The sequence below is a fragment of the Plasmodium coatneyi genome, chromosome 3, assembly GCF_001680005.1.
Source record: "Plasmodium coatneyi strain Hackeri chromosome 3, complete sequence".
In the NCBI taxonomy this organism is placed as follows: Eukaryota; Apicomplexa; class Aconoidasida; order Haemosporida; family Plasmodiidae; genus Plasmodium; species Plasmodium coatneyi.
In genome coordinates, this window is record NC_033558.1 from 584303 (window position 1) to 706198 (window position 121896).

The 121896-nt window shown below is 42.8% G+C and overlaps 26 protein-coding genes and 2 non-coding genes across 28 annotated transcripts; 12 read left to right on the plus strand and 16 right to left on the minus strand.

Annotated features, from left to right (window-relative positions):
* Positions 1–2394: 2394 nt before the first annotated feature.
* PCOAH_00005040 (Variable surface protein Vir7-like protein) lies at positions 2395–3711 on the minus strand (the record flags this gene model as incomplete). The annotated part of the gene is made up of 3 exons (XM_020057319.1): positions 2395–2709; positions 2885–3652; positions 3697–3711. 3 exons carry the CDS (start codon positions 3709–3711, stop codon positions 2395–2397), a joined length of 1098 nt encoding a protein of 365 aa, XP_019912816.1.
* A 9076-nt stretch (positions 3712–12787) lies between these two features.
* PCOAH_00005050 (SICA antigen) lies at positions 12788–15493 on the minus strand (the record flags this gene model as incomplete). Its single annotated transcript, XM_020057320.1, has 4 exons — positions 12788–13015; positions 13049–13492; positions 13847–14235; positions 14371–15493. 4 exons carry the CDS (start codon positions 15491–15493, stop codon positions 12788–12790), a joined length of 2184 nt encoding a protein of 727 aa, XP_019912785.1.
* A 2525-nt stretch (positions 15494–18018) lies between these two features.
* PCOAH_00005060 (Variable surface protein Vir7-like protein) lies at positions 18019–19354 on the minus strand (the record flags this gene model as incomplete). The annotated part of the gene is made up of 3 exons (XM_020057321.1): positions 18019–18120; positions 18391–19212; positions 19325–19354. The coding sequence occupies 3 exons, from the start codon at positions 19352–19354 to the stop codon at positions 18019–18021; spliced, it is 954 nt and encodes a 317-aa protein (XP_019912868.1).
* A 5789-nt stretch (positions 19355–25143) lies between these two features.
* PCOAH_00005070 (Uncharacterized protein) lies at positions 25144–27891 on the minus strand (the record flags this gene model as incomplete). Its single annotated transcript, XM_020057322.1, has 12 exons — positions 25144–25218; positions 25377–25433; positions 25588–25641; positions 25914–26237; positions 26384–26440; positions 26593–26679; positions 26821–26877; positions 26983–27019; positions 27123–27165; positions 27332–27381; positions 27523–27572; positions 27691–27891. 12 exons carry the CDS (start codon positions 27889–27891, stop codon positions 25144–25146), a joined length of 1092 nt encoding a protein of 363 aa, XP_019912840.1.
* Positions 27892–29634: 1743 nt separating this feature from the next.
* Positions 29635–30603, minus strand: PCOAH_00005080 (Transporter/permease protein; the record flags this gene model as incomplete). The annotated part of the gene is made up of 1 exon (XM_020057323.1): positions 29635–30603. One exon carries the CDS (start codon positions 30601–30603, stop codon positions 29635–29637), a length of 969 nt encoding a protein of 322 aa, XP_019912942.1.
* A 3423-nt stretch (positions 30604–34026) lies between these two features.
* Positions 34027–35389, plus strand: PCOAH_00005090 (Eukaryotic translation initiation factor 3 subunit I; the record flags this gene model as incomplete). The annotated part of the gene is made up of 3 exons (XM_020057324.1): positions 34027–34116; positions 34285–34330; positions 34542–35389. The coding sequence occupies 3 exons, from the start codon at positions 34027–34029 to the stop codon at positions 35387–35389; spliced, it is 984 nt and encodes a 327-aa protein (XP_019912915.1).
* Positions 35390–37135: 1746 nt separating this feature from the next.
* On the minus strand, positions 37136–45542 carry PCOAH_00005100 (SICA antigen; the record flags this gene model as incomplete). Its single annotated transcript, XM_020057325.1, has 10 exons — positions 37136–37561; positions 38265–38749; positions 38879–39800; positions 40007–40714; positions 40936–41042; positions 41402–41999; positions 42165–42268; positions 43663–44440; positions 44587–45333; positions 45465–45542. The coding sequence occupies 10 exons, from the start codon at positions 45540–45542 to the stop codon at positions 37136–37138; spliced, it is 4953 nt and encodes a 1650-aa protein (XP_019912945.1).
* Positions 45543–46742: 1200 nt separating this feature from the next.
* On the minus strand, positions 46743–49676 carry PCOAH_00005110 (Uncharacterized protein; the record flags this gene model as incomplete). The annotated part of the gene is made up of 1 exon (XM_020057326.1): positions 46743–49676. One exon carries the CDS (start codon positions 49674–49676, stop codon positions 46743–46745), a length of 2934 nt encoding a protein of 977 aa, XP_019912889.1.
* A 570-nt stretch (positions 49677–50246) lies between these two features.
* PCOAH_00005120 (Uncharacterized protein) lies at positions 50247–56033 on the minus strand (the record flags this gene model as incomplete). The annotated part of the gene is made up of 16 exons (XM_020057327.1): positions 50247–51503; positions 51591–51786; positions 52335–52504; positions 52665–52764; positions 52889–53043; positions 53157–53366; positions 53508–53601; positions 53775–53924; positions 54032–54290; positions 54440–54660; positions 54793–54870; positions 55061–55107; positions 55229–55300; positions 55429–55520; positions 55640–55729; positions 55823–56033. Coding segments are annotated over 15 exons (1950 nt in total).
* Positions 56034–57074: 1041 nt separating this feature from the next.
* Positions 57075–58759, minus strand: PCOAH_00005130 (Uncharacterized protein; the record flags this gene model as incomplete). The annotated part of the gene is made up of 2 exons (XM_020057328.1): positions 57075–57210; positions 57330–58759. 2 exons carry the CDS (start codon positions 58757–58759, stop codon positions 57075–57077), a joined length of 1566 nt encoding a protein of 521 aa, XP_019912964.1.
* Positions 58760–60700: 1941 nt separating this feature from the next.
* PCOAH_00005140 (Uncharacterized protein) lies at positions 60701–62098 on the minus strand (the record flags this gene model as incomplete). The annotated part of the gene is made up of 1 exon (XM_020057329.1): positions 60701–62098. One exon carries the CDS (start codon positions 62096–62098, stop codon positions 60701–60703), a length of 1398 nt encoding a protein of 465 aa, XP_019912886.1.
* A 1101-nt stretch (positions 62099–63199) lies between these two features.
* PCOAH_00005150 (Uncharacterized protein) lies at positions 63200–66022 on the plus strand (the record flags this gene model as incomplete). Its single annotated transcript, XM_020057330.1, has 1 exon — positions 63200–66022. The coding sequence occupies one exon, from the start codon at positions 63200–63202 to the stop codon at positions 66020–66022; it is 2823 nt and encodes a 940-aa protein (XP_019912912.1).
* An 835-nt stretch (positions 66023–66857) lies between these two features.
* On the minus strand, positions 66858–69791 carry PCOAH_00005160 (RNA binding domain; the record flags this gene model as incomplete). The annotated part of the gene is made up of 1 exon (XM_020057331.1): positions 66858–69791. The coding sequence occupies one exon, from the start codon at positions 69789–69791 to the stop codon at positions 66858–66860; it is 2934 nt and encodes a 977-aa protein (XP_019912834.1).
* A 1764-nt stretch (positions 69792–71555) lies between these two features.
* Positions 71556–72518, minus strand: PCOAH_00005170 (Phosphopantothenoylcysteine synthetase; the record flags this gene model as incomplete). Its single annotated transcript, XM_020057332.1, has 1 exon — positions 71556–72518. The coding sequence occupies one exon, from the start codon at positions 72516–72518 to the stop codon at positions 71556–71558; it is 963 nt and encodes a 320-aa protein (XP_019912860.1).
* Positions 72519–73114: 596 nt separating this feature from the next.
* On the plus strand, positions 73115–74221 carry PCOAH_00005180 (Uncharacterized protein; the record flags this gene model as incomplete). The annotated part of the gene is made up of 1 exon (XM_020057333.1): positions 73115–74221. The coding sequence occupies one exon, from the start codon at positions 73115–73117 to the stop codon at positions 74219–74221; it is 1107 nt and encodes a 368-aa protein (XP_019912887.1).
* A 490-nt stretch (positions 74222–74711) lies between these two features.
* PCOAH_00005190 (Ribosomal protein) lies at positions 74712–75656 on the plus strand (the record flags this gene model as incomplete). Its single annotated transcript, XM_020057334.1, has 1 exon — positions 74712–75656. One exon carries the CDS (start codon positions 74712–74714, stop codon positions 75654–75656), a length of 945 nt encoding a protein of 314 aa, XP_019912831.1.
* Positions 75657–76774: 1118 nt separating this feature from the next.
* PCOAH_00005200 (Uncharacterized protein) lies at positions 76775–78751 on the minus strand (the record flags this gene model as incomplete). The annotated part of the gene is made up of 1 exon (XM_020057335.1): positions 76775–78751. The coding sequence occupies one exon, from the start codon at positions 78749–78751 to the stop codon at positions 76775–76777; it is 1977 nt and encodes a 658-aa protein (XP_019912832.1).
* Positions 78752–81130: 2379 nt separating this feature from the next.
* PCOAH_00005210 (DNA polymerase) lies at positions 81131–87002 on the plus strand (the record flags this gene model as incomplete). The annotated part of the gene is made up of 5 exons (XM_020057336.1): positions 81131–81199; positions 81465–81555; positions 81680–81751; positions 81875–85565; positions 85676–87002. The coding sequence occupies 5 exons, from the start codon at positions 81131–81133 to the stop codon at positions 87000–87002; spliced, it is 5250 nt and encodes a 1749-aa protein (XP_019912804.1).
* A 448-nt stretch (positions 87003–87450) lies between these two features.
* PCOAH_00005220 (Uncharacterized protein) lies at positions 87451–99316 on the plus strand (the record flags this gene model as incomplete). Its single annotated transcript, XM_020057337.1, has 11 exons — positions 87451–89705; positions 89814–90329; positions 90431–92184; positions 92330–97019; positions 97120–97267; positions 97372–97482; positions 97576–97632; positions 97735–97802; positions 97956–98024; positions 98169–98345; positions 98467–99316. The coding sequence occupies 11 exons, from the start codon at positions 87451–87453 to the stop codon at positions 99314–99316; spliced, it is 10695 nt and encodes a 3564-aa protein (XP_019912996.1).
* A 997-nt stretch (positions 99317–100313) lies between these two features.
* PCOAH_00005230 (Uncharacterized protein) lies at positions 100314–104558 on the plus strand (the record flags this gene model as incomplete). The annotated part of the gene is made up of 1 exon (XM_020057338.1): positions 100314–104558. The coding sequence occupies one exon, from the start codon at positions 100314–100316 to the stop codon at positions 104556–104558; it is 4245 nt and encodes a 1414-aa protein (XP_019912968.1).
* Positions 104559–105428: 870 nt separating this feature from the next.
* PCOAH_00005240 (Uncharacterized protein) lies at positions 105429–105884 on the plus strand (the record flags this gene model as incomplete). The annotated part of the gene is made up of 1 exon (XM_020057339.1): positions 105429–105884. The coding sequence occupies one exon, from the start codon at positions 105429–105431 to the stop codon at positions 105882–105884; it is 456 nt and encodes a 151-aa protein (XP_019912932.1).
* Positions 105885–106309: 425 nt separating this feature from the next.
* On the plus strand, positions 106310–106381 carry Glu_CTC (the record flags this gene model as incomplete). Its single annotated transcript has 1 exon — positions 106310–106381. It is a non-coding gene; the product is annotated as a tRNA-Glu (tRNA).
* Positions 106382–106941: 560 nt separating this feature from the next.
* On the minus strand, positions 106942–107013 carry Ala_TGC (the record flags this gene model as incomplete). Its single annotated transcript has 1 exon — positions 106942–107013. It is a non-coding gene; the product is annotated as a tRNA-Ala (tRNA).
* Positions 107014–107651: 638 nt separating this feature from the next.
* Positions 107652–111062, plus strand: PCOAH_00005270 (Uncharacterized protein; the record flags this gene model as incomplete). Its single annotated transcript, XM_020057340.1, has 1 exon — positions 107652–111062. The coding sequence occupies one exon, from the start codon at positions 107652–107654 to the stop codon at positions 111060–111062; it is 3411 nt and encodes a 1136-aa protein (XP_019912891.1).
* A 182-nt stretch (positions 111063–111244) lies between these two features.
* Positions 111245–113011, minus strand: PCOAH_00005280 (Uncharacterized protein; the record flags this gene model as incomplete). Its single annotated transcript, XM_020057341.1, has 1 exon — positions 111245–113011. The coding sequence occupies one exon, from the start codon at positions 113009–113011 to the stop codon at positions 111245–111247; it is 1767 nt and encodes a 588-aa protein (XP_019912806.1).
* Positions 113012–113706: 695 nt separating this feature from the next.
* PCOAH_00005290 (Uncharacterized protein) lies at positions 113707–116873 on the plus strand (the record flags this gene model as incomplete). Its single annotated transcript, XM_020057342.1, has 2 exons — positions 113707–113770; positions 114097–116873. Coding segments are annotated over 2 exons (2841 nt in total), but the record flags the coding sequence as incomplete, so codon positions are not given.
* Positions 116874–117157: 284 nt separating this feature from the next.
* Positions 117158–117757, plus strand: PCOAH_00005300 (Uncharacterized protein; the record flags this gene model as incomplete). The annotated part of the gene is made up of 1 exon (XM_020057343.1): positions 117158–117757. One exon carries the CDS (start codon positions 117158–117160, stop codon positions 117755–117757), a length of 600 nt encoding a protein of 199 aa, XP_019912994.1.
* A 468-nt stretch (positions 117758–118225) lies between these two features.
* Positions 118226–121327, minus strand: PCOAH_00005310 (Uncharacterized protein; the record flags this gene model as incomplete). Its single annotated transcript, XM_020057344.1, has 1 exon — positions 118226–121327. One exon carries the CDS (start codon positions 121325–121327, stop codon positions 118226–118228), a length of 3102 nt encoding a protein of 1033 aa, XP_019912935.1.
* Between the last annotated feature and the right edge of the window lie 569 nt (positions 121328–121896).

Below are 121896 nucleotides of genomic sequence, written 5' to 3' on the forward strand. Positions count from 1 at the left end.
TCCCCATGTAGAGAAAGGTACATGAACAATGCCGGAACCGCCGAAAGCAGGAACAGGACCATTGGGGAGTTGTTTTTCTGCTTTAACGAGTGTGTGTATCCATATATGCATGTATCACTTTTTTTTTTTTGTCATGTGAATGACTTATTCATAATGTACTCATGAAAAAAGGAAAATTTAAGAAAAAAGGAAAAAAGGAAAAAATTATTATTACTGAAACAACTATAAATATGAAAAAAAGGAAGGTAGGGTGTACACTACAAGAATTTACTATTATGGAAGATGCGTAAAAATTCTTCCTACAATACACAGAAAATTAATACAATTTATTTATACATATTATAGGCCCTTCCCATTTCCCTTCCTTTCATTTCATTCCATATGAGCCTCATATTCATTATTAATTATTAACGAATGTGCACATCCCTCACTATATATATTAATGATTTAAAACCTTGGAGGAGGGGAAGTAATACTCAAACGTATATGAACTATGTAATATATATATGTTAGTTACTACTGAATAATTTTTGTTAAATGCAAAAGAAGTTAAGCATAAATTTAATATAAGCCCTTCTTACACAAATAAAGAAGAAGAAGAGAAAAAAAAGAAGAACACGAAAAAAAGGAGGAAAAAACATACCTCTAGGCATAAATTCCATCATATACATCTACACACACATAGAAAAAAATGTACACATGGTAACAATGGCAAAACCCGCAACAGCAGAACTGACGGTTCGTTATTCTTCTCTTCAAAATGAATAATTTAATGTCTCGCATAGAATGCTATATATCTGTAATATAATAGCAAGGTAAGGAATACACATAGAAGTATTCACTTACACATTTTACTCCATCCTAATTACACTTTCAGGGGGATCATTTGAAGAAATTACCCTCAAGAAAAGCATATAGTAAATTTGATGGAGGGGGAAGTCATATTAGTACATTCTGCTCTTGGTTGAAAGATAAGGAGACTGAAGTAAGGAATAAGTTGGGGGACTGTGATAGTGATGGAAAATATGCCAATAAGATAGTAGGTGCCTACTGTGACGCATACTCGAACGGGGGGTCCAGCAATTCTTATGGTCAGGCTTGTCAATTTTTCTACTATTGGTTAGGTAATATATTATTCAACATATTAAATGTTAATTCACCTTTCGACACTGTGAAAAAAATCTATGAAAAATTAAAGGACGTTTCTACTGGAGGAAAAAATGGTTGTACAATTATATACAATGACAGTAAAATTGATAAAGACCTTTTTAAACATGCAAAAATAAAATATGACTACGAACAGGACTATGAGGAATTAATGAAGCAACTAAATCCACCCGGTAAAAAGTCTTGTACTGAGAAATATAACCAGCATCTAACAGCCATTAGAGATGCATGTGAGAAAGTGAAACAATATTGCGACGAAGGAGGGAAGGGACCACATAAGGATGGTCAATATTGTGACCAGTACCGTGCGGGGAAGGAGACAGATGCAAATTACTGTAGGGAAGACAAGCTAAAAATACTAACATGTACTGAAGTAAAGGACACAGCAATTGTATCAGAGGACGAGGACCAACTTTCTCCATTCAGTCATGGGGCAATGGGGGACTCAACCAGCAGCATTCCCATTGTCTCTTCTATAGTCCCAATAATAGGATTACCAGCAGTTGCTGCATTCTTTTTATATAAAGTACATAATTATTATCATTGTGTCTATATATACATATACACATACATGTATACATATATATATATATATAACTATATGTGTATATGTGTAATACATGTATTTACCCCTTTCCCCTTTTTTATTTGTTTAGTATAATCTTTTACCTTCATGGTTAAGTAGTCATTTTAGAAGTAGTGTAGGAAGAAGCAGGGAAAGGAGATCCATTGGACGTCACCACTTTGACGACGACACGTTAACTACAATAGGTTCAGTTGATACTTCAACAACAACAGAATTAACAGTAAACAATTCTACCATATATAATGGTAGGTCACCACTTAAAAGAAGAACAAATAATGGAAGAAAAGAACAACGGCAACATCAACAACAAAGGAACAACAACGAACAACGAAGGAACGTCCATTATGGACGTATCTAATACTGCGCTCATCCTTAATTATGACATTCTCTTCCGCGTACATTTATAACATGCACGTCATGCCCTTTCTATGGTTCATTATTATTATTATTATTTTATTCCCCCTTTTTTATTATGCACAAAGCACAATATACATTGTATAGTAATAATACACTTTTGGGGGAAAAAGGGGGTCGTCGTCGCCCTTCCCTTATATATATATTTACATTAGGGAAGGGGATATGTAATATTTTTTTTTTTTACAGCTTCAAGGGGGAAAGCCTTCCTTATTTAGTGTGTTGTTCTACATGCTACTATAACTAATATTGCTGTCCCTGTTTCCTGGTCTTCTACCATTATTTGTTCGTCCTTTTCTTCCAGGTGGTGCTCCTTCTTCATTATATAGGGTAGAAGCATCCGCTGTTGTTGATTCTGCTATAGAATCAGATATTGTGGACTCTGCTACTGTAGAATAATCTACTGTTAAGGTGTCGTCTTCTGTAAACGCATCAAAATGATGTTCAATGGACCTTTTTCCTCTTCTGTTTCTTGTATTGATGTTGTTACTTTTACTTCCTCCTCCAAAATGTGTACGTAACAAAGATGGTAAGGAAGTGTACTGAAGTGCGAATGAAAGAAATGGAAGGGGAAGGAAAAAAGGGTGAGCATGTATACATATATACATATATATACATGTATATATGCGACAGATATATATATATATATATATATATATATTCAAAAAAAAAAAATTTCTTTTCTTTTATTCTTTTCTTCTCTTTTTTTTAATTTACCTTATATAGAAGGGCAGTGATAGCGGTGCCAATTCCTATTGTTGCCAATGTACCAGATATGGCAGGAATAGTACTACTACTGCCTTCAGATGAGGCTGTATCGTCCATGGACTGAGAGCGTTCTGCAGGTTCTATACGATCCGATGCCTGTGCGGGAGCACATTTTAATTTCAATTGTCCATTGGTACCGTACTGATTACACTTACTGTTGAATTCAGAACAGTAGGGATCAGAGCCCCTACTTCGGCAGAATTCGTATACTTTCCTATAAGCTGAACCAACTTTTTCGAGATATTTGCCATATTGCTGATCACAATTGGACCCACTATCTTGTAATAGTACGTGCAAATCATTATAGTCTTGCCAATAGTCGAATATGGTTTTTCTGTGGTTGATTTCGTCTTTTTCAATAGTACTGTCGCAAATAATTTCACATCCCTCTTCCTTGTGGTTAATATTCATATATTTACAGATCAAATTTAGAGTGGTCGGGACCATGTCAACATTCTCTGGATTTTTGAATAAGAGGTCCCCTATCCAGTAATAGAAGAAATTCCAGCGTTCTTCATATAAGTTATCCTGCTCTGTCATACTAGATATACAGCAATAGGCACTTACAGCCTCAACCGTATGTTCTGCAATAGTGGTATGTCCGCTTAAATTGTTTTTCAAGTCTTCGAGCCCCGGATAGCCGTCACACTTACCGCAGCCGTCATTGAACTTCTTGTAGAAATGATTGTAGGAAGGCAATTTGTTTAAATCCTCCTGCTATAAGTGGTATTTGGTAGGTGTATATATATGTCATTATACACTTTATATTCTTTCATCTAATATATTATGTATATAAATTATTATTCGCGTACACATTATGAAATTATTCCATTTTGAGCATAGGAAGAAAACGAACCGATAATATTGCTTGCCCTTCCCCTGGTGATGGTGTCATTGTTTTACTACACTGTATTTCCCATACAGAATAAAAATTTATAATAAGAATTGTTCCTTATGTTCCTATATATTGAAATGAGCACATGGTTTAATTTTTTCGAATGATTTATAAGGAGATTATGTAGTTAATGAGTGTACATACATGTGCCAAGTACTTATTTTATTTATCAGTACACATCTTCCAACTTTGTAGGCATTCATAATGCATTATATATATACATACATATATGCATGTGCATCCAAAATCATTATGTGTACAAATGGAGGTGAAAGTATAAGCGAATACACTGAAGTAATAGAACATCAAAAAAAAAAAGAAGCACATTTTTTATATATTCCTTTTTTCATTTATGCATTATATTATTGAATTTCATTTTACTATTCATAGCATTATATTACTACCTTTACTCGACCCACCCCCCACCCCCCTCAAATGCTGCATGCATAGAAGAGCGCAATTCCTTCTCGCTTCTTCTGTCCCTTCTTTCTTACAATATGTGCATGTGTACATCTATATATTTAATGAGGGAGGTACTCAAATTTATAAAATTAGTAGTGTGGTAGGCATATAATACAAAAGAATTGTGTATTTATTGTATTCAGAAGGAAGAAAAAAGAAAAAAGTGCAGAAAAAAAAAAAAAAAAAGATAGGCAATCTACTTATTTTTTTTATAAGAACAAACACTCTTCTCATAATGTATACACTCCTTCCACCTACCATCCACCTAACAACCTTCCTTCCAACCTACCACCCACCTAACAACCTTCCTTCCAACCTACCACCCACCTAACAACCTTCCTTCCAACCTACCACCCCTAACACAACCTTCCACCCACCTAACAACCTTCCACCCACCCCACACCCACATTCGTTTCTTTTCTTCTTTTTTTTTTCTTTTCTTTTCTTTAATATTTTTTTATCCGTTATCTTTTTTTTTTTTATTTAAAATTTTTTTCTTTACATCGTATTAAAGTGCTTATGTTAATGCACAATTAATATAAGTTCAAAATTTTTTTTTTTATTTTATTTGGACTTTTATAAATTCTTTCACTAATGACCTAAGGTGTTCACCTATCCTTCTTTTTACAATTTTTTTTTTTTTCTTAATAATTTTTATTTTTACTAATTTCTATATTCTTTAAAGAAAAGAAAAGAAAGAAGAAATGAAAGAAAAAAAAAAATGTCATTCTGTTCCTTTCCTTACACTGTAACAGTTTCATGGTTATCCACATGCTTGAGAGGTGGAAGAACATATTACATGTTGCTACCCAGGTTTTCCACATTCCACAATGTGTGTTACATTTCACATACGTTGATAACGTATATTTTTTTGTATTCGTTGCTGTTGTGGTTGTTTCTCCCTTCCTCTTCCATTATTTGTCCTCCTAGGTGATCTACCACCATTATAGATGGTAGATGCATCTGTTGAACCCAAAGTGGAACCTATAGTAGAACCCTCTATGGAATATGTTGTTGAGGTGTCGTCGTCAAAGTCACGTTTAACAAAACTTCTTTTTCCTCTTCTTCCTCTAGGTTGCTTGTCGAATAAATTAGGTAGGAAATTATACTAAAATAAAAAAAGGAAAGGGGTAAATACATATATACACATATATACATATATATACATACATATATATGGACATATATATATATGTATATATGTGTATATATATAATGCACAACGTACAGTCTATTCTCTATATATTTGTCCGTTCATATAAAAAGAAGAATGGTGGTATATATTCCTTCCTATTTGTGTGTACACACACACACAACACATTTTTCTCAGTTGTTATTGCAACTAGTACCTTATATGAAAAGAAAGCAACGGCAGCACCAAGTGCTCCTATAGAAAATATGGATGATATGGCTGCAGTGGTAGTGGTGGAGGGGGAAGAAGATGGGACATCGGAAGGTACTCGATCCGCTTCAGCCAGAGCCTCCTTTATATCTTTAAGATCTTGTGGCCTATAGGTTGCTAGGTGCCTCGCGTCTACTGTAGTGTCTACTTCAGCTCCTGTATTACATTGTAGTTTTTCCAGTTTTTTAGGATTTCCATCCTGTTGCTCATGCCCCTTCTTAATTATGTTACAATATGAATCACTATCAGGCTGCCCTATACAATCACCATACACTTCACTGTAAGTGGAATAACTACTTTGCAGATAATCAGAGCAGGTACTATCACAAAATTTGGTACTATCCTCTACTTTCAGTTTTATAGTTGGATAGTTTATTAGGTATTCATATGCTGTTTTTTTTTTTTCGAAAATTTCCCTGCTATCATCATGGAATATTAGATCACAAGATTTATTCTCAGCTTTATTCTTCCACCTTCTGTAGATGTCCTCCATAACTTTTGAAAATGCAGTATTGCCTATTTTCCCCCATAACTTATCTCCGAACCAATAATAAAAAAAATAACAGCGCTCATCTTTAGGTCGATCGTCCTCCTTTCTGTTTGTGGACACGTAGCACTGTGCGCCCGCAATTTCCTTTGCATATTTCTTAACATCCGAATATCCGCTTAAACCTATCTCTAGTTCTCCTTCAGTATTATAACCACAATAAACTGAGCCTTCCTTTAATCTACCGTATTCTATTTCTGAAGATAATACTTTGTCCAATTCTTCTTTCTATAAATATAATTAGTGGAATATGTGTTATTATGTGTTTTTCGTCTTTATTATATTGTGCATAAAGTACTACACTGAATAAAATGTATATGTATCCACTACTTTGAATAAAGAAAGAAAGAAGTAGTAATAACCTTTAGTATGTTTGCTTTTTGTGCCATTTTTTTTTCTTTCTTTATTTTTTTCTTCTATGTATGTGTGCGTGTACACTTCTTTATGTATATGTATATGTGTGTGTCGAATGAATTTGTGTTAAAAAATGTTCCTTATGTATTTATGCAGAATGAATGTGTGTGAGTATTCTGCTTGTTTTATAATTGTAAATATGGAAGGAAAAAGTAATGAAGTTTCTATATATTTTTCCCCAATAATATACATTTCATAGTTCTTTAGAGAATGATAACCTACTATATATATATACACTGAGCCACATATATCCTATGCGGAATCCACATCCATGGAATGCATAAAAAAAAAAAGTAGCAGAACAAGAAATTCACCACACTATGAATGAAAGAAGGGAGCATACTTATCTCCATAATAATACTCTTTAATATGTACACTCCCACCTTTTTCCATTTATGATCATTCAGTAATAATAATATATTTTTTCTCCCATTTCCTTTCTATTTTTCCTTCTCCTTTCTGATGAGTACACAAATAAAGAATTCACTTAAGTAGAATGTGCATATTGTGTTATTTGAGCATTTCTCCATTAGAATATGTGATCACTGTTTGTAATGAATAAAAATGTGAATAAAAATTGAATAAAAATATGAATGGATACACCTTATTATATACATTGCATTATGTATGCACATGCAACTATTCCTTCCCACTTGTAATTAAATGTATATATAATATAGTAGGAATGTAAAAAAATATATGTAAAATAATATAGAGAAGAATGGAGGAGTGAACGGAGTTATTTCATACTATGATCTCTACTTTTTTATGGAAAGTGCACACTACTCATTGTTCAAATTATTGCAATTGTTCATATATATTCATTCATATGTACACAATAATGATGATATATTGCATATCACATTAGGATGATTACATCACATTAGGGATGCGATTGATTGATTGTGCATATCAGATTAGGATGATTGGATTGATTGAATGCATATCAGATTATGATATGTCGCATAATAATATTACACATATGTAGGAATATGCAGAAAAAGTCCCCTATGCAGCATTTTACAGGAGGGAGGGAAGTTAAGCACACACTCATACTCCCGCTACGTGTTTGAAATGGAATCCCGACATTCTCCGTTAATTAATTGGTGCTACTATATACTTCCTCCCTCCAATGCCCCTTCTTACTAATACAGTGTGCTCCTAAGGGGGGAACCTCCACTCATAAGTTACCTTAATTTCAGTACTTTGGAAAAGTTTGTCCACAAAAATATGTTAAAGAAAGTTGCTCAAAGATATTGTTTGCACAATTCGTACATGTGGAAACATGCTACATGAATAAATTCCCCCTTGTACCCTAATCTAACATTGTTCCAAAGGAACAGTCTAAAATTGTTCCTCACAAAAAGGGGAACAATACTAAATAATGAAGGGATACCCCCCTCACCTATTACACTTCAATAGGGACACATGAATATGTTAGACCCATAAGTTGCATCATTCCAAAAGAAAGGAAGGGAAGGAATGGGAACAACATTTCCCTTTCCTTTCCATTACTGTCCAACTACCCTTATATCTTACTCATCCACAGAAAAATATGTACCAATGTGTACATATAACACAAATTACACCATTCCAAAAGACAAGGGGGAAAAAACGAACATTGCCATGGTTACACACTGTTCGTGCAATTTTATGCTTACATATGAAGGAGAAAAGCTGTACCAAATATGAACTTCCCTTAAAGGCCTACTGCGCTAAAGGAACTTTGTCCAGCCCCCATTCCCTCTGGCAGGGGAAAAATAATTACTACATATATATATATGCTGCACTATATGTGTGTGTACTTATATGTGTGTGTGTAAATTTGAATACATGAACACACAAAAATATATAGGGGGAAATATTGCTGCTTCCGCCTATAGGGAGAACTAAAGCAGACAACTGTGGAAGAACTTATATCACCCACTAATTCGGTCAGTAAAGTGGTGACCTATGCCGACGAATTTGTCGATGTGGGGGACGTTATTACTTCGGCGTCCACAATGCAATCTACCAATGGTACGTCGTGTGTAATAATGTCAACATCTCTGATATCCGACATTTTATATAGGAACCACGAATAAAAATTCCTTACCATTATAAAATACATAAATTGTGTAACCATTAACCCTTTTTAACTGTGTACCTACTGGATTTCTATATACATACTCATTAATAGTGTACTGTGCACACTCCTCCTTTAACATCTTCCATGTTATTTCCTTTCTATATATAAAAGTAAAAACCACTTAGGACGGAACTTCCGCGGATTGAGTATGCAACCAATTATTCTATATGTCGCGCACTATGACATTCTTCCAGTGTGGAATTCTTATAATACACTCCTCAGAAACTTATGCAGGTCACACAAATCCATTTATAGGTTGTCCTACGCACAGAGGGTGCTCATCATAATATAGAATTTTTGAATGCGTCCAATCCGCTTTAATCACTTTTCATACCCTTCATATATCATATATGCTCGGTAAAAAAAAAGGGAGCTTGGCTGGCGGGATGTGAACTCCATATAAATAATTTACTACATAATTATCAAAATCAAATAAAAACAAAGGAAGGAACTACTATAAAAGAACAATCATAAATGTGGGAAGAAAATTATCACGAATAGGCTTATTACGAAGGTGAGTAAATTTTTCATGGGAGGAAATTATGCCTAATACACTCACAAAGGAAAAAAATTAAAAAAGAAGGGGTACACTAACTTTTAAAATATAATATAGATTAAAATGGGAGAAATTCGAAGATAACATAATACGCACATGCCTAATATAAATGTACTTCTCAGTGTACTTATTGAAATAAGGAGGGAAGGGGAGAAATTTTCATTATAAAACAATTATAACCAAAAAAAAAAGGAGGGTTCTAACACGGAAAGCATTATTTTAAACATGTGTGTTCTTGTTCTTTCTTCCTTATCTTTCTTTTTTTCTTAAATGATTAATATAAATCCTTCTGTTATACTTTCTTCCATCCATTTAATAAATGTATATTTTTCATGGTATGCGCATGAATGCGCAGAAGTGTGAAAAGGGAGAAGTGATCTATACATGTGAACTATACTACATGTATGTAAGCAACTTCTAATAACCCCCCCTGAATAATAAAAAAATAGTATAAGTCAATGGCGCATATTAAAATTCTTCTCAAAAAGAAAAATTGGGCCCCCCCACCCTATATACGCAATAAAGCAGGAACACGTAAATAATAATCTAGTACATGGAACAATCACTTACAATTCAATATTATAATAAATGAATGAGAAAAGTGCACACGGAAGAAGTATACAAAGAAAGCATTTATATATTTCTCTTATTTATTTTGAAATTCCCTTTTTTTTTCTTTTCCCCTTTTCCCCTTTTTTTTCCATTTCTTTTCTTTTTTTTTGCGATTACTTTTCTCTGTGTAATAAGTATACTATAGATTCCTTATTCATACGGTGAAGTATACATATATATGCACGCACATTATATTATATGTATATATACCATTATTTTGAGGTAAGCTCCTTCCTATCTTTTTTTTCAGTGTATATTTATACTACACTTTTAAAAAAATAGTACGATGTTATTCCCTTTTTTTTTTTTTTTTTTTTTTCCGCTGTTAAGTTTAAAAAAGGGGAAGGGAGAAAAAAAAACATTCCACATACTTACCACTTCTACACAACAACAATAATACAATTACACACAACAATCCTTGTAACAACAAACAACAACAAACAACAAAACAAACAGAAATAAAGTAAAACAAAAATTTTTTGCATACATACAATACTTCCTTCCGTATTCTCTTGCACAGTTCCCTCCCCCTTCCTTTATACTGAATGTATAAATAAAACAGAACACAACTTCTAACACACATATATATTTCACATTATATATACAAAAATATGCACATCTAAACCATGTCAGAAACAGCACCAGCAGCACCAACAGCGGTAAGGAAAAATTTTGAGAAGAAGTGGGGGAAGGAACTTTTAAAATTATATATCCTACCTATGTAAACGTAGCTATGCACACATAATACACTTCATGAGCTATATAGTGAAGATATGAAAATGCACATATTCCTTTTAATTATATTTGCAGCGCCTGGATTTAGAACAATTACCTTCATGGACGGGGTATTATAGTAAATTCGAGAATGCTACTGAGAAGGAATGTGGCGACGGCCGTGGGGAGTTCCAGAATTGGGGGAGTGATTTAAAGACTGCATTAACTACATACGATAAACTCTCTATTTCCGCGGAGAAGATTGCTGGTGCTCTTTGTTCCGTATGTAAGGATAACAAATGCATAATCTCCGATAGTGCACCTTGTACTTTCTTTTACTTCTGGTTAGGAGATTTATTCTTCAAAGAGTACAATAATGGGAACATGAAAGAATTCATGGAAAAAATTTACCCAGCACTTAAGAGTATACCCTATGGAGATAAATGTAATGTTAATTACCAGAATGTTAACAAAATCCTTTTCGATTTGATGAGAATAATATATGATTTCAATGGTGACTCCAGTACCGTTGAGGACGGTGCGAAGGCCTGTAAAAAGGCCTGTGATAAGACATATACCAAATATGTGGAGAAAGTTTCTTTATCATATAATGCTTTGGATGGAATCTGTACGCTGTACTCCAATGATAATAAGTGGTGCAAAGATTTTTGGGGCACATTCGGAACGGTAATTGCAAAAAGATTATCACATTTAAAATCTTTATTAGCACATGAAGAGGAAGCTACTGAGGAAGACAGTACGACATGCCTCATACAGCCCGGACCAATTCCATCATCTATAACAGAAGCAGACTTAAATGCAGTCAAAACAACCTCTTCCCTTTCTTCTATCTTTGGCACATTGGCAGCGACGGCTGTTACATTCTTATTACATAAAGTAATAGTAGTACCAAATTAAAAAAAAAGAACTAAATTAATAACAATATAACCAATATACACACCTTAGACCATCCCTTCCCTTCCTTCCACCCCTTACATCCCCCCTTACACCCCCCTAACAACCCACCTACCACCAACAACCTACTACCACCCTAACAACCCAGCTAACACCCTACCACCTAACAACCCATTTACCACCACCCATAACAACCCATTTACCACCACCCATAACAACCTCCCTACCACCACCCCTAACAACCTCCCTAAAAACCTTTCATTCCATCAGCCTAACAACCAAATTACCACCCTACCACCTAACAACCCACCTACCACCTACCACCTAACAACCCACCTACCACCTACCACCTAACAACCCACCTACCACCTACCACCTAACAACCCACCTAACAAACTTCCTTCTTTCCAACCCTAACACCACCTTCCTTCCCTTCAGTATAAACCATGGTCTTCTTGGTTTGGTAACAACTCAAGTGGAAAAAGAAAGAGAAGATCAGCCGGGCGTGATATTGACGACTTAACAGAAACTTCTACCATAGGCCCAACAACAGAGGACGAGTCAACAATATATGGTGTACAGTCTCGAAGGGGAAGAACAGGAACAAGAACGAATAATAGTACAAATAGTCATCGCAAGGTAGGTCGCCAAAATATTGGTTACCAGAACATGTAAGACCTGTAAAGGAATGTTTGCCGTCAAAGAAACATAAATAACACCGCACACAGAATGCATACATGTAAGAAGCAAAAATGACCATTCTTCCTTTCTTTCCCTCATTCCCTCTTTTTTCCTACATTCCTTTTCTTTCCTTCCTTTTTTCTTTTTTTTTTTATTTCTTTTCTTCATATTTCTTTCCCTTTTTTCCTTCCTTCCATGTGTTTGTTTGAATAAGAAGCTAAGGGAAAAACGTACTCCCAACGCGGATGCGGAAAAAGGTCCTGACATTTTTGAAGAAATATTCTTGTATTTCAAAAAAACGAAAAAAAAATTATTAAGATTAAAAAAATTACAAGGATAAAAATTTAACACAAAGAAAAATTTAATAAACATATTTTAGATATTCAGTAAAAAACTTTTACCAAACAAATCAAAATAAAGTGAAAAAAAAATTTTTTTTTTACCCGGCTTATATTGACCACACATTGAACATTCAAACCCTTCCAAACAAAACGAAAAAAAAAAAGAAAAATACATTTACTACACCCTAAAACCCGGAATCGGAACTTGGAACCTGTTCCTTAAGAACAAAGTTTTCGTCCCTAAACCTGGAATCTGAACATTGAACTTGTTCCTCAGGAACACCTTCCTCAGGAACACCCTCCTTAGGAACACCTTCCTCAGGAACCTCTTCCTTTGGAACACCTTCCTTAGGAACAAAGTCTTCCTCCTTAAACCCGGAATCTGAAACATGGAACCTCTTCCTTTGGAACACCTTCCTTAGGAACAGAGTCTTCCTTCCCTAAACCCGGAAACCTGAACTTGGATCCTGTTCCTTAGGAACACCTCCCACAGGAATATCTTCCTTAGTAACACTCCTCTTAGGAACATTTTCCTTAGGAACTTTTTCTTCCTCTATAAAATTGCTTCCCATAAATTCTTGAACCAAAATTTCAAAAAAATCTTCCTTCGTCAAATGAAGGTCCCCCTTTTGACATTCGTTTAAGACTTCTAAATGAATATCAATAATGGTGCGGCGACCAACAACAGGACGACCAATGCTCTGTTTTTTTGACCTCTTCGTTCTTGTGGGAGCAGATCTTGGTTGTCTGCGCTTTTTTACTAAGGTATATGCATGTGGACCATCTGTCTGGTCGTCCACATGAGCAAGGAGTTGTTCTCCTAAGGAAGGAGGACCAGATACTTGATGAGCTCTTCTGTGACGTTTTCTTTTCCTTGGTAAGGCAAAATACTAAAAAAAGAAGGAAAAAATTTTTTTTTTAAAAGGGTCGAAATACTGTTTTAAGAACAATAATTACTACTTTTAACCAGGATACCAAATGTACACCCTAAAATGCGAAATCCTACACACCCACTTACGCACTCACTCATTCACTCTTTCTTCTTTTTTTTTATATCCTTATTTTCTTTTTTCTTTTTTTTTTTTTCTTTCTATTCCTCTTATTCTTTTTGCAAGTTTTTTTTTTTTTTTCTTTTTTTTTTTCTTTTTTTTTTTCTTTTTTTTTTTCTTTTTTTTTTTCTTTTTTCTTCCGTCTTCTATTCTTCTAATATTAATTTTTTTTTTTTCTCTTTTTTTTTTTCTTACCTTCCAAAGTAAGTAGGTCGTAATTGAAATACCCATTAGAACGGGAATGGTAGGAAGGTATGGGGTAAGGAGTTGGGAAGGGTTGTCCATCTTGTTAACAAATGGAATAGCCTCCGGTGTTTTTGGAATAGTTTGACCACCCTGTCCACCCCCTGATATACTTGAACTCTGAATAGTTTTACCCCCTGGACTTAAACCGGGAGTGTTAGGACCAGCACCTAAACCCGAATCCGTAGTCCGTGTAACTGTAACACCAGGTTGTTTACCTTCTCCTTCAACGTTCCCGGAAGGACCAGCAGGACCAGCTTCATGAGTATCACCAGGTTCATCAGTTTTTTCTATCTTCGTTTCTGTTGGAACCTGGGAGCCAGAACCAGCCTTGCTTCTTTCTGAAGAAATAAGTGGCACGAAGGAAATGTTAATTTCATATGATCGAAGGTGATGGCACCCTAAAATGGTAAGTGTACCCTGCTGCACACTCCCTTTGGAAGGAAGTGTTCACTCTTTTTTTTTATTGTTATTACCTGGATCTTGAGTTGAAGGTGTTGAGTCTGGTCCCTTTGCTTCCCCTGGATTTTGATTAGTAGTGGTAGCACTGTGATCACCTGGACCTGAAGTAGTGGAAGCAATTTCCGTTGTAGTGACGGTTGCAGCTACACCAGTACTGGAGAAAGTGCCAACACTTAGGTCATCATCTTCTAACTCTCCACAACGACTTCCATGGCACCCTGTAAAAGTATCATCCAATGGAAGAAGAATATCCAAATCATCAGTGTCCTGTAACTCCTTATCTGGTGAAGTTGCACTTTTTTCTCCTCCTGTCGCTTTACCTGAAGAATCTGCAGCAGGAGGGAGTACACTTCCTGGTAATGGTGCTGACTTTACCACAGTTTCATGTCCTGGTGTTGCTCGTGCTGAGGGTGGTGTAGGTGGTGGTGGTGCTTGCTGATTTGGACTAGTTTCTTGGTTACCAGGTGTTCCTTCCCCCTTTTGGCTTTGGCCAAACCCTTCCTTTTCATTATCATTCGAGAGAAGGTGAGGAGGTCCATCCTCCGCTCCCATTTCTAACTCTTTCTCATGTACTTTTATTTCTTCACGTGTACTATTCCGCTCACTCATAATTTTTTCAACTTTCTCGCGCATATCCTCCCCCATCTGTCCTATTATTATTCCTAATATTTCACTATCCCTATGTTCCTTACTTTCGTTTATATGACAACTATCGCTTTTACCAAGTTCATCAATTTTCCCTACTAACCCTTCATGTATTAGCCAATCATATACTTCAAAGAAACTGTTGTCCCTACTTCCTCCTAGAACTCTATATCCATTTTTATATTCACATTTCCCATATTGCCCATCTTCATATAATGTTTCCAAATTTTCCACAGCCAGGAATGCATACATAATGTCTAAATCCGTATGTTCATTCCTCATGTCATAATATGATAACCATATGTTCAGAAGATCACATAGGACACTCTTATCCATGTTTCTCCGTATTCTACCTTTGCTCACTCCTCCCATTATACTATTATCCATGGTTATTAAGCTTAAATTTCTTATTAGAATTTTGCAGAAGTAGCTATTTATTTCATCTTCCCTGAATCCATATATTTCCCCAAAATTATCACATACCGCATACATTGGATTATACCCTTCATCATTCTTCTCATAGTTTGTTAGCTCTTTGGAAAATTCTTCAAATATTCCCAATACTTCTTTCTTGGTAATACTCTACAATTCGAATTGCAGTACATATAACTTTTTTATGACTACAGCTCACTTATTATTTTACAACTATCATAACAAATATTTAATATTATTATGCACAATCTACATAAGGCATTAAGACCGTACAAAATTCTTCCAGGTTGTCTTGAATATTTCCTTTACTTTGTTCCCTAATTTTTCCCTTTCCTGTGGATCTATTTTTTTCTTTCTTTCTTCCACTATTTCATTCTTCTTACTTGTGCATGTATTAGAGGTAGTGGATGAGGTGGGGGGTGGTGATCTAGTTGACCCTAATTCCTTTTCCAACTTGTTCATTATTTCATTCCCTAACATATTCTCATTTAACCCCCCCAATATTCTCTTTGCATCTTCCTTTGAAATATATTCCTTATTCTTTATTATTTTCTGCAGCCCCCCCATTCCTTTTTCTCTTACCCATTTCTCCTCTATCCTTTTCTCTTCCTCCCTTTCCTTCCCTGCTTTTCTCATTTTTTCCATTTGGCAGAACCAACCAGCATTTTTCATATTACCTTGGTCGGAAACCAACGGCTTCTTCTTCTCTATCCACTCTGTTATTGTTCCTCCAATTAATTTGGTTCCTATTGTTAAAGTATTTAAGTCCATCCATGCACACTTATTGAAGCTGCTCTGAACTTCAAATGCTTCCCTCTGGAGTTCTGTTACTTCATATGCATATTTCATAAATTTCTCAAACCGACAATAAGTACCTAATAATTTGAACATGGTTACCATTCCTACCATACACCTGAAAAATGCTTGCTCATTTTCTGTATCTGCGTCACTCACTTCTGCTTTCCCTTCTGTTCGTAACCCATGCATAAAATAAAACACCTTCATTAAAGCTTTACATATTCCTTTTTCTAATCCATGGATGTTAACTCCTTTTTCCTTTCCCATTTCATCCTCACAGAATCCTTTTAATATTTGGTCCCCATCCTGCTGCAACAATCTAATCAACTCCTGCCACACTCCGTTCATATCATCCCATATTTTTTCCTAAAGATATAGAACAAAGAAAGAGTACATCTATGCATGCAGCTTCCCTAGCCTTTGTCCTTCCAGCTTTCAGGATACACATATTCTAGCATCTCATGTAAAATTAACTCATTCATTATTCTAAATTTATTATTATTACAAATCCTTCCTGGCTGTTTATATTTCTCTTCTGTATCCATCTTACTAATACGTTTGTAAATTCCTTATGTGCCATGATGATTATATTATTGTAATGTACACTTTTAGAAACCCTGGGAGTATTACGTTCCTACCAATTTCTCATAATATCCAAATTATTCTATTCCTTACTATTATTGTTCACCCATCAACAGTAGCACAATGCCTTCCCTTCTTTCCACTTTATTCTTCGGGGTTCCATTCTTCCCTTTTTCTTCTTATATTCCTTTCTTAAGGAAAAAAAGAAAGAAAGAAAAAACCTCCTTACAACTCTATTCTTTTTTCTTCTTTCTCTTTACATTTATTTGTAAATTCTTTCTTCATAAAAAAAGAAAAGAAAAGCAATCTTTCTCCCTTCCCCTCTCTTTTGCTTCGCATTCTTCGAAGAAAAAAAGAAACAACCTTCCCTTCCCTCTTCCTATACATTCCACTCATATACCTTCCTTACATTCCTTTTAAAAGGAAGAAAAAGAAAAAATTACTCACCTTTCCTATACATTTACATTCTTCTTTTTCTTCCTTTTAAAAAGAATGTAAGGAAGATATATGAGTGGAATGTATAGGAAGAGGGAAGGGAAGGTTGTTTCTTTTTTTCTTCGAAGAATGCGAAGCAAAAGAGAGGGGAAGGGAGAAAGATTGCTTTTCTTTTCTTTTTTTATGAAGAAAGAGAAAAGCACAAAATTGGAGAAAAGGAAAAGTGAAAAAAAAAGAACTAAAAGGAGGAAATAGAAAGATCCTTCCTTGAGAACGCGTAAAGCCTGCGCAGAGGGCCACCCAGCTCAAAAAGGGAAACATCTAACTGGGAACAAAATGTTCCCTCTTTTAAGCTACTCTTTGGTGACCATGGAAGCCCCCTATATTTCACTCACCCCCCAAGCGGACAAAAGAGACAAAGAAGTAGCAGGTACAAGAGCAAATCAAGATTATAAAGAAAATAAAGAAAAAAAAACAAGGAAAAACTAACACAAAACTTCACAACATTCACACTCGCATAAAGAAGGAAAAAAAAAAATTTTATATAAAAAAAAAAGGAACAAAGGGAAGGAAGAATAAGCCATTGTAACCTTGTACACTATATATGAACTGTGTGCGTAGTGTTATTTACGCCTTCCTTCCTCCAGGGGGGGGAACATTAAACATTTAATGGTTCATATCACATGCTGTGATAAGCTATATTATTTCTTCTTTCATTCGTCCTTTGATACTGTGCCCCTTTATTTCTCAGTCGACCATGTTGCCCACCATTATATATAGTAGATGCAGCATCTGTTGTAGATGTTGACAAGTCTCCTATTGTTGAAGCTATTGTGGAAGGTGCTATTGTTGTTGAACAGTCTATTGTTGAGCTGCCCTCGGTGGAGGCATCAAAGTGACGATCATTGGTTGATCTTCCCTTTCTTCTTCCATTTCCTCTGTTCCTTCCTCCTGCTTTATTCTTTCTAAAGGAGTCATTTATCCAAGAAGGTAAAAGATTGTACTGGAAGAAAAGAAAGGAAGGAAAAGAGGGGGGGAAGGAAGGATGGATGTAAATATGTCTACATACATATATACATATGTATGTAGGCATATTTCAAGTACATAGTGGTTTTGGTGATGGTTTCGGTGGTAATTATTACTTTATATAAAAAGAAAGAAATTAAAGCCATTCCCGTCATAGGCAGTATAGTGGACACTGCGGCAATACTCCCGGAGGACGTCGATTCCGTGGTGGGTAACGAATCCCATACAGGACCGGATATTTCCTGTGGTGCCCGACTCCCCGGGTTGACACGGTAGTGCCCTTCTATTGCTTTATGCTCTTCTCTAGTTTCTGTATTACACCCCTTTTTTAATAGATCCCTGTACTCCTGATCATTGGACCAGCTTCTGAAGTCTTGACAATATTGTTCACTATTTTCTTCATTACAGTGTGCATCCACAGCCTCATATGCTACAAAAATTTCTCTCAGGTAACTCTTACACTCCTCATCACAGTAGAAATGACTGGTCTCTAAATGGTGCTTCATAGTGTGATAGTTTCGATAGTACTCATATACTATTTTCATTGCATTGAAAATGGTTTGGTCAATGTTATGTTCATATATAATTCCACAAGTCTTTTTTCCAGTAGGACCCTTGAGCTCATTATAAATGGCCTGCATGGTTTCTTCCCATGAATTTTTTCCTAAATTGGCATACACCTTTTCCCCAATCCAATAATATAAAAAGCGGCAGGGTTCATCATCATGGGACGAAATACTATTCTTTTTCCAGGATGCATAGCACCATGCTTCCATAGTTTTACTGGCATAATCCTTAGTTTTTTGATTCGTCCATAACTTCTCTCCTATGCTCTCCCCAAAATTATCATCGCTTATGCGATTGCAGCGATCTGTGTGGTCATTAAATTCCTCATAATATTGCTGTTTTGAAGGTAGGACGCTGTCCAAAAATTCCTTCTATAAAAATAAATAATCGGAATATATGTGTACTTTTACTTTTTATTGCGGCACACATACAATATTGTATGAATGATGTGCACGTATTCATTTTGCACATGGAGAAACATACCTTTAGTGGTGTATATGCCGCCGTTGTCATTGATTATATGTGCACTTTTATGTATATACCGAATAAGTTTATGCTGAATTTATTTCTCATGCACCTATGCGAAATATATATATGTGTTTAAACACTCCAGTCATTCAATAATGCTTGAGAATGAGTACATATGTTAAATTTGTAATTCCTCCGTGGCGCATATGTTCTTATATATGTAATACACTTATAAGAAGGTTGCCTCTTATTCATTCGTGCAGAATATAAATATATGTAAGGAATATCTCACCCCCTTTCTATGATTATGAATGAACATAAATATATATAATGAACAATTATTTGTAATAAACAAATATTTATCCAAAATTAATTATTAACACATGTAATTAAGGCATAAAAATAAGAATAAGTCCGATACAATGGTAGCAATGTAAAAGGGGGAAGGGAAAGAATCACCGTGTTCCTAATATACATTCCTAATATATATATACTTCCTTCTTTTTTTTTCTTGCTTCCTTTTGAGCAGGGTGAAAAATTTTGAGCGTGTGCTATTAATTTGTGCTCACAGATGATTAGAAACTGCTAATGCACATATTGCACAGTTTATATACACAGAGCATTATTCCCTCTTAATTGTACATACTGCTCAATTTTGAAGTAAGGAACGGACACTTATAAAATAATTAATAATAGGAATAATATGATGCGAATACATTACATCCGTTATGTATCAGAAAAAAAAAGAAGTACAAAAAAGAAAAAGAATGACAAGTTCACACACATATTTCTATAAGAATAAGGAACAACGCACACACACACACGCCTCCTTCCTTCGACCCTTTGACCCTTCCTTCCATTGCTTATACATTCCATTTATTTGGATTTTTGTGATTTTTGTGAATACATATATATATGATGTGTATTATAATAATAATAATAGGAAGTACACCGCATTTGGATCATTACCATTATTATCACCATCATTATTATTATGACCAAATGAGGTGTACGTCCTATTATTATTATAATACACATCATATATATATGTATTCACAAAAATCACAAAAATCCAAATAAATGGAATGTATAAGGAATGGAAGGAAGGGTCGAAGGGTCGAAGGAAGGAGGCGTGTGTGTGTGTGCGTTGTTCCACAATGTTCTGTGTATTGTGTACCTTCCCCTTCCTTGATGAGGTACGATTAAACCAGTTCAGGTATAAGAAATATAAAGAAATAAAAAGTAAGCGGAATTTTCTTATATTCTGGTCACTCCTTCTGTGTAACATAATATAGTCGAAATACCGAAATTATTTTTTCACGCGCGCATAATAATATTATACATATGTATGACTATGGATAAAGTAATCTATAGAGCATTTTACAGGAGGAAAATTTAAAACTTTGAAGTCAATGAATAATGCAGGAATGAAGTACAATAATGAAGGAATTAAGTGTAAGGATTACACCTTGTTTCCTCCCCCTCCTTTAAATTGTAATTTTACATAGTATTCTTTAATAGGTTTGCATTATGGTTATATGAAGTTCGTGATGGTTGTAGAAATGGTTGTTCCGATGTTATTCGGGAACCCCCACTAGGGGTACAATAAGTACGTACTAATTTTACCCATGCGGTAATATATACGTATAGTGGGGAACCCTAATTCTTATATGTGAACCTTCCGATAATACCCCGCCTTACCGTGACCGTAATTAAAATGACAGAAATCTTTAAGGACAATATGTCCATTCCATTCCCCTTCTTATAACATACAAATTAATTTTACCCCTCCATATATAAAGAATAGAAGAGGGAGAACCATTATAACAATATCAATAAATAATTCCGTTCATGAAATGAAAAGGGGAAATATGTGCCTCCGTATCTGTGTGAGGTGTGAACAATGTAGCAGAACTATAGGATCGTGCATTCCTCAGTTCTATAGCGGAATAAGTGGTTATATGTCTCTTTTTACCATGAGGGATCTATAGGAGTATACCGAAATTTCAGAGTGTAGGGAAGGACAAATACAAAACTATAGGGTGCGTCCAAGTCCATCCTCCTCAGCAAAGTCACAACCCAACTGTGAAACCGTCCGCTAGAGTTGTGCAATGCACATTTTCTCAAGTCCACACATATATGTAGAATGTGCGATGAATATGTATATCGGTCAACAATTATTCTATATAACGCACTATAACATTTTTTTCATGTGTTGAAATTCTTATGATACACTCCTTTAGGTGTACATATATATATATATATATGTAGGTTCGGCGAATACATCCATTTATTGTATTATGCGTCCTACACACACAGAGGGGGAGTGCCGATCATAATATGAAATCCTTGAATTTAGGTCGTCCCGCTTTACTTACACTTCCCATACCCTTCCTATATCATATAAGCTTGATAAAAATGGAAAAAAAGGGTGGTGCTGGTGCATGTGAACAGGAATTACGGTGTTATAAGTGCACTTTTATTCATAGCGTATCACATTTTACATTGTGGCATACCATACTATATTGTAACCTGGCAAACATAGTTGCGCATGTTGGAGGAGGGGCGTGATGATAACGTTTTTTTTTTTTTTTTTTTTTTTTTTTCCCTTTTAATTTTGTCCCTCTCTTATTTGCATACGTCGTCCATATATGTGTACATATATATGTAGTTACATATGTATATATGTAATACATACATATATGTATGTATAGATGCACCTCAACTGAGTACATAGAATGTACACATATTAAAGAAAAAATTGCACGAATGAGCACTTATTGGCATGAATGTACATAACGGAAAGTAAAAAAAAAAAAATTTTATATCCTGTCCTAAGCATTCAAAAAGGTCGGGGGGATGGAAGAATTCATTATTGCTCCTGAGCAATCATAAACAAGGAAAGAAAGAAAGAGGGAGGAGTACGGTACAGAGACCACTATTATTATTTTGAACATGTGTGAACATTTTTTCTTATTTTTTGTTTTTTCCCTATATAACGAATGTAATTCCTTATATTATACTCCCTCTCACTTATATGTACTTCATAAATATAAATTTCACCCCACCAAATATTGAGCAATATTTGTACAATTAGGAAGGATATAGTGGGATACATACTCTGTACATGTATGATCTGTGCACTATACCTGTATATATGTGAGCACTCTTTTAATATAATCCTTAGCATATAAGTTTAAAGCACAAATTCATAAGTCAAACTAAAATTTTCTGTTTACGGGAAGAATTACACTCCTATGTGTACTCAATAAATAATGGATGGTACAAATAATGATAATAATGCTTCCAATAATCACATGCACAGTATACAATAATATAACATAGGCAAATAAGGAGTTCACATAGGAAGCTTAGTGTACACTTTTTCTTCTATTTTACAACTTCAGCATATTTTCTCTTATTTCTGCCTAATTTATACATATGTAATGATTTTTATACATATATAAGAAGAAGATTAGAGGTACATGAAAAGTTGAACAGTGTATAGTATAAAAGAAAAAGAGAAATCTGGTACTTACAGTCATGTAACAACAGGAGAGTTTACACATTTATTCTAAATAAGTGATTAGTTTTTAAGATATGTTATATACGAAAAATATACATACATAAAAAATGCCAGAGGTTTGTAAGAAAAATACTGAAGAAAGGAAGGGGAGGAAGGTAACCCTTCCCTTCCCCTTCCTCCTTTGTACTACCAATGAACATAAACTATGCACATAGTGTACATATAAAATTTTATACGCTGTACAGTGAGAATGCAAGAATACATGTATTTTGTAAATTACACTTATAGAAACTGAATGAAAAGAGTTTACCATCAAAGAAAGAGTTCTATGATGCATTCAACGATGCTACTGACTACAAATGTTGTCCTGGTAAGGACAAACCCCAGGAGCAAGATCAATTGAAGAGTGAATTAAATGGTTATACCGGACTTGATAATCAGGAGGGGCCTATCACGAAGGCCTATTGTTACGCATGTAAGGATAATGGATGTTTAAGCTCCACAGGTGCACATTGTACTTTCTTCTACTTCTGGGTGGGAAATATATTCTTCCGGAATTCGGATTCTAAAGAATTTTCGGAATTCATGGGAAAAATTTACAGTGCCCTGGAAAATATCTTTTATGGATATAAATGTAGTGTAAATTACCAGAAGGTTAACAAACTCGTATTCGGTTTAATGAAGAAGTTATATGATTTCCAGTATGACTACGGAACTATAAAAGAACAGGTACAGATTTGTAAAGAGTCCTGCGATGAAACATATTCCGCCTACCTCAACAAAGTTGATGCAGCATATAATGTTCTTAATGGACTCTGTACGCTGTACTACAATGATAATAAGTGGTGCAAAGAATTTTGGGCAGAATATAGAATGCTCCTTCAACAGAAACTGTCAGAATTACAATCTATATTAAATCCTAAAGAGGAAGCTACTGAGGACGACGATATGTCACCTTTCTGTCTGAACGCACAATTAGCAGCCTCCAGAATCGACGAAGCTGTTCGTCAAGCCACCACCACCACAGCTTTTTCTTCTATCATTGGCACCTTAGCAGCAACCGTTTTCCCTTTTGTGCTATATAAGGTAACAATTACAGCAAAAATTGAAATATTTTACAATATTATTAATATACACCCTTCCTCCTCCTTAGAACCCTTCGTTTGTTCCTTCCTTAGTTCCCTTCCTTTCTTCCTCCTCCTTAGACCCCCTTTCTTTCGTTCCTTCCTTCCTTATACCATACTTTCTTCTCCTTAGATCCTCCTTCCATCCCTCCTTACACCTCTTCCTTCCTTCTCCTTAGATCTCTTCCTTCCCTCCACCCATAAGACCCCTTCCTTCCTTCCTCCTCCTTAGATCCTCCTTTCCTTCCCTCCTCCTTAGACCCTCCTTCCTCCTTCTTACTGGTCCCTTTGCGTCCTTCTCCTTAGTCCCGCTTTCCTTCCTTAGACCTTTACCCTTTTATCCCTTTCTTCCCTTCAGTATAAACCATGGTCTTCTTGGTTTGGTAACAATTCTTCTGGAGGAAGGAGCAACAGAAGAGGAAGAAGATCAACTGGACAGAACTTTGATGCATCCACAGAAGACAACTTAACAGAATATTCAACGGACACTTCCACAACAATAGGTCCAACGGAACATTCCACAGTACGTTCCTCTGCTGCCGCATACGCAAGACAGCTTACCAGAAGAAGAGAAGGAAAAGCAGGAGCGAATTATAGTACGCCAGGTCACCGGAACAATGTAGGTTACAGGCGTATGTAACACTCATTAGAATGTAACACCTGGAGTGTAAAAGTTATAAGGGAAATGTTTCCTTCCCTTCCCATCCCCTTCCCTTCGGATGAAGGGAGGAAGGGAACATAAATAACACCACGCATAGTTTATATATACAGTGTAAGAAGCAGAATTACTTTTAACTTTTTTTGGACAAATTTCTGTAACAAATTTATTAGGGCATTTTTTTTTTTTGATTCCTTTCTTTTTTTCTCTTTACTTTTTTTTTTGCACAATGGGTGAGACGTTTGCGAGGCCTCCCAATTTATAACACATTCCTAACATCCATAATTGGACTTTAACAGGAAAAAAAGAAAATTATTAAAACAAAAAAAATTTAATGAGCATATTTTAGATCTTCCGTGGAAAAAATTACCAACAAGTCAAAATAAAGTGAAAATTTTTTTCCTTTTTCACTTATGTTGTTTACACATAAACAAATACTTTTATACAATACAAAAAAGAGAAAATATAAAAAAAAAATTAAAGAGCGGTGTTAACTTCGTAACATATATGTATGCGGACCCGCTTTTTAGCTCAACGTCCCCGGGATTTTCTTGCTTGAGTGGACGGATGATACATATGTGTGCATGATTCGGTTTTCGATCTGCGTGACGAGGGGAACGAAATGAGATCGTTACATATAGGGGCGACGTCTTCATGTACAATGAGCATGAAGTACTTTATGAAAAACGATGGTCCCATTTTCCATGAGCAACTACGTTGAAGGTTGTCCTCCCTACACATTTCACGAGAGCTAACTACCGATTGGTGCGCCAGTTCGATATTCTGGAGACTCAGGTCAGCGTACAGAAAAGGGGCCTGTCCACAGGGAAGGAAACAAAAAAAAAAAAAAAAAAAGACGAGCATTTTTGCACCTAGAATTTCATAGGTATGGTTTCACATATGCGCTCATTTTCACCAAGAAGATGTATCATGCTGGCCTGTAGGACTTCGATGCATTCCCTCCCCTTACGGACGAAAGGAGCAACAGGAAGGAGAGAAACTGGGAGTTAATCAGGCTCAAGTTCTAAGTGGAAAAAAGAAAAAGAAAAATGAGAGGAGGTTCCACATAAATGTATATACGTCTGAGTGTGCGTAGGTGTATGTTGGGGTGGACGCATTGGGGTTCACGTCCACGCCCTTCCTATGCACCAAAGCAATGAACCGAATGGAGAGACCACCTTGCAGCACCCCCGCGGAACGCGCACATAACCACCTCATCACACCAAGGTTCATCACTTCCCGCTCCCTGTGAATATGTTTCCCCCCAATAAACGACCCACCCAACGGAACGCTTACCTTCAGTAGGAGTGACGCAAATGCTGACGCGCAGGTGTACATGAGCATTTGTACGTAGTCCCCCTCTCGGTCTCGATAAAATAACTTGTTCTGTTTGTTCTTCCGAACCAGATGTGCCAGGTAGAGTCCGGTCTGCGCGCGGGTGCCGTCACCTTTGTTAGAAATGTTGCCGTACTGCAAGATGCGTTGCAAGTCGCTTTGCAAGTCGCTTTGCAAGTCGCTTTGCAAGTCGCGTTTGCAGCAAAGATGGTTGCCCCTTTGCATCCGCGTCGGAGCAAACACTACACTTACACTTAAAAGGGAGGGTAGAAAAAGGTCGCTCTCCTGCGGAGTTCATGGAAGAGCCGTGAAACGGGCAATCGGTATGAATGTGAAATCGGTGCGAATGTGCAATCGGTGGGAACGTCCACTCAATCCGGTGCTCCCCCTACGAAGAGTTGGAGGGGAGGCTCTCCGCACGAGAGTCAAACCTGGTAAAAGGAAAGCGCCAGAGTGGCTATTCCGTTGGCCCCGAGGAGGAAGACACCCTGTGGGGTGAAAAAGGCAAACAATTGAGGACAAAATGGGCGCAAACATACACGGTATAGGGCGTTGTGGCAAACTGCGGCACTCTCCAGCAGAACAACTCCCGTCGTCGTTCGCCACCTGGCCATCTCGCGCATTGGCTCCCTAGCCTTACCACCGAATTGTTATACTTGAAGAGGGCCCCATACAACACGCAGCAGAAAAAAAAAAAAAAGAAAATGACTAGGGATTCGATGGGGACCTACATAGGAGGAGGGCGTGGTGGTGATCGAAATGAAAGACTTCCACAGTGTTGTCTCAGCGGAAGCAAACAAAAAAAAAAAAAAAAAAAAAAAGTGAAGTGGTACTATAAAATCATGAACTCCCCTCCGAGTGCACATACCGAAATGACGTCGTTCTGAAGGTTCAGGTAGACTAGCAGGTGCCCGAAGTAAAGTATCTGCCAAAATAAAAAAAAAAGACACGCGTGTGGTGGGAGAGGTTCAGCGGGGCAGACGCGAAACGGACTGAACCGTCCCGTCTGCATCGTCCGAATTCGCCTTACGTTTATCAACAAAAAGGAGCACACGGAGAAGAAAATCCTGCGACCCGCATGGGAAAGGAAAAGGTTAACGTGGGGCACAATAAAGGGTAGTCATATTTTTCACGCTCAACGAAGCGGCACAGGAAGCTGCGACATCTTACTGAGGAATTATTTCGTTCAGCATGGAGGGGTTCAGTTCTTCATCTGCCGTGAGGAGGTGCATAGGAAAGGTGAGCAGGCTCGACTAGACGCTTCGCCAATACACAAATGTAGCCACTAGCGAGAGGGAGGCGTTTCTCGAGTTGCAAAGGGGAACAACACATAAAGCGTGCTACACATGAATGAGAGAGAAAAAAAAAAAAAAACCTACTGATTAGCTCCTCGTTTGTTATTCGCCTAATAAAGCGGAAACAGCTGTACCTGCAAAGTGGGCGTACATGGGGGAAACTGTCTCACTGCGGCGAAGCAACGACGAATTGGTGACGATTGACACGTTCCCATCTAAATGGCAACCCCCCCAAAGGAAGAGACTCCCCCTCCCCCCTGTATGTGTTTCCTTACCAACTCATGCAAAAGAAAAAATAAATGATAAAAAAACCAAAGAAGAGAACCTGCACATAAGGAATGCACGTGTTTGTGTAAGCACTCCGACTCATTTTCACACTTGCATCTGTTAATCAAACGTCTGGACAGGAGCTCACGGCTCCATGTAGCTCTAAACACTCTCACCAGAAACACCAAACTGGGTGAGAAATGAAAGGTATTTTTGACACTGAGGAGGAAGAAGAAGCACAAATGCGATAGCTTGACTAGCGAAATGGCATAGTTATTAAAGACGAAGATGTCCTTCCCATCATTCGGTGTCCGCTCTGCGATTAGGTTTTCTTGTAGCTGCAAGGGTTTTTTTAGGGGGTAGAAAATGGACCACATGCATTGCAGGTGAGCTGTTCGGGTGCGCGAGAAGGAGAGTTAACACGTGGACAACCAGTCTTCCCCACAACACAATAATACATAGAGAGAAAATCATTCAGAGTAATTTTTCCTCTCCTTTCCCTTTTCATTAACCAAAGACATGCACCATTAACATCCTGGCGATGCTGGAGGAAGGTCGGGTCATGCACTAATTACGAATCGCTTTCCGTGAATGACACTCGAGACCAGCATAGCACGAGCGACTTTACCATTTTGAATAACTTGGGTTGGTGAATGACGGGGGGGAAGAGGATGTAGAGGCGACCGCTCCCTAGCAGGGAAATCTATTCAATATACAATGGAAGTTGTTCCTTCCAAGAAAGAGAGTGGTAAGGGCATGACCACAGCTACGTGCGCGGGCAAATTGTCGGGTGTCCTCTCTGTTACTTCGTGAGGAGCTGCCCCTTCCCCCTTCTGGATGGCCAATAGGGGGAAATCTTTTTTTTCTTTTTTTTTTTTTTTTTCTATGTGTGTATCAGATTTTGCGGCACATCCTTGAATGGACCTTCGCATGCCCCCATCGGCAAGAAGAAACATCAAAAAAGGAAGCAACAAAAAAGGAGCAGCGAAAAAAAGGGAAAGAAAGGGCGAAGGTGAAAACTAAAGTGCAGATATCATCTGACCGATCGACTTCGAACCGGGAAGGGCAGTAGAAAATGCAGGGCGTGGTGGCCTACGGAAGGGTGAAGTTGCTGCGCGCTGGAGCGGAGGAGGGGGAAAGGTGCTAGCCCAGAAAGGGGATATTTCACCGAGTGGATGCCCCAAGAATGGAGGAAGCCCATCTCACGAACGATTGGCGTGTAAAATAAATGGCCGATTAAAAAAGGGGATTGCAACATTGCTAATTGTGTTCACCTAAGCGCACGGCAGGATGTGTCAACTTCTTTTCCCCCCAAAAAACTACAGGATAGTGTTTGCAGTTAAGAATGGGGGAACTCGTGGGGTGATTAAAAAAAAAAATAAAGTAATGATTCGACCTTAGTTTCATTGGGCACGTTTCTCAGTTTTTCCGTTTCTCGCTGTCCACATGGGGCACACACACCTATGCTCACTGCATGCCTACCTTGTGGCAGAACGAAAGGGAGCTTCTTGCACCGCAGGGGGGGCTGTGTCCCTGTCGTGGACACTCCTGCAGAAACCCTCGAGGCAGACATAGCGTGGGAACATCTTACACGTTGTGCTTACAAACACATCACGTTTATTTTACTAATTTTAAAAAAGTTATTTGAACAAATTCTTTAAAAAAATAAAAAAAAAAGAAGAGAACAAATGGCAAGGAGGGAAAAATGCATGTGCAATTGTCTGAGGGGTGCTGCCACAGGTACCGCATGTTCAAACATACGCACGCGTGTGTGTAGCTGGGGGCAAAAAGTGCTTAGTTGCTGCTGACGAAAGAGGGGTTGTACTTTCTGTCAGGGGCAGCAAAATAAAGCAGAGAAGAAAAGACGCATAAGAATGAGCAGGTGTCTAAGCAGATTAACAAAGCAAATTAAAGCAATAAAGCTGTGCAAAAAGGCTGTACACATGGCAACGCATGGGTGATAGAAAAATGACTAGCCAAACCATATGCACACGCCACCGGGAAATAATCCTTTTCCGACAATTCACCTGAACCGGTCAGGCAAAAAATGAGAAAAAAAAAAAAAAAACACACACAAAGCTGTATAGTGTGACAGGCAACACACACGCAAAACCCCCCACCTAGACAATGACCTTCGGTCGCGTGCACATATACACCTTGCTCATAAGGATCAACAGAAATTCGTTGTACGAATATATGAGGACCCCCAAAATACAAAAAAAAACTGAAAGGGAGGAGTGGAAGTTGAGGCATTGCTTGGAATCATATTTACAAAAAAAAATATGACTGAAAAGAAAAATAATGGCGACTTTGAGTCCCTTGAGAATTCCAACGGTCAGTGAACCGCTAATCTTCATGATGTACCACAGGGTGGACGACGTGATGAAGTTAAAGACGAAGAGTCCCAAAAAACTTAACCAAATGGTGTTAACGTTTCCCTTCTTCTTCTTTATATTTTCCATAATGAGATGATCAAAGTTCGGGATAGTCCATATGACTGTCCACAGGCTGACAAAGCAAAAGCTGAATATGCCCATTAAGCACACAATGTTCTGTCCTTCCATTTCACCCATGTACTTTTCGTTGAGTACAAATGTTAGTCCCATGAGGATATTACTCACAATAATTAAAAAAACTCCGATAATTTCTTCTTTGTTAATTTCAAATTTGAGATTATTCGACTTTATAGCTATGCCAAATGTTATTAATAAAATTCCAATCAACTGAAAACAGTTGATCTTTTTGTTCAGCAGTAGTCTCCTCCATATTGCTGTAAATATCAACGTGCAGCTGTCAATAATAATGTACAGAGCTGAGCCTGCATATATTAATCCTATTTTTTTTAACACTTGATTTACTAAATCCAACATGGAAACAAAAAAGATCTTCATCCATTTGCACTCTTTCAACTTTTGTTTCTTCGGTAGGAATCCTACAATTATCATGGACAAGTAGTGCGGCAGCAGAAATATGAACGTGCTGGAGTTGCCGCATCCATTGTACTTTATAATGTCGATGAGTAATGGCTGGAAGCAGTAGCTGACGAGGAACAAAATAAATGTCGTTCCATATAGTATTTCATTTTTCATTTTTTGTTAGTAAACTGGCGAGGCCTCGACGATATGTAAGTGCAATTGTGTGTTATCTCTTGGGGGAGGAGAAGTCTAACGCGGTGATCACCGTTTTGGATGTGTTCCTACTCTGGTAAGGCCGACTGTAGGAAACTAGAGGTAATCTTGCTTTCCACGTACGCAAGGCGAACATGTTCTAACACGTGGGAAAGCGTGTATAGTGTATAACCGCGGGGTGGGAAGAAATAAAAAAAAAAAAAAAAAAAAAAAAAATAGCACTAATTGGTCTGCGGTAATGTATAGGCCACAAATGGCACGCTCCAAACGATGGACGTTAGACCACGTGGCTTTTTTTTTTGTGCACACAAATAGGCGCACTACACGCTGTCCGCGAAAGGCACGGGCAAAAATGGAGCATACACTGTACACACACAAAGGGCGAGTGCACTTCCTCTCTTTCACTGCTCATCGAGCAATCATGAAAATGGAAAGTTTGCTCCGCGTGAAGGTAACTCCAACGAGGGGTTATTCAGATGATTGACGCGAAAAAAAAAAATGACCAAAAAATTGGGCGCCGTGCATATCCACAGATGCGCTAAGAAACAAATGCGAAAAATTTTGTTAGATGCTTTCTCAAAAGGGTGGGGGGCTATGGCGATGATTAAACATGTGAAGGAGGGGGGAAGGACCTATTTTGGGAGACGCAGCACATGTAAAGTTAGCGTGGGTAAAAAAGTACACGTGTGCAGCGGCAAACATTAAGCAGCCATGTATAACTCACACGCGTATATTCATCTAGGGACACACTCAGTGGTGGTGGGAGAGGGAACCTCTCTCTTCCGCTAATCGCGTCGAAGAAAATGAGAGGTTTTTCCTCCTATCGTTTTAACGCGGTCTGCAAACGTAACGATGCAACGACGCAACGGTGAGGCGAGAAGACCGACGGTTCTCAAAAGACTGCCAAGGGGCAAACGTCACAAGGGTTTCACAAATTTGTGTTGGGTTAGACGAGTGGGGCAGGGACGTGGAGACACATTGGGTCTCTCTCTGTGTGATACCCACACGCTGGTACAAGCAAACGTTCAGGAAAAACGCGCTCACGCATAAGCACAGGTATAGGTATATGTATAGGCATATGTATTTCATTCACTTTGAGTAAACCCCCGTGGGACATGGGCAGGTCTGGTCTATTAAAGCTGTGTGAACAAACAAGCAAGCGCCCCAATGCGTCAGGAAGGACTGAGTGTACAGGCAATATGTACACATGCGTAACCGCAACCACGTAAAAGGAAAAAAAAAAAAAGAAAAAATGAAAAAATGAAAAGAAAAGAAGTTCGCTCGGTAGCTCGCTCAGTCGGCAAGTACACTCTCACGTGCACAAATACACATTAACACTTATTGTGACGTATTAACAGATGAAAAAGTTAGCACACAGGATTGATTAATATATGAAACACATCGACATAGCCTAGTTGAATAACTTTTTTTTTTTTTTTTTTTTTTTTCAATTTGTTAGAAGGGCAATTTTTTCCTCGCAATAATTCCTTCACTTTAAAATGGCATTTTAAAACTCGCACTTGATCCTACAGTCAAGTCATCTCGTGGCATCGTAAAAAAGAAAAAGTAGGAAGAAGGGGGTACTTACCTCTCGTATGCTAAATGTAATTACGAAAAGAATAAATAAATTCAAACACAAACAAACGCACAAGTGCAAAGGTGCGGGGGGGCATTTTTGTTCGCTGATTTTTTTTTATTTTTTCTTCCACCCTTTTTTTTGCGTTTTTTTTTTTTTTTTCTCATTGCTATGCAGATCCGCTCTCTCCCTAATGTTGTGAAGTGAAAAATGGTAGCTGGTCGTGGCAAAGGGGGGTTTAGAAGAAAAAATATATATATACGAAGCAGTGCGTAGTAGGAGATAAACGGTTAAGTTACCTCTTATGGGAGCTCCGCGAACAATTAACGGGGGCATAAATAAGGTGTGGCTATGTTTTTTTGGTCGCTACTAGGTTTGCGCGAGGGTTGAGACCCTGAGGGGTAAGGAGGCGCAGGGGCGTGTTGGCGGCCTGCTTACGACGTTCTTGCGCAGCGCGGGCGGTATACATCGCATATAATATTACTGCTTGTGGGTAAATACATATATATATTTATGCGGTGCCCCTAGGGATATGTTTTCTTTTAGGGTTCGTTTTTCTCATCGGCGTTGCTACGAAAGGGCATACTCCGCTGGGCGCCATAAATGGAAAGAGCACCGCAGGGCGGGAGGAAAACAGAGGTCGCTTCTATTGGTTTATCCGTTCATGGGTTCTTCATCGGTTTGTCTATTGCCACGTTGCCATTGCGCGTTGGTAATTTTTTCCCCACCTCGACGGGGTAGTATCTCGCAGCTGTTCTTCTCACGGGGGGGAATCCCGCGATAGGCGAAGGGCAGATTGCGCGCTGGGTTGCCTACGTTTGGGGAGGTGCACTGGGAAAAAATGGGCGTAAAGAAAAAAGGCAAAAAAGATGCTACAAAATGCCGCTAACCCCCAGCAAACGGTTTGCAAAATTTACAAAAAAAAAAAAAAAAAAAAAGCAAAATTCGCAAAGTGAGAAAAATATGCGAAGGATAAAGCGAACGAATGGAAAAATAGCAAAGGAGGAGTTGCCATGCTGTGTAGTTAAAAAGCTACAAGAAATTTCCAAAAATTGAAAAGAACCAGCAGCGAGCAGCAAACAAAATTGAGAACAGCCGCCCTTTTCCCCCCACTCCTTTTCCGGTAAAATATTAACACAACCACAAGTTTGAAAAAAAGAGTCAAGAGTAGAACGGAGAATCTACAGGGATGATTCGCCCGCGGAGCCAACGTGCGTTGCATTCGCCTACATAAATACGGGTACCTTCACGTCGGTATGAGCTCCCACCCGTTCCCCTTCCTACTTCACCCACGTATACTTCCTCGCTGTCCCCCTGCAGGCACGGCTAAAATGACACAGGCATACAAGTGAGGAAACGCGCCGACAGAGTCACCAAGCGTAGAGCCATCAGAGCCGCGCCCAGCAGGATACATTCATGCCACGCTGAAGCGGATTCGCGTGAAATCTCCAAGTCGATCCCTGACGGGAAGAAGATATCATGCTCAGTGAAGTGTCAGCGCGTCACGTATCATAGCCTAGAAGCCCCGCAGGGGAGAACTGTTTAAGGAAAAAAAAAAAAAAAAAACACAAAATTGTGAAAGCGTCGAAGTGACCAACTCTTGAGCGCCCCGTGCTCGTTTTGAAGCTACTTCTGCAAACGGCTGAGTGTATACGCTACAAAAAATAACACTCATCCCTAGGAGGCAACGAACAAAAAAGAATAAAAAAAAAACTGCCTTGCCCAAGGGGATGTCTCTTTAATCACCCAGGAGGGTAAAAAAGAGTCACCCTTTTTTTAACCTTATCAAAAGAGTAGATACTTGCACAATGAAGAGGAAATATTTGTGTGGTCACAATCGTCCTCTGACGCACGTGAACACAAATTACGATGGGGACTTACTGTTTACCACAGGCAGGGTTAGTATTTTTTTCCAGGGGGGTGTCCTATGGTGGAGATTTCCTGCGTGTAGCTCCTCCTCTGCGCTTAGCGCGGATAAGCGTGGCAAACCATTGCACTGATCACGTACTTTACCTGTTTAAAAATTTCTTTCTTTTTTTTTCCCCCCCCCTCCTTCCCCATTTTAGGATAAAAAGTTCATTCTGTGGAGACTGGCCGATGGGAATCAAATAGGTAAGTGTAGCTAGTGACGATGGGCGATGATGTGATGCCATTTGCGGTGTTCTTTTTTCATGTGGGGAATGCGATGCGGGTGCTCTTCGCGTAGACGTGGCAAGGCGTCCCCAGGACTTGGCATCCCCATCACCACATGATGGGATAACCACGTTGTTGCATAACCACTTTCATTGCTTCACCGCCTCATGTGTTTGCTCCCCCCCCGAAGGTCTCTACGAATGCAGCGGCGCCGTGTACAACTCCGACGTGACCTACGACAGCAAACGGATCGTATGCTCTTCCGCCGCGAACAAGATATACATATTTGACGTGTATACTGGAGAGACGCTCACTGTAATGGAGGAGAATGGCCCGGTGCGTTTCGTGGAATTTAACAAGAATCCCCTTGACCAGAGCAAAATAATTGTTGCCACGGATAGACTGAAGGTGGAACACAAGCGATTCATCAAGTTGTACGATTTAAAAAGCAATGAAGTGATATGGAAACAGGAACACGAAAGTAGGTGTATCCAAGTGAGGTGGTGTTTTTTCGATAAACTAATTCTGTCTGCACATGAAAATGGAGAAATAATCATATGGAATGCCGAGGATGGACATCAAATGAGAAAAATACAAGCTCATTCAAAGGAGGTTACAAATATGGCATTCGACAAGGAAAGGATGATTATGCTGACGTCCTCTTCTGATGGAACTGCGACGTTAAGGGATGCAATAAACTTTGAGGTCATTAATGAGTACACAACGGACAGGCCACTAAACACGTGTGATATCTCTCCCCTTTTTAAGAATGAGAACAACCCCAAGAATCACATAATTTTAGCTGGTGGTCAGGCAGCAGAACATGTTACAACCACTGCCTCGGGGGAGGGAAAATTTCAGACACTACTGTACGATATCGTCCACGCAAACGAGTTGGGAAGCATCAAGGGCCACTTCGGAACTGTGCACTCCATCAAATTTCTGCCACATGGAGATGGGTTTGTGTCCGGGGGTGAGGATGGTTTCGCAAGGATTTATCACTTCGATAAGGACTACTTTATTGGAAAGTACGACTAGCAGAGCGGCCAAGTAACTGAACCGCGAAGTAGTCGAACTATTGTACTCATTTGTTTCCTCGGCCCCCATGCTGATGACACAACGGAAGCGCGGTACGACCCAAGCGACTCCTTCCATGTCGACATTCGTTTGTTTTTCCCCAAAAGCCCTTATAAACCGCAAAAAAAAAAAAAAAAAAAAAATGCAAAATTTTTTCCCTTTATTTTACTTCCTCGAGCGAACTCCCCTTTTAACGTAGTATCATCATTATGAGAAAATTCGATGCAATTTTTTTGTCATCTCCCATTTTGGCACCGATTAAAATAGTATATTAATTGAACTCTATTTTACAATTAACATAATAACCACGAAAAATATGTAATATTTACTGCTGAGGTTATTACGTACAATATGTATTAAAGAGGAAAAAATGTGCATAGTATTATGTTTAAGGTACTTTTTAGAAATTAAATGTAAATTGTGTGTTTTGTTTTTAAAAAGTAGGTACTAAGAATTACGAGGTTATAATAATTTCTGTTTAAAGGTGGCACACATTATTAATAGAGAATATTAATAAATTGTTGCCTTGTGAGAAAGGGAGTTCATTTTTCCTAGGTATTATTTTAAACTTAATGGAACTAAGAATGAAGTATCCTTATTGTGTTTTTACCACATTTCTAATGTCTCATAAGATAGCAAGTGCTTTTAGGCAACTTTTAAATAATTCAGCGTAAACTTCTTGGGTATATGAATTTTCAAACTTTTAAGCAAACCATATTTACTCTTTTTAAATATTATAATTGTTATTATAATATTTTATTATATGAGAAAAATAACTTCCTATTTTATTGCCGAAAAAATTGAAACACATGCATTGCACATATATGATAAGAACTGTTTGAGTGAGGAAAGAATTATAGGATTTTAAGGGAAGCGTGAGGTCATAAGTAATGTAAACTATAAATATGCGAACGTTATAATTTCATTCTATAGGGGTATTCATATACTGAACATTCATTACTAAAACATGTACTGCCGTTAATTTGGTAGGACGTCTATATAAACGGAACGGCGGGTCCATATTACCATTTATATGTAAGGATAGAATTTTTCGGGGGGGATCGTATAGAACTATTTCTGTCTTAGAATAACACTATGGTACATTGTAAGAAGGGGAAAATGCAAAGGGCAGCACCACGCATGTGTCTACGGGGTACATAGGTAGGTGATCCTTCTACGTATGCGTAAGAAGAATATTTTAAATATTCAGTAAAAAAATTTAATGAACATTTTAGATGTTCAATACAAAAAAAATTTCCCAACACGTGAAAATAAACTGAAAAAATTTTTTTTTCTCACTCACATTAATTACACATGAGCATGAATATTTTAGTGAAATACAAAAAAAAAAAAAGAAAAAACAAAAAAAGGAAATGTAGTGTGAACATTATAGCACATTGTTTATGTTCCTAAACAGAAGAAAGAAAAATGTTGTTACCATATGTGACTTCTATTTATATGCCTATATAACAATAATGTCAAAGTGTTTTGTAATAAATGATCCAAATAAATTTCCTTATCATACATATGTTTTCTTCCATTTCGCGCATATTCCTCAAAAACACACCATTGTTGCCAAATATAAGCATCCACAATTTGGCTACAAATTGTTTCTTCCTAAGGAAAGTGTTCCTAAGGAGGATGTTCCTTAGGAACGAAGTCTTCCTTAGGAACATCCTCCTTAAAAGCAGAGTCTCCCTCCCTAAATCATAAAACTGAACTTGGAACCTGTTCCTTAAGAACCACTTCCTTAGGAACACTATCCTTTGGGACCTTTTCTTCTTTTATAAATTCGCTTCCCATGAATTCTTGAACCAAAATTTCAAAAAAGTCTTCCTTCATCGAATGCAGGCCCCCTTTTTGACATTCGTTTAAGATTTCTAAATGAATATCAATAATGGTACGTCGACCAACACGATGACCAGCAGGGCGACCAACGCCCTGTTTTTTTGGGCTCTTCGTTCTTCCCGTTGGAACAGATCTTAGTTGTTTTCGTTCCTTTACTAAGGTATATTCATGTGGACCATCATCCTGGTCGTCCACATCATCAAGGAGTTGTTCTTCCAAAGCTGGAGGACCACGTACCTGATGAGCTCTTCTGTAACGTTTTCTTCTTTTACCAAGGAAAAAATACTAAAAAAAAAGGGTGCGAGAAAAGAAAAAAAAAAGGCTTTTTTAGGGTGTTAAAAGATATTATTATGATTATAATAGTCACTATAATATAAGAGCAATATGTGCAACTAAGGTAAAAAAAGGAAAGATTAAAAGATGTGTTCCCTTTTTTTTTTTTTTTTTTCTTTCTTTCTTTCATTCTTTCTTTATTTTTTTCCTTTCTCTTATTTCTTTTTTCCTTTTTCCATTTTTTTCTTCATTTCTTTTTTTTTCTGTATTCACACTTTAGGTATATAACCCCCCTAAACAGCAAAAGTACCAGTCCACATTGTTGTTCTTAAAAACCCTGAACCAGCTAAGTAGCAAACCACATTGTTGTCCTCACACATTAAAACAGCTAAAGATCAGGACACATTGTTGTTCTCATTCCCTGAAACAGCTAAAATACCAGGCCACATTGTTGCTCCTACAACCCGGAACATTAAATGTGAAATAGACCACGCTAAATGTGGAAACCTACATATATCCTAAATGTGAAATCCTATACATACATCCCCTAAAATGCGAAATCCTACGCACATACATCCCCTAAAATGCGAAATCCTACGCACATACACTCCCTAAAATGCGAAATCCTACACCTCCCCTCCCATTGATTCATTCACCTTTGTTTTATTTTTTCTTTTCTAATTCTTTTTTTTTTTTCTTTTTTTAATTTTCTTACCTTCCAAAGGAGATAACTTATGATAGAAGTACCAATTAGGACAGGAATGGTAGGAAGGTATGGGATAAGGAGATCGGAAGGGTTGACCATCCCTTCCTTCTTTACGCTGACTACTTTCAGAGTCTTCGGTGCTCTTAAAACAGAATTACGGCCTCCTCCACCTACTCGTACACTTGGACTCTGAGTACCAGCAGTGTCTTGACTTCTGGCACCACCATGAACCTGAGTTCTATCATCATCTACCTTTGCTCCCTTAGCTGGAATCTTCTCTGCTGGAGCAGTTTCCGTAGATGAGGGGCTACCCCCACCGAATGCATCGGAGAGTTCATAATAATGTCCGTTAGATTGATGGTTAGACTCGGGCTTGCATGTAACTTTGTTAGTATTATTCAGCGAGTTACCGGTCACAACTAAGTGACCATGGGAGTCAGCATCAGTTTGACTCCCACGAGGTTGAGGTTCCACGGGCGTCGCTTGGTATTCACCTTGTGGTTGTGGTTTAGGAGCAGGGGGACGTTCCTTTGAAGGAATAACTGGGGCATCTACGCCAGTAGATGGCGTTGTAATCTCCGTTGTACCTGAAGGAATAGCAGTAGTTTCAGCCTGTTTAGTACCTGGAGTAATGAAGATACCTTGGTCATATTTCTTATCATCCTTATTACTTACACTACTGTTATTTTTTTGAAACTCAGCATCCAAAACATCGAGACATGAAGCAGCATCTTCTAAACTATTAGCTCCGCTTGCAGGATCACAGTTCTTACCTCGAGCAGTACTTTCAGGAGTACCATTAGAAGTTGTAGTGGCGGCTGATTCGGGTTTGGCAGGAACCCGTTCAGGTTGTTTTGCTGGTGCAGATGCTGGTGCTGCATCACCTGATGATTCAGACCTACCTAGATTTTCTGTTGGTGATGATGATTGGGATGATTGTTGATCTCCGGATGCTGCTGATTTTTCTGGGGCAGGTTTTGCAGCAGCTGGCTTGGGTTGACATGCAGTAGTTATAGTACTTAGAGTTTGTGTTATTCCACTATCCCCGTTCAGCATCTCTTTCATCCTCTTCCCTATTGGGTCTCCGTCTGTATCCTGTATTTTGCAAGATGTATAGCTCTGATCCCTTTCGCACAATGGACACAAATCACCTTCCTCGTTGCATGGAGATGTGTTCTTTTTAATATGTTCACTCTTACCAAAGGCATGTTGTATGCCTTTTAATATGTCTTGCTGCATGGCTGAACATTTTTCCCCCATTTCATCAGCGAATATATTCAATAACATACAAGAGAAAGTTCGATGGAACATTTGGTCGTCCAGAACTTTCTGTGGATCCTTGCTGTCAGTCCCCTTTGGAATTTGATATATATGTTCTAATCCCAGAACAATAAATTTACAAGCCTTTTTGCTTGCTTCAGAATCTGGGCCACTTTTCCCATCTTGAATATTTTCACATAAACTTTCGTAAGTTCCATTCTTCTTACTTATAGCTCCAGACAAGTTCTTCAGTCTAGTCTCGACGTCCGGATTCCAAAATTGGGGCTACAAATACACATAAGAATAAAGGGGGAACATATATATATATCGATATATATGTATATATTTATATACGTCTACATATATACATATATATGTATATTGTACATATATAGTGCACAATATGTGGTTGTACTCCCCAATAAGGGCGTATAATATGCACACTATCGATTCCTTTGTCTTTGGCAACAGCACACAATAATGATTCTTACCCAGCGTGGCTTCCCTTTATTAATGTCTGGGTTTTTTCGGTTTTCACCCCACCTATAGTATATACATTTTACACGATCACATAAGGTATTGTTCTTATTTATAGTATTTATAGCATTCACAGCTTGCGTCACTTCTTGATCTTTGTTCTTAGTTGGGTTGAGCAGTTCTTCCACCTCCCCCTTCATATTATTTCCGTCTTTTGCGCACGTTTCATTGTTTTTTTTTTTATTTGTCCATAGATTACTATCCACGCTTAATGTGCAATTTTTATAGTTTGGGTCCCTTTCACATTTAACACAATCACCACCCTTACCATTCTGTTTTTCCGCACACCACTTATCCATCTGTCCATTTCCTTTAGCAAACATTTTTTGTATTTCTTTTTCTGTAATAAGACAGACTTGTCCCTTCGTTTTCTGTATAAGCATATCTGCATAAGCATTCAGGAATAGGCAATACATGGTTTGATCTGTTAATCTATAATTCCTTGCAATCTTCTTGTTCTCCTTTCCCGTATTCTCCTTAACTTCATAAATGTACTTTAACCCAGCAGTAATATAATTACAAGCCTTCCTTTTTGTGTCCGTTGTTATAGTATTCTTTTCATCAGCGCCCTCACACAGTGTACCCATGGTTGTGTGTTTCTCCACCATTTCCTTAGACAGCTCCTTCAGTCTATTTCTGGCATCCGTATTCCAAAATGTACACTGCACAAAGAAAAGGAAGCAGGAAGGAAAAAAGGAGAACAGGACATATAATGAATGACGGAATACACACACACATATATATAATACATACATATATACCTATATATAGTTATATATATATATGTAACATTTATAGTTGTCCCTTTCCGTTGTTGCATGTATAAGACACACGGTTCACTGAAATAAAAAGTTGACCAAAGTGAATAGCATTGTTCCCTTACCCAGTCCCGCTTATTCCCGCTGTTATCTATTCTGTCCTCGAACCAATTATGTGCTATGCACTCCAAACGATCACATAAGGTTTTACACCCCTTGGTGCAATCTCTGCCTATGGGGGGAGGAAAAAAAAAAGAAGAAGAAGGAAGGGGGGAAAGGGTGGGGGGAAGTGACAGAAAGTATATGAACTCTCTTGCGCATGATAATGGAATGATATGGTTGTAGGTTTGTCGTTGTTAGGTGGTAGGGTAGTAGGTTGTCGTTGTTAGGTGGTAGGGTAGTAGGTTGTCGTTGTTAGGTGGTAGGGTAGTAGGTTGTCGTTGTTAGGTGGTAGGGTAGTAGGTGGGTTGTTAGGTGGTAGGGTAGTAGGTGGGTTGTTAGGTGGTAGGGTAGTAGGTGGGTTGTTAGGTGGTAGGGTAGTAGGTGGGTTGTTAGGTTGAAGGAAGGTTCGAGAAAAAATATTTCGCTTACATATGCTGTTCAGAGTTCGTTTTACTTTGATATCCTTTTTAAGTAGTCCTTCCACCTTGTCCCCTATCTTGGCTCCGTTATTGTCTTTGCCTATTTCGCACTCTTCACTTTTGTTTTTATTGAACAGTTTTTCCTCCACGTCTAATGTGCACTTTGCATAGCTCGTATCCCTTGTGCATTCAACACAATTATCCTTCCCTCCCTTGCACAAAATATTCATTTGTTCATTTCCTTTTTGAAATGCTTCTATTATTATGTTCTCATCGATAGGGCATGCGTCCTTCGACCTCTTGACCAATTCATCTACATAAATATTCAGTAAGGCACACGACATAGTTTGACCAAATATTTGGTTGTTCTTCTTTTTTTTCGCAGCATCATTCCCCTCCCAAGTCCCATATGCTTGGATTTCGTAAATACGTTTTAATCCTTTCACAATGTATTCACAAGTTTTTCTGTTTGCTTCCTTATGCGCTGTACCATCTTTGTCCTGCCCTATATCTTTGCATATGCCGCCCTCTCCGGTCTCTGCATTTGTCATAGCTGCAGACAAATTATTCAGTAGCTCACCTTCGATATCATTATTCCAAAATGTACACTGCGCCAAAGGAAAAGGGGAAATGGAATATATATATGCATACTCTATGGGTATACATAGGATCTATGGGACGACCTTTCTTCTTTTAATTTTGTATGGAGAATACTACTCTTCCTTATAGTGGTGCCATTAATTACAGTGGACAATATCTTGTTTCTCACTTACCCAGTTCTGCGGTTGTTTGCCTGGAGTTATTCTGTCTTTGAACCAATTAGTCGTTACACATTTCACACGATCACACAAGGCTTTCTTCTCCTTACAGTCTTCATCTACAAAGAAACGAATAGAGAAACAGTGAGGTAAGGAAGGTGGGTGTATGAAGGCGTGTGAAGGAGTCGTGGTCGTAGGGTAGATTCCTTCTTTCCCCTTCTTAGATCATCCCTCCTTTCAACTTTTCTTCCTTTTCTTTCCTCCCTTTCGCTTCCTCTCTTTCTTTTTTTTCTACACTCTTCTTCTACCCTCCTCTTCTTTCATCTTCTCCTTTTCTTCAACCACCCTTTTATTTTCCACTTTCTTTTTCTCCTTTCTTTCTTCTTTTCTTTTTCTTTCTTTTTGCATGCATCCTTCGGATGCACCTGAACGGGTGCCCCTTGTCCTGGTCCTTCCTTTTGTCTAATTCTCCCCTTTCATTGGTTCACCCCCCCCTGTCCGGTTACCTTCCCCCCTTGTCCGCTTGTCCCCCTTCTCCAGTTATCCCCCCTGTTCGATTCACCTCCTCTGTCCGGTTTGTTCCCCCTTGTCCGGTTCCTTCCCCCGTTGTCCCGTTAGACCCGTTGTCCGGTTCCCTTTCGTCTGTTCTGTTGTACCATTGTCCATTTTCTCCCTTGTCCAGTTCACCCAGCTTCAGGTTCCCCCACTTTCTGGTTTGCCTTTCTCCGAGGAGTTTTTTCCCCGAACAGGCAGAAGTACCTCTTTTAATTTATCGGAGTTAACCACCTGTCTGCGAGGAAATTTTCCTCCTCAAAATACCCTTTCTTCTTTTAAACACCAGACCACAAACCCTGAACCCTAAACCCTAAATCCAATTCCTATACACTTACACCCTGATCCTCCACTCCTACACCCTAAATTCTAAACCTAAACGTAAACCCGAAATCCAACTCCTACAACATGAAACCCTAAACCCGAAGTACTATTCTCCAATTTTCCACTTATTCTCCACACAACACAGCTATTTTCCACCTTATCCTTAACCCAGGTCTCATCTTACCCTTAACCCGGAACCTACCTTCCTTCCTCCTTCCCCATTCACTTCCTTCATCCTTAGACCCTTCCTTCCTTTCACCACGAAAAACATTCCTTCCACCCACCACCCTTAACACCCCTAACACCCCTTTCTTCCACCTACCACCTAACAACCTTCCTTCCACCAACACCCACCCTAACAACATTCCTTCCACCAACCACCACCTAACAACCTTCCTTCCTCCATAGACCTTTTCCTCCTTCCGTAGAGGTTGTTCCTTCCTTCTTCCTTTCTTTCCTTCCTTGTTTATTCCTTCTTTCCTTTTTTCTTTCTTCATTCTTTCTTTCCTTATTCTTTTTATTCGTTCTTTACTTATCCCTCATTCCTTCTTTTCCTTCTTTCCTTTTATTCTTTTTCTTCTTTAAATTTCTTCTCCCTTCCCTTTTTTTATTTAATATTTTTAAAAATATGTTTTACCTGCTCTACTTGCTGCTTTCATTTTCTCTTGTACTATTTTATCGTCGACCTTACTCCCTAGGTCATCACCGTCCTTAATTTCCCCTTTCTCTATTTTTTTCAATATTTCATCTGCACCTTCGTGCGATACAGTTTTGCCTTCTTTCATTATTTTTTTCAGTTCCTTTATACTTTCATTACCCTTCCCTCCTACACTATTGTCCGCCTCCTTCTGCTCACTTCTCTGTTCACTCCCATTTTTTCCTTCTTCGGTACTGCAGTCATTATTCTTCATTATTCCTTCATAGTTCCTTATTTTGCTTTTGTCCCATTCATTCACCCACTCTCCTATGGTTTTACCTATTAATTTTCCCCCTAAAGCAGTTTTCTCCAGATCTACGTTATAGCACTCCTTATCCGTCATTTTCATTCCTTGAACCTTCACTTTGTCCTCTACCACTTTTGATACATGTGGAAGTACCCTATCAAAACGGCAGTGCTTTCCATATAGTGCAATTAATATTATATTCCCAACTAGACACCTTAGATATGTAGTTACCTCATCTTCACCTGCGACTTTATCCCTTATTGCTAATTTTTGTGTTAATCCATTTGTGTATAACATCACTTTTAGCATGCCCTTGCATAATCCTTTGTCCTTGTCTTCCCATGGTTTTATTTCTTCTCCACTTTCCTTCTTCCCCGTTGCGCATAATGGTGCTATTTCCGGCTCCTCACCTGGTCCAAGTGTTTTCATGAGGTTGTTAAACATTTGCCCCAAACCTGCCCAGATTCCTATCTATAATATAATAAGAAGGAAGAAGTAATTATACACACATATATATGTGTATATATGTATATATATGTATATGTAATACATATTCCTTCCACCCTTCCCATTTCCATTTCTTTCTTTCCTTTTTTGACATATATAAAGTTCTTTACCTTAAATTGGCCCACATTGGCCATACCGTGTTCTTTTATCCACCTTGGCAATAATTGGGACAGGAATTGAAATTGCTCTTTGGTCATTAACTTTTGCTTTGATTGTTGATCCGGTGATGACCCTGTACTTTTGGTACGAATTTCATCCTTTATTTGACTTAAGATTTCTTTCACCCTAGCGTTATCGTTAACCCTACCCACGGCGGAACGATCCTGCCCTCCTTCACTACCTGGCTTTCTTTCACATTTCCCTCCCCATGGTAAATTATTCACCATTCTTATAATTCTTTCACCCTTTTGTATTTTGTCCAAAATATGTTCTAAGACACTTTTATCATTAACACGCATAGGATCCAGTGTTCCATATTCACATGCATCACACTCTTCCCCTGTGCTCATCTGTTCACAGAAATATTTAATCTTACTAAATGCATGTGTCATTACATCAGCAGCTTCACAGTACATATCTTGGTATATATAAAGCCATACTTTCATGATTTCGCACCGTACATATTTCTTCATTTTTTTATTCCAAATTTCTGTGTCCCCCTCTGTCTTTGTCAACTCTTCTATTTTCCATAAATTCTGTAATAAGAAAACGCACCATGTTTTCGCTCTTCCTTCTATTCCTTTTTTTTTCACAGTAATGTCTGCGCATCCTACTTCTCCAATTCCACTATCATTCTTCCCACCAATTCCTTTCATAAACTCGTCAACATATCCCTGCAGTTCTCTAAATAATTCCCCCTACAAATGAAAAAATTACACACCTATATCACTCTTCCTGTATATTCTCATATATTATATTCATTGTAATATGAATGTACAAACAACGATTTTAACATACTGCTAAAGACACTCTTAAATTCTGCACATACCGCATCCGTCTCTTTACTCTTTCCTTTTGAATTGTACCATTCATCCACCAAGTCCTCAAACTTTTTCGGCGGATCCATTTTTACCATCTATTTAATAACTTCATCGCATACTAGGTAAGAATAACATTTCATCCAGCATTACATGCAACACATTGCTTTCACCTACATTATTATTCTTTCACTGGCTCACTTCCAGGACGTAGTATGTGCGGAAATTTTCATTCATTCATTTTTCCTTCATTCTTCCCTTTTATATATTTCTACAGAACTTCATTATACATATATTATATATATATATATATTTCCCCTTTAGTCACACTATTCATTCTCTTTTTATCATTTTATACAATTCTAAACTTAAACTTAATGCAACCTATTCCCTAATGAGCATATTCCTATATGAATTTGCTCTTACAAATTAGTTTGAGTTGTTCAACAGAAAAAGAAAAATTCTGCGTATGCGCCTCCTTTTACTTTTTTCTTTTTTTTTTGGAAAATTTTTTTTTTCCTTAATCTTTTTTTTTCTTTTTTCATTCTCGTTCATTCCTTCTCCGCGTTTTTTTTCTTCTAACTTTTTCCTTATTTTTAAATGTTTTTCCATTGAAAAAATTCTTTTTTCCTGTAATAGGAACAACCTTCCCTTTTCCTTTCTCTTATGCACTCTTTCCTCTTATACTCTGTATTCTAATTAAAAAAAAGAGAAAGGAATTATCCACCTTCCTCTCCCTCTATATAAACTAAATTCTTCCTAAAAAAAGAACGAATTGTATACCTTCTTTTTTTTCCTAAATTTTTTTTTTTTCTTCCTTAAAACCTTTTTTTTTTTTTTTTTTAATAAGAAGAATGTATAGTGTATGTAAGAAAAGGAAGAAGTGGGAAGGAAGGAACGGGAAGGTTGTTTCTCCTTCCTTCTCCCTTCTCTTCTTCTTCTTTTTTTTTTTTTAGAAGAAATGCAGAAAAAGTGAGGTACATAGATAGGAGGTATGGGAAAGGTTAGGGAAGGTTGCAATTCTAACTATTGGAAAAGTGCACATTGCATAAAATAGGGGCAAATAGAATTCCTCCCCCCAGAAGAAAGTATAAGCAATGTATGATAAAGTATTCATACAAACAAAAATAACAGTATACCATACGATGTTTTTGTGAACATGATGGTAAGAGGAATAATATAGCACATAAAAGGGTTGCTTCTTCCCGGTTTGTTACGGCCGGTGAATAGCTACCATAAGCATCACGCCACCTATACCTAGGGCACCATCCCTATACACGCACACATCTCTACTGGAGGCCATATGCCGACAGGGCACCTAGCACCGGTTGCCCCCTTCTGCAGTTTTGCACGTACTTAGCAGGTCTCCCCTTCTGCGGGGCATCCCTCCGAATGGTAACACTCTCCTTGTGCTTGTAATCGTTCAGGATATAATCCCAAGTAGCGTTGTCCATTTCATGAATATGCGATTGCGTCTTCGTGGCAAGTAACTCCTTCACCCTTCTGCACTTGCTCACTATCTGCTTGTACGCATGTGACACCTTGGACAGGTTCACATGAACGGGTTCTTTCTTTACTGGGTCTTCGCACAGGTGCACCGTAAGACTAATCTCCCTCCTGCTTAGGAATGCTATGTAGTGATTAATTCGATTCATGACGTGCGCGTTGAACAGGTAGCTTCGAACATATGCGTCCTGGCTAAATGCATTCATAACGATTAGAAGGTCGAACATTTTTCTTCCTGGTCTACTTGGGTAGGCTATCCACAGATGTAGAAATAGTTTCAGTAGTTCTTCCTTTATTTGCTCCTCGCTGTAGATGAAGCGGCGCTCGTAGGGAGACACGACCATTAGGGCGCTCTTCTTTGCACATTTCTCTGTTGAGGGCTTGATCGATACGTACCTGCCTAGACAACTTCCACCACCACCACCACCCGGTGCAACATCACCAACAGTGATACTACCTGCACCAGTAGCACCCTTCCCCCCGAGATGCCGCAACAAAGATTGGTAGTCCCCCTGTTTAGCCTTCTCAAAATAGATTAAGAGGATATTGTACAATGTTTCTTCATCCAACCGAGGGGATAGATTCCCCCAAACGGAATTGAAGTATTCCACCCACAGGGGAGCATTACCTTGACTCCCTTCCCGATATAGAGTTAATAAATAAAAGGAATAAAGGTACCTCCGTTGGTTCAGCCACAGCTGGTCTTCCTCCATCTTTTCCAATACAATTTTTACTAAAAATTGCAGCAAATTCGTATTCACGTAATACTCCTCTTTCTTGTACAGTGTGAAGGTAATTAGGAATAAATAGTCTATATAGACAGGGGGTAGGTGCCCATTTCGGAGGTCTACCTTCTTCAGGTCTTCACAGATTCTCTTGGCTACACGCTTAAGTATGCTTCGTTTTGGCAGTGTATAATTGTCCATCGCTCCGCAGAGGAGGAGCATTTCTGTGTACGTCAGCTGGGAGACTATTTCGGGGGAAGCGGGAAGTAGCGTGGCGAGGAGTCCACTCACACAGGTAGAGGTGTAAGGGGGGAAAAACACGTCCCCAGGGAAGTTATTCCCTTCCTCTGTACAAGGTGCTTCCCCCGTGGAGGCTGCTTCCTCCGTGTGTGCACCCCAACTGACCAGCAATAGGTGCACCAAACGGGCGGCATCCTCGCTCGAAAACTTGTGCACGTTATTTAGAAAAATTGATAAAAATGGAACAAAGTGAAGCTTATCAAAGGACAGTTGTGCCAATGTCACGAGACACTTTACATCGTACTGCGTGACTAAGGCGGTTCCTCCAAACTGATGTTCGTAAAATTGGATCCTCTCCCTGAGCTCGGTACTTTTATCCTCCAACTCCTTCATACTATTAAAGAGGGAAAAAATTTCTATGCACTCATGTAACGTTGTGTCCAAGGGCATTTCGAAAAATATTTTCTTTGCTTTCTTCGCCACGGGGATCAGAACTTCTGCATGGAGATACGTATAGAGACATAAGTACTTAAGTATGCTGAGCATATTCCTGCCACTTAGTTCGGCATACAACTCCCGAAGTTCCCCACGTCTTCCATTCGTTTGATTCCGTTCTACCTCATCAACAGTATGTCCTCTCCTCTGTATTTTCCTCCTGACGTAGGATGATAAGCGCTTCTCCTTCAAAAGGGAATAGTCTAGAAGTACGGATGTGTTTTCCACTTCCCACCTCGCAGATGATATGCCGAAGACGTGGGAAAGGACGTCATTCCAGAAGGGGACAAAGGGATTATCTCTTAACGTAAAAAAGCAGAGGGCTTCACATGTCATGGCAACGTCATTTAAAGTAAACAGATTGATATTCTCTGCACAGTGTAGAGTTAACACGTGTAGGAGGTTCTTCTCTGAGCGGATCATTTGTGTCCAGTGGAGGTGTTGCCTTTCCGTGGGGGGATCTCTGTCTTTGCGATGGAAAAGCTGCTCACGCGAAGTGGAAGAGGTGTGCAATGCGGGAGACGTTGGGTTATCTCTTCCCAATGGAGGCAGTTCCACCTCTGCGTTGCCACTACAGGGGGGCTGGGCAACCCGGTGCACTACGGAAACATCCCGGAAAGTATGCTTTACCAGAACTAGAAATATTTGCAAAAAATGCCGAGGTTCCATGCTACGGTAGGATTCCCTCAGGTAGGAGAAGAGGAAGCTCAGGAGGGAGGCGCTCCTTTTGTTTAGCTTCTGCACAGCGATGGACAGGAGGTAAGCATTCACGTGGTCGAAGTGGCGATTGTACGGTGTGGTGTGACCCATCTTAGCCTCGTTCATTGTGAGGGGGGGAAACCCTGAGGATGGTGCAGAGAGAGGAGATGTCTGGGCAAGGGGGTCCATTGGTCGCCCCTCTGTTGCCTCTCCAAGTGGGCCTCCCCCCCTTGCACACCCCACATTGCTGCAAAAGATTACTCTGTGTAGGTCATCCCAGACGAGCTCATTTTTAATTTTCCCCTTTATCACCTTCTTCAAAACTTTGCTAATGTCCTTTTCATTTAGGAGGTGCAGCTTCTTCCTAAACAGGAGGATTCCCAAATGTTTTCCTTCCCTTTTTATATCCTTCTCCGCAGCTTTGAATATGCCCTTGTGTTTTTTGTATACTGCTGCTCGTGCTATGCACTTGATAACGGCAAGGTTGCAGCTTCGCCCCGGTGGTTTCGCCTTCAACGCGCTGTGCGCCACGTTCAGGCTGCCGCGCGGGATCCCCATGGTGGGTTGGCGGATGTAGTTAGTGGGGAGGAGGTCCCACTTGGGAGAGGTTCCATCGGGTTGACAAACAAAAAAAAAGGAAGCCAAAAGGTGGGGTCATAAATTCAAAAGTGATCCTCCTCCTACACCTCCTTGTAACAACCGCGGGGGCGGTGAAAATAATCGGGCTGACACTCCGTGTTGTGTGCGCATGTGCGTCAAAAATGGAGGGAGATGTCGCACGTGGATACGAGTGCACCTGGAATGTGCTGCACGCGTGAAATATTCTAAAAATTCCAAACGGAGCAAATTGTAGAGCGTGCTAGCCCATCCAAATGATCGAATAAAAGTTTGTAGGAAAAAAAAAAAAAAAAAAAAAGAAGAGGCGCTCTTACGAAGAGCAGAGCATATATTCTTCAACCACTACTCAAATGTGCACGGCAAAGTTACCAACTCGGAAAGGATCCACAAGTGTGGTATGCATAAAGGCACACATTTTTGTGAGAGTGGTGTGGAGGAGTCACCAAAAGGGTCGTACCGATGATAGCCAGTAAGGAGGTCCCCCACAGTCGATGTAACAATATTCCACTTCTACGTAGTACTACCTGCCCCTCCTACGTCGTACTTGCCCCTGCTCATCCCACTGAGCATTCGCGCAACGGAGGCGATCTGCTCAGCCAGGTATTCAACCTCCTCGGGTGTGTTGTAAAAAAAAAGCGAAACGCGTGCACAGTCGGGTATGCGCAAGAACTCCTTCAGCAGTAGGGACGCGCAGTGGTGACCAGACCGGATGCACACATTCTTGAAATCCAGGAAGGTTACAAGGTCGTAGGAGGTGAACTGGTTTGACCAGAGGGGGAGTATGGGCACTTTTTTCCCCTTCCCCTTTCGGCTGTTGTGGATGTACAGCCTGCACTGTTCGCTCTTGCTGATCACGTCTCTTTCTACCCCCCCCGGGAGCTGCACCAAGCCCTTCTGCAAATGCTGACCCAAATAATAAATGAGCATATCGTAGAGGTACATCTCGTAGCGGCACAGAAGGCTCTTATCGATCTTCTCCAAAAAGTCAATGGCGACCCCCATGGAAATGACCCCCGCGATGTTCTGCGTGCCAGTCTCGAAGAGATGGGGAGAGGGCACAAACTCCGATTCATATTTACCAACAGTTGTTATCATGTTGCTTCCGTACAAAAGTGGTTTAAATTTGTATGAACATGTTAAGGTGTTTTTTAAGTAAATAAAACCACAGCCCAAAGGTGCACAAAATTTATGTCCCGACGCGATTAGCACATCAGGGCAACAGTTATTTTCCTCCATCCGTTTGAGGTCATATTTTATGTGTGCAAAACTTTGAGCAGCATCTACAACGATAATTACATTTTTATTTACCTCCCTCACTTGTCTTATAATGGTAGATAATTTCTGAACATTTCCTAACACATTGGATACGTGACTTATTGAAATAACTTTGGTGTTTTTGTTGATCCTTTTTCGTAACTTCTTGATGTTAATGTAGCCGCTACTTTTTAGCGGGATGTATTTGATTTTTCCTTTTTTTTTCCTCTTTATTTGTTCTTGCCATGGAACTATATTGGAGTGGTGTTCCAGGTAAGTCAGGTATATTTCGTCCTTCCTTTTTTGGATTACTCGGTCCATCAACATGCTGCAGATGAGGTTCAGCCCGTGCGTCGAGCCGCTCGTGAATATAATTTCATCCTCCCTTTCGCAGTTGATGTAGTTCTTTATCTTCTTCCTGACTTGTTCGTAGCTGTTCGTCGCGTCCAGGCTCATTTTGTAAATCCCTCGGTGGATGTTGGCATTCTCGTTGGAGTAAAACTGGGTCAGTCTCTGGGGGGAAGGTGGTGAGGCAAAATGGAACGATGAGGTGAAACAGAGGTGTGTCTGCTTAGCGCCCACATTCATCAGGCTGCTTACCTCTATCACGCAGGCCGGCTTCTGCGTCGTGGACGCACTGTCGAAGTACGCGGGACAGTTTTCCCTCTTGAAGAAGGGGAATTCCTCCCGAATTTGCTTGAAGTAATTCACAACGCCGGCATCAATGTGGGGTTTCCCATTTTCGTAGTTCAGCTTGGTCTTTCGGCGGGGGACCCTGCCTATGTACAGGTCACTCCTACCGACGTGGTAGGCGTAACATGTGTAATTCGCGACGCATAACAGCAGGCAAATCCATGCAGCAATCGAGGGCCGCATGGTCACATGGGGTTATGTCACTATATTATTTTCCTTTTTTTAAAGAGTGGGCGATGAGTAATTGCGCGCCCTATTTGGCGACTGACCGATTGATCGATTAACCGATTGCCCATTTTACACAACTTTTAAAATGATGTAGCTTTAACTGATAAGGGGTTCCCTGCGGGGAAGATGAGTATTCTCTGCTGAGAAGCTAGCCATTTGAGGATGAAAAAAAAAAAAAAAATATACCTTAACCGTTCAGGTTGTTCAGGTGATTTTCCTCCAAAATGGGCGACATTTCGTGCAGAAAAAAAAAAAAAAATTAATAAAGGAAAAGGGGGCAGGAGACAACGCAGTGGACCATATCGGCTAACAAGCAAGGGGGCATAAAATAAAGTAAAAAAACAAAAAGTACACGCGAAAGGAATGGCACCACGATATGTGCACACGCGGAGCCTCTTCTTCTACTTCGCTACACTGCTTCACTACACCGAGTCGCTAAACCGCTTTGCCTCCTCCAGGCAAAACTCGAAGCTTCTAAAAAAGTAGAATGTCCAGAAGAGCCGTACCCTTTGGCTCTTTCTGCTAATTATCTTTTTGTACGCCTGGTCGGCGCGCGCATCGAAGGGGAAGACGCGGTGAACATGGCTGATGAGCTGCGAGGCGAGGAAGTAAATGGGCGAAACATCTAACGAAAGAACAAACAAGCGCAACACTGCGACTTGGTAAGAAAAAAAAAAGAAAAAAAAAGATAGCCACTTCCAGGGCGCACGTGCAGAGAAGCTTCTCCTTTTACTTTTTTTTTTTTTTGGTTACCATATCGGGCTTTTCCTGCACACCCAGGACGCCTCGAAGGAAAGCATTTATTTCCTCCACCGATTTGCGTTCATCCGTTTCTCTGCTCATGAATCGCAGGCTGCGGCAGGTGGGAGTGTAAGTGGCACGTAAGCGGTGTACAAGTAGCATACACGTGCACTACGCACAAACCATGCCTGCAAATCGCCAGGCATACACAAATGAGGGATGTTGCCAATAGTTACCTCGTCTCGTAAAGGCCCCCCTCCGGCGAGGGTTCTCCTGGATGGTCTTCATCGAGTCCACTAGGCTCATCACACTGGGGGGGGAATATGTTGCGGTCGTACAACAGCGAGATCAGCTTGTTCTGTTTGTTCCGTTTGAACAAGAGGAGGGATTCCTGCGCGTGGGAAAGCGGCATATCCAAGTGAAGGGCGCGATACATAAAGGTAAAAGAAACGGCATGCATTAATGTGGTCCCTCCCCCTCCCCACGCGTGCACATCCAACTCACCAACGAGTGCGAGAAGGGCAACACATTCTTGGCAAAGCAAACGTTGGAAATTCTAACAGCGTGGGAGCGGAATTTTGACAAGTACTTCTTCACGAGCGCGTCTTTTTTCTTCTCCTCGAAAGTCACGTTCCGCAGAAGGTCCTTCAGTTCGGGTGGACTCAAACAGAAAATAATTTGTTCACATTTGATGGACTTCCTTCCGAGACGCACCTGAGGTGGTGAGGCAAGAGTGGAAGGAAAAAAAAGAGGGGTAGGGGAGGATTAGCACGCTCCATTTTGAACAGCTCATGTAGTGGTCTCCCTTCACATAAGGGAAGAACCAACTAAGGCGCGACGATCAAAGGGGCCTACCTTCACCCCACGGCGCATGCACCTTATTTGTAGGTCTCCCCTCGGAGTTATCACTTGGACGTTGCTGCATAATTCTAGGTGGTCCCGGAGTTTGCTAAAGGGGGAAGTGAACGGTAGAAGATGGATGTTATTCCACCCGGGCGGAAAAACTAAGTCTGTGTGCGGGGGGACACTCTCACGAAGGGCACACTAACACTTGTAGTTGATCCTCTGTCCTAGTTGACCAACACGATGTGGAGGTGCCCACCGGATGAATGGTCTGCTTACTTCACCAGGGTGATGTTCCCCTTTGCGAATTTTCCGATCTTCTTTTTTTGGGCAAAGATGGGGGAACTACCTTTTTTGGCGATTGTGCGTAGGGCCTTGATGAGGGATTTCTCTTTCCCCATGCGGTCCATAAAGTTAGGGAAATGGGAACTGCACAAATGGAAGTGGTACAAATGGAGGCGGCACGAATAATCGTAGCTTGAGCGGGGCGAGGAATGCAGTGCTGACTAAGCACTTCCCCCAATCAGCGCACCTACCGCATTAACACATCCCGGGGAGAGTACCCAAAATAGTGGAAGCAGTATGGACGAATCACACTTTCGAATAAGTTAGCGTCGAAGCGTTTCGATAAGAATGAGTCCATTCGCTCGTCCTTAGGGTTAGGAATGGATGATCCGAAGAGGTGGTCCTTCAAAAGGTAGAACAGAATCTTAAGGATAAACTTATTGACTCGGTAGATACGTCCAAATTCATCCAAGTAGGAAAGGTTGTTTGCGTACGGGTTGCTCAAAATAACTGCACAGGGGAAAAGTGGTGATGTGGGGAGCTATAACATTAGCACAGTTAGTATTAGTGGGCATGATTGGCCAACATATGTGAGCAACTATATTTGTGGATTAACAGAAGGTGCGCCACAACTTCTTTACTCTGCGATGGAGACTTACCTTCATCCTCTGCAGTCACCCATCGAAGCAGTTCATTGAAACGAGATGCGGGCCCACCAAGGGGGAAGGTATAGTGCCTCCCCACTTCGATTACGTTGTGGTTAAAATACGCGGAGTCAATGAGGCTGCATTTCCTTTTAACGTTTAGCAGTTTAACGTGGTGTTTATTTTTGGACAGATATAGGGCTAGACAGAGGGAGTCCACGCCGCCGCCTACAATGCTGCTCAGGTAGGGGGAAAAACACGAGCATCACTAGACAGTGTAGGTTGAACGTACGTAGGCATGTGCCTTCTAACTGTACAAGCACGAGAGCACATCCTCCTGCCAGTGCATACGTCTCATTTGAGCTAACCATATAGATTTACTAGCCTTGGCCATTAGCCGGGCGCGCCCAGGGGACGACGCCATCGGGGAGGGGAAGCAAAACGGTCTACAGAGAACAAAGGGGACGGGTTGTGGTTAATGGTGTCACAACAGTAAAAAGGGTACCTACTTGGGTGAACATCCAACGAGGTGTAATCGCACTGGTGGTGTGGAAGTAGAAAATAAAAAAAAATATATATTCTGACCAGCTAGGAAAACTGCTTTCCCTTTTTCCACACCGATTGCGTCATTAAAACTCCAGCTCGCCTTGCAAACTGCGGAAGAACATCTCCTTGCCTTCCACCTGCCGAAAGGGTGGGTTTTTATAAGGGATGGGTAAGTGCGGCTGGCCGCGAAAGCCGCTCGTGCCAGGAACCATCTAGAGGGAGTCACTCCGATGGAGGGAAAAAGAAAACGCGTCACACCTTCATCAGTCCTCCCTTAAGCTTTATCTTCCAATTGCTACTTGCGTTTCTGCGTCCACACGGCTTCGTTATCTACAGGAGGGGGAAAAATAAAATAAAATAAAAAAGAAGAGTTAACCAGATGGGGAGACTCCATCAGGGTTATCGTTACAGCAGCTCGGTTGCACACACGCGCGTCCTCCCCCACTGGCAGGACTGACCTTGTCACAAATTCCCACGATCACGTTGGATGTCGGGGGGTCCACGTCACTCAGGTCGCTTATGGAGATTTCGTCTAGCTCGTTCAGTTCGTCTGAAGGGGGGAAGCAGTCAACATAGGGGTCAGTACGTGATCTCCTATCAAAGTGAAATGAGCATATGCGTTAATGCACATCCGTGTGATAGCTGAAATGTATCTCGAAGGGGTCCTACCCGCCTCGTCATCCTGGACGTGCTCTTCCAACTCTACTATTTCCTTCTCCTCTACTTCGGCGTCTTCAAATTCGTCGTCCTCAAAGTCGTCTGCAATAAGTGGAAAGAACGATCATGAGGGGATGGGGGGAGCAACAGCTAAGCAACAGACCGACCGAGCAACAGTGCATCCGCCACACTTACCGGTAACGTTGGGCGCACCTTTCTGCTGGGGCACGCCGGATTGGTTAGAGCCCCTCTCCGTAACCTGGAGCTTCCTCTCATATATCTTCAGCCACCTTAATTTTATGGCTTCCAAAATTCGTGTGTTGTAGAACTGGCTGCACTTTTCGATGGTCCCGTCGATTATCTTCCTGTGCACTTCCTCCAGTTCGGAGTCTTTCAGCAGGGACATTTTCGCTCTCGGGGATGAGCGGCAAGGTGATGAAGTAGCTACGCGGTTGATCAGCAACCAATCCGTTAGAAAACCCAGCTGCACGTGCAATTGTGTAGCCCCCCTGTACGTTCCTTCGATGGGCCAGCTACCTTCTCCCCAAATGAATGGTTTAAAAAAAAAAATAAATGAAGATCAACCACGTTGTTTTAAGTTCGACCAGCGATTACTCTCGTGGGCACCAAAATTTATCAAGTCCTGTGCCGTGGAAACGTCGAACGTGAGAAGGAGACCCACATAGTGACCCAGTCAGTATTCCAGTGCCTTTCAAAAAAAAAAAAAAAAAAAAAGTGCAGAGCAGAGAAACCGATTGGGCAGTGTCATTAAGGGGGGTTTACCTTATTTGAATTTTCTTCAGGCAAGGGTGCACCCTCCAAAAAAAAAATGCAATAAAATAAGAACAAACAAGCTATGCCGTCAAACCAATTAAGCCGATAGGACGAATAACCACCTCGTGTTCCCTTCCCCCCCCACCGTCAAAATACAACTGCACATTCAACCGGACAAGCCAATAATATATCGCCCTGGAAATTAAAATTTTTTTTTTTTTTTTTTTTAAATGTGACATAATACAAAGTTAGTGGCTAAAGATGTTCATTTGGAAAAAAAAAAAAAAAAAAAAAAAAAATTCAGAGGTATATCTCTCGCAGGTGTGTAAAAAAAGAGAAAGATGAAATAGCTGTACATCTGAAAATGTGCGAGTATGTAGTGTGGGCGAGGTGCACTTTGTGACCTGTTTGGCAGACCCGTTCGTCCTGAATGGTGAGCCCCCCACGTGGGAGGTCGTTCAACGGTTGGTGACCAACCTGCCGTTGCACACCCTTAAGGAGGGGACGTTGCGCACTTGCGTATTGGGGCATTTCCCAAGTGGCCCCTTCCTCAGACGTGGGGCGTGTGCATCCTGACCTCACGCAAGGGGAGGTTCTCGGGTCAGGTAAACATGGTGGTGGGTACAGGGAAGGTGCAGTTCATTCCACTCTCTTCCGGTGTTGCCATTCCTGCTCAGGTGAAGATCTCCTCGTAGTTGGTGTTGTCCACCACGTTGGTTAGGAAAGAGTAGGTGATGGTGTCGCAGATGAAGTTGTTGTTGTTGCTATTTCGAAGAAGCTGGAACATTTGTCGGTTAATAATTTCGTTCCTGCGGGTGGGGGAAAAAAGGGGGAATATGGTGAATTAGCTGCTCCACAATAAAGCTCAAGCACATGTGGACGTGTTGGAAGAAGCACGCTTGGGTACGCCATTAATGGGTGTACTAACTTAAGCAGGTCCTTCGAGATGGACAGGAGAGCCGACTTGGGCTGCAGCGAGCAATTATTGTTCTTTAGGAAAAGCATGTAGTTGTAGTCCAGGAAGCAGGTATCCTTATTGTCGATGTTAACGTAGGTGCACTTTTTGTAGCTGTTGCATTTGTTCTCATCGTTGGACATGGTGTAACACTCGACCTTGTCCTCTCCGTTCATTTTTATGTCGTCCAGGATCTTCTTCGAAAGCTCTTCCTCATTCATGGTAAAAATATCTTCCTTCACATTATTCACTTCGTCTGACGCTAGCGAGTCGGAAGAATTAGATGCATCTTTCGTAGGGTCATGTTCTCTGATCCCTTTTGTTGAATCCGTTTGTATGTTATTCACTGGACCTGATATGTCGTCTAAAATGGAGTCCGAATAGTTCATCATATCCTCTAGGAGGTCTTTATTCTTTTCCGTGTCCAGTTGGTTGACCTCGCTAGGTACATGCATTTTTATTTCCTGTTCTATTTTTTGCTTATTTAACTCTTCTTCACTGAATGGAGAGTTGGTTCCCTGTGTGATTTCCTCCAACACGTACACGTTGTCTCCGTCGGTAAGGATGATCTTCTGCTTTTCTTCGTCTCCATCTACGGTTCGGGTGAACAAACCTTCTATGTCAGCCTGGTCAGCTCCACCTTGGGTGGCACCTTCCGTGGCGCTTTTCACGGCATCCAGGTTCATCACCAAATCGTCTCTACCATCCGCAGAACCGTCTACCCTTCCGTCGTGCAGCTTGATCTCCTTCTCATCGCTCAGGCCACTGGCAGGGATGGCAGAATTGACCGAATCGGTCGTGTTGGTCGGGTCGACCGAATTGGCAGCACTCCCTTCGGTTGCCTTCGCCACGGACGGATCCACCTCCTTGGCCTTCATCACCTTTTCGCAAAAGAAGGGGGAGCAGCTCTCCTCCAACTCGATCTGGAATTCAGTATTCCCTGATTTGTCGGCACTTAGGTTGTCCAAAAAGGATACAGTACTGTTGTTTACAACGTCTATTATAAATTTGCTGTAAAGGTCCGACAGGACTTGTTTCTTAATAAATTCTTTGTTCTCCTCGACGAAGGAATCTCCCAAGATGCCCTCCCCCAGGATACCATCCCCTAGGAGGGAGTCTCCTTGGAAGGGATTACTCTTTCCGTTGACTCCTTCCCCTGAATTAGTGCCCTTCAAAAATTCCTTTAACGATTCAGTAAACTGTGTGTCGTTATCCAACATGATGTTTGGGGAAGCTTGGTTGGATACATTCTTGGTGGGCGCCGCCGAATTGGGTGATCCCTTCAGTGAATCGGTGGTAGGGGGCACTTCATTGGCATAGAGCTGCAGGGTGCTAACTTCGTTTTTCTGTAGCAGCAGGGGGAGCGCTGCTGCGAGGAACACACTAATTCCTGCGCCTCTCATTTTGGCTGCTTTGGATGGTTGGGGGAGGTTTACTACTCTTTCCTTAGGAGGTGTGCCCCTTTCTGTACGTACACCTTAACAACTTGCCTTTCTCTTCTTCTTCTTTTTCCGCTACTTCCCTAGCGGCAACTTATATGTGCGTCACGTGACAATTGCAATGGCGATAGGGTTACCAAGGAGATATTAAAAAAAAAAAAAAAAAAAAAAAAAAAACTAAGTTATCTTCCAATTTGAATCCTCGCTCAGAAGAAGGATGTTTTTCTCAACGCTTCGTATGCAAAACTCGCGTGTACGAAGGAATCCTCTTGTTGGAGGTTACGCGAGGAGATAAAATAAAAGGCTGCCTACACAGAGGGGGCTACTACACAAAGGGGTAAGCACACAGAAGTAAAAATTTATTAACCATGGGGGTGACAAAATGAACAATCACAATTTGTTGCGAAAGGTTAAAATGGGTGTTCCTTCTTGTGCCTATTCTGTGATGCATATAAGCAGAGTGAAAAAAAAAAAAAAAAAAAAAAAAGCATATATTTTTCACAAGTTGCTAGTAGCACTTGGTGTTCACTTTTTACGGGTGCGTGCGGGGAGCTTTCCCTTCGCCCGTAAGTGGATGTGCCAAAGAGTAGCCCCGGGGGGCGTGCTCGGGTTAAGCACGTGCGTTGGCTAAGCATGCTCCGCACAACCACACGGTGAAGCGTGTACGAGCCTCCACACATAAGCATACGAGGGCTTGCCACCACGATTTAATCGTAGGCGAATCGAGTCGGGTAACACCCTTCGCATCTGCGCGTTTTTGCTTTTTTTTTTTTTTTTTTCTTTTTTTGCTTCCCGAGTGAGGCCCTTACGCTCTCCGCGAAGCCTTCCCAGGGTGTGTACTACCTGTGAAAGCTGTTCAGAGGAGTAAAAGTATTCCCTCTTTTGTGGCTCATGTGATTGGGGAGATGGTCGGCTCGGCCACTTCCACTAGGCGGGGTAACCCCACCTGTGCCGCGCGAAGATACCGCCCCATTCCGGTTTGCCCACTCGGAGAATACGCACTCTTGCCGATTTGTTGCATCGCGGGGGAAGGCACCCACCTTGGCGCAAAAAAAAAAAAAAAAAAAAAAAAAAGCGAAACCAAATGCGAAGTAAAGCGAAAACAGTTCGTCCCTCACCCTTTCCGTAACCAATTCACATCGCTCTTCCCATTTCACTTTTTTTTTTTTTTTTTTTTTTTTTTCCATCCTACCATACTATGTCCTCATAGTGGTAGTAGCCCCCCTCAAGTGACGCACACACTCATCGTTAGCAAATCAAATTGGTGTTAAGCTTGACAGACGTAACCACATTGCATGTGCTTCTCCCCCGTATTGAAACAAAATGATACCCTGTTAACCACCCCCTCTGGCCAAAATGAGAAACAAAAGAAAAAAAGGGAAACAACCGAAAAAAGTTATCTCGCCCTTGTATGTCGAACGAGGTACCACTGGCGAGGGTTCCATTTTAACATTGAGATGGTTCAGTACCGCTTCAAGCGAGGGGGAGTGACAAACACAGCGGACAGCTGCAAACAGGGGGAGACACCTCATGTGGGAAATTTCCCAGTGGTGCACATATATATGTACATTTATTTTATTTTATTTTTTTGGATGGATGACGGGAACCTCACCCGGGCTGCCATTCGTCATCGCTCAAAAAAAAAGGAGCGGAGTTAGAAAGGGTCATACAAATTCGACGCGCAAACGAGAAATACATTAAGACAAATAAAAAAACAAATAGGGTGGGGCTCACATGGGGGAACCCCTATGTGAATTCGTCACAATTGTGTATGACGATGTGTTGCGGTATTTAAAAAAAAAAAAATTTTTAAATGAAAAAAGAAAAAAAGGGCACACGAGGGACATACCACAGCTGTACCCCATCGACGCGCTATTATCTTGTTCACCTTGTCTGTTACGTTCACTACTCCGCCTGCACGGAGGCGTACTCCTGGATGTACCTGCTAGTCTCCACCATCCTCTGCCGGTCCTGCACTCTGTCAATGTCGAAGGTATCGCAGTTGCGCTCACAGGTGTAGACAGAAATGTATGTGAACTTCAAATTGGAAAGTGGGTCCTCCGTTGTGATCAGTTTTTTTTTTACGTCTAAAAAATTTATAATGGTGGAGAGGACTTGGAACTCAAAGACTCTTTTTCTCTTGCAGACGTGACACTGTGGTGGAGCAATCCCGTTGTGGTAAGACCCATCAGGGGACAACAACACCTTCTTTGGACTTTTCCCACTGGAGAAGGTGGCGCGTAGATTATCGTCATACACATTATTTTGGTTGCAATTGGTTGTTTCGCTGGATGAGAGCAGCACTTCCCCATTGTATGAATAACGAATGAGCTGATTGGGGAACCTGCTTAATTTGCTGCAGTAGGAGAGGAACACACGATCGATGTTGCGCTTTGCCAGCACGTCCCTCTGTATCTGCTCGAACGCGTTCATTTCGCTGTCGTCCAAGGGGTCATTCGGCTGGTCATCCTGCTCTCTATCTGGCTGCCCATCCGTCTGGTCGTCCGACTGCTTATCTGACTCGCCATCCAACTGATCCTCATGCTCTTCATGCTTTCCCTGCTCCTCCCCCCCGGAAGAACTCCACGACCCACTGCTGCTACTGACGCAATCCTCCTCATCATCTATGTAAATCTTTTTCTCCCTAAATATTACGTGTCTCCTCTCCAAGCATTCTTTATGCTTTCCCCTTTTGTCCGCACAAGGTATGCCACATATAATGCAGCAAAAGAGGTATTCCATTTTTTCGTCAAATTTGTTCTTATCTTTTTGTGTTAACAGGGTCAGATAATCCGTGTCTCTGTTTATCTGCGCCACGTCAGATTTGCTCTTCTCGTCATGGTCATCATCATCATCGTCTTCATCATCGTAGTTTTCATCACTGTGTGGTTCATCACTGTGTGGTTCGTCATTGTAGTTTTTGTCATCCCCCCCGCTTGAGTGGCTACTCCCCTCCGAACCCTCCCCACCAACAAGGTTGTACTCATAGAAGGGGTTGCTCCTTGGCAGCTGCGTTCGGAAGCACTTCACTTGGTTTCCACAAGACAGACAAATAAAAAGGTACAGGCATCTGTGAAAACAGTGACCGAATTTATCTATGGGTGCATAAATTTGCAAAAGAAAAGACATGAGATTACTACACAGGAAGCAGTGGAACTCCCTTTCTGAGTGTAGGTTCACTCGATCTAACCAAAATGGCCTCCCTCCAATTTTCGACACAAATTTCTTGTTCACGCTTTGTTTGTCGTGCAGTTCATTTTTTCTCCCCCTCTCTTTTGTGTACCCCAGGAGAACGTGCCCCATGGGGGGAGGAATACAAGCAGTAACAAAGAGGGTGTTACTTCTGGAGGGTAGGAAAAAAAATTCTACGCGGAAGCATGCAACGACGGAAGGTTGACTCTGGGGAGGTGGGAACTTCCTACTCAGCAGCGTCACTTCGATGGATCTCGACCAGCTGCGTTATACGCTTCACAGTCTTCTCTGCTCTTGTCTGCTGTTCAGGTCGGTTGTCAGTTGGGAAGTGGAGACTTCACCGAGGTTCCTCCCAAAAAAATTCCAATCAGCTAAAATTGATGCGCAGGAATGACGCCATCAAATTGAAAAGCAAGTGCTAAACGGAAAACGTAAAAAAAGTGGAGAAGAAAAAACTTATATAAAGTACCACCGGAGAGGAAAGAAAGCGGGCTGATACAGGTGAACGCGTCGTTTTTTTTTTTTTTTTTTTTGTGAGGACATCTCGCAAGACGACGACGCAGCAACGGCTCACTCTCTGATCATTCTCCTTTTTTTCCAAGATGGACAAAATTGCAAATAATATTCTCCTCCAGGTGGGCAATTTTTTTTTTTTTTTTTTCTCTAATATGGGGGGCATAGAAAAAAATGCAACTGGAGGAATCGCTTTTCTTCTGTAGAGCGTGGCTTGCGTTGCGACAGGGAAAATCCATTGAAACCTGCCGCAAAAACAGAAGTATATACCGCAAGGGTGCCGTGGCAAGTTCCAGTAATCATCGGCACAACGTCGAAAGGGCGAACATGCAGATTTGCGACGGGACTTTAATATCCAATTTTCTTCATCCGTGAGGCGCGAAATAAATCTTCCGAAGGGTGAGTCAGCAAGGGAAAAAAAAAAAAAAATATATATATATATAAAGGAACAGTTTTTAATTACGTAAGGGATTACCTAAATAAGCACATGTAGGCGCATGCCCGAACGGGGGACAGTTCGGAGGCATTCCAACCGTGCCAAGTATACCCCCGCGGAAAAAAGAAAAAAAAAAAACAGAGCAAAACAAAACATAGCAAAGCAGTGACAACTGCGCCACCCCCATTTAGGTTCCAAATGTGGTCAAGTGATTAACCGGCACGAGGAGTGTTCCCCCTTTTCGACGTAACGACGGACGAACAATGGAGGCCAAGTTGAAAAGGAAGAAATATCTGAACCACCTTCAGCACAACATCTGTAGGAACCACCGGCTGTACCAGAATGACTTTTACGAGCAGTTCGATAAGTTCCTTTTCAATTACGGCGTGGTGTTGCTGAACCCGTTTAGGAAGAACGAATTATTCTGTAGCCAGCTCTCCTTCCTCAGCTACACGGTTCGCTTTTTCTCGTTCCCGGAGGGGGAAACGGCAAAACGTAGTGCAGATGAGGATGTAGAAGGGCACAGTTCAGATGAGGGAGCATCCACCCGTGATGCAGACTCCCTCAGTGATGATGTTGACCTTGGCGCCGCCGAGGATGTGGAGGATGAGCTGAACCTAATGAACCTCGACGCAAAGAGGAAGGAAATTTGGGACACCATAAAGAGCAAAGTAGAGGCAGAAGGGGAAGATGCAGCAAAGAGGAGAAGAGAAGCAGAGAAGAAGAAACTGAGGGAAAATCCCCTCCTCCCATACGAGGATCTAAATGAATACATAAACCTACTGATGGTAACAGACAAGGAAGAAATAAATTTCCCGGAGGAGCTGTTCTTTCTCATCTCCCAGTTACTAGTGAAGCACAAAAATAGTCTATACATCTCAGTCCTTTTAAGTATATTAAAAACGCTGCGACAGATAAAGAGGAAAATAGATGTATTGAGGTATCTGCAGGTTTTGGTCTTCCTCTGTGATGTGAATCTGAGTAAGGTAAAAATGTTCCTCTTTAAGAGCGTCGTCGAGGCGATCGTGCAGGTGCATAAAGGGCCCAAAAAAGGATCCACCGGGTTAAGGCACACTTCCACAGAACCTGTAGGTGGTCCCAAACTGGCCGATGAAATATTGCAACTCCTACATGAGGCTTACGTGGAAAACAAACAGAGGAAACGCATCCAAAGGAAGTACGCCTCCCCAGGTAGTAGTGACCCCACCAGGAGACACTACCTCAGTAACGTACTCATCACGGAGAGCGTGAACAACTTCGCCTGTAGTGTCCTAATCGAGTTGGTAAAAAAAAAAATCTACGTAACGAAAAGGAACATTAACTTCCTCTGCGAAGGAATATTTTACAAAAATGAAAAAATCGTAAAATGCGTTTCGTTCGCTCTGTTGGGAAAGTTGGACAACAAGGACTTCGTCATACAAGTGGCGAAGGAAAAAATAAACACCAACAACCAGATCGATAGTCTAAAAAATATAAGCAACCAAACGCATCAGAAGTTAAGTAAAGCGAAGATAAAAAAGCTGCACCAGAAGAAGGAAAGGATTCTGAGCAAACTGTATAAGAGTAACCAGAAAGGATCCACTTCATCGGAGGAGGATGTTGGAGACGGCAACGGCGTAAGAAGGGGTGAACATCTATCTAATAAAGCAAATTACATTTTTATCGATTTGCTCTTCGACCCACATACCTTCGCCAACAATATTTTCAACTTAATATGCACCAAGTACCGAAACAACCACGGGACGGTAAAGTTACTCCTCCTGAATATCCTGTGTAGGTTGCATCAGCGCAATCAGATCGTCGAAGAAAATTTATTCCTGTACTATGAGAACCTCCTAGGAAACCTAAGAAGCAAGACTCTTTTACCAAAATATCTTTCCACGTTTATCCAGTGCATCCATGCAACCACCCCCTCGATGTATGTACAACGAATTGTTCACGTCTTAACGAAAAAGTTCTTATTCGACAATATGTCTGAAGAATTCATTTACCTCATCATAAATGCGATCGTTGAAATTGTTATAAAGTGCCCTGACTGTCTGGACGAAGAAGTATTCGAAGCGGTTATCGTTTTTAAGGACTACAAAAATAAGAATACTGCCATACTGATTAGGCGGTTTGTTAATCTATGTAAGGAGATAAACCCGGAGTTGCTCGATAGGAAGTTCCTCGACAAGAAAACTGCTCTCCTCATGCAACGACGGAAGATTCTTTCCTCCGCCACAGGGGGGGTCGTACCGGACACGGGGTCGATCCTGCAATATTCGTATCTGCTCCGCAAGGGGAAAGCCGCAGCGCAGGATGACAACAACGATGAAGAGGAAAGTGACGTGGAGGAAGAGGAAGTTGACGAAGAAGAGGAAGAAGAAGAATTAGACGAAGGAGCGGAGGAAGAAGGACATGGTGAAGAAGAACAGGAGGATGAGGACGGCGATGAGGAAGAAATGGAGGAAGAAATGGACGATGAGGAGGACGACGAAGAAGAGGAAGATGACCAAGTGGAGGAGAATGGCCTACCGTCCGATCAGCCCGGTGGACGGTCTGACAAGCAGAGCAAAAAGGCCAAACGCAGAGACGCAAAGGTAAAGAAAGAGCAGCGTATCCTTCAAACGAACCAGCAAATATTGAGCCAGAAAATACTGACGGATGAAGATTTTCGAAAACTCAAACGAATGAGGGACTACGTTGCGAACAACAAGAAGGTGCTCATGTCAGACCTGCAAGACATTTGCAACGCGGACTACAGTGAGGAAGACTCGAACAGCAGCGCCGACGAGGGAAAAGAAAAAATCATCACCCACGAAGATTTATTGATGAAGAAAAAAATAAAAAAACATGAACTAATGAAGGTAAAAATTAAAAAAAAAAGCCAAAGCGATAATCGATTTAAAACCAACAAAGAGAAGGAAAAAAAAAAGTCCGTGATGATGTTGGCGCAGAAGCTCAGGAGGAAGAAGAAGAACAATGCGGTTGTGCAGTACGGGAAAATTAAGAAGAAACTCAAGGGGAAGCTAGCTGCTCGGGCCAAGAAGAGGGGTATCCTCCAAAAGCGTATTGCGAAGAAATTGAGTAGGCGCCGCCGCTGAGGGGGCATACAGGAGGAGACACTCCTCCATTACGCGCTTATAGCAGTGGACATGGTGTCTCACCCGTACCTACTGAATTTCTTCCAAATGAACAAACGAAAGTAGCGCGTTTCTCCCCGAGAGATAATTTTTCGGCCTGGTGAAAAATGGGAAAATTTTATTTTCTCACTTTGCTGCTCGCAATCCGCTGATCTGCTTTTTCTCACCTTTCGCTGCACCATCCTTCATTCCTCCAAACCGTTGCTGCGAAGGTGAGGGAAGCGCGGTGCAGAGAAACGCCGCACCGCAGGAAGACACACAAAAAAACAACATAAAAAAAAGTAAAACAAAAAAAAGTTAAGTGAAAAGGTCATAAAAGGGGATTTCCTCTGCAGATGAAGGACCAAGTGAACACGTTCTCGGGAGTGCCCTTCTCCAACTGTGACCCTCTTTTGCATCGCCTCTTTTTTTTTTTTTTTTTTCAAACCATTCTGAAGAACACTTCTATAAAGGAGAAAAAGTAAAATTAAAAAATTTTTGTTTTGTATGTACACGTGGGGATTGTCTCTGCGGCAAAAAAAAAAAAAAAAAAAAAAAAAAAAAATAGTAAAAGGAAGTGCCTGAGTAAATCGGCACGAACTTTACGCGTGGAGCTAGAAAGGGTGGGAGGAAAAACTGGAAAAATGGAAATAATTGTGTTGGAGGCGTCACGATCGAGTGACGGTATGGGGAGAAGGCGACGGGTAGTACACCTTCCCCCTCAGACGACGCGCTCATCTGCAGCGCAGGACAATGAGTGAATGCATCAATGAGGACGTTCTGTGCAAGCGAATTGGCCAAACGCCGGATCAGCGGGTCACCCCTCGTCGGAGCAGTCCGAGTAGGTAAGGTTTCCCATTTTTAGATTTACATTAAAAAGAGACGAGTGGGTCTTCTTAAAGTTATACTTGACGTCCTTGAAGTCTTTAAGGAGGAACTTCTTCTCGCTGTAGTAGTTGGCCTCGATGATGTTGGCGCCGAATTTGCGGCCGCTGAGCTCCTTCCTGGCTTTGGTGGCCGCCTCGATGGTTTCGAAGTAGATGAAGGCACAGCCGATGGAGGTGAGGTCGTAATTCGGATGGGTTCTATCTTCATCGGGGGTGACACCATCAGGTGGAATTACTACCTCTGAAGGGACACCATTCGGTGGTGGACCCTCGGGGGGCTTCACTTCTACGGGGGATGACCCTCCTGGAGGTAGTCCTCCCGGTTCTTCCGCAGAAGTTGCACATTTCGATGCCTGCCTGAGTAAGAAATCGAACGTTTCGCGGGAAAAAACTGGAAGCACCACCTCGACAACAGAACCAAACTTCTCACACTCGACCTTAATATCCTCGACGATGTCTCTATACTCACTGGGGTCGCAAAGTTCGTCAAACGTTGCAATTTTGCTAAGGACGACAGTCCTAGTAGGAATCTGTTGCGAAAGAATAGTATTTTCCGAAGACATGTATTTTCTCTTTATGAACCTATTAATAACGGGATCATTCACTATCTCATACTCATACTGTATTTTGTAACTTGTGTTCTGGTTTAGAATCTTCTGTGCTTGTATTGCATTCTCTGGGGTCGTATATTCTACCAGTGCAATATACGTATCGGTGGATTCATCCCCTTCGAAGCACTCAAAGCTGGTTATTTCACCGAAAGCTTCTAACAGTTCTTTTATTTTACTTCTTTCATTTTTCTTGGAAATATTTGAAACGCATAGTTTTTGTAGCTTTATCATGTTCATGGGTAGGTAGGCATTTCTCATCTTCTCCTCATTCTGGAGGTAGATAGCGAAGGCCTGAAGGCCTATAATCCCCTGTGACAAGTAACAAGTATCGATTGTTGGAATAGTAGGCGCTGGAATGAGACTGGTTAATTCTGGAGGGAATGTTTTTGGTCTACCGATGCGTAAGTTATTGCCGTAAAAATTGATCCCGTTTAACAGCATACAGTTAGATGTATCCTGTAGGGTCCTGAACTCCACAAAGGCGTAGTGTGTATCCCCTCGGATGCATGCCTTAAGGCAGATGTCCTCACACTGATCCTGGCTCTGACTTTCCTTTTCCTTATCGTCTTCCTTTTCGTTTTCATTTCCGTTTCCGTTTTCGTTTCCGTTTTCCTGCTCATCTCCGCTATCCTTATTGTAAAGTATGAGTAGGCACTTGTTTAAAAATTTTACAATTTCCTGCACCTCGATGTGCTGTGGGATGTTCCCCACGTAGAGCTCTCTAGCTGTCTTCTCGGCAGTTGCGTCCAAGGAGGATAAACCCAACTCGTTAATCCCTAGTGCACTTTTGCATAGCTGCTGGACGACCGGGTTGTCCAATTTCAGTTGTCCATTCAGGAGCATATTCAGCTGTGGTTGATTCAATCCTAACCCTGCTACAGAACCGGTCAAACCGGTACTACTTGTCATTCCTAGATCCTCCCCTAACACCTTGTTCTTCCCATCCTGAGCAGCCACATTCAGCATCCCCCCTTTAGACGCATCGGTGAGAAGCGCCCCCGCACCAAGGCTGCTACTTAGCGTACTTAACAGATTGCTGCTCGGTGTGGAAGTCAGACTGCTTATCACATTATTGCTGCTGCTTAACGTTTTAATTAGATTGTCAATGTTGCTAGAGTTGTAACTTTGGCTAGCTCCCAGATCGGTATTCACCTGGCTAGTACTTCTACCATCATTACTGATTGCACCCTTATGACTACTATTCGCGCTGTCATATGTGGCTGCATGGGGTGTCATCTGTTCACCACTCTTATTTGCTTTTACACTAGTAGGGAGGATAACACTCTTGCTGTCTTTTTCCTTTTCTTCTTCATTTTCCGACTCGGGTGGTGAATCAAATTTGTACGTTTTGTTGCGCTCCCATTCTCGTCTTCTCCCCCTGGATGGGCTTCCTCTCCGTCTGGACCGACTCCTTCTACGCGATCGACTTCGCCTCTTCGAACGACTTCTTCTTTCTCGTTCACTACGCCCGTTTCGCCCTTCCCTCACTCTCATGTGCCCACCACTCCTGCTGCGGCTTCTGTACCTCCTCCCTCGATGCACATCACTATCACCGCTACTTCCGCGCCCGTTACGAACCCATCGTTTTCGCCTCCTCCTATCATCATCATCATTATCACTATCGTCATTATCATCGTCATCGCTCTCTTTAAATCTCCTTTCAATTCGTCTTTCCCTATGTCTCTCTCTATACCTCTCCTCGGGGTAGCTCCTTTCCGGGCTCTCATACCTCTCTCGACCCCTCATTCGCATTTCTACATTTCTATGCGGCAAATCTTTAATTCTTTGTTCACTACTTCCTGCGTCTCTCCTTCTTCGCACTCTCATGGGACTTCCTCCCCCTCCTCGGCTGCTACTGGAGCACCTCCTCTCTTCACTTTCCTCTGGTCTCATTCTCCTTTTCTGTTTCATCCTTTGTTCTCGATCCACCCGGGAAGAAGAGTACCCACTGCCGCTTCTCCGCCTGGTCCTCTTCCCCCTTCCACTATCATCACTTTCATCATCACCATCTTCGTCCTCATCGCTGCTGTTGTTCACCATTCTTTTGTTGCGTCTTTTCTTCTCACTGTCGATGCTTTCTTCTTCTCTCCTTCTCCTCCGATTCATCATTTCATTTTTTTCCTTCTCGGCCATCCATCGTTTCTTCTCAAGTAGCCGCCTCTTCCTCCTTGCCCTTTCATCATCCGAGGAGCTCTCCTCCCTGCTGTCATTTTCGCTTGAACTGCGATACTTCTTCTTGTCGGGCGCACCCATCCTGCGATTCTCGCCTGGGTGGCTGGTCACTTGGCTTCGTCGCTTCGATGATCACTTAGCTTCTCCGCTTCGTCACTTTTTTTCTTCTTCCTTTGGTGCCCCCCCTTCTCCTCCTCACGATGATCATTCATTAATCGAGCGCAAAAGGTCAGAAAACTAGCGTGGGAACAGAAGGACGACGCATCTACATGGGCATACGTACTCGCGTTACTCGTTTGAGTTATATACCCACGTACAAACACGTGAATCAGCGCGTCCCCTTTTTTTTTTTTTCCCTCTCTTGACTGGCTCCACGAAGACTTTGCAGAGGCGTGCCTTCTTTTCACGTTTTCTGCGCTTTGTGAAAGGAACGCTCTATCGGTGGGTTCCTTCTACGCATAAAGCTACGGATGATGTAGTGTTACGCGTATACGTATGGTACTTTTTATGACCCCTATGTATATACGCATGTATGTGTTTTTTTTTCTTTTTTCAAGGCGAATGAATCGTATCAACTGAGGAGAATTTTTCGCCCATCTACATAACGCAGTACCGCCGTAGAAAATAATTTTTCAATTTCCTCGTAGCGTTGGAGGAAGCTCCTTATCAGTGCATTAATCCATTCGGACGTTTCCTTGTTAGCCCATTTTTTCCCTTTTTTTTTTTTTTTTTTTTTTTTTCATTTTTTGGTGACTCCTCGCATATGTTATAACCAACACCGACGAAAATCATATTTTATAATCCCCAACGCGAAAGTGACTCCTTTCGCTAAGTCGCTTCAACGGGACGAGGTGAGCAAGAGGAGCTACCTTTTCTGCATTTCAGTTGTATACACTACATCATTGCTACGTTGTGTTGTGTCACGTTTGGCTACGCTACGCTTGGTTACTCCTCACATGCTTGTTCCCTTCCCCGAATTCGGTCCAATCTGGAAAGGATAAATTCCCCCATTTGTCCTTCCCCCCATACAAGCATTAATTATGATAAGATACTCTTCTTTGTTTTTGCTCATCGGGGATTGGACAACGGGGCTTTTACTTGCGAGGGGTTTATTATCCCGTTAACCCATTTTTACAATGTTTTTTTTTTTTACCTGACCTGTTCAGGCGATTTTTGCACTATGCCTTTTTTTTTTTTTTTTTTCTTTTGCAAATTGACTAGTCAAGGTGGAAAGTTCGTTCATTGGACAGAGTCAAATAACGGACGGTGGACTGTCCTGTCCTTTCCCCCCTCTTACCAAAAAAAAAAGAAGAACGTGTTGATGGCTGACAGCACCCATGTTGGGAAAATACATCGTGCCATCAGCAGCGTCGACATTTGCCGCGATAGCAGGGGCCATCTTTGCTGCGTTTTTTTTTTTCTTTCACACTTATGGAGGTTATGCACCACGGGTGGGTTGTTACCCTCTTCAGGCAGTGTCTATGGCACGACTTCAGAACAGCGGAGGAACAACACTTTAACTATGCAGGGAGGAGTGTTTGTCCTTGGCTCTTTCCTCCCTGATGTGCTTTATTCACTACAAATAGGTAGACGGTTTTCCCCGCACAGTGATGTGAAGGGGTTTCCCCCGGTTCATTCCTCGCCCCCACAGGGGGCACACAAATGAACGAACTCCTCGGTAGGGACAAAAATGGCGGAGCAAACAAAACTATTGTGAACAAAAGTGCATTCAAAATTGTGTTCATTTTGTTGGCAATACGTGGGAGTTGTCCCCCATCGGCCTGCGTTTTTTCTTCTTTCCTTGTGTGTCAACCCGACCGCTGCGGCCAACTGGTCTTCTGGAACCTACGGGTCTGCCATCGGAATGCCAAAGTGCTTACAAAGGTAGCGACCTATGGCATCTTCAATCCGTTCCTTCTCATTCGAGGTGGTAAGTTTGAAGAAATCATCTTTCCCCGTGAAGATAAAAACAGAGTTATAACGCTCATTCAACAGGTTGGCAACTAATATGTCTGCGAAAGGGATTCTCTCGTTTGACTTGCTGAGTAGTGTTTTCTCATCGTCTTCCAGTTTGAACATACAAAAGTTAAGTAGGGGAAAGTACTTCTTCGTAAGTTTGTAAAATTTGGGGGCTAGCTGCATTCGGAAGGAGACAGTTGCATTCGTCTCACTATTTATTTTGTGATTACTTAACTCTGCAAAGGGTATGTAGAAATCGCTCACCGCTGCGCTTAAGATGACGAGGTGTGGTAAAGGGAAAACTCCATTGGTCTTCACATCCGTAGTGGTATGGCTGACCTGCCTAGCCCTCCAATCCTCATTGAGCAAATTACAAATGGCCGTCAAGTAAAATCCATAGTCAAAAATTGACTCAAAAGAAATACAAAGAAGATTTTTCCTGAACTGTTCATACGATTTTGCATCATTTACCACAGCTTCATGGTCGTGTTGTGATAAATTCAGCGTGACACGTCCATCCACAAGACGAATATTGTCCATGCGAGTAGCACATTTTAAGTGACACTCGAATGGCATGAAGGTACCCTTTCGATGTAGAAAAATTACTTTTTTTTTTTTCTTTAAAAAATATTCACACATATGTGCTCCCCTTCTTCCAGTGGAAAAATTTTCCATGTGTCTGATGGGAACTTTCTCGAGTGGAACTTTGGTTCCCCCCGAGGTGATCAGAATGATCTGACTTGCTTCCTCTTGAAGGAGTTCATTTTGTATCTTCTTCAGAACGTCGTCTAAATTGTTTGGCCTTAACTCGCTGACGAAGAATTCCGGGTGCTCCACCAGGCAATCCATCTTCGCACTGCTTCGTAATAGTCCTTCTGTTCGTTTCTTCTGTTTGCCCCTCCTCTGGGGTAGGGTGACTACGCACAGAAATGTGCCTATGTTTGTTTCCTCCTATACGCGCAAATGTATCAGATGTATCGAATGCGTGGAGGCTTCCTCCTGGCGACCATTTGAAGTGGTAGCGTTGACTCAAGTGCATATTCTTATATATACATGGTAGTGCCCACCCTGGCGACCATCACGAAAAAAAAAAAAAAAAAAAAAAAAAAATGGAGAGCGCATTCCCCTTTTAACTTTTCTCCCAACAGGTTCAACCCGTGGAGAGTGAACCCCCGACAAGCGCATCTCATCTGATCGCATGGTGTGCGTGCAGTGAGGAACAACAGCAACTCCACCAGAGCGATCAACGCGAGTGATTCAGTCATTCTGCGCTAGCTTCCCACCACGGACCACGCGTGTATGAATCATATATAGGAAGCATATATAATTAAGAAGTTTTTTTTTTTTTTTTTATTTTATTTGTACCTTATCCCTCCCCGCCGGACCCCAAAACGATAATAGCCCAACAGTTTGTTGCCCCACCTGAGGGACATCTTCCCCCCAAAATGGGCGACCGAATTGACAACCGGCACTTCGACTACGTGCTTCCCGTCCACGTGGACGTGGACCAAATAAACGAAGTAAACAAAACGTGCATTTACATCAGTGGCAATGTGAACCCGTACGTGTATAGCAAAAACACCAGTGGAAAATTAACCAAGTTGTTAGGGGGGGCCTACAACTACCAGTCTGAAGGATCGACTGAGGGGGAAACTAAGCTAGCCACAATTAAGGAGGAGGATCGACCACCAGCTCGCACGCCTAAAGGTGGAGTGACCACCTCGGAACAAATCCTAGCAGATAGAACTCTCCTAGGTAATGGAACAAACAGCGTGGTAGCCACTACGCTCATCGGACCAACACCAAACGTGCAAATGTTTAGCAGAGGAATAGAATCACCTCAGTTAAACATACGAATAAAAAACACACAAGGATTTCGGGACGATCGAGAAAGAACACTAGAAGAAATAGTTGTAAAAAATTTAGAACAAATAATCGACCAAGGGATGTATAAATTTCAGCAGTTCCATGTCCGTGTGCAAATCTTACGTGAATCCTCCTACGTTTTGTCTAGTATAATAAACTCCGTCATCCTTAACCTTATATACAACAACATAAGTTTGAACTTTGTGGTGAATTCTATAAACGTCGGGATTGTTGACAGGGGGAAGTATGGCACCTACATCGAGGACATGGCGCGTGTGAAAGCCGGCACGGTAGTAGGAGACAGCCGTGGTGTAACTCCCATCAATGAAGGGGTCACCACCAAAGCAGAGGTTCCCCCCACGGCTGGCGTAACTACCCCTCCACATGCAGACAAACTATTCTACGGAGACCGACAGATGTACATCCCAAAGATTATCTTGGACCCCCTCGATGAGGAAGTCGACCTATACTGCAGCAGCGCCTTCTGCTTCATCGTTGCACCGGATTTTCAAAAAGTTATTTCAAACATAGTAATAAAGAACTCTATTGGAATGTCCTCTGAAGTGTTTAGTCTCTCCAAGTGGTACGCTTGCGAGGTCTCCCGACTTTTGCACAGCGGCATCAGGCGCAGTTACGCTTCGCACTTGAAGCGGCTCGAAACCTGCCTTGAGAGCAACTACCTCTAGGGGGGCCACGCAACACGTCAACATTACATCGTTGCACGGCGTATCCCCCTCACTTCATCCTCTTTTTTTTTTTTTTTTTTTTTTTTTCGTTTCACTCCGCCCCGCACAGTGGAGTTTTCACGCATGCACCGTCAATGTGCAAGCTTCCCTAAAGTGCTTTTTTTTCTTCGCGCCCGTGCAACAGTTTTGAAACGCTCATACATTTGTAAGATAATTTCCCCCCCCTTTTTTTAACGGTACAATCTCTTTGCTACATTGCTGCAATACCAAGTAACCACGTGCTGCCCTACCGATCCCCCTTAACGTGGGTGATGCAAAACCGAATGCACCACGTGGAGAATCCCCCTTGTGGGGTGAACGGATGAGAAGAGGAGCTCCACTCGTGGGACGGCAAAAATGACGGCAAGTACACCTCACATTAGGAACTTGCTTGGCAGGAGAGCTTACCCAAACGAACTACACTCTAACCTAACCGCTTACGAAACACACGATGCGAGTCCCAGGGGTGAACTTCCCCCCGGGTGTGAAGCTCATCTCAGGTTTGAAGCCCCCCGCAAGAACCTTCCTCACCATTTCGAGGTTCCCCTTCTTTAGCAGCAGCCATGGTTTGCGTAATGGCCCCCTCCTAATGACCACCCCTTTGGGGGTAGGACCCCACGGAGCAAGCAGTGCCGGTGTGCAAGTACCCCGTGCACAGCTGTCCCACCACACCTACACAAGCATAAATGTTAACCTGATGGAAGTGACTCTAATAAACAATGCCCACCCGAAGAAGACTTCACTCTGTTGCCTGCGCGGGTTTTTCCCCATGGGGTCCAAACAATTCAGCACAAAAAATATTAGGGGGAGGTTATTTTACAAAAGGAGGCCCAAGCAGATACCAAAGCTGAAAAAAAAAAACTGGAGATCCAAGTGGTTAGAAGGAGCACCACAAAAAAGAGGAATCTGTTTAAAGGTCCGAGTTCAGACTCCTAAGAAGCCAAATTCAGGACTGAAAAAAATAGCACGTGTGAGATTATCCACCGGAAGAATTGTCTCTGTATACATTCCAGGAATTGGTCACAATTTGAACACACACAATATCATACTTGTACGAGGTGGTAGATGCAAGGACATTCCTGGGTGCAATTACAAAGCTATTAGAGGGGTCTACGACTTACTCCCCGTTAAAAATAGATTTAGGGGAAGGAGTAAGTATGGGGTGAAACTTTCGGAAGAAAAAAAAAAACACCTACTCGAGAGGTACAACTTTAAGCACATATACATTAGGAAGGACGTGGAAGAGTTTAACAAATACAAGTGGTTCAATTACGTCGATGGGCAGAAGAACCTCAGGCAGAAGCCGCTGGAGGATGAAGAACCCGTCCCCATTAACATCTTCCACTTTAACACCTACTACCGGAACCGCAAGTTTCAGCAGTCCCAGGAGCAGTGATCCCATTAACCGTAGCGGCCACCACGGTTTCCTTTTCACCGCTGCGTGTTCGCCCATTTTTTTTTTTTTTTGCTCACACTGTGACCCAACGTCCATTACGCCTTGCTCACCTCCCCAACGAATCAACCCTTCCTCCACTTTGTCGTGTTTTCCAACCACAACCCATTTGAGATTCCCACCGCTCAGCAAAACCTAAGCGTAGTTCGATTGGCACCCACACAGTCGTACAACAACAAAAAAAATAGCTTAATAAAATAATTAATCCAATCTGGACTGAAAAAAGCCACGCCCATGAGCGTTAAGTTGAAACGGATAACACTATCTCCATGCACGCTAAAGCTGCACCCCTCCCAGGGTGTAAGATCAAAAAAAAAAAAAAAAAAATAATAATAATATATGGTAGTAAAAAACGTGCACAAACAGGGGGAAGGAGTGTCGAACAGAGCGCCACTTAAATTGAAAAAAGTGCAGAGAAACGATCGAAGTGGGCGCACTCTACTCTGTTCCCCTCCACAAGTTACCTTACCGCACACATGGGAAAGCCCTTTTCACTACCGGCTTCTCCGATGCCGCCGCATGTATCCCCTTCTGTCTCGATTCCCACTCCTACTCCCCTTTCGAAACACAAACGGGAGACATAAACAAAGAACGCAGTGGAGACAGCAGCTTCCCCTAATCTTACCACAGGGGTGGTGGTGGTCGGCTGCGATCTCCTCTGTGTGTCCGTACGCGCAGAGCTCACACGGATATAAGTAACATAAGCATATGTACTGCCCCTCCTGCATGCTCTCTTTGTGTCTGCGTAAATAATATACACACAAGTGTGGGCACGTTGGAGCACTGAACTCGATGTTCTTCCGCGGGCACCCCATTTCGACCCTCCACTATTGGACGGTCACAAAAAAAAAATTGAAAAAAAAAATAAAAAGTACAGTACTCAGGGTGCATAATATTGCACACAATACGCACAGCATAAAGGGGCAAAATCATTCCAACCATAATGAGGCACACAATCCGCGCCTTCCCATTTGGGGAGAAGGACGGAGCCTCTCACTCGAGTTGTCCCTCATTTGTCCTTTTTGTCGTTTGCCAGCTGGTCGATCTTTCTGCTACAATTCTCACTCGTTGTGGGGGTCCTTAGAGCCATCCACATTGGGGTCCTTCTGCGGGATTTTCTCACCGTCCCCTTTGTTGGTGGTTTCGTTTTGGGGGTTTTCACTGTTATTCGATTCGTGGTTCTCTGCTTTTCCGTTAGGGACTTCACTGTTAGTTGTTCCCCCGGTGGTGGATCCCCCCTTGGGTGCGCCCTCCTCGTGCACGTCCTGCTCATACTCCGTTGCGTGCTCCTCGTTGGGGGACCCCTCCCCATCGTCTCCATACTTAAATTTATGGAAGGCTGAGGTGGACGAGCCCTTCTTCTTCCCTTTCGTACCAAACTGGACACCATTAAACGGATCAATATTTTCACCCGCGTGCTTACCATAAGCATGGTTCAGAGCCTGCAGGTCGTCTACGTTGTAGTCATTATCGCCCTCAGTGTCGAAGTCGTATTCTTCCTCCTCTTCCACTTCTTCATTTTCATCCTCCAGATCATCCTCTGTCAAGTCTACCCCCGATTTCCTGCTTCCCATTCGGTCCACAAAATCGCGCAAACTAAACTTCCCACCTGAGCTCACATCATGGGTAAAGGGAAAATCAGAGCCACTTCCAAACGTAGTGGGGATGTGTTTCATGTGATTCATGTGGTTGCTGCCCAAATTGAAGACATAATCATCATCCGTGTGGAGCACGCTGGACGTCTTGAATAAGTCCTCGTCGGAGAGGCCATCCCCGAGGTGACCATTTCCGAAGGAATCTCCTAGTCCGCCACTTAGCCCGCCATTCAATCCACCCGGTGTGAGATGAACAATCTTGATCGAACGCTTCACCTCGCCATTATTATTACTTAGGTTCATGAAGAATGGGTTCGCATTAGAGCTGCTGTTAATTATATCCAGAATGGACATGTGTTTTACAAAATCGACCACGTTGAAGTTGGCTTGTTCTGATTTCTCCATCAGGGTAACATTCCATAGGATACACAGATGGGGGTTCCTATTTTTACTAATCTGTATAAGAGTGCACTCAAATTGAATGAGGTCATTTTTTTGTAAATTTTCAACCTGCGATATTAGGGAGTCGTTGAAAAGGGCCCTAATGTCAGGCTTGTCGTAACGATATTCGGACGGGTTCATTCGAATGAAGAGAGAATTGCTATTAAAAAAACCTTCCTTTATTTGATAAAACTGCCCCGTCCATATAATTGTATACCCATCATATTTGTTCTTAAAATTGTGTATGCTGTTAAACTTATTTCTTAGCTGTGACTTGTGTCCACAATCTTCGAGGTAATCCACCCAGCTAGCCGTTATGTATGGACCTTTGGATAGATTGTCTAAATTGAAATTGCTTGAAATTCTTATGACGTAAAAAAAAAAAATTAAAAAAATGAGAGATAGGAAGAGAGCCAAATATTTTGCAGAAATTATTATTGCACATTTGGGGAATTGAAAAGTTAAAATCTGATTTTCTCTCTTCACTTGAATTAATTTTTCGCTCGATTTTTTTAAATTCTTCTCACAGTAGGGACAGGTGTATTTTTTTTGCTTAAACGTTAAGTATAACAGAGGTAGTAAAAATATGGTGAAAAATGAAATGAGGAGGAACAATATTATTACAAGTAGGTACACAAAAGTGGGGGTGTATGTCTGCACCTCTGCGTGCACATGCTTGTTGCAATAATCACAATTGAGCACTTCCTTTAACTGCTTATCATCGTACCCGCTTGGTTCCTCTTCTGCTTCTTCCTCCGTTATACCTGTTCCCTCGCTAAATGAATTACTCTGATCGTTTCTAATCGGTGTAAATTCCCCCTTGAAGGATCCATTTCCGTTGCTCACCATGTTGCTGCCGTGACACGTGCTCGCGTCGTTGTATGTGTTATCATCGTAGTCGTTCTTCGGGCTACTTTCGTTCATGTTTATTTCCTGCATTTCATTCTGCAGGACGTTCATTTCGCTCAGCCCGGTTCTTCCGTTTCCGCCGAAATGTAGCATTTTCCGTTGGGGTAGCAAGTAGATAGGGGCGGGGTGAGGCAACACTAACCTGGCGATGCAGTGTTGGCAACGCTGGGCGGACCATGTGGGATGGGCGACAGCGGCCAACCCGTGAACGCGCCAAACAAGCCAATTGGTGACAAAAAAAAAAAAAACTCGCAGTTCCCTCACAGCAGTCGCAATGGTCACAATTTGTTACATTCACAACCCGGAAGGCTTCACCAGAGTGCTCGAACAAATGTGCATACCGAAGCGCATGTACAGCCGCGCATTCTTATGAACAGTTCAGGTAAATACGTTATTCACTTTTGCTTCTTTTTTAAAACTGTCCTCAAATATACCCTTAAATGTGCCGAATCTCCTTGCGCGCGTTTGGGTCTCTTCTTCAAATTGCCAGTCACTCGAAGCGCGCCAAAATAAATAATAAAAAAAGCCTGAATGTGTTAAGCGTGAAAAGGGGAAAAATATGCCTACCAAGAGGCCGCCAAAAGGGGAAATAGTAAAAAAAAAAAAACAGCCAAAATGGTATGAACAGCCATAAAATGGAAAAAAAAAAAAAAAATTCCAATTGGCAGACTAGCCAAAATGAAAAAGCAAGTTGCAAAAATAAAAAAAACGCTTTACTGAAAATTAAGAGAATCCGAAAATTGGAAAAGTCGGCATTTTTGCGCGTTATGCTGGGAACGCTCTAACCCGCGTGCGTCAATTCGCGTCCTCGATCGGACATACGTGACATTTCGAAGGGAGTGCCCGGAACAATCAATACGGGGACGTTACCCGTACCGCAAGAACTGAGAGAGGAACAATTATCGCACTCATTCTCGCTTCACGTACACGCTCTTTTATGCTCTCGTCCACCTCATACGCGATAAAAAAATCCTAAGCCTAGTAAAGCGCAACTTGCGCCATGTGCAAGTTTTACGTTCAACTCGGGGGCAACCTTCCTCCCAAGTGGTTGCAAAAAAAACAAAACAAAAAAAAGGCTTAAGGGGCCCAAAACCTTAAGTTTGCCGTTATCATTTTCGTTACACGAGTCGCGGGTGTGTGCTGTAACCCTTCGTGTGTATCCGCGCGCGTCGAAGCGAAGTCCATGTTAATCTAGTCGAACCATATCTGGTGGTCCATCTGTGGTTCAGCTCTCCCACCTTTTGCCATTAGCAGCTTTATGCATTATTTTTCAGGTGAATTCGCCATTTCGTTCCCCTTTTTCCCAATTGAGTGACGCTCCTGCAGAGCTGAAGCGTGAAAAGGAGATGCAGCCGAATTTAGTTAAGATAGGATAAGACCACTTCGTATCCAAAAAAACCACTTGCTGTTTTTTTTTTTTTTTTTTTTCACCATTCCCATTTCGTGCATGTATTCCCTGGTCATATGTTAGGAAAAATTTACGAAGAGCATAGAACAATTTCCTTTTTTCCTCCACTCTGTGCATCCTCTCCTATCGTAACACAGTTGTCTTCATGCTGTCCCTCCTTTGCAATTACAAAGTCCTGCTAACTTTCGAAGCGAAGGGCAAGCCAAAGGAAGAGCTACTTAAAATGCACCTGCCGACTGGTATACCTTTTGCGCCATTACCGAAATAGCCTTTTAAAATTTGCACCTTAAAAAAAAAAAAAAAATTAAAAAAGACAAACGGAGTGAGCGTGTACATTACGCGCTTCGTTATTTTGCAAAGGTGAAGCTGAGGGAGAGTATTGCTCTAACATTTGGGAGTACATTTTTTCGGGGTTCATTTCGCAGAGGCGATTTCTCCTCATGATCATTCGCGCAACTGAAGGGAGAACGCGCTGATGTGCACATCGATGATGCGCGTATGCGCTTTCTTTCAATTGCGTCCGAAGCGTAACTGTTTGGTTAAAGGTAAGGGGGAACGATTCCCGCGCCAAATGTGCAGGGCGAGGCAAAGCGAATGTGAACTCCATTTGGGGGAACATCGTCCCTGTGAGATCCGAGGGTGTGTTCGCATAGCTAGCCACACAACGCATCGGTATCCCCACGTGACCCTTCTCCGTGCATACATAACTTGCACCTTTTTTTTCCCGCCCTGAGTTGAGCGATCCGACGCCAGCGGGAGGCGTTTCACACGAACACGGAAGGGAAAAAAAAAAATAAAATAAAATAAAATAAAATGAACTAAGTGTAAAAAAATACGCACATGCTATACATATGTATATCCTTACATGGGCAACCCCAGGCGTACACAATTTCGAGAAGGCTGACGCGAAAGGGTGTAGCAGAAAATTTCCTCACGTTTATAATCTGCGGTGTTCAGTTCATCCGCTTTTTGGCTAGCCCGAAAGGAAGGGGCGAACGGAAGACCCCACAGGCGTCCGCACGGGGGACCTGCAATCCGTTAGAATATAAACTGGAGCCGCCAACATGAGTAGCGTGTTCGATAAGCTGAAGAAGCAGAGGTCCAAGGAATGCAAGGCGACAGATTTTTACGAGGTAAGTATAACGATACTGTGTGTAACGGCGTCCCCATGGGGGTGTTACCTGTTTTGTGTGTTGTGAACACCATGTGAATGATTCTGCTTGGGGGAATCGCTCCGGAGGAGTGGTAAATTGTTTAATCGGCAAAATGGTAACAAATGTGGTGGTAGATGGATAGCGGTGTAGTGGTGGAGACGCCCATTTGTTCTCTCTTCATTCCCCCCTAAATGCAATCACCACGTTTCACTCTTCCATGTTGTGCACCCCCTCCTCACCCCAGGTGAAAAACAAAAATGACGACATTTACGAAGTGGTAGACGAGGAAGGATACATAGAAAACAAGAACTCCCTAAAGGACTTCATCGTTGGAGGTGAGCATTCGGAAAAGGAGGGGTATCCACAAATATGTCTCTTTTGCTTTTCTTTTTCCATCTTGGATTACTACTTTTTTGTGACTGCTTTTCATGTGGATGCTGCCCTGTGTGTTTCTTGCAGGCGAGAAGGAGTTTGATTCGAGCGATGACGTAATCGTGGAGGACATAAGCTACGGCCTTCTTCGGAAGAGGGGTAAGAGTGGCCCAATTGAGGAGGCGCAATGGAAGGAAATATGGCGTATAGTATGGAAACCGCCATGATGTTTTGATATGGTCTTCCTGCATAACATGTGCATTTTACCCTCCCCCCAATTAGCTGCTGCCGAGAGGGAAGCCAAGGCTAAGAGGAACAAACCAATAGACGACTTCGTTCGGGAAAAGAAAATTCAGAAGATCTTTTCCACAGGTAAATTAAGCAAGGAAGAAATATCCAAGGCAAAGAACATCGAACGGTTGATGGATGCAAACTCCTCTTCTAGTGGCAGCGAGTCGGACCACTTCAACTTGAAAAGGAAGACAAGAGACTCCTACGAAAGGGATCGTAATAACAAAAAAGGGTGTCACATTAGGCAGATCATCCGTGGTACCGATAGGCAAATTAGTCAGTTAAGAGGCAGTTCTGTGGTGGAGGTGGAGAGAGAAGGGGTTAATTCAGGAAAGCATCATGACCCCGCTGGCGTGCCCCCAAGCAGCGCAACTCTACATGCAGAGGGAAAAAATGGCTCCAACGCTTTTCTTCCTACGAAAGGGACAGATGGGCAGATAAAAACGGAAGTGATGGCAAAGTGCGAAGAAGGTGTTGAGGGCACCGTTGCTGAAGACATGGACCATGTGGACGGAGAAGAGACGCAAGAGGGAAACAAGAAAAGGAAAGTGTTCACGGGGGAAGACAACTTAGGGAAATTTTCAACGCAGAGTTGCAAAGGGGAAAACGATGGTGCAAAGAAGGGAAGTGAGGGATCTGTACCCCTCTGGAGTATCAAACAGGAGAATGCACCAGATAGGAAACAAACTGATCCAGGTAGCGTTGTATCGAGGCTCGAGAAAAACCACCCCGTAGAGACATTCCTAGAAATGGGAGACTCCCCATCCGTGACGCAGAAAATGAAGAAGGAATCAAGTGGAAGCATCGACGAGGGGGAAGACGAGCAGGAAAAGGGTTGTATAAATGTAGCCGTCGGATTGAAGAACAGAGCAGATGAGTTAGTCACGAATGAGGAAACTGGGTTTGTTAACGTGTACCTCTTCGACATATGTAAGCACAGAAATAGTATTATCCTGTTCGGAAAAACGATTGCGAAGTCTAAGCTGCACAGAAGCGTGAGTATATACATTGAAGACATGCACAGGTGTTACTATTTCTTGCTATTGAAAAATAAGGTTTACAAAAAAGATGGCGTCGAAATAAGGATTGGACACAAGAATTACAACACATGTATTTTGTCCGACTTTCTGGATGAGTTCCAAGCGATTAGGAAGTACCACCATATTGAGAGCATAAAGTGCAAAATAGTGAAGAGGAGAAACTTGAATGTAAACTCAAGTGAAGAAGATATGTATGCCAAGGTATTTTACACATACAACTGTGACCCGATTAGCGAGAAGTTCCTGTCTGGAAGGACGTACTCCTCCTTCTACTGCTGCAATGAAGACATCATCGAGCATTTCATCGTTAAGAAGCACTTGAAGTTGCCCTGTTGGGTGAAGGTGAAGGAGCTCAACCTGAACCCAGCTAACAATTTGACCTACTGTTACTTTGATTGTACTACTACTAACTGGAAGAACATCTACCCGGTGGAGAAGCGCCTCGAGGGGAGGGTCTCCCCAGGGATGGCCACCATTAGCGGGGGTAACCCAATCGGTGGTAGTAATCCAATCGGGGGGAGTAACCCAATCGGGGGTGGTACTGCCCTGCTATCCGCAACAACGCAGGCAAATGGCAACCCCCCGGAGGAGACGCAAAAGAAGGGGGAAACCACCCCAGGGGGGAGCAACCACCTAACCGACCTGGACCTGAACAAAGTGATCATCAAGGTGGTATCCCTCCTAAACGAACAGAACCACCACGAGGTATTCAGCATCTGTTCCATGGTGGACATGCAAGGAAAAAAATCCATCAACTTCTGTGGTATATCAGCCAAGGCGGGAAAAAAAACGCCTCTCATATATAATAAGAACAACGCGAAAGTGTTCGACTCGGAGAAGAGTCTGCTGGAATCCTTTCTCCAAAGGATGAAAACCCTCGACACGGACATCTACATCGGTTACAACATTCTGAACTTCGACTTGGAATTCATCATACATAGATGCAACGTGCACAATTTGAATGCAGATTTCCTGAGCAGGAAAAAAAAGCTAAAAAAAAACGACCGAATGAAGGTTAACAAATTTAATGGCACCAGTAGCACCGGTTCTATGTATAACATTATTCAACACATTAAGGGAAGGCTCATCGTGGATATTTACATGCTGTGTAAGGACCTGATAAAGCTAACCAGCTACAGTATGGACGAAATTATCGATAGCGTGAGGAACAAATTCCAGGATAGAGGTCGGACGGGCAACTCGACCAACAAGACGAATGGTGCATCATCTGGTAGTAACCCCCCCCCTAACGTCTTCAAAGATTTCTCCGTGAATAATATAAACCTGCTAAACTGCAGCAACATCCATCTGTACGACGCGAAGGAGATCCTGGAAAACCACCTCAGCATGTATATTCACAGTCAGCTTTTCTGTGTGCAGGAAATAGGAAATGTATGCAAGGTGTTGCAAATTATAGAAAAGACTAGAGATCTGACCAAACTGAGTGGCTACCTCTGGTCGAGGAGTCTACTATGCTACACCAGCGAGAGGATAGAATACTTTCTTCTGCATGAGTATAATAGGAAGAAGTTCATCACCCCTGTGGTTAAGAAGAAAATTAAAAAGATTGAAAATGATCAGGTGAAAAGTAAAAGTGCGGCCAAGTATTCGGGTGGACTTGTATTAGATCCCCTATGTGGCTACTACGATACGTTCGTTCTGTACCTTGACTTTAACAGCCTCTACCCGTCCATTATTATCGAGTATAATGTCTGCTTCAGCACGTTGAAGGGGAAGGGTGGACACAACGAGATCGAACCAGCAAACGGGTTAGAAGGATCAAACAGTGTTGGCGTCACCAAGGGGGATGATGCCACGAAGGAGCTGAGCGATCCGGCCGACTCCACAGACCTGACCGATGCAGACCCGGGGGAGGTACTCGCCTCAAACGAACCCATCGAAATGGACGATTTTGATAAAACCAAACCGGGTATCCTACCGTCGATCCTTAAGAACCTTGTGGAAAAAAGAGCCTTCATAAAAAAATTAATCGCAAATGAAAAGAACAAGGAAAAGAAAGAACTCCTCCTGATTCAGTCCCTTTCCATCAAACTGATAAGTAATAGCATCTACGGTTGTCTGGGAAATACAAACAACCGTTTTTACGCTAAACACATGGCTTCGTTTATTACACTGAAGGGAAGGAACTTACTTCAACATACGAAATCCAGGGTGGAGAGGGAATTCAACTTGAAGGTAATTTATGGAGACACAGATTCGATCATGATAGACACGGGCATAAAAGCGCAAGGAGTCAATAACTACAAAGAGGCCTTCAGATTAGCCCACGTTATAAAAAACACCATCAACAAGAGTTATAAGAAGCTCGAACTGGATCTCGAATGCATTTTTAGTAAGCTCCTCCTCCTGAAAAAGAAAAAGTATGCCTGTGCAAAGGTCATGGATGCCAACATGGAAAAGTGTGAATACGAGATGAAGGGAATAAATTTCATTAAAAGAGACTTTAGTAAAATTTCCAAGCTTATTGGGAATGAGGTGCTAAAAATAATTTTCAGTAGCAAGGATGGTCAGGCATCGTCTGGGAAGGCCACTGAGGGAATGGAAGTCCCCGTTGAAAATGACCTCTCTGAGCAGATCCACGAGTACCTGCGGGGCGTGCACCAGCGGATCCAGGCGGACGAGTAAGCTCACCCAATCGTGCATCCAATCGTGCAACGTAAAATTATTACCACCACGTAAGATTGTTACCATCACGTAAATTATTACCACCGTTTTGCCATTTCCCCCTTAGGTTCGACCTGGACTACTTCGTAATTACAAAAAAACTGACCAAAAACGTGAGCGAATACCAGGAGAAGAACTCCTTAGGACACGTCCTCGTGGCGGAGCGCATGATGAAGGACGGCTACAACATCAGTGTTAATAAGGAGATCCAATACTGCGTATGCACCAGTGAGGACGCATCCAAATTTTTCAACAAGTCGGGAAACGAAAAGCTCAACAACTCCCTCTGTTGCTTCAGTGTCAGCGAAATAAAGAAGCATAATATGAAGGTCGACAAGGAGTACTACATTAGGAACCAGATCCTCTCTCCTATAGGCCGGTTATGCCAATACATCGAAGGAACGAATGCAGAAAAGTTGGCTTCCTGTTTTAACATTTTCGATGTAAGGGAAATAAAAACGGACTTTCAGATAGAGGAGAATTATCATGAGTCAAATGTCTTGTCGTTACTAAACCAATCAGAAGACAGGTTCAAGGATATTCACTTGAAGGGCTACCTGACCTGCTCTTCCTGTGCACACAACGTCAAACCAGCCGTCTTCATAAAATACTTCCGGTGCAATAACTGCCTTAAATTCCTATCCATTGAAAAGATAAGGAATTATATATTTTCATTTGTGCACCATTTATTTGCCACCTTCTACAAACAGCTCTACGTGTGCAGTAGCTGCTCCGTCAAGACGAGACGTGTACTCCTTAATGCGGCCAAGGACTGTCCGAGTCCTAATTGTGAAAATCCAAAGGATTCTCTGAAGCCGCTCGTTTCGAAGAAGTACATCTACCGCATGCTAGAGTACTTCCTCTTTTTGCTCAAGGACAATTTGAGGGAACTTCCGCAAAAACTCCTCGAGGGGAAGGTTGGTCAGGCGTCCAACCCTGGGGAAAATCAGGACCAACACACCACTGTGCATAACCAGGATGGACACACCGCTACGCAAAATCAGGACGGGCAACCCGATGCAGGAACCCCATACGCATCGGACACCTTCGTTTACGTCTGCATCGATGAGAAGTTTAAAACGCACATCCTTAGCGACCAAAAACCGAGCAAGAAAAATATCAAGGTGGAGGCGTACGACGATATATGCAACAGAAGGGAACTCGGGGTCACCATAACGAAGGGGCTACAAATGAAGTACCCAAACACCTCGAACTTTCTCACCTACCTAAACTTGAAGACAAGTCAGTTCTGCATTAACTATAACGACGAGAGGAACACCATTCGGCAGTCCTTGCACGGCCTTGTGCGCAACAACGTGTATGCACAGATTTACTTCGACAAGGTTTTCTCCATCTTCCAGCAGCCGCTCAGTTCGAAGATTGTGGAGTTATGAAGGGGGTCCCATTGACCATGTTAGCGGTGAGACGGGCACTGCGTAGTAAACACCTTATATACCTTCCCTGATGCAATTATTCCCCTCCATTGTGTAATTTTTTTTTTTTTTTTTTTTTTGTTCATATTTTTTTTTTCCTATTTTTTCCTCTTTTTTTTGCGCTTCCCCAACATACTTAACCTCGGAAAAAGTTTAAATCGGAAAAGGGTCGACTGTGTGCAAATTGGCTACTCAGATAATTTTCCCTGAAAATTGTTTTCCATTCAATCTGCTAACATGAGTAACCTTTTGATTGGAACGCCCGTTTCTTCCCTCATTCTGTGTGTGCAAATTTCCACGCGGAACGTAGCCCTAAAGCTGGCTCCCCCCCCATGATGAAACACTCATTTATCAACGTTTTACACGCAAACATGAATGTACTTGTGTAAACCCTGCGCCAACACACAAAATGAAGTACTCATTCCTGGGCCAAAACAACCGGAAGGCAATCTTTACCATCATAGCTAACTACATAAACCTGTCACAGTATGAGCTCGCTCGGTCACTACTACACCATTTGGTGGTTAAAAGTTTGTTCACCGGAGATGAATGCAGCAGGGGGAGGAGGAGAAAGAAAAAAAGGAGGATGACACAGACGGACATATCGACAGAAGAGAAATTGTACTACTTAAGGAAGACGCTCAAATTCATGCGAAGGTTCTTATCTTATGGTTGCTGTCCTCTACAGATTTTTTCAAACGAGCAATCCAGTGCACACTTTCTACTCAAGGTGGCACGTGACTACAACCGGTTTGTTGAATTGATCCTTCGAAATGTACTAACCTGTGGGGTGAGGAAAGAACACCTAGCAGGTCAACCATCGAGAAGCGTCCCGAGGTTGTCACGTGAGCTGCGTTCCATCCTGAGGAAGAAGTACGTGCCTAAGGAGGTGCAAAGCAAAATCGCCTTCGACGCTCTTCTGGCAACCATAGTGGTGCACAGGGAGTACTACCTCTGCGCGTTCGAAGACTCTTCCTTTTTTGCCTTTTCACTGGATACGGTGCAGTGTCTAAGGAGGGTCTATTATTTGTATGTGAAGGCGAGGCAACTACTCTTACAGAGGGGGAAACGCGCACTGAAATGGGACCTACCGGGGGATCACCCCCAAAGATCATCAACAAGGGGGAAGACCAAACTGAAGAACCGCCAGAAGCGCCTCCTAAAATTATTTAACCGAATTGTTCCGTTTAGCGGGCCAACCAGGGGACCTCCCCACGGGAGGAACACCCCCCCGATTAGTAACTCTCCCAACAGAAGAGAAAAACAGTGTTCTCCTCCAAAAATAAAAGAAACAGATGAGCTACACAACATAGACCATCTCGTTCTTCACAGCTGCAGAGTGGTATATTGTGAGAAAACTGATCAGGTCAGAGAGAGCGCCAACCATGAAGGTAACGAAGCAGACAAGAAAAACAAAGCGGAAGGAACATCATCCATGCATATGATATATATCCCCCCGCTTCACATCCTTAACAAGGTACCCATATATAATTATGTAAACACCTTTGAAGAGGAGGCACACTATTTTTTCCAACATAACGTTGTGACTTCCCTATATAGGGAGCTGTTCTGTTTGGTGTTCTTCCTCCCTGCATTAGGAGTAGAGCTACTTCAGACCCTCTGCTTAAATCAGTCCTTTTTTGATTTCCTGCTGAGTCTTCTTTTTCTTTCCAATTGGGATCACGCCGGGGTTAGCAATTATTTGCAGGATGGATCAGATGGTAGTCCACCATTGGGGGCAGCTTGCGGAGGGGGCGTTTCCATGCAGATGGGGGGAAGTGCCACAAACGGGAAGAACCCCGACAAGGAGGACTCACCACCCGAGACGGAAACGGAGGCACAAACAGACGTGGAGACGCTACCCACCCTAGGGAGAAAAGAAAAAAAAAAATTAATAGAAAATTGCTACTTCATATTTGCGCAACTGTACTACAATGTGGTGGATATCTACATCGATGTCCTGGTCGAAAAATTAAAAAGAAAGGACCTGGTGAATTACAACAATTTTTTGTACCTGCTTAAGTTTAACCACCTTTTTGTGAACAACGTTTTTTTCTTTTCCATGTGTTTTGTAAATGCGGGGCATCACACAAATGTAAGGATCAACGGGGAGGATACACACCGGAGAAGCGACCCCCCGAAGAATCTCCACTTCGCTCAAAAGGCTCTGCACAAATTTTACGATTGGCTGGTCCTCCTCGTCTTCCACTACAACGGTGACGAAGCTGCAGTAAACCATTTTGGCCACTTTCCCCAGTACCCACTAGGCAGTGAAAGGAAGGATGAAAACGCAGAAGATGTGACCCTTTACAAACTCCTCCTCAGGGGAGTCGTGCTCCACCTACCCATTAATTACTCACACATACGAGCCGTCTTTTTTTTTTACCTAAATAAAATGAGAGAAAAGACGGCTAAAAGAATGGTTCCAAGTGATAACCACAAGAAGAGCGTCATTTATGATGTACTCATGTCTACTAACACGTTTCGCTGTTCTGGTGAAGGCCTAGTCGTTAATGTGCTTCTTCACCTTTTCAACTATGCAGACGATCTGTACTGTCGCTGGGTGCAGACGTCCGTACTGTACTCTCACGTACGTAGTGGGGGGAAGGAGGATCTCCTGTTTTGCCTCAACGGATCACGGATAAGGGGCGTCCACTTTATGGGGTAATTTAAATATTCCTTCATTGGATGATCTGACCATCACACATGGGCGTAATTTATTTTACTGTTTTTTTTGTTTTTTTTTTTTTTTTTTTTTTACCCAAACCGCAGCTACCTGTTCGACCTGTGCGAAGCGTACATGGCTAGCCAGGAGTTCCTCCATCTGGACAGACTACTTCAAAACTTTAAGGGACTGAAAAACCTCTGCGTGCTCTTCTGCCTGGAGAATGCGATGGACGTCCACGTGAGGAGGAAGTGCCTCTCACAGATTAGGGCCAGCAGGAACAATGTATACCTCTACAACTACATAAAAGACATGAAGGTGAGGGTGAGGATCTCCTCTCATCACTACCAATTGTACAGACAAAACAGGAGGGTAAACCACGGATCGCACAAACGCACATTTACGGAGAATGATATTTTTCTCGCACTGAAGCAGTCATCCAGTGGGGCTCTACTCAATCAGCTGAACCTGCTACAATATGTTGGATACTCCTTTCTCGGGAAAATGGCACAGATGACTCGGTGCAATATTAGGAATGACCTGTACAGGCGGGAGACCAGAATGAACACGAACTTTCTCCTTTTTTACGCGTGCATGAGGAGCATCTTCCTGTGCCTGCAGGGGTGAGTCCGTCCATTGGTAGGTGTGGGTTCTGCCATACGATACTTCTTCCCCCATAGTTATTTTTCCCTCCATCCGCTACTTATCCCACCCCATATTGCAGACGCAGCACCGTGGAGCAGATCAGGAACTACTACAAACTAATTACCTACCGGGAATGCCGAGTAAAAGCCCTCCTGTATATAACTGTTCTCCTCTTCCAGTGCATACAGAACAGACAAGAAGGGGTGAAGCCAAAACTGCTCATGTGGACAATACATTTCCTATCGCGTAAACTCAGATCCATCAAGGAAGACAAATCTCTCTTTCTAACAAATTTAAAATTCTTGTTAATGCAAATTGTATGGCATGTGTACGTCCGTCTGTTTGTCTTCATCCAAAAATGTAGAAGCATACATGTGGACTCAAGAAATGGAAAAAACGGGTTCAGGCGGGTTCTAAGTCATTCCTACGGGTTGCGCATGAGGGGAAGGGAAGATGCAGAAAAAGCAACGCTGTACCACATCGGAGAAAATTCAAATGGGGAGGGTACCCAGAAGGAAGTACTACAAGTTGGACCTGGTAATGACTCTCCTGATGGGATAAACAAACTGGGCTTAGTTGAGCTACCCGTATCTACCACCCCGCAGGGAAAGAGTTTGCGTCAACGGGTAATACCCACCCTGCCATATACAAGAGTAACCACAGAACGGATTATGGTCAATCAACTAATAAGAAAAGTGAAAAGAATTTCATCCCTCGGGGTGCACAACAAAGGGGCGTCTAAGCAGAGTGGGGCATGCAAAAGGGGAAGTTCCATCTTCAATTTTGTAGTTATGGTGGAGAGATACCTGCTCAAGAAGGAGCGTCGTAGAAGACAGACGGTGGGACGCTCCTCCACCAGGAGTATACTACCCATGGGTGACCTGCAGAGCGAAAATGCTCCCTTCAAAAGGGTTTACTTCAAGACAGGTGACCTCACTAGAGGTGACCTAAAAAGGGTTGACTTCAAGAGCGCCGAATTCGAGAGGCACTTCCTGGAACTCATGTGCAGCGATCCGCAGGAGTACCTCTACAGGAACATTGCAGACGGGAGGAACAATCACCTGAACATGTTCATATTTTTTATATACAAAAAGCAGCTATCCAAAGGAAGGTCGCTGCAGAATTTGTTGCACTACCTCGAATTGAGCACACTCTTTAAGAACCTGTACATGGGTCAGCCTATCTTATCATTGGGGAGAAGCGGAAGGACCACACTTCAGGGGAAGTCACTCACCCCCCTCTTCCAAATGATGCTCTTTTACTATGATAAGTACAGGTGGAACGAGGTGAACAGGTACCTCTTGCCGAACAGCTACGGTGTGGACTTGTTCTCTCTTTATAACTTTTTGGATATGTGTGTGTCGTGCTCGAATACGGTGGAGAGTGGGATCGCCCTTCTGCGCTTTGTCAGGGGAAGGATACGCAGGGGCGGCGTACTAACCGGTAAGACGCATCACGAAGTGAATAGGAAGACACGTAAAGATGATGCGTCTTACCGGTTAGAGCGCTTGGCCCATTTCCTGCTCTGCTTCATCGATCGGCTGCACGTGCTGATAAGCATAAAGAGCAGGCCCTCCTTGGGGGAAAGAAATAGGGAAAACCAAAATCCACCAAAGGGGCAAAAAAAAGAAACAGTCCCCTCGAGGAAGGCACCACGGGTCACCAAACCAGTGCTACTAAACAAGTACCTGCTGCTGAAATGCAACTCCCTAAAGGTGCAATCCAAGTTGATCGAAAAATATTTTGTGGACCTGTATAAGAGAAAGTACTTCCTAAAGGATATGTTCCTCAGATTTAACAACTTAAAAAAAAAAAAAAAAAAAATACATAAAAGTGAACTACGAAGAGATGACCAACTGTCTGGATAAGTACTGCCACCTGTTGCTAGAAAATGACAAAGGAGCTACCATCAATTATTTGTTTTTTTTTTTTCTTTACGCCAAGATTCTTATTAAGACTGTACACAGCGCAATGACAGACCAACCAGTGCAGCAAAGCTTTTACCAGTTCGCTTCCCAGTCGAAGGAAAACGTCTCTACCTCTCACATCGTGCATGAAAAAGGGGAAGTAAACTACAACCTATTTTTCATTCTTACAGTAGATGTAGACAGACTGATCAAATTCGCTCTCTTCTTGTGTAACTCCTTTACCAATGCCAGGAGGATGTGTTCTCTCTTCTTCATTCACCACCAGAGGGTGCTCGTCCAAAATATTGCCACTCAGTGTTGCATAAAAAATGCCATTCCTTTGGTTCAGTTCTGGTGGGGGAATGATTCACCGGGGAGGATTTTCACGCCATCGTTTCTGCCTACAGATACGCCCAATACAGATGTTACCCCTCAGAAAAATATATTAGGGTGTAACTATTTGGGAGAGAAATCTGCTGAACAACCTGAGGAGAAGCACCTCATGGGAGAGTTCCTCTTTCTTCTTAATGATGTCGTTGGGGCGCTGGAGCAGGTGAAGCGAAGGATCACTCCCACAGAGGGAAAAAAGAGGAAGAAAAAAACATGCAAATTGAAGCAACTCCTTTTGAATTACATCCAGCATGTGATCGACACACAGGGAGGGGTACCACCAGATGGGAAAATAAAACCTCCTGCACGGAGAGGTAACCCCGCCGAGGCTTCCCCTGAGGAGCGCTTTTATACCTTGAAGAATCAATGCACTGATGACCACCCCAGCGTGGAAGACAAAGATGAGCTAATAAATCTGTTCATATGCCTGGAAAAGTGTGACCACTACTTCCCCTTTATTTTTAACACCCTCTATGGATATGCCTTTTCAACAAAGTATAGTTTTTTGAATAGACTCCTGGTGGAAAGGTACAGCTGCATTAAAAGGATTTTCTGGATTTGTCACAGGGAAAGGGGTGCCTCACCGGAGGACAGCGTCTTACAAACGGTTAACGATGCTACCAGTGTGAACGACGTTAGAAGGGCTGATCGAGAGGTGGGCGTGTACTGCCTCAAGTACAACGACTTGGAACACCTGGACAGCTTCACGAAGTGCCTCCTCTACGCGTCCATCTTCGACAACCAACATAATATGGACTGCCTGCATCTGTACCAGTTGGTGAAGGCACCCAATGGGGAGAAAAAAGTAGACCTGAACACGAAGAAGCTAAACAAGTTTTACGCACCTCTTTTGAGAAAAGTGCAAAATGCCACCACCGAGGAAGTATTCAATAATCCATTTAAATTAAAAGGGAAAACATTTAGTGCACCTCGGAGTTGTGTCAAAAAGGAAGAACTTTTGACGTACCTCCTCAGGGAGACAACCCCTCTGGAGAGTCTTCTCGATGTCGTCGTAAATTTATTCATGGGGGATGATCACACACTGAGTAGGATGACTTTGCAAGAGGTAACCCTGATCGTGAATACCACCTATTGTAGGTGCCAAGAATTTCGAACGGAAGACCAGGCATCGTTGGCGCATACCCTCAGGACCTGTGATCAGGTCGATTGCTACACTTTTGGGAGACTGCCAAACAGCCTGCATGGGGATGTCACCAAGGTGGGTGTGTACATGAGGGTGCTCCAAATGGTTAGTAAAGTGCAGAGGGTATCCAATGGGGAGATTCCCCAAAGTGGGGACCCCCCTAAGTCAGTCCGCCGCTTTACAACGCAACCAGCCCACTGGGTGAGGATCCTCAAAACGATTATGATCGAACCAATGGGCGAGAAAGACACGCTGCAATTCATCACGCAAAATAGGCTTTTCAAACATGCCTCCTTCCTCCTTAACTATAAGTTGGGTCCAGTCACCAGCGTCTCCAAAAGAGAGACCATACTTAAACTGGAGAGGAAATGCAAGGCAGCTTATATTTTGCATCTATGGTGGAGTAACAACCCGAGGAAGAAAAAAAAAATTATTTCCTTTTTGGAGAAGCTGAATGGAGAAAAGGAAGTGAAAACCTTACTAAGCAGTATACTCTATGACCGAGACAACAGTAACCTGCAAGACTTTTTTTCCTTCCTACTTTCCCATTTTGAGACAACCTTCGTGAGGAAGTTCTACCTGCTGGCACTCGTTTCGCACACGTTGCAGTTGCCATCAATCCGCCAGGTCAATCTTAGGGAACTTATTTCTTCCCTTCTCTGGAGGGACAAGTTAGACCTAGACAGACTCATCCTGAGGAAGGACCTGTACAGACCTAAATTGTATACTCTCCTTCGTTACGCCTTTTTGTGCATTCATATTGACTGTTCCAAGGGTGCTTCGTCGGAGGGGGAACATTGGAAAGAGCATCGAAGGGGGAAAAAACACCACCGAGGAAGGACTCACCAACAGAACGCCCTTCCCTACAGTTTGTCCAAATGTCTATCCGTTTTGGAGCTGGCTGCGTTGGTCAGTGGTGAAGACAATGCTCAGCTCCTGTATGAGATATTTTTGCGCGTGACGCAGGTTCTGTTCGATCGTGTGTGCAACCGCATGTGTGACCAAACGTGTGACCGCTTGCCTGGGGAGGACCACCTAGACAGCTGCGTGAAATTGAAAAAGAAGCTGCACCATGTGAATCGCCCCGCCAGCGCGAACGGGAACAAGGAACCGCCGCCACATGGGAAGCTCAAAAAGAAGTTCAGCCTGTTTGGCCAGTTTTTTCAAAAGAACCTAAATGCAAACGGGGTTAACGCAAAAGGGAAGAGCGCCAATAACGCATACATCAGGCATTATCATATGATCAAATCGGAGGAACCACCACAACCAAGATGCAACCAGAACAGTGGGGGAAAACCACAAATAAGCATAAACATCCTCTTGTATACCTTCTATAAAGTATGTTACTTCTTCTATGCAAACTACAAAGAACTGAGAAGAGGAAGCAACCTTCTGTGTACCTTGCTTCCCATGCTGATATATGTACAGACGTCCCTGCGGTTCCGAGTGTGCCTCAAATCGGTCATTAAGCTGGACTTAAAAGAACTCATTGATTTGCTAAGGGTGAAGAACTTCAACATGTGTAACCAACTGATCCATAGAATCTGTTCTTGCTACATCTACCATGTGAATTCCTTTGGGGTTTTAGGAGAACCCACTTTGTTCTTCCCCTTGGCTAGCTCAAAAAGGAGACTCAGCAAATACAAAATGGTGAAAAATATCGTATCGCTGCTAAGGTGTAGCGAGGGAGACATCCCCAGGGAAGTGGTACCCTTGAAGGTGAACAACTTTTATGTGTATAGGTACGCCAACGAAACGTGTGTGTATAGACAGTTCGTCGATGCGGCAGGAGTTGTGGTGCGTGAGTTCGGGGCGGACCAGGCAAGAAACCTATATCAAAGGGATTCTGTAAATCGTAGTACAGTGAAACGAAACGGAGCGAATGCAGTGAACCAGGAAGACCTGTTGCAGACGGTGCAGCGGCTCCACTTCAGCGTTATCACGTTTTATGTGACCCTCTTATCCAAGTGTAATATGGACCTGTACTTGTCTCTGAATTTATTTTTCTCCCTCATGTGCACCTACCACTGGTCAAGCAATCCTTACAAGAAATACAAAAAGCTGATCTCCTACTTTTCCAACGTTAATGTGCATAAGGATAAGGGGGCGAACGTCCTGGGGGGGATGAATAATCACGTGGGGATAAATGAATGGCCTGTTCATAAACTACTGAAAAGAACTAGCAGCGTCAAGAAACCTGCCCCAATATGTTCACCAGGGGGGATATACAAAATGGTCCTCCAAGTGAACTCTGGAGGGGGGATTCACTCTTGGAAGGACTACACCTATTTAGGGTACATCCGGCTGGAATTCAAAAATAAAGGGGATTCACTTTCTAAGGGAGTAGGTCCCTCTCTTAGTTATCATCTTGTAGGAAGCGATGATGTGGCTTCATTCCACCAGCGATTTGTTCCGAAACGGAGTGGCAACCTTCTTCCTTCTTGCAGAAAAAACCGAATGGACTTCCCTGCACAGAGCATTTACTCTCCATCCGCCTCAATATACGTTAGAAGACACCTCCTCACCAGCGTCACTTTCGCCTACCTATACAGCTACCAGAATGACGTGCATTTTGGAGGGGACTGCCGAGAGATTCCATCCGTAAGAGCCCTCACACAGAAGCAGCTCCTTCGGTACGTCATTGAGCATGTAAATAACCCCTACCTTCTGATCAGAAAAGGAATGCATCCTGTGGAGGCGTATCCAGTACATCCACGTGGCTACCCACAGACAACAGGAGAAGGCACCAAAATAGGAACAACCAATGCAAGGACAACCATGATGAGTAAGGTTAACAAATGGCCAGTGGACCACCTTAGGAACAAACAAAAGACCTTCACCTTCACAAGTTATTTGAGACAAAAGAGAGTGGATCGAAATATCAACCTGTTCGCCCACAAATTGGACCTCTTCCAGGAGTACATAAAAAGGATACACAACGATTCTTTGGGAAGACATGTGTTGGATTTCTTCTCATCCATTCAGTTGGCTAACAACTATGAGCGTTTCTTCTATGACGTGGATGCTTCTTGTTCATTCCCTCTGTGTTATGCACACCCGAGCAGCAACTTAGCTTTGTCTTCTCAGTACTTTAAGAAGAGCTTCCATGAGGTATGTTCTAATATGTCTCTCCCAAAATGTGATGCACAGGTGGATGGCGGCACCTGTGCGGGAAAGACAAGGAACCTCCTCTTCATCACATCCCTGTTGTTGCCTTATGGTTCGAGGTAAGTGCAGCAACAATAGCGTTTTCTTCACTGTTTCGATTGTCCTGGTTCGTCCACCGATTTGCCTCTTCACCCCTTTGTCTGATTGCCCTCCCTGCAGGTGCCCGAGGCTGCCAAGCTACAACCTCGCCAAGTGTGACCCCTTCCGCCTGGCCACCCTGAGGAGCTACTTCTCACCGGACACCCTCCTCAGCGTCTGCACCAAAAGCGACCTCACCAAGAACTGCTTCAGGATCATTCGGAAAAAGGTGCGCCGAAAGGGAGGACATTCCCTGGTGCATGCGTGGGTACAACCGAACAACTGCATAACCTCAATTATGATGTGATGCTTTCCCCTCCACTTCCCCCACAGGGAGCGACCAGTGCACAGTTCAGCCGCATCATCAAGAGGGCGTGCAGGCACAACTACATCTACAAAACATTTCAGAACGTGTCCCGCCTCGAGGACCCTCGCTTCCAGCGCGTAAGTTTTTCCTCTCCGTTGCGCTTTCAAGAATCTATCCTGGTTGAACGTTCTGCGTTTTCACAACCTCCTATTTACTTCCTCCTCACTCAGGAAATAAAGTGCCACTTGATGCAACGCAGGATGTACGCCCTACTGTACAACTACCTGGTAGGTGGACACATCACCTATCACATTTGCAAATGGTCTCTCCGAAAAAACACACACACATAGGGGTGTATAAACCATTTTTTCCTTCACAACCCTTCGCAGGTTTTTTCCGGAGACTACCTCAACGCAGTCATACTTTGCGTGCATAACTATTCCATTGCGCAAAACACGTAAAAGAAGAAAATGCCAAATGGGGAACAAGGAAATCGTCCCTTGTGTGCCTACTCAGGGGCTCAATTCAGACGCGCAGAATTAACCACCCACACATCCATATGCGAACAAATGCAGAAAAAAAAAATCCTTTTATATGCTCCTCCCTGTAGGGACACACAAAATGGCTACCTGAACAACGCCCTCGTGAACCTCACCCTGATCAGTGACACGTTTAAGGGGTAATTTTTCTCTCCACTTAGGATGTGCACGGAGCGGTCTTGTTAGATGTGTCTGCGTTTTGAACGGTGGCTATGCATCCTTGCATCGTGCCTTCCGAATCGTGCCCCGTTTCACCACACCCCTTCCTCCCCCCTTTGTGGTAGCTCCAAGATGGGACCTACCTCCACACGGAAAATACCCCACGAACCTTTCATTATATATAACCGCAGCCGCCTTCGCAAGAGGAGCAGCAAATTTTATCGACCCAGCAATTTTAACATACTTTTTGGAGAAACGCAAAAAAGGCAGGGTCATCAGGTCTCCATCGATACGATACACAGGTAGGTCCCTCCATAAGGTGACGCGCCCACACGGAGGGAAGGGAATACATATTGTTACGCAATGCGAGTATGCATAAGTGCACCCCCCTCACAACATCCCCTTTCTTTGCTTACACCGCAGATGCATGGACCTCATAACCCTACAACAGACACTCCTGAACGCCCAGCTGGGTTACCCAGTGAAAATCCTGAACTGCAAAAAATTGGAAATCTCCCTGTGCATACACATTTTAGTTTACAAGAAAAAGTACAACCTCGCAGATAACGTTATAAATGTGTACCAGTGGAAGTACACCTTCACGTACTGTCTGGCTTGTCTGTTCTGCATACTGCTAGAAGGGGATTTTTACTTCCTGGAGGACGTTTTCCACTACGTTAAGATAAAGCTCAACAATGAGGACGTGAGCATGTTCCTCCTCCACGTCGTGCACTTATTTTTGGAGTACCGCACGAAATGGAGGCACGTCTACGAGCGTGTGAAGTGCGTACACGGTGGCTATCCCGGGGGGGAACTGCATAGGCAAGACCATCCTGATGACCACCGTACGGAGCAACGTTCCTTCCTGCACGACGTGCTGCGTCACATCACCGACAACGATTGCCTGTTCTACGCACACACCCTCCTCTTCATTCACGACAAGCAGCAATACGCAGGCATCCGCAAAAATATGAAACGCCTCTTATTCAGTAACATATGCAAAAACGATATTTACAGAACAATTATCGGGGCATACAAGTTTATCCACCAGGATCACCGGATGAACTTTAACTTGATTCATGAGAATAGGGGATCCTTTAAAAAGTCTTCTCTCCGCAGGATGAACTTAACAAACTCTGGTGGCATTCAAGACGACTACAACTTTGAGCAGCTGATGTCGTTGGCTAAGAAGTACCCAGACAACATAAAGGAGAATATCACGCGGGAAATTTTAGCCATTCGTCATGTAACCGTGCAGCAACGCAGCGACTAGCCAAATGGACTACCCAGATGCAACACCGACAGTCCATTCTCTCTCCTTCCCTCCCCTTTACGCATATACACTTCTGGCGCTGCTTAAAAAACTCGGTCAAGAAGAAATGTGTAAACGTGTTTTCCTCTTCTTTCCCCGCATGCGTGTGTAGGTTCGTTCGTTTGTTTATATTTTTTTTTTTTTTTTTTTTTTTTAAATTTCCGCACCTGCGACGTACGCACGTGTAGTTGTTCCGTTCAGCAGTTCTACAGGGGCAGTTACATTTCCCCGCGTAAGGAAAAAGCATCACCTCCATCTTCACTGTCACCAAGATGGATGCTCCCACGGGGAAGCGCGTTAATAAAGGAGCCTCATTTGGCATAGCGCACTTTGGGTGTGTTCCCACGCAGCTGTGTAAAACTTGCTTGCATTCGATGAGGGCCTCTTTACCCACCCGATGGCGTCGCGCAGGTCGAGTGCACAATTGCTCAGTTCGGCGTTTCCTCCTGTGGGCAGTTCGCCCCGTTCAGTGGTGAACTTGCCAAGTTGGCTCCCGCGTGTTGAAATCCGTTTGGCCTTATCTTAAAAAGGGGCACGTCAAGAGAGCGACCTACGGTTAGCACGCGATGGTGCATAGTATGCAATGCCCATCTGGATACGTAGGGAAGTTATCACGTTACAGCTGACGCGGGAAGAAGCCCCTCCTTTGAAGAACCCACTTCACACAACCGTTGTAAAAGGGATAAAAACCACGCCTAACTCGCACCAACACATTCGTTCATGCTGATTTGGGAATAATCCCACGGGAAGGAATACCCCAACCAAGTTGCACAAACAAAAGGAGAAAGACAACATTACTAAGGAAGGGACGACAAACAGAGTTTGCATTTTTTTTTTTTTTTTTTTCTGTATCGCTATATAGAGGAAAATGTAATAGCTCCTTTGGAAGGTTCCACACGTTTCAGCTGTTCGTGGGTACACTACAAAAAAAAAAAAAAAGGGGTGACGCGACGGAAGGATGACCAGTCGATCGAAGCAACGGGAACACGGAGGGACGGTCAGGACGATGAACCATCACGAAGAGACAAGCAGAACAAACAGAAAAGGAACAGGAGAGGAAGGAGTAAACATGGAAAACATTAAAACGTTGTATCATATATTCTCTAGTGCAGATGGGAACCATATCGATGGGGGGGATAAAAAAAAATGTGTTAAGGATATGCGTGACTTGACGGGTGGTACACAAAGTACCGCAGCAGTAGTGGTTCCCCCGAGGAGGGACAAAAAGGGATCGTCCAAAGAGAAGGAACTTTTAAACCATTTCAATTATTTGGGCCATTTTGGAGAGTACAGTTGTTCCCACTTAACTGATGCAGAAAGGAGAAGAAACAAAAAAGACGATCCCTCATTCCAGCAGAGTGTTGAGGTCACCCTAGATTGGGAAGCTTTACAACGAGTCGATGATCTCTGCGGTGATTACCCTGCAGAAGAAGAGAGAGTTGGAGGAGGTGAATTTTTTGATAATTCCAAACGGGGGATGCAAAATCGGGTTAGTCATTTGAAGTATCACAACGGCGGTGAGAGGAAGGACACGTCTTCCAGTCCAACCGAAGGGGAAAAATCTGAACAGTCGCAGAGAAGGCAACCTTATAGGGGTGACGCAGTCCAGTTAAGAAGGGAAATCAATCCAAGGGAAAGTAACCAAACTGGAGAAACAAACAAAGACCGTTTTGTAAGCCCATCAAATGAGACCTCCTTCTATGAAGCGTTTAAAGGAACCCACTTTGATAAGCCATTTTATCGGAACAGCAATGTGGATAAGGTCCTTAAACCCCAGCAGAGTAACCTCGAGAGGACAGAAGAACACCTGGGAGGGGCAAAAATGACGCCACTAAATTGGGATCGAAAATATAGTACACTTATTCATTTACCAATCGGTAATCCCAAAGGGGACCTTATCAAACGCAACGCGAACAATGTAGAGGTGGAACCGGCGGAGGACCCATTTTTGAACCTCATTGATCAGGAGAACAGCACAGATGAGGTCCCCCTTTTTGAGGACCACTCCTACAGGGAGGACCTCACATCTGCTATCTTCGATTCTAATGCGGGTACAAATGACGGGGCAAACAAGATGGACCCCCTGGGGGGAAGCATTCAAAAAAGGGAGGACCTAATCCAAATGGATGACTTCCACACCCGTGATGTGTCCCCACTTGGGAGTGAAAATATCTTTGGTGAATCCACCAACTGGAAGGTGATGAATATAAATGAGGAGGCAGTTCTATTCAGCAGAGAATTGCCCATTTGGGAGAGTTCCCCCCTCGAGGGAGAGTTCCCTAGTAGTTTGTTCCCTATGGATGGTGATCATTTCACTGGAGGGGAAACAAAAGGAGGAAGGTTACACATCGGGGGTGACGGCACTGCTGGTGGATACAAGGTAGACAAACCTGTTCAGTGGGGTAAGCCTAATCGGGTGGATCATCCCCAAATGGTCGATGTAAGAAGAGGGGACAACAACCCATGTGTAAGTCGATTTAAGAAGAATTCCTCACTGGAAAGAATAAAGTTGTTACATGACGAATTGATAAACCTGAGTGATGGTTCTTCTACCTCGGGGAAGACGACCTCGACGAGGAAGGGGACACCTCCTCGTGGGGAACCCAATGTGGGGTGGCTTTCCATGGGGGAAGAAAAGACGCAAAGTGGTAAAAACCCCCCTTGGGGGGAACAAGACTTTTTCGATTTTGAGCAAGATGAAGGGGTAGGTGCACCCCAAGGGGGAAAGGCCGACTGGGTTACAGACACCCACAAGCGTTTGGCATGCAGTGAAGTAGGAACCGCAAAAGGAGAGTCTCATGTGGGACTTCTAACAGAGACGCGTCATCAAAGGGATGGCAAAGCGGAAGTGGAAGACGTACTAACCTACGACGAGCACTACCTAACCGAGCAGCGGATGGTGGAAGAGGCTGCACCGATGGACGACGAATGCAGCTCCTTCCTAGACATAATTGATGAGATAGTTAACGTCAGCAAGGATATAATCGGAACGGATCAGAACGAGGATGGCGTGGTGGAGGTTTTACAGGGGAGTCCAGACGAAGGTATAGAAAACTCACACATTGGGGGGCACCTCGATGTACCAGTCAAGGCAGTGGTAGAACCAGGTCAGGTATCCACCCATGCAGGTGTTTATAAGGATCCACCTGAGCATAACCTTGTCGAGGATGTGTATTTCCACTTTGACCAATTGAGCGAGTCGTGCAGGAAGAGGGAGGAAGGGGAAGACTCCATCCGTGGGGCTGTTCACGAGAATACTAACAGTACGGATGTGAATGCCCAACAGGTGACACACCCACATTCGAGAAACAGATTGGGTGAAAGGGAAGATGACACAAGTGGGATACAGGAAGAGGACCCCCAAGAGATCCCCACCTGTGAGACCACCTCAGAAGGGGTAGACCTGCCCACTATGCAGCTCCTCGAGGGGCTGTACCGTGTGCTGATGTGTAGAGAATATTTGGAGGCACTCCCTGTGTTGGCTGCACACACGGGGGGGAAGCGAGCAGAAAGGAACCCCATAAGAGGAACAACCCACTGTGGTGCAGGTAACTACCAAAGTGGTGGACCCCTCTGCAGAAACGTAAGTCTGATCACCTTCCACAACTACCTCCGTAGAGCCAAAAAAATGAACAAACGAGGCTTCCCCGAAATGTACGACTACAGCGATTACGTCTACACACACATCGAAAAGGTCCTACGAATGGATATAAGGCGCTTTTTCTTCACCAGCAATTATCTGGAAAATATTAACAGGTATGTAATTAAAAAGAATAGACTAATAAATGACCTGACGAATGCTCAGAACTTTGTGAACGATTTTTTACAGAAAAAGGAAAACGTTATTACACAGAAGAGATTTTGTGATGACGTGACCTACCCGATGTACTTTTTAATTTTCACCGATCTGTTAGTCACCCTGTGGCATACGTCCCTCTTCCATTTGGATGGAGCCAACTGGAGCAAGATGGTTCGCTTCCTAACCAGGCGTCTCCACAAGAAGACAACTATTCACGTGTTAAGAAGGAGCCACTCCTTTCTGTCTCGCATTTATAGACACCTCACCAAACATCCCCTCGATGAAAAGGAAAAGAAAAAAATAATTAGAATTGTTAAACGGAGCAAAAGCTTCAAAACGGTTCAGAGGAACATACACAGAATCAACACCTTTTGTTTTTATGTCCTCATTTTTTTCCTCCCCCTGTCTGTACCTCCATTTGGCAAGGAACTCAACACGCGTGACTACTTTATGCATTGCTTTCTCAGAAATATGAACAAGGTCGTTCTGAGGTACGCCAAGGAGCATACCACTGACGGATTGGGCGTTTCCTCCGGGGGAAACCTCCACACTGATGCTCCCCCCTCGAAAAACCGACGAAGCGAAAACATGGGCCACGTCGTACGGAAAGTCGTCAGAAGTTCGAAGAAGAACATCTGCCGGCTGAAGATGCAGAGCCTCGCGCAGGTGTTCCGGTGCTCCTTCGAAGATGCCCCGTGGGGGGGTAGACCGAAAAGCGGAAGTACTAGGAGCCATACAAACGGACTGCGAAACCGCCATCCGAACAACCTCGTAGACCCCCTGCGGGATATACACATAAGCGCCAGAATCGAGCAGATCGAAAAAGAACTGACCGCCTACCTCAGAGCAAACGCCCATTTCCACGACACCTTCTTTAACGTCATCGTGCCAATGCTGAATGACATTACAACCCTTTTGGAAAACCTCCAGGCGATCTTTGCCCTGTACGTAAAGCACAAAGTGCAGAACAGTAAGAAGCTGTTTTTCTTTCGTAACCCATGGTTATGCAGTTATGACGTCTTCCTGTCGTTCACTCAGTCAGGGGGACCCGCCCCAAACTACGCAGAAAAAAGTGGAATGACCAGCGGTCTAGCGGGCAGCTTAACTGACGATTCAAGAGACAGCCTACCCTCAGACTTCGCTGCCTACATTGCTCAGCAGGACCGCCAGCTCGCGCAGGAAGACCTAGGCGCACTCTACGACATCAAGAGGGTTAAGGAAATGCTGCTCCTGGAAAGTAGGAAAAAGGGCACATCCCGCAGGAACACAAATGGGGACCGTCCAAATCACGCCAAGTTAAACACCTACTATTCCTACATTTTAAAGTTATGCCATGACGAGCGGTACAAAGAAATAAACACGAGGGCTTTGAAGTGTCTATTCTGCAGTTTGTATTTTAGTTGATCATTCGGGGGGGGGGGGTTAAGTTAGGGTTACCTTTTCCGTTCCCCACCCGCCACATCCTGCACGTAGTAATCGTCTGTTTAATAAATGCGCAGCTGCGGGATACCTATGTGGTGCTGCTCCCAGTCCTCACTGGTAAAAAGAAAAATGTAACCTTTTTTTGCATCCAAGGAATTGTTTATTTTTCCTTTTTTGTCTCAATCCCCTGGGGTACAACACTCTGTATGTCCCCGGTCTTCACCTGTTTTTTTTTTTTTACTATATATATATATATATTTTTTTTTTTTTTTGCGTACCCTGCTCATTTGTCCCATTTGCACACTCAAGTGAAATTTTAAAAAAAAATACATTTTTAAGGATAATAACCCACGTGGAAGACTTTGAATTTGCGTCTAAGATAGCCGGATGGTAGACCCAAAGCAGACCCATAGGAGTGCGCATATGCACACTTTCACCCGTATGGGTTAACCAAGGGACGGTTCCCCCTCTTTAAATGGCTACCCCACACAGTTCTGTCACAGAATAGCGTTTTTTTTTTTTTTTTCTTTTTTTCCTTCAAATTCGCGTAGGGTCATCCCCACTGTGTTGTATATACACCCTTTCGTGAGGATCACCCATAGGGTGCGCTAACGCATATAAGGGATTATGCCTCCTACCCCAGGTGTTCCATGGGGAGTACCCTCAAAAATGTGAGTACATCTGCTCATGTAGATATATCTACATGCTTGTGTTGCCACCTCCTCTAAATCTTAACCGTTTAACCATCCACGTGGTGAGAGACGCCCACTTGCAAGCACGAAGAGTTAATTCTTGCAGGGAGTGTGCCAACCACCCCCCTTGTGCTCGTCCCTGTTAGTTACCCTCCCCCAAATGAGAAGGATACCAATTAGCGCAGAACCCACGCGGCGATCTCTGTTACCGCTGCGTCTGGTGCTTCTCATGCTGGTAGTGGTACTGTTAACTGCAGGAGGAGTTGCAAAATGTGAACTGTCAGACAGGGGAGTGAGCCAAGTAGACACACGAAACACAACTGAGGAACGCATTATGGATATCCTTAACTCGGTTACCGTGGGTCAGTCCATTAAACGAGAAAGGAACCTACTAGATGATATGGCAAAGTATATACACTATTTGAAAGTCCTCAGTTTAGTAGCCCCGCGTGAGAATGTAGAAGGCGAGAGCGAGGGCTTCATTAACGTCGATACTACTGGAAAGGGAACCAAGCGAAAGGGAAGACTTCACATTGTGTACTCTACACAGGGGAACAATTACAAAAATAATTTAAACGACGTGAGGAGGGAAGTTAATAGGCTTTTATTTACTTAAAAGAGGAGAATGCGTGGGTAAAATTGTGGCTTCGTTTGTCCGTCCTTTTACCTTTCCACGTGAATGCTTCACCTTTTGCCCGAATATGGGTAAACAGTATTAACAAAATATAGCAAGCGATATTGTGCTCTGCTAGCTAATTTGTGCAAACTCCCTAAGCGGGGAAATTGTATGACCAAGGAGTGTTTGTCCATTTTTCACTTTTTGACTTTTTTTTTTTTAAACAAAATGAACTTAAATGAACTCACCCGAAATGGGACTTGCGTTCCTGAGGAGCGTTGAAAAGTGCCTCACCATTTATATAGCTCGGTAATCTGGTTACTGTGGCTACTCCTTTTACTTCCTTTTTTTATCATATATATATATATATATATATATATATATTTTTACGTAAGATGCATGCCTCATAACAGCATTCTATTATATCCCACGTGGTCTAGTGGCTAGGATATTCGGCTCTCACCCGAAAGGCCCGGGTTCAATTCCCGGCGTGGGAAAACGCAACGAAAAAAAAGTTAAAAATAGAAAAAGTTTTTTTTAATAAAATAATTAAATAATTTTACGCAAAGGAAAAGAAAAAATAGAAGCATAAAATAAAACTAGATTTCTTTTTTATTTTATTTTTTTTTATTTTCAGGAAGGCAAGCAAATTATATTTTTTTTAATGTGTTTTAAACGGTATATACTCTTTATTTTGTGCCCTTTGTCGTTAACAGAGTCCTTGGCAAGAAACACCACAGTCACGATTATAACTTTCTCCTGGTGAAAACATCCCAGTATCCCATCTGCGCTGACATTTTAAAACTCTGCATAATATCACGCCAAAGATTTTAACAAAATTGCCTCCTCAAAAATTCACTTGCCGTAGGAAGTAATATCCCCCCCGGTGTTGCGTTATTCTTGCCCTACCGCGAAGTTCCGAAAAAATAAGTATGTTATATTTCCTGTTCCAAAAAAGAAAGAAAAGGAAATCAAAAAATAAATAATTTTCTTTTATTTGTTATCACATTTTAACTTTATTTTAATTAAACCTTTTTTTTTTTTTTGGCGCAAAAAATGGACAGACGGGGAATTGAACCCCGGACCTCTTGAATGCAAATCAAGCGTGATACCACTACACCACCTGCCCGTATAATTATATAAGGTGCTCTATCAACATGGTTCCGACTGCTTGTGCCCTGGCCCCTGCATGGTATTTCTCCCCATGACGTTGCTAATCGTGGAAAAATTAACAATACATTTTAGTACTTGCTTCTCGCCAATTGCTTAAAAAAAAACGTTTACAAAAACGACGAAAAAATGTTACAGTTAATTTTTGGAGATGCAAAAGTTTGCTAACGGGAAAACACGCGATGGACTGAAAATAATTTTTTCCCTATTTCGTTGTGAAAAATGAGGAAGGCAACTTCTCTGTGCTTCTCAAGTAGCACTTTTTTCATCGCTTTTTTTTCGTCACGCCCATTTTGACGGGGCGGAGTAAGGAGGCCACAGGGCTAAACGAACTAATGTGCAGCTATATAGCCCAACGGTACATCCACATGTAGAGAAGTGACCCTGATTGGGAACCTAGCTTGTCAGCTAGTCGTGTCGCCGTGCACCCATCCCCTTTGGAAGAGAGACGTCTTGATGGGAAGTCTATTTTCCCACCTGTTCCACGTTAGAGGTCCACCCGGTTGCCGCTTGGCGAACTCCCCCAAACGTGACAACTCCGAACGTAGGTACACACAAGTAGGCTGGCTGAAATGCTCCCTCCGGTTCGTCCCCTAAATGGTGCTCCTGAAGCATGCGTCTAAAGGGCGATCCATTGTTAGCAGGGTGACCGGGGGGGTGAGGCTAGTGTGTAGTGGGGGAGACGACCATGCATTGGTTGCCAACGGAGCGGTTGCCCCCCCTTGTGGGGAATCCCACCTACGGGAGTTCACTAATGCAGACAAAATCGTGTACCACAATGCAGAGGACTTGCGCAAGTTCTGCGACAGAGCATTTAAGAAGTTTCGATCCGAGCTGAACATATTGACATCATCCAACAGGGAATATGTGCCGTACCACCTGTTTGACTTCTTCCTCTCACGGGGGTCATTCGAGGGGTTGCACGAAAAGTTGGCCCTCAAGGTGGAACAGTTAAAGAGGGCACAATCGAACGTGCGCAAAATCGGGGAAGCGTGCCTCCCCGGGGCTGACAAGCTTCACGATGATGAAGGTGGGGATTATTCCCCCTATTTTTTGCCACACTTGTCCGACGCGATGGAGGGGGACGTGGATCAGAATGTAGACCGTGAAGGATGTGTGCAAAAGAAAAATATATCCTATGGGGAGGGAAACAAAAATGTGAAGAAGGAGAAAAGCATATCGTCGTTATTGCAACTGAAACAAGTTAACCACCTAGACATAGACTCGTATATAAAGTTAAGTTTACAGAGGAATTTCCACGTTCAATATTTGACAACAGTTCAGTACTGTTTATTTCCACTGTTTGTAAAAAATTACGACATTTTAATTCACTCTGTTAAAGGCACAGGGAAGACGCTATCCTACTGTCTCCCACTTGTCCACAAAATAATTGCCCAGATAGGTAAACTTAAAAGGGATTTTCCTCACTTGAAAGACAACTACGTCCTTGCGCTGATTATCTGTCCGAACAGAATTCTCGTCGAACAAACATATGCAATTGTAAAAAAGTTACTCATGTACCATCCGTATGGTATCATATGCCACTACATGCATGGAAAAAAAAATATGAACATGCAAGGTGAAATTGAAGAATTAAAAAAAAAAAAACCACACATTATTGTGACCACTCCAGCTAGCTTCATCAATCATATGAAATTCACCTCTTCCTTCAAAGACATGCTTTTTTTATGTGACACAATCATCGTGGACGAGGCGTACTTTCTATTAAATTCAAATTATTTAACGAACGTTTTAACCATAAAGGATGTTCTGCCCAAGGGCCATCAAACCGTTTTACTAACCTGTCATGTTAATAATTTTTTAAAGCACTTGGCCTTCAGATTTTTGCGCCTCAATTATGTGTACCTAAATTTAGTGCACAACTGTGTGTATGATGATGACACCTTTGAGGCTGCCACTCGGGGGGGTACAGACCACCAGTGTAATGACGTAACAGATGGGAATGAAGAACGGAGTGACCTTTCAAATCTGACCAATCGGGCGAACCCCCCATTCGAGCTGTACCACCGACTGAATGCTAAGCTCCTCTCCCTCCACAAAAACAACATACTGAACTGCACGCAGCTAGAAAAGCTTTGGTACTGCAAAGACGCCAAGACGTTTTACGACCACGTTAATGCATTCGATGCGTACCTCGTAGGGGAGCCCGGCCACCCGACAGAAGGGGCATGCATCAATGAACAAGGACCAACTCGCACTGAGATGCATACCTCCTGGGAAGGTAAAACTACTGCGGGTGAGCGGACAAATGGGACAGGTCCAAATGAAAGACTCCTTCCCGAATGTACACATAAAAAGGGTGAAGGAAAAAAGAGGGAAGAACCACTGGAAGAGCAAAAAAAGAAACTCACTCTAAGCCACAGCGATTATAATAACTACACACAGTTCAGTCGAACACACGCCAATTATGAACAAAACAAAGGGAGAAACATCCCCACGCATATATTCCTAACGCAAGAGTATTTAATATACGAGTCGGACAAACTTGCCTTAATAATCTTCAATATTCTCTGCAGAGAGCTCCTCTCAAAGGAGCGTATAAAGATAGTCCTCTTCATGCCCACTGTAAAAATGATCCAATTTTTTTACGTCATTTTCAAGCACTACATTTTTAAGGGCTACCTGTGTTTGCTCTACCTGCGTGGAAAGCAAAGGGCCCACTGGGCGTGCGCCAATTCGGACAGTGCTGCTGTACACCCGCAGAATCATCACTACGATAAGGATCGTGTTACCTTTTCAGTCTCTTCCACCCCCTTTGTTCTGGCCCATCCAGAAGTGGAGAGCGCAGCAGAGGGGGGATCCAAACGTGGGAATGGTTCCATCGAGTTTGGGGATAGCGAAACGGACAGTTCACTCAATATGGAGGACCCACACGCAAACAGAGACAAAGCAAAGAGTGAAGAGAGCAAATGCGATATTGCTGATTATAAGTACCAACGTGAGTACGAACTGCTGAAAGACGTCATATTCTCCTGTCTGCACTCCAAATTGAGTGTAGATAAAAAAATGTACACCCTGAACAGATTTAACAACTCGGAGGGGAAGAGCAAACAAGTCTTATTCGCCTCCTCCTTGTTGTGTCAAGGAATCGAAGTAGACAAAATCGACTTGGTAATACAGGTAGGGGTATGTACCACCGTTGATGAATACGTTCTGAGGACGAATCTCGCCACATCGAAAAATACGAAGGGACGCAGCCTGCTCTTGTTAAACGAGTTAGAGGGGCATTATTTGTTCACTCTTTACAAAAACAACATAATGATTAGCAGCATCAGCAGGAGCTACTTGAGAGATATATATAAGGACAACCCTTTGTTGGATGCTCTGTTGAAGTATAAGCGCAGGGGGGTCAGTGTGCCAAGTGTGTGTAGCGAGGATGACCAACGCTCAACGGGACAATCCGTTAACGATAAGGACAAGGACGATGATGTAGGTGACGTATCGGGAGTAAAGCATACGCATGTGGGGGGAAATTATCACTATGCTTATAAGCCCCCACTGAGACACATCGAATGGCACAAACACGAACACCTGCTCTGTTCGTGCGAGCTGATGTACAGATCGCTCCTCGGGTTTTATTGTCAACAAAACAAATTTCTCAAGTATGAAAAATGGCAAGTACCAAGTTTAATTAAAAGTATGATTTACTCGTTTGGCTATTTTGATAATTTTTATGTAACGAAATCGATGGCTGCAAGACTTCAAATTTTAAATGCACCTGACTTGTTTGTAAAGTTTAATGCCACCCCGAGGAGTGTGCTCATGTCCGCGCTGCCATCTTACAAGGGGTACAAGTCCCAGATGAATGAACTTTGGCGGAAAGGCTGCGTAGATGGTCAGTCAGGCGAAGTGTCACCCTCAGGGGAGGACTCACCATTTGACACAGAACATGGGGAAGTCAACTTGGAAGAAAAGGCAGAAAGACGAGAAAGTGGGGATTACGAAAGGCATCCCCTGTATTTCCCCATTCGAACATATTTGTCTTGATCTCCGCAAGGGGGGTTATTTCCTTGGTGATTTTATTGCGGTACGTTATCCGTGCACGACGATTCGGCTGTATATATTTTGGCTATTTTGTGATAGCTAGCCCTTTTAGCTATTTTTTTTTTTTTTTTTTTTTCCTGTTCATAATTTTTTTTTGGCTAGCTGTGCCGCTGCCCGATGAGGCCTCACAGTGTTATGTTGTTGTTTCTGCGCAGCGTGTTCACAATAAACCTGGACACGCAGAGAACCTCGCGGCGACTCTTGCAGGCGTAAAGGACGACGTTGCCAGAACTGAACAGGAGGACCGTCCTGACGGAGGGATGAATATTCGGCGGACATCCTTTTGCGAAGTTATTTTGCAGAATGGGATCCAAACTGTCTTGTTGAATTAGCTTACACAAAAGAGAATGGTCAATTCGAATATATATAATATTGTTAATGTCTGTAAGGATATTCTTAAATTCTTTATACTTGTAAATTTTGGAAATATCAAAATGTCTCAACTTAACGTTAAAAACGGAGACGAGCTGCTTAATGTTCATATGGTCCATATCGAATGTGATGTCATTTCGCGTGATGTACTTCCACCGCCGGTACGTGTCAAACTGGTATATGCACTTTTTGCTGTGCAGGGATGATTGATCAAATTGGTTTGCAAATGGACCAATCTCGCTATGGTGCTGCTTTTCCATCGATTGATCATTTTGTTCGCTGCCCGAAAATTCATTTTTGCGATCCGCTTGGGAGTTACTTGGTTTGAAATGCGTCAATTCGGAGGAGTCCCTCGCATGGTCACATAAATGGGAAGGCGGCGACTCTGACACGTTCGCAATTTTGTCATTGTCTTCGCTTTTATACTCATCTGAGGAGGATCCTTCAGGAGAATCCACTTTTGACCCCCCTCTCTTTTCCTCCACCTGAATGGGAAATTTACCCCCCTTGGAATGGATATCCATTTGTTCGTTCCCCAATTGGGAAGGAACATCTGCGTGGGGTTTTTTGGAAGTCCAACTTTTGCACCCCCCCGATGGGTAATACTTACTACTTTCGGGTGGGACTTCCTTGGCCTCCTCCCAATCGCCCTGCTCATACTTTTTAATTTTGCCCCTTAGTTCTTCAATGGCCGTTTCGCAGAAGAGAATCGTTTCGTGGACCATTACCTTGTCCTTTTTTGGGGAGCCCTCATCGGGGGAAGTAACCTCCCCTGTAATGTTTTCCTCAGGAGTGGACTCCCCCGAAATGGACCCCCCCTCGTGTGGGTGCACGATCTGGTCATCACCAAAAGATGGCAAACCCGCTGCAGCTGTTGCTTCTTCCCGTTGAAGCTCCACCACTTCGTGATGTACACCCATATCGCACCCATTTATATACGTCCAAAACGTTTTATATTTCAATCTCTTAATGACCTTAATAAGAATGAGCAAGCCTTTCCTCAATGTTAACGCCCCGTGGACATGCACAGATCCGTTTTTGTGGATGAAACAAACAGCATATGGATTCTGCAAAAATATTTTCACGACGTTTTTCCTTATTTTATAATTCTGGAAATAAATGAACAGACTGTTTTTTCTTTTACCTCGTCCATCCTTAAAGAGGGAGTCGTCTTCCTTTCCACTACACACAACATCATCGTAAATAATTTCTGTGTTTTTGAAGGACCTGGAGATGAGTATCAAGTCGTGGATGCTAAAGGTACACATTAGGTGGATGTAGATCCAGATGTTTTTTATATATATGTTTAGTCCTAACTGCTCATCGTATAACCGGTTGTCGTCGTCTTGGAACATCTTCCTGAATTTTATTTTCGCCTCTTCATGCATAGACGACAGCATGTCACACTTGACGATGCTGTTTCCAGCGTTCACATCGAGTAGGACTCTACTTCCATGTTCTTCTTCCTCACCGTGTTGGCTACCCTCTTGCACCTCCCCCCTGTTTGGGAATTGACTCATTTCGGCTCTTCTTCCCGTGCGCGAAGTTGCGTGCACCTTTTTGTGAAGCTCGCCCTGGATGCTTCCGCCATGCTAATGGCGAGGAGTCCCCCCCTTCGTGCCACACAACGGAAACTGTCCACAGGGAGGTGCAACAAAAAAAAAAAAAAAAAATGATCTTCCCTGAATGAGGACAAGTAAATTTCACATTGCGCATAAAAGGGTGAAAGGTCTGTCCCTTGTCCGGTGTATGCTAACCCAGTGTGTTGACCCCTACGTCATAGGTCAGCAAGCCTTTCTAGTGTGCGCCGCAGTGGATCTAAAAATGAGGATTTCAAAAAGGGGGGCGGAAAAACAGTAAAAGATTCCTTTTCGAATCCCTTCCTTGAGACTCTCCACAAGATGAGCACCCCCCTTCAGAGTTTTTTTTTTTTTTTTTTTTTTTTTTTTTTCTGCATGGTTGGCAACTGGGGGCATCTCCCCTTGAATTCTTGGCCACTTTATCACGCTATTCTTCAAACACCTATTATAACAGCACTGCGTGGACCGGCCCCTCCCTGTGTGCACCAATATGGGTGAACAAATTGGAGGAACTTTTGCACCAGGCTAATTACCTTAGTGCATGGGGGACGCCCCTAGGGGAAGCGCCCAAGTAGGCGTTACCACAAAAAGAGAGACCAAATCAGGTGAAGAAACAACATTGAGCAGTGGTTGAAAGCAACGAGGCAGCGTCACCCAGGCAGAAAGAGTCGGCGCCAAACAAGTCGATTTTGCCAACGGGTAGGTTGTAAAATATATTTTTTCACCTATGTGCATTTACCACGGTCAGTTGTTCCCCTTTCTCGCCGCGTTAAACTGTGCAGGAAAAAAAAAAAAAAAAAAAAAGTGAAGCACGCTGATAGAGGGTCTCCCACCGATGTTGTGCATCCATTTACAAATGAAGTCGAAGAAAATGAATCCTAAACGGTAATAAATGTATCTGCCCATTTTTTTATACTCATGGGGAGTTTTGTACGGCCTCTTGTACGACCATTTCGCAGAATGCATACGTAGGATCGCGCCGCAGGGGGGATTTCATTTTGTGAGTCCCCTTTTGGGGTGCTCAGAGGGGAGAGGCAATCATAAGCACAAGCAGAGACGCCGCAGTAGTTGCGGGCAGCAATTCGATCCACGTTCTACGCGCCGATGCTGGATCAGCAGGGCCCACCTCGACACGGAGGCACAAATTAGCGACGTCCTTCTCTACCACGGAGGGGACCCAAATGGAGGAGAAGCACAACTGGGACAGAGAAAAAGACCCGCCTTAAACGAAAATGTTAAGTGTAAAAAAAGAGTTGGATCTTCCAGGAAGGCACTCCTAAAAAACATGTGTGCAATAATAAATGAGCAGAGTGAAGAACGAATGAAGCATTTGGATGAGCTAAACATAGGCATGAACGACAGTAGCAACTGCAGCAACCTGTTGGAGGTTGTCCGAAATGGGGGTAACCCTTTGGCGAACAGCTCAGCAGCGAAGGAACTTTCCTTGAATGGTGAAGTGATCCAAATTGTGGAAGCCTACTGGCTGTGCACGTTGAAAAATAGACATTTGTATTCATTTTTAAAAAAAAAAAAAAAATTAATTTTCAGCGTCAGTGCGGGAGTGGATTCCCTCTCCCTCTTGTACTCCTTCCTTTTTGTTCTGTACAAAATTTTAGTGACCCTACGGTACAAATATTCTGAAAGTTACGAATCGTTGTTGCAGATATTAAATGGCGTATACTCCTATTCGCATGATGATATAGAAAGGATTGTCCGTTGCAGTGAGGGAAATAGTGGCGTCCAGTTCTTTGCCTCCGTTTTGAGCAACGTAACCGTCGTGTACTGTAACCACGCGACGAGGGAGGAGTGCGTCAAGGAGAAAAACTTTGTGAAGTATATTTGCAGGAGACACAAGCTGAGGTTCCGCACCAAGGTGCTCAGGAAGAACGAAGGGGCGGCCCAAAAAAATCAACCGGGCCGCAAACAGGGGAACAACTTTCTACTCCTGGCCAGGGAATGGAGGAGAGACGTGTACGTGCAGCTGACCAGGCAGCTGGAGGGGGAAGCCATGAGGGGAAGACACATGCGAACAGCGCAGGGGGGCAATCACAACTTCATATACGCAGATGGTGGGAGCACGCTGAAGTACACCTACCGGGATTACCTGACCGACGTAGACCACTACATAAGATTGGCTAATAAGAAGCCCATTTCGGAGGTGCTACTCAGGGCTGAAGCGCCAACCAGCACGTCGTCGAGCATGTTGGTAACCGTTCCGATGGCCACCACGCGCCCCTGCAAGTTCGTGAAGTCGCTGGTATTTGTGGGGCACCACCGCAACGACAACAACGAGACGGTGCTGTTTCAGTTCCTCAGGGGGGCCTTCATTAAAAACCTGAGGGGCATAAAATTCCTCACCGTTTTTAAGGACTGCCTAATATACAGGCCGTTTATCAAGCTGAGCAAAATTCACCTGTATATGTACATGCAGATTGTGAACAAGTCTTGGCGCTTCGACAAATCCAACCGGAACTTGTCCTCCTCGAGAAACTTCATCAGGCACGTTATCATTCCGAGCATTTCCTCCTTGTTCGGGGGAGGGGTCCCCAATGGAGGCAACAAGGGTACGGCAACAAACACGGACATGACAGCCAACACGGACACGGACGCCAAAACTGCTATCAAGCCCCCCCTGACCGATGAACTGCAAAGCAGCCGTGTGTACGCCTACCCCGCGCTGGACCGCAAGCTCAGCAACATCATGGCCCAAACGAGCAACTTGGACAGCCATCTCCAGTTCTACACAAACCTCTTCACCATATACATGCACAACAAGTACTACAACTGCAACTACAACGAGGGAAGCACGCACACAGAACGAAGTACCAATCCGTTCGTTAAAGAATATCAGACCATGCAAAGCAAATTGTACAACACTTTTTTTGGAACCAGGAACGATCAAATGGATGCACTCATATCAATTAACAAAACATTATATGAACATAATTTTTTTTTTAAAATTTTTAATTTTTTGGAGTTTTTCATTTTACCCTCCACATTTGTCCGCATACAAATTTTGCATGAAATGGTGAGGAAGTACACGGGGGTCAGCCTGACCTATGGCAATGCAGACCGTGTGTACAGCTCGCTTTACCAGTTTGTTCGATCTTACGTGTGCACCACTACAGGGGAAGGGTCAGCCATGAATGGACAGATGGCCTTATCTTCCCTCTGCGATGGGAGGGGAGAAGCACAGGGTACAAATGACGATCAGCCGTGTAGCGTATCCCCCCAGGGGGTAATTCCTTCACTAAATGAGAAAGTACGAATTATAGATCTGGATGGAAGAAACAAACTCCTCGTTAATAGAATCTTCTTTCGCATAGTAACCAGTGGAGAGAAAAAACAAAAACACTCTGAGGAACCCCCTCCTCCTAATCTACGAGAAAAAAACGCAAATGTGTACATCCTCGATGATATATCAGCACAGGTCTGCAGGATCAATCGCAGCAATGTTAACAGGATGATCAACCAGAAGGGCACATACCTGCTCATTAAAAAGAGGAGGAAAAAAAAAAAGGAAAAGTTCCAAGTATACATTCGTTACTTAAAGAGGAATGATTTTTTACACATTGGCAAAAGGCCCATCAAGGCAACGAAGTTCCTTTCTAGGCGTGGCATTCCCCCTGTGTACATGTTTTCCCTCCCCGTTGTGCATATTTCAAATTTTAAAAAAAACAACTTGGTTTTTTTGCACCTCTTTGGGGAGATAATACAGAATGGAAACTTTTCCGTTCAGCAGTTTGTGCAGATGAGCGACGTGCACAGTGCCTTCGTTTATTCGATTCGTTTTGGTAGGTAGCTCGCCAGCTGTGACTTCTTTAGTTGCCTTTTCGGCATTTTTAACTTTTTTTTTTTTGATACATATGTATATTTATGTATATATATATTTTTTTTTTTTTTTTTTTCCCAATTTGTGCTCATCCGTTGAGGGGGACCTTTCCTTGGTAAAAAGGCGCCTCCTCGTGAATTCACCTCCTTGCAAGCCATTCTGGGCAGCAAGATGTAACAACGTTTGTTTGGGGGGTTTTCTAAATAAGTTCGCCTAGCGATATTCGAGCAAATAACTTCCCTGCAACCCGCAAGATGTACGAACTGGGAGAGGGCGCCCGGGAGGAGGCCGGCGAACACATGGAAGCGAGTATCAACAACATCGCCAACAAGCTAGCCAACATCCTCTACATCACCAATGTGTCCATGAAGGAAAACTTTGCAGCGCGAAACTCCTTGCAGTATGCCAAGTTCATTAATGACATGAAATCCTACTGTGTAAATCTGATCCAGGCAGTCAACAACATAAGTGCAGATTTTTACAACTACACTTGCTTGCCTGTGCATACCATCCCCAGGAACCCCTACAACAACATACAGGATGTGAACACCATTACGAGCAACCTCAGTGTAGACGATGGGGCGGAAAAAATAAAACAGGACAAAAACACGCTGCACACATTCAGAACGACGTATGACCCAAAAGATTTCAACACCATCCTCAAACACATAGAGCAATTTAACGATAACGTTTTTTCCGCACTGAACAACATGCAACATGCTAAGGTCTCCCACCAAAGGTATGCAGAGACACAGACGTACGGGACGGTGCTCTCCGATCGTTTGAAGAGCAGAGAGAGGGACAGTGAGCACTTGGAGGTATATATGGCCAAGGTCAGTTACGGCCTATTCTGACAGGCGCAGCGGTGTTTTAACGGTGTGTTAACGGTTAGGAAGGGTGACCCCCTTGGCACTACTCCATCGCGGAGCTCCATTTTGAAGAACACAAGCTACTCCCAAGCTACTCATTTGGAGAAAAACAAACTTAGTATCAAACCCCGGCGGGGAAAATATCATCGCGCAGTTGAATCCCCAGGGGAGTCTTTTTTTTTTCTTTTTTTTTTGTGAGAGGGGATACTTTAGTCAAGACTATTGCTACGCTGGCATGCCGATACATGCGCGTCGCGTGCAACTTATTGCGAATACAATGAGTAGTTGTAGGGGTCATTTTAAGAAGAACGGGTGAGAAGTTTCGTCATTGCTTTTTCCGTAACTATGAAAACACACGTACACACACATGTAAACAGCTATGTAATTTTTTTTTTTTTTTTTTTTCTGTTCATAATTTTTTTTTGGCTAGCTGCGCAAGCATGTACATAATTCTCAACCCCTCAAATGTGCTGCCCCCCCGGCGAACTGATCAAACACGTTGCCACCCCCATTCGACATCTTTGGCCCAAAGGCGGCGGGGACACTCTTATCCATTTTATCCATTTTGCAATTAACTGCATTCCCATCGGAGTGAAAATAGTTCCCAAAGGTGGTCAAGTCAGCGGTCGAGTTGTCCGGAGGGCTTCTCACATCCTCATGGCTATTTACATACCCATTTGGGTAGCTATGGTGAGATGCACAGGTGGCCATGCTGCGAATCTTGTCATCACCCCTCGCGTAATTGTAATGGTATCCAGGATGGTTGACGCGCAGGGCCCAGTTTGTGTTAGCCCCATTTGTGTATTCGTCCAACTGTCCGAATGGGAAGCCATTTTGTAGCTTAAGGATTTCTTCCCCGTGGGGCGGGTAGGCATGGTGACTACTGTTAAAGCCTTTTTGCAGGTTTACGATCGATGGTTTGTTCGCCGCGAACGTGTGGGCCATGTGCCTCGAGTGCAGGTTGTACGCGTTGATGCTGTGGACTAGGTTGTTCTGGTTGTGTGAGGAGGAGTTTCCCACGTGACCGGTGGGGTTGTTCAAGCGGTTTGGATGGTTACTTACCAGGTTGGGGTGGTTATTCCCCCGGTTAGGCTGGTTTGGTACACGGTTAGGTGGGTTTTCCCCTAGGCTAGTGAAGTCTCCACTGCACCTAATCACGTGATCAAATCCCCCAGATTGGTTCCCCTTGCGAGGATAACTGTATCCATCGAAGTGGGGCGCAGTTCGAGGGGGTTCCTCCTTGTTGCCACTGCAAACACGTACGTCCCTGCTACCCCCGTCGGTGAACTGGCCCCAGTTACGCACCATATCCCCCTGAATTTTTCTGAACAAGGCGGGTGAGTAGGCATCGTCCCAATCGGAAAGCATAAGAGGTAGGAAGTGACCACTGCGAGATTTGTTGGAGGACCCCCCCTGCACCATCAAATTTTTCTTAATGGAGCAGATGCACAGATTGGCTTCCTCTCTCAAGCCATCCGGAACGGAGTTGTATTTAATTAGTTCGAACAGGGCGAAGAGTCTCGCGTTTTCAGGTCCATAAACAGACACGGAAAACTGTCTACTCTTTTTCACAAGTGAGTTTTCATTCCCGGGGGGGTGGCTCTCCTGGAAGCTTCCACTACCGGTCTCAGTCTTTGTGTTGATCACTGTGTTTGTCTCCGTATTCATCTCTGTTTTCGCCATAGCCGCATGGACACCTCCATTATGGCAATTTATTTCTTGGAGACCCTTCTGGACAAACCATTCCGCCCTCCAGCACTCCTTCCCCCGCACAATAACTTTGTAAATTCTCCCGGGAATTTTTTTTTTCTTTTTTTTTTTTTTTTCCGCCTTTACCTTTTTCTTCGACATTGGTGTGAGTAGTTTTCTCTTGCGTGTTCTTCCCGGTGCGCTTCGTCTTCGTGGGTGCAGATTCTCTGCGCATGTATATTTTCGCACCTCATGGGGAGTTGTGTCTGTTGGTCCATCTGCCAAACGGGCTCTGCTATTCATCTGTGCACATTCCAATTCGTATGTCACTTTGCGTTTTCTAACACCTGTTCGATTATACGTGTGGTTACTCTCTCCAGTGCTTCCTATGAAGGAGCGACTTTGTGTGTTCACGAAATGGATGTCCCTCTGTTGTTCCCCAGGGTTAACTTCCTCTTTAACTTTCATTTGGCCACTTCCACGGTGGAGTGTTTCATTTGATTGTTCACTCGTCATTGACTCGGGGGTCTCCTCTCCGTTATCCTTGATGGTTAAGTAGGCCCCACCCCCTGGTGTGTATATATGTATATTATTTTTGCTTCTCCTAAAATGGTAAATACGTTTGGAGGAGGCCTCTTCGCTGGTTAGGGTTTCACAAAACGTCTTGTCCTCGTCGGATGGGATGTCCCCATCATGGTTCATGTCTACCTGGGTACTTCCACCTTCATTCCCCTTTGGTATCGTTAAGCATTCATGGGTGCCACTACGCTTGTTCGTTTCATCGCTACCATTTGAAGTGCAGCAAAGCAATTCATCACTTAGGGTAGACATCAGGGGTGGGTAACCACTTGGGTCTCTCACCAACTCAGGTTTGTTCTCCTCGAAGGATTTTCCTCCATTGGTGGGAGTGGCCATTTTGCCGTCGCGGGAGACTTTCTCATCCACCACACTATCTGTTTTCTCAGCATCGTCATCATCTTTTTCACTTTTGGAGGAGTCCCAGTGTGGGAGATCTGACGAGGGGCACTCGGTCCCTCTGCACCCCCCCGGCTGGTTTGCATATCCATTCCTCATCTGCAGTGACGACTGGCTATAATTTTGGTTAGACCCCAAAATTGTCGAAGCTGAATCTGTACACAGGGTAGATGCAAAGGTGGGATCACTTCCTACCCTGGGATTTGTTAGAGCACATTCATCTGTCCTTAAAGGTAAGCCAACACCATTATTTCCCCCCTTTAACACAGACTCGATCTCGGATGAGCTCTTCATTTGGTCCTCATTTTCCTTCGTAATGAATCGGTTTGTAATTTTTAAATGTGCTATACCTACATGTTTTACGTCAGCCTGTTCGTCTGCTTCGTGGGACATCCTACCACACAGGGGGTCACTTACATCGTTCTTCATCTGCTCAAATTTCTCTTCCCCCCCTGATACTTCCTCTTTACTTTCCTCTCCTGTTTTTACCTTTTCATATATACTGTTACTGGCTTCATGTTTAACCTTCTCTAAAAGGGAGTGTTGCGCATTTGTGGGTGTCTCCACTGGGGGGGACAACCTGTGTGTGCTGTTCTGTGGGTGCCCCTTGGAAGTGCCGCCATAAAGATTACCCCCTTCAACCGGGTTGTGCTCAAACGGGGCGATTTCCATCGGAGATGTTAACTCCTTCATCGCGGTCAATCTCAACCCCCCTAACGGTTGCATCGTTCCGCCTTTATATTTTAATAAAGCATCGTCCACTATTTGATGTTCTTCCGATTTGGCTTTTCTGCAGGGGGGAATATCTCCCCGGATGCGTCTTTCACATCTGCGCTTTGAGTCACTGGGCCAGTCCCCTAAGATGGGGGCGCTCGCCTTCCGCTTGTGCATTAGCCTGAGGGTGCGATGGCCACACAGAACCACTCACAAGTGTAGATAATCTTGCCTCGCTTAAAATGTTGTTAAACGTAGAAATTAGTAACGACAAAGAATTGGCAGGCAACTAGCCAAATTGTAAAAAAGAAAAAAAAGAACGAAACTAGCGGCGTAGGTAAAAGTATGCTGTAGCTTTCCCTACTTTTGTAAAGACACAAAATGGTTGGAGTTTTATCTGCCCAAATGGTATGTAGAGGTAGGCACGTGCCGACCTGTCTACGCCCCTACGTGCGCTGAGAAGACAACTGAGCTCCACCTTAGGTGAAATTAACAAAACTGGACCTACTTTGCCGCTCTGCTGCGTGAGCAATGGGAGAGTTAGATGTTTGTTTGGATTTTCCTTCACGTCAGTGCAGCGAACGGATTGGCGGGTGCGGCCGAAAAGGAGCCGAAGTTAAGCCAAGGTGAAGTAAAAGAGAAGCCAAAGTAAAGCTAAATCGAAGCCAACACAAAGCTGCAACGAAGTACATGCCCTTTTAATGCATGTCTTCGTCGATCAAGCTTCACAACGGAAAACACAAGTG